At 46.5% G+C, this 144,179-nt stretch overlaps 1 protein-coding gene across 2 annotated transcripts; it reads right to left on the bottom strand.

Moving 5' to 3' along the window:
* Positions 1–64,192: 64,192 nt before the first annotated feature.
* Positions 64,193–143,687, bottom strand: cog6 (component of oligomeric golgi complex 6). Of its 2 annotated transcripts, XM_033022249.1 has the most exons (20): positions 143,649–143,667; positions 143,442–143,547; positions 130,686–130,829; positions 129,751–129,822; positions 127,457–127,515; positions 100,003–100,114; positions 99,407–99,489; positions 96,948–97,018; positions 94,481–94,574; positions 91,674–91,802; positions 90,584–90,675; positions 88,436–88,500; positions 82,193–82,284; positions 81,407–81,524; positions 79,375–79,506; positions 74,849–75,016; positions 71,662–71,769; positions 71,524–71,577; positions 66,435–66,514; positions 64,193–64,599 (listed from the first exon to the last, which is right to left on the bottom strand). In XM_033022249.1, exons 1-20 carry the CDS (start codon positions 143,654–143,656, stop codon positions 64,452–64,454), a joined length of 1,935 nt encoding a protein of 644 aa, XP_032878140.1. In that variant the 5' UTR covers positions 143,657–143,667; the 3' UTR covers positions 64,193–64,451. The 2 variants fall into 2 exon arrangements, with proteins under 2 accessions (XP_032878140.1, XP_032878139.1); XM_033022248.1 differs by having other exon boundaries at positions 143,442–143,687.
* Positions 143,688–144,179: the final 492 nt, after the last annotated feature.

Here is a 144,179-nt window from a genome sequence, read left to right as displayed (position 1 = left end):
AAATAGCCGAAAATGTCGCAAGCACGTTGTCAAGAGGCACTGCTTCAGATGGTCAGACTTTTGGACAACACCGCGAAGATCCCTCTGGCAACTTATAAAGTCATAGGTTCTAGGAGCAGAATTAGGCCATACGGCCCTTCAAGTCTACTCCGCCATTCAATCATGGCTGATCTAGCTCTCCCTCTTAACCCCATAACCCCTTCTCCCCATAATCCCTGACACCCGTACTAATTAAGAATCTATCAGTCTCTGCCTTAAAAATATCTACTGACTTGGCCTCCACAGCCGTCTGTGGTAATGAATTCCACGGATTCACCACCCTCTGACTACAGAAATTCCTTGTCGTGTCCGTCCTAAAGGAACGTCCTTTTATTCTGAGGCTGTGCCCTCTGGTCCTAGACTCTCCCAAGAGTCTAGGATCACTCTGGAATTCTCTGCCACAGAAGGTAGTTGAGGCCAGTTAATTGGCTATATTTAAGAGGGAGTTAGATGTGGCCCTTGTGGCTAAAGGGATCAGGGGGTATGGAGAGAAGGCAGGTACAGGATACTGAGTTGGATGATCAGCCATGATCATATTGAATGTGGGTGCAGGCTCGAAGGGCCGAATGGCCTACTCCTGCACCTATTTTCTATGTTTCTACGAGTGGAAACATCCTCTCCACATCCACTCTATCTAGGCCTTTAAACGCCTCCTTCCAAAATGCAGCCAGGTAACTCTGTTCAACTCTGGAGACAGGGTGGTACGTTGTCAGTTTTTGTTGTCACCCTTCCAAACATTAACAGTCGATGCATTTAGTAAATTCCAATCCGATTACATTCAGCACCTCTGCAGGCTTGGCCCAGAGCAGTAAGCAGAACTGGCGGGTTTCTAATAAGATTTTCAATGAAGCGGCAGTTTACTGTCAAATAACTTTAGAACTGGCTTCTGGCCTCTTCAACACAACATCAGCAAGTTCCTAGAATAGCTACTATATCAGAACTAACGCAATGAAACGGCCTGAGGAAAGGTCTCGACCCGAAACGTCACCCATTCCTTCTCTCCAGAGTAGCTGCCCGTCCCGCTGAGTTACTCCAGCATTTTGTGTCTACCTTCACTTTAAACCAGCAACTGTAGTTCCTTCCTAAACATTTAATTTAGACAGACATGCCCAGATATACAGTAATGTATGAGATCTATAGAACAGAACATCGAACAGTGCAGCACAAGAACAGGCCCTTCAGCCCATCAAGGCGAAGCACAGTGCTGGAGTCACTCAGCTGGTCAGGCAGCATCCCTGGAGAACATGGATAGGTGATGTTTCGGGTCGGGACCCCTCCTCAGAATTGCAGCCCTACGGCTCACAATGTATGTACCAGACATGATGTCAAGATAAACTCTTATCTGCCTGTACATTATCCACATGCCCTATTCCCTGCATATCCACGTGCCTATCCAAAAGCCTCTTAAACACCACTATCATACGTATCAATGTCCACCACCACCCCCGGCAGCACGTTCCAAGCACCCACCATCAACAAAAAGCTATATTCACGCTTCAAGCTGCAACCTTGAATTAACCCCCCCCCCCCCCCCCCCTCTCCTTCCCCCTCTCTCTTTCCTGTGCCTCTCCCACCCATTTCCCGCACTATCCCTCCGTCTTTCAATAGACAATAGACAATAGGAGCAGGAGTAGGCCATTTGGCCCTTCGAGCCAGCACCGCCATTCAACGTGATCATGGCTGATCATCCACAATCCTGCCTTCTCCCCATATCCCCCGACTCTGCTATCTTCAAGAGCCCTATCCAGCTCTCTCTTGAAAGCATCCAGAGAACTGGCCTCCACCGCCCTCTGAGGCAGAGAATTCCACAGACTCACCACTCTCTGAGAGAAAAAGTGTTTCCTCATCTCCATTCTAAATGGCTTCCTCCTTATTCTTAAACTGTGGCCCCTGGTTCTGGACTCCCCCAACATCGGGAACATGTTTCCTGCCTTCAGCGTGTCCAAACCCTTAACAATCTTATATGTTTCAATAAGATTCCCTCTCATCCTTCTAAACTCCAGAGTGTACAAGCCCAGCCGCTCCATTCTCTCAGCTACATTCCGTCTCCTTTCACCTACACCCCTCCCTCCAGCTTTACATTCCACTCCTCCTCTTCTCTCCTGATCTGACACCCTTTTGTCTCCTTTTCACCTTCAGCCTTTGTCACTTTCCCCACCCATCTGACAATCACCCCCCTCACCTATATCCACCTATCACTCAGCAGGCTTTGTCCCGCCCCCACCTCTCTTTCCCAGCTTTCTCCACACCCCCCCTCATTCCACCAGTCTGAAGAAGGGTCCCGACCCAAAACATCGTCTGCCCATTCCCTCCACAGATGCTGCCTGACCCGCTGAGTTCCTCCAGCACTTTGTGTATTGCCAGCATCTGCAGTTCCTTGGGTGGCCATGAGATCTGGGGAATTCCGGGGAGAAGAGTTTTGTGGGACACCAGATGCAATGTGGCTTCAGTATTTTATCTTTGCGTCAGCTGAAGCTACTGTGGAGGGAATGGCAAATCTCAGGCAGAGGAGCGAGCAATGAGACTGGTGCCAAGTGGAAGATGGCCAACAGTGAGCTGGCTGCATGCCAGATGGTAAATTACCCCAACAGAACACACAGGCAGAGTTGTACTTGTCAAAGTGAACCCAATGTGGATTGCTATTTGTAAATGCATTAAGAGATCCGCACAAGGCATTTAAACAACCATTTCAAGAGCAATTCAGGATGAGGGGGAGATCTCATTGAAACCCAGAGAATAATGAAAGGCTTGGATAGAGTGGATGTGGAGAGGATATTTCCACTAGTGGGAAAGTCTAGGACCCGAGGGCAGAGACCCAGGCTAAAATAACATACCTTTAGAAGGGAGATGAGGAGGAATTTCTTTAGCCAGAGGGTGGTGAATCTGTGCAATTCATTGCCACAGACGGCTGTGGAGGCCAAATCAATAGATATTTTTAAAGCGGAGATTGCCAGGTTCTTGATTGGTAAGGTGTCAAAGGTCACGGGGGGAAGGCAGGAGAATGGGGTTGAGAGGGAGAGATAGATCAGCCATGATTGAATGGCGGCGCAGCCTCGATGGGCTGAATGGCCTAATTCTGCCCCGATGTCTTATAATTTGGGTTGGTGAAGTACTGTATGGGCAGGATTACCCCCACACTGCAAGTTCTCCACTCTCCCCTGAACCAACATGGAACACAGAGTATAACATTATAGCACAGGAACATGCCCTTTGGCCCACAATGTCAGACTTGGATTGTTTTCTCTGGGAAGCCAGAGGTTGCGGGGAGACCTGATAGAAGTATATAAAATCACGAGGGGCATAGATAGGATAGACACTCAGAACCTTTATCCCAGGATGGAAATATCAAAGAGTAAAGGGCCTACTCTTAAGGTGAGAGAGGCAAAGTTTAATGAAGGGAAAGGGTGGTGGGTGCCTGGAACGCACTGCCAAAGGCGATGGTGGAGCAGATATGACAAAGGTGTTGAATAGGCTTTGCAATATGCAAAAAGGGACAAAGTGCTGGAGTAACTCAGCGAGTCAGGCAGCATCCCTGAAGAACATGGACAGGTGACGTTTTGGGTTGCCAACTTTCTCACTCCCAAATAAGGGACAAAAGGTCAAAATACGGGACAAATTCCCCACGACAATTCGTTGACCGACTCGGCCGTGGCTGGGTGAATGATGAGTTGGCCCGGGTGCTGGACTGCACACAAAGCCCAGCCGGCGGGCCAGCTGAGGAGTTTTGGCCCTGGCCCACACAACGTCACGCGCAAAGTCCGGCACCCCATCCAACTCATGAACCGATGATCGACCATGAGAAGGAGGGGTGGTGATGGTGTCGGCGGTCAGAGGAGGTCAGAAGGTCGGACAGCTGGACGGGCTGCCGACCGACGGGGCCACGTGCGAGGCGCTGCTGCTGCTGCACTCCATGGGCTGCACTACGTCGGGACAGGTGATGCGGGGCCGGACCCTTCTTCAGATGGCGGTCTGAGTTTTAGAACCATTTATCCCAGGAGGGAACACTTTTGGCAGACCAATATCCCTCCTGGGATCAATAAAGTCCTAGCGTATCGTATCGTTTCGTATCATAGATAGACATGGATATTCATGGAATGGAGGGTTATGGATTATGTGCAGGCAGATAAGAGTTGGTTTTAACATAATTTCTAGCATGGGCATTGTGGGCCGAAGGGCCTGTTTCTGCACTGTGCTGTTCTATGCCTAAGGCTGAATGAATGATATCAGAATTTGCATTTAATTTGCCTGCTCGCTTCTTGAGGGGAGGAGGAAGAAGGCCATGAAGGGGTCATGGGGGTCATGAGAAGGGGGTCCCGGGGAGTTCACAGGGAGAGAAGGGTGTGGGAATTGAGACTCGGTCCGATGGTTGTCGAGGCAAAGCAGCGTTCAAGGTGACAGCAGCGGGCGAGATTTGCGGTCATATCCAACTGTTAGATTGCAGCCTCGGTCCGTGTGAAGACACCCACACACATGGGAGTGCAGTGGGAGGATGATTTTGGAATGAGTCCGTGCTGGGCTGTGGGCAGGAATCTTCATCACCCATCATCTCCGTGGATCTGACCCCGCAAAGAAACTAGTCCAAAGCACCTCACACTCATAACAGCAACGTCTCAGTCTGAAGAAGGGTCTCGACCTGAAACGTCACCTATTCCTTCTCTCCAGAGATGCTGCCGGCCCCGCTGAGCTACTCCAGCGTTTTGTGTCAAGCCCACAGTAATGTGTCTGCCTCCTCACTCCCACATCCTGACTCATCTCACACTGGTGTGAGGCAGACCCGTCTGCACAACACAACTAGAAACCAGCCCATGCACCGTCACAGAGTCACACAGCACGGAAACAGGCCCTTCAGCCCAACTTGTCCATGCCAACCAACATGCCCCATCTACACCAGCCCCACGTTTGGCCCATATCCCTCTAAACCTTTTCTATCCATGTACCTGTCCAAGTGTTGTCATCATCCCTGTCTCAACTACCTCCTCTGACAGCCCGTTCCCTACACCCACTACCCTCTGTATGAAAAACTTATAAATCCTGTTATAGTACCTGCCTCAACTACCTCCTCTGGCAGCTCGTTCCCTACACCCACCACCCTCTGCGTGGAAAAGTTGGCCTTCAGGTTCCTATTAAATCTTTCCCCTCTCACCTCTGGGGCAACTGTTTCACCCAGAGGATGGACTGTCACTGGAGCTGTTTGTTAGTTGTGTTTAGTTTACTGTTGTCACGTGTACTGAGGTACAGTGAAAAGTTTATGTCTGCCTTCTGTCCAGTCAAAGAGAAGGCTACTCTTGATTACAATCAAGCCGTCTGCAGTGTACGGATAAAATGCCCTCTAGTTTTTACTTCCCCTGCTGTTGGATTTACTGAGTGTTCACTTTATTCGTGCCCCTCATGATCTTGTACACCATAATAAGGTCACCCCTCAGCCTCCTACGCTCCAAAGACAAAAGTCCCAGCCTATCCAAACCTCTCCCTGTAACTCAAGCCCTCTCACCTTACGCCCACGCCCTCTATTTTTAGTGTTGACATCCTCCTCCAAGATTGGTAAGTGAAGCAGTGTATGAAACGTGAAATAGAAACAAGGCATGGCAGGTGGTGGTTGACAGCAACGTTGAGAGGCTGGTGCCACATACAGGGGTAAGGTCCCTCCGGGGGGAACGTGTTTACAGGGCACACTGTTCCAGGAACTGTTCTCGCTTCTTGTCATTCCCTCGGGACGAGTCTCTCACTGGGGAACCGCTGAGGATCTTTAGCAAGAACCTGCACCCACCCTCCTCTTATCCTACTTGAGATTCTCACGCCAGAGAGTCACACAGCACGGAAACAGGCCCTTCGGCCCAACTCGCCCATGCCGACCAAGATGCCCCATCTACACTAGTCCCACCTGCCTGCATTTGGCCCATATCCCTCTAAACCAGGGGTGAGGAACCTTTTCATGTAGGAATGCCGCATTAAGTTAGCTATAATTTAATAAGGCCGCCTCCAAGAAACTTCAATTAGATATACTTCACGACATTTATCTTGAAAGTTGTTGAAGAAATCTATTCCTCGTGTTCTACCCGTAAGAGTGCCAAAAGCGAGTAACTCTTCGTGGCAATAAAATAGCCCTCATGACCTACTAATGTTATAATTGTGGCCGTCAGTCGGGGAGGATTATTTAGTTGAATCTTCTTTTACTCTTTGGTATTCTAAATACATTCATTTTTAAATTAAAATTAAAACAATAAAAGACAAACAAAAACATATTCATAAAAATAAAAGGATTTGTTCTACAAAATTTGGATTCACTCACAAGGCCGCACTTAATGGCCTAGAAGGCCGCAGGTTCCCCACCCCTGCACTAAACCTGTCCTATTCATGTACCTGCCCAAATGCCTCTGGCAGCTCGTTCCATTCACCCACCACCTTCTGTGTGAAAAAGTTGCCCCTTAGGTTCCTATTAAATCTTTCCCCTCACCTTAAACCTATGCCGTCTGATTCTTGAGGAAGGCTCCTGACCCGAAACACCAGCTATTCGTGTTCTCCAGAGATGCTGCTTGACCAGCTGAGTTACTCCAGCACTTTGTGTCTTCTTTTGTAAACCAGTATCTGCAGTTTTTTTGTGTCTGCATGAACCGTTTAATTATTCTGACAGTCGATGTTCAGTATAGACACTGTGGGCCGAAGGGCCTGTTCAATGTTCAAATATTGCGTACTAGTGTACTAAATGCATTTAACTGATACCCGTATTTATATGAAAGAATTCTTATAATGCCAACCTTAATGACATATAAGAAAAACATGGAAAAATTGGATTCATAATAAAAGGTGCTGGAGTAACTCAGCAGGTCAGGCAGCGTCTCTGGAGAACATGGATAGGTGATGTTTCGGGTCAGGATGTGTTGGTTCAGAGTGAAGAAGGGTCCTGACCCAAAACGTCACCTATCCATGTTCTCCAGAGATGCTGCTGGACCCGCTGAGTTTCTCCAGCACTCTGTATCTTAGTTTAATCATTCTGACAGCCAGTGACATCACATATTAGCGTTAAATACATTTAACAGGTACCCTAATTTAAGCAAAATAATTCTGACAGTGCCAAACTTAATGAGACTTTAGAATTGGCAATGTAGCTCGAAGCTAAGGGGGAATTAAATAGCACAATCAGTGCTGGTTACAATTGACTTGGATACACTGAACTGTGACACAGTGCTTGTACCAGCTGCTCCCATTAATTATATTACCTGGACATTTTAACTACCTGGCTAAATATAACCGTCAGTGCACGATACCCAGGGAGCTGATTTCACCCCGGCATGCCCAAACTGGTCGCTCCACCTCAGGGTGCCACGGGGCACGCAGCCCCACTCGTCCCCCGAGACAGCGCAGTCTAGCTGTTGTTCAGAGGCAGGCGTGCAGTGTGGATGCAGTACCAGGGTGGATGCAACACGCCGTGCAGGCCTCTGCTGCTGCCTCCACCTTCTCCGGCTGCCTGCAACTGGCCCCGCTGCGGCCTCCCGCACTCCGTGACGACCAGCTCGACCCTTCACTTAGGGAGGAGGAAAAGAAGGAAAAATAAAAGGCCTGCCACTGTGAGAGGGGAAGCACATAGTGCTGGCAGCCCAGTTTATTCAATAGATGCACTGCAGGCGACTTGATAGCTTCAGAGAGGTGCAGGGTTGATGGGTGGAAAAACAGGAGCGCAGGAGGATGAGGGGTGATCTTTTAGAGGTGCACAAAATTACGAGAGGATGAGATCAGGTTCATTCCTTTTCCAGGAGTAGGGTAATATAAAACAACCAGAGGACTTAGGTTTAAGTTGGGGGGGGGGGGGGGGGGGGGAGATTTAATAAGAACCTGAGGGGTGACTTTTTTACACTGGGTGTATGGAACAAGCTGTCGGAGGAGGTAGTTGAGGCAGGTACCATAACGACATTTTGGACAGGTACATGGATAGGCAAGTTTGCAGTGATATAGGCCAAGCATGGACAGGTGGGACTGTTGTAGATGGGGCATGTTGGTCGGTGTGGTCAAGTTGGGCCAAAGGGCCTGTTTCCACGCTGCATGAATCTGTGCCTCTATAAAAATCATGCTGTAGTACTTTTATAATGACTCCAACTGGTGTACAACCCAATGAATCCTGCATTTAGATCGCTGTTGCACAATTTATATTGTGAAGAGAATGTAAAGGTTACATGTCTATTAGATCACTCCTGGAACTGTTAGCACCTGCACCACCGTGACTACCACACAGAAGAATTGCAATCTCATATTTGGCACCTCGTCAGCTCTGGATGTCTCAATGACTAGAAAGTCTGAGAATTGAGTGGGAGTCCCACCACATCAATCTGAAGACGGGCCACGCTCTCATCTCGCTGCTACCATCGGGAAGAAGGTACAGGGGCCTGAAAACCGTGACCTCCAGCTTCAAGAACAGCTTCTTCCCAGCAACCATCAGGCTCTTGAACACTGCACAACACTAACCTCAGCAACTATGATCTTCTGTGGACTGCACTACAGACTTCGGTTTTACATTATTTATGGCTATCTGTTATTACAGATTATTAATTGATAGTATTATTGATTATTACATATTGATCTGCATGTTATTGCTTTTATGGTCCTGTTAAGCTGCAGTAAATAAGACAATTATTCTGTCGACACAAAGAACTGCAGATGTTGGATTCTTGCATAGAACACAAAGTGCTGGAGTATCTCAGCAGGAACCCGGAGATGTGTGTTCCCTGCAGCTCATCACGGTGAATCCAGTGATTCACTCTGGTCAGTTCCACCAGAATGGACCTGGAAAACCATCTACCAACTCCATTACGGGTCATATGTTCATCAGTGGGTATCGGGTCCCGTAGTAAACCCAACCACTCTTCCTTTGTGTCTGTTAACGTTATCTCCAGCTTGGTGATAATAAGTTCATCATTTCAAAATGTCATAAGTCATAGGAGCAGAATTAGGCCATTCGGCCCATCAAGTCTACTCCGCCATTCAATCATGGCTGATCTAACTCTCCGTCCCAACTCCATTCTCCTGCCTTCTCCCCGTAACCCCTGACACCCGTGCTAATCAAGAATCTATCTCTCTCTGCACTGACTTGGCCTCCACAGCCTTCTGTGGCAACCAAACAGTAAAGGGCCTGTCCCACTGTACAAGCTAATTCAAGAGTTCTCCCGAGTTTCCCCTGATTCGAACTCGAAGAATTACGGTAATAGCCGCTCGTAGGTACTCGGGGCTCTCGTGGACATTTTTCAACATGTTGAAAAATCTTCACGAGCTTACCGCTTTTCCCGAGTACCTGCCGTTAGCGTTACGAGCGCTAAGAGACATCCCGAGCTCCGAAGTATCCGCTACGTTCATTCTACGTGCTTACCACTAGTTTGATTTTTTCTTAAACTCGGGAGAAGCTCTTGAATTACCTCGTACAGTGGGACAGGCCCTTTAGAACCAAAAAGTGGAGGACAAATAATGGAAAGGGTAGGAATCAGGAAGTCACAAATGATGACAGAGACAAGGAGGGAGAGAAGAGATTGGAAAGGAATTAGAGCCTAGAACTTTGGTGTTGAATGCATGCCTGGCGGTGTACACTAGTGGTTGGCCTCAGGGTTCAGTGTTGGCCCCATTACTGTTTGACATTTACAACCATGATTTAGATGGGAATGATTAGCAAGTTTGCAGATGACACTAAAGTGGGTGGTATCACAGATAGCCAAGATGGTTATCATAAAATGTCAGCAGGATATCCTGATCAGGCGGGCAAAGTGGACTGAGGAATGGTTAATGGAGTTTAATGCTGATTGGTGTGAGGTGTTGCACATTGGGAGGTCAAACCAGGGCAGGACCTTCACAGTCATCATCATCGGTGGTCACTCTAAACGAGTATGACTGTTGGGATGACGCCTGTGAGTGACTTTGTTTAACGTGGGGAGACTGGTGCACAGACAGGCACCACATGGTCCTTGACAGATCTGGGTCAGGATCCAGTGGCATGGAGTCCATGACGACCGGAGACCTTTTTCTGCTGCAGCCTTCATCCGCCTTCCCAGCCGTTGTGACGCTCCACTAAGGTCAGCCATCGTCCTCCGCCTGTTCCACCGTTGAGGTCTTAGTTGGATTGCTCTTTGTCAGGGACCTCCCCCTCGACCTTACCAGCATGGGTGGCCCTACCAGGAGCATAGCTCCAGATGCATGGCGTCGCTCTCAGGATCTCAGGACCACACAAGCTTCTCCACCACGACAAGGTGACAATCCACGGAGAAGACAGGGCTCTGGGGAGTGTTGTACAGTAGAGGGATCTAGTTGATGGATATAGTTCCATGATGGTTGCATCACAGGTATATTCTGACAGTCGACCCTTGCTATGCCTCTCATTACTCTAATTACTTCAACCAGGTCTCCCCTCAATCTCCCACATTCCAAAGAAAGCATCCCAACTTGGTAAATCCATAGCAAAACGTAGTGGGAATATCTTGATTGAAAATGATGCCCGTGGAACCACACATGCATATGTGATTTATGGTTTGCTGTCGCTGTTAATATGTATGTATTATATATTTATTTCTGTTGTTATGATGGAGGTGGTGTGACACCTGATTACACTCTCTCCACAGATGTTCCTGCACCATCTGGCCATGAAGCATAAACAAGGCAACAAACAACACGCTGTACGACAGACCAACTACCAACGAGGCAGAACTAACACGGAGGTGGGGCCACCGTGCCAAACATTCCATGCATTGCCCCCAAATGAGAGTTGAGAATGGACACACCGGGTACTGGAGCAATGTTCAACAAATGCTTCCCTTGACGATTCAGGAGATTCGTCATGTCGACAACTACTCTATTGGACTTCTGCAGGTGTACGGTAGAGAGCACACTGACTGGTTGCATCACGGCCTGGTTCAGTAACTCAAACGCCCAGGAACGAAGGAGACTACAGAGAGTGGTGGACACTGCCCGGTCCATCGCAGGTACTGACCTCCCCACCATCGAAGGACCATCACAGGTACTGACCTCCCCACCATCGAAGGACCATCACAGGTACTGACCTCCCCACCATCGAAGGTCCATCACAGGTACTGACCTCCCCACCATCGAAGGACCATCACAGGTACTGACCTCCCCACCATCGAAGAGATCTACAGGATCAAAACAAAGCTGTTCACTGAATCTAAACAATTGAAAAGGAAAACCAAAGATAAAGAGGGGTCTCAACCCAAAACATCACCCATTCCTTCTCTCCAGAGATACTGTCTGTCCCGCTGAGTTACTTCAGCTTTTTGTGTCTATCTTCGGTTTAAACCAACATCTGCAGTTCCTACTTGCACAAAGATAAAGAACCACAGCTCATATTCAGTTTTAATTATCATCAAAGACTTTTTTTGCTATTTTGCAGCACTTCAAAGACAGTGTGAAAAGTTCGGCCCAACTTGCCCACATCGGCCAACATGTCCCAGCTACACTAGCCCCACCTGCTCACGTTTGGTCCATATCCCTCCAAACCTGTCCTATCCATGTGCCCGTCTAACAGTTTAGTTTGTTGTCGCGTGTCCCGAGGTACAGGGCAAAGCTTGTTGTTGCGTGCAGTCCAGTCACTGGAAAGACCAAACATGATTACAATCGAGCCATAAACATTCTTAAAATTTCTTAAACGTTGCGATCATCTCTGCCTAAACTACCTCCTCCGGCAGCTCGTGGCACACTTGTACGTTAAAAGTAAACGTGTTGTGGGTTCACTGAAGTCGGGTTCAGTTAGAGTGAGTAATTGGTGCACTGCGTTGCCTGGTTGTGCCTATTTACTTGGTGTGAGCTGCTCACCATCTGCAGGGCTGCACCTTGACTGAGAGGCTGCCGTGTGCAGTGTACTACTTACATTAATCACAGCCCAATGAATAATCCGGCTGGCTCGGTGAATATGCAAAGACCCGTGTGACAGATTGAGACCAAATTGTTCTCATTGTAAACACACCTAAATGTTTTCCTGGAAACACAAACTTCAGAGTATATTTGTTTCCACGACGGAATGCACACACTCTCTCACCCAGAATGATCAATATAGTGTTTAAGTCATGCAGTCATAACCACGCATGTTTAAAGAGATTTTGGCATATTTTTACCTGCTTTAGACTTCAGAGATACATTGCGGAAAGAGGCCCTTCGGCCCACAGAGTCCATGCCGACCAGCCATCCACACACACCAGCACGATCCTGATAAAATGTAAATAAAAGCAAGGATGTGATTTTATAAAAGCGGGAATCTCCGCCCGGCGCGGCTTGGGGACGTCGGGAGCCGCGGACTCCAGTGGGAAGCAGCCAATTCGGAGGTCCAAGCCGCTGAGGTTGGCCTCCCGTTCCGACGTCGGAGTTCCATCATCCCAGCGAGCGGGCCTGAGCGGCGGGTCGCCCGTAGCGGTGACTGCGCAGGATTCCGGAGGCCCCGTCCACGGGTGAACATCAGGAACATCAGAGGAAGATGACTGACTTTGGCGCCTTCCCTCATAGTGGGAAACTTTTTGATTCCGCTGTGTGGGGATGTTTTATGTTAGACTCTATCGTGTGTTGTGTTCGTTGTTTTATTGTTTGGCCGTATGCAAAAACAAATTTCAGACCTTGGTCCGACAATAAAGTGTCATCGTATCGTATCGTGAATATACTTCATGCTGTGACCTACGGACTATTAAATAAAGGATAGGAAAGGTTTAGAGGGATGTGGACCCACTATGGATAAATGGGACTAGTGTTGAAGGGGCATCTTGGTCGGCATGGATGTGTTGGGCCGAAGGGCCTGTTTCCCTACCGCAAGACACTATGGCTATGACTGAGTGCAAGAGGCACCAGTTTTAAATCAACAAGAGCCAAAGGCTGCAGATGCTGGACATGAAGTGATGGCATTAAGTGTTGGTAACATGGGTAGGAAGGAACTGCCAACGCTGCTTTACACCGAAGATAGACACAACATGCTGGAGTTGGTTACACTCGGCAGGCCAGGCAGCATCTGTGGAGAGAAACACAGTTAATGGAGTATATCAGAGACCCTGAAGAGAAAAACAGATTTGCTTGGGTCTGAAGAATGACCTTCTTTATAGCTAAGCACACCTCCAATAACCAGCATCAAGAACTACATAGTGTGTATCATCTTGTTGGTGAGACCACACTTGGAGCACTATGTGCAGTTGTGGTCGCCCAGCTACAGGAAGAGTGTCGTTAAGTTGGAAAGGGTGCAGAAGAGATTCATCAGGATGTTACCTGGACTTGCGGGCTTGAGTTACAGGGAGAGGTTGGATAGGCTGGGACTTTTTTCTTTGGAGCATAGAAGGTTGAGGGGTGACCTTATTGAGGTGTACAAGATCATGAGGGGCACGGATAAAGTGAACGCTCACTGTCTTTTTCCCAGATTAGAGAATTCTAAAACTAGAGGGCACAGGCTTAAGTTGAGAGGGGAGAGATTTAAGAGGGGCCTCAAGGGCAACATTTTCACTCAGAGGGTAGTCTGTATCTGGAACGAGCTGTCAGAGGAAGCTATAGAAGTGGATACAATTACAACTTGAAAAATATATTTGGATAGATATATGGATAGTAAGGGTTTAGAGGGATATGGGCCAAATGGGACTAGCCCAGTATACCAACTGGGTTGGAATGGACAAAGTGGACCGAAGAGTCTGTTTCCATGATGTACAGCTCTATGACTCTGTGGAGGAAGAAACACCTTTCATGTTTTAGGGCGAAGACCCTTTGTCATCTTCATCCATACGCGCGGTGACAGGCAAGACAAAATGAATAACCGTCGACAGTCCGACTGCAGAAATGGGCAGAGAAATGGCAGATGGAGTTTAGAGGTCAAATGTGAGGGGAAAATGCACAATTAATTGCTAAACCCTTCATTTGCAGAAGGATCTTGAGGTCCAAGTCCACCGGGTGGCGCCAGCCATGGCTGCCTCGCCAACAGTCTGTCTGTCCTTTCCTTCTTTGTGTTTTAATTGTATGTGTTAAATGTATATTTTTAGTGTTCTTTAGCTTGTTTTATGTGGGGAGGGGGGGGGGGCAGTTGGGGAAACTTTATCTAATCTTTTACCTCGACGGAGATGCGATTTTTTTCCATTTCGTATCTCCGTCCGCACTGCGGCCTAACATCGTGGAGTTGGCGGCCTTTGCTGGAGACCGATTTTGAGAGCTCCACCGCGGGTGCCTGCGCACTTACCATCACGGAGCTCGCGATCCCTTTGCCAGGGGTGGACCTCGGACCTCCAACCGTGGGTGTTTGCGGACTTAACATCGTGGAGCCCGCGGTCTCTGGTTAGGGAACTCCAAGTTGCGGGAGTTTCGATCGCCCCGACGTGGGAGTTTCGATTGCCCCGATGCAGGAGTTTCGATCGCCCCGACATAGGGGCTTCGACCGCTGGTTGGAGGAGCTTCGATCGCCCCGATGGGTGGTTCGACTGCCCCGACTGCGGGAGAATAAAGAGGAAGAAGATTCGACTTCCGTCACAGCGAGGAAAGTGGGGAATCCACTGTGGTGGATGTTTATGTTCACTTCTATGTTGTTGAGTGTCTTGTTGCATTTTTTTCGTATGGCTGTATGGTAATTCGCATATCACTGTACCTTAATTGGTACACGCAACAATAAAAGACCTTTGAAACCTTTGAAAATCCCTCGCTACCTGGCAACACAAATGGATAGAGTGGTAAAGAAGGCTTACAGTCTGCTTCATAGGTCAGGGCTTTGTATAAGATTCAGGATGCTATGATGCAGCTTTGGTTAAGCTGCATTTGGGGTATTGCGTACAATTCTGGTCGCCCCTTTACAGGAAGGATGTGGAGGCTTCTGAAGAAGGTGCAGAGGTGATTTACCAGAATGATGCCTGGGTTGGAGGTTATTAGCTACAGGCAGAGGTTGGACAGACTTGGATTGTTTTCTCCCAGAACGGCAGAGGTTTTGGGGAGATCTAATAGAAACATAAAATTATAAGAGGTAATTAAGGTGGACAGCCAGAACCTTTATCCCAGGATGGAAGCATCAAATACTAGAGGGCATAGTTTTGGTGAGAGGGGGAAAGTTTGAAGGAGACGTGCGCGGGGCAAGTGTTTTACACAGAGGCTGGTGGGTGCCTGGAACGTGGTTGAGGCAGATAGTCCCACTATCGTGGTGTTTAAGAGGCTTTTGGATAGGCGCATGGATATGCAGGGATTGAGAAGATAATGATGGTCTTGGCTCCATGTTCGGCACAGACATTGTGGGCCGAAGGGCCTGTTCCTATGCTGTAGTGTTCAGTGTTCTATGTAACATAAACATAGTGAACAGGATTGAAGATTATATTATTCAAGTGGAAATCCGATGAACTCAAGTTTCCAGCATGGAGCTTCACATTCCCAGATATCAGATGGAAAGAGAAGCATCGCAAGCAGGGGTTTCATAAGTTCTAGGAACAGAATAAGGCCATTCGGCCCATCAAGTCTATTCCGCCATTCAATCATGGCTGATCCATCTCAACCCCCTTCTTCCACTGTCTCCCCGTAATTTCTGACTAATCAAGAATCTGTCAATATGAAAATATCGATTGAAGGCCTCCACAGCCGTTTGTGGCATTGAATTCCACAAATTCGCCACCTTCTGACTAAAGAAATTCCTCCTCATCTCCTTTCTAAAAGTACATTCTGAGGCCGTGACCTCTGGTCCTAGACTCTCCCACTAGTGGAAACATTCTCTCCAGGTCCAGCCCTTTCACTATTTGGTAAGTTTCAATGAGGTCCCCCCTCATTCTTCTAAACTCCAGTGAGTGCAGGCCCAGTGCCGTCAAACGCTCATCATATGTTAATACAACCATTCCTGGGATCATTCTCGTAAACCTCCTCTGGACCCTCTCCAATGCCAGCACATCCCCCCTCATAAATGGGGCCCAAAACTGCTTAGAATATTCCACATGCCGTCTGACAAGGGCCTTATAAAGCCTTTACATCCCTGTTTTTGTATTGTAGCCCTCATGAAATGAATGCTAACATTACATTCGCCTTCCTTACTACTGATTCAACTTGCAAATTAACCTTTTGGGAATCCTGCACCAGCACTCCCAAGTACCTTTGTACCTCTGATCCTCTCCCCATTAGGAAAATCATCTATGCCTTTATTCCTACTACCAAAATGCATGACTCCACACTTTGCTACACTGTATTCTACCTGCCACTTCTCAGCCCACACTCCCAACCGGTCCAGGTCCTTCAGCAGAGTCCCTGCTTTCTCTACACTACCTGCCCCTCCACCTGTCTTGGTACCATTTGCAAACTTGGTCATAAAGCCTTCAATCCCCTCATAAAAAAACATTAATATACAACATGAAGAGTAGCCCTGCAGAACCCTGCTAGTCACTGGCAGACAACCAAAAAAAGGCCCCTTCCTGCCACTCTTTGGCTTCTGCCATCCAGCCAACCTGCTATTCATGCTAGCATCAGGCTGAAACATTTTCTTTAGTAGTCTCACGTGTGGCACCTTATCAAAGGGTTTGTTAAGTCCAATAAGCACTAAATTCTGCAGATTCCCTCTCCCACATGCAAGTCCTCAACGTGTACTCCAAGGCCCACTGATGGTACAATTCCACAAGAGCTTTGTTGGAGATAGTTGCACCCAATGTGCACACTAACAAGCAATAAAGTGGCTTTACCGCGAACCTGAACCTTGACTCATTTTGGCTCACATCCCCGAACGGCTCCCAGAATAACTCATATTAACAATAATTTGTTGAGTAACATTTAAAGGGTACCTCAACCTCAACTGGGAGAAATGCTGTCTGACCCGCTGAGTTCCTCCGGCACTTTGTGGTTTACTCAGCGTTTCACCACCTGCAGTCTCCAGCTTGTCTCTGCGCTGCTGTCAGTGGGACTGCCTTGCCCCCGTGCTCACCCATACCAAGGTGCTTCTCATCAAAGATCAAAGCCTGAACCCTCGATTCCATCACTATGGATGCTGCCTGGCCTGTGAGGTATGAGGTTTGAACCTAAAATCATCCCCTGCCTAGTAGAACCTAGAACAGTACAGCACAGGAACAGACCCTTCGGCCCACAATGTCTGTGCACAATATGATGCCAAGACCATCACATCTGCCTGCACGTGATCCATATCCCTCCATATCCATGTGTCTATCCAAAAGCCTCTTACACACCGCTATCATATCTGCCTCCACCACCAACACCACCCCTGGCAGTATGTTCCAGGCACTCACCACCCTCTCTGTAAAAGACTTGCCCCTTTAAATGTTGCCCCTCTCACCTCAAAGCTATGCCCTGCACTATTTAATGTTTCCACCCTGGGAAAAGGTTCTGACTGTCTTCCCTGTCTATGCTTCTCATAATTTTATATACTTCCATAAAGTCTCCGGCGATCCAGGGAAAATAATCCAAGTCTGTCCAACATCTCCCTGTAGCTAACACCCCCTAATCCAAGCATCATTCTGTCAAACCCTCCTCTGCACCCTCTCCAAAGCCTCCACACGCTTCCTGTAATGGGGCGACCAGAACTGCATACAATGTGCATGTCTTTTGCCCAAACCACAGATAAAAATACAGCTGAGATATGAGACTCATCATTAGATACGGGACGAGGTGCTGCAAGACTGGAGGGTGGCTCTCGTTAAGAAGGGTTGCAAATGAAAACCTGGGAACTATAGACCAGTGAGCCGAACATCTGTGGTTGGCAACTTATTGGAGAGGATTCAGGGGCAACATTTCCACTCAGAGGGTAGTCCGTATCTGGAACGAGCTGTAGAAGCGGATTCAATTGCGACGTTTGGACAGATATATGGATAGGAAGGGTTTAGAGGGATAAGGGCCAAATGTAGGCTATCTTGACTAGCCCAGTGCGTCAACATGGCCGGCAGGGACAGTTTGGGCCGAAGGGCCTGTTTCCATGCTATCTATTTAGGAATCTTCGGCTCTATCTGTGAAATTGCTTCACTGTTTGCACTAAACTATGAAGAATTCAAAACAAATCAACATGGAAGTGGGAGTCAATTAATACAGGTATGGAGTGAAGGTGTAAAGGGGCTGTCCCCCTGCGGGGACCTAATTGGCGAGTTTAGAAGAGTTTGCCCTCGACTCATACTCGCAGCATGGTCGACAGGAGGTCCTAGGAGGTCTTTGTAACTCTCCTTCATGCTCGAGAGTAGTCCCCCCGTACTCGAGGCCTCAGCTGGGTCGCGGCGTATTTTTCAACACGCTGAAAAATTCCCACGAGTAAAATAAGGTCGCCATGGAAAAAATCAATATTTTTTTTACTCGTAGGTTTAGTCGAGGTAGGTCGTAGTAGGTCGGCATGTTATTCGTAGGTAATCGAAGGTAGTCGAAGGTAATCGAAGGTAGTCGTAGATGGTCTTCAACACAATCGAAGGAGGTCTTAAACATAGTCGAAGGAGGTCTTCAACATGACACTTTTTCAAACTCTCCTAAACTCTTCTAAACTTGGCAATTAGGTCGCCGCAGTGGGACAGCCCCTTTACAGTGCATCAGAGTAGAACTCTGGACAATCTGGGCCAGGAGGGCCTGTTTCCATACTGTACAGCTCTGTGACTGTGCGAAAACCTGGCTACATTCTGACATGTGGGATCAGTATTTAATTTTAAAAGACTAAAGAATGCAAAACTTATCAAAGTTATTTGGACTCCGTTCAATAATTTGTCAAATTAGTGTTTTTTTTCACTTGACGGTTCAGAGTTTTGCCAGCTGTTGATCTCATGCCAAAGGCAGACACAAAATGCTGGAGTAACTCAGCGGGACAGGCAACATCTCTGAATAGAAGGAATCGGAGGCGTTTCGGGTGGAGACGCTTCTTCAGACGGTTGGTTTCGTTTTTATTTTAGGTTTAGAGATACAGCATGGAAACAGGCCTTTTGGGCCACCAAGTCTACACGGAGCAGCGATCCCTACACATTAATAGCCCTGTCCCACCGTACGAGTTCATTCCAAGAGCTCTCCCGAGTTTAAAAAAAATCAAACACATGGTAAGCATGGAGAATGATGTAGCGGGTACGTCGGAGCTCGGGGACGTCTCTTCGCGCTAACGGCAGGTACTCGAGAAGACTCGCTAACGGCAGGTAAGCACGGGAAGACTCGTGAAGATTTTTCAACATGTTGAAAAATATCCACGAGAGCCCCGAGTACCGACAAGTGGCCATTAACGTTAATCTCCGAGTTCGAATCAGGGCAAACTCGGGAGAGCTCTTGGAATGAACTCGTACCGTGGGGCAGGGTTTTTACACTATCCTACACACACTAGGGACAATTTACAATTTAACCGAAGCCGATTAACCTAATCGTCTTTAGCGTGTGGGAGGAAAGCGGAGCGCCCGGAGAAAACCCACGTAGTCACAGGGAGAAGGTACAAACTCCCGTACAGACAGCACCCATAGTCGGGATGAAACCCAGGTCACTGGCACTGTGAGGCAGCAACTCTGCCACTGGGCCACCCATCATTGTCATTCGAAATTTCCTTGACAAGCCAGCTGCTAACGGCCACGTTGATTTTTATTGCATTCCTTCTTGTGTTGTGCACAGAATCCGGCAGAACTGTGGGTGGAGGGTTCCAGGATTTAGGTCGAAGGATAAGGAAGGAAAGATTATGCATCCTGTATCTACTCACCCCAGTACAGGAAGGGTCTGGAGGCTCTGGAGAAGGTACAGAGGAGGTTAACCAGGATGCAAGGGAAAGACTCAATCTGCTGGAGTAACTCAGCGGGTCAGGCAACATCCCTGGAGAACATGGATCGGTGACGTTTCAGGTCGGGACCCTACTTCAGAATCAATGCTCCCTTTACCCGAATGCTCTCTGGATTCGAGGATATTAGCTACAGGGAGAGGTTGGACAGACTTGGATTGTTTCAAGTTCAAGTTCAAGTGAGTTTATTGTCAGGTGTCCCTGTATAGGACAATGAAATTCTTGCTTTGCTTAAGCACACAGACAATAGTAGGCATTTACTACAAAACAGATAAATGTGTCCATATACCATGATATAAATATATACACACATGAATAAATAAACTGGTAAAGTGCAAATAACAGAAAGTGGTTATTAATAATCAGAGTTTTGTCCGAGCCAGGTTGAATAGCCTGATGGCTGTGGGGAAGTAGCTATTCCTGAACCTGGTTGTTGCAGTCTTCAGGCTCCTGTACCTTCTACCTGAAGGTAGCAGGGAGATGAGTGCGTGGCCAGGATGGTGTGGGTCTTTGATGATACTGCCAGCCTTTTTGAGGCAGCGACTGCGATAAATCCCCTCGATGGAAGGAAGGTCAGAGCCGATGATGGACTGGGCAGTGTTTACTACTTTTTGTAGTCTTTTCCTCTCCAGGGTGCTCAAATTGCTGAACCAAGCCACGATGCAACCGGCCAGTATGCTCTCGACTGTGCACCTGTAGAAGTTAGAGAGAATCTTCCTTGACAATCCGACTCTCCGTAATCTTCTCAGGAAGTAGAGGCGCTGATGAGCTTTTTTGATAATTGATAATCAACCTCTCACTTCTGAGTTCTGAACCTGCTTTAAAAGGGCATCAATTATACCGGTGCCCAAGAAGAGTAAGAAGAGTAAGTTTTCTCTGGAACGTCAGAGATTATGGGGAGATATTATAGAAGTAGATCAAATTGGGGGAGGCATAGATAGGGGAGACAGTCTGAACTTTTTTCCAAGTATGGAAATGTCAAAGACTAGAGGGCATAGCTTCCTCAGATGGGAAAACTTTAAAGGAGATGTGTGGGGCAATTTCTATTTACACAGTGGGTGGTGGGTGCCAGGAATGCGCTTGTCAGGGGTGGTGGTGGAGGCAGTGGTGTTTAAGAGGCTTTTAGATAGGCACATGGGTATGCAGGAAATGGGATGATATGGATCACATACAGGCAGAGGACGTTAAGGGACTGTCCCACTTGGGCGACCTAATTGGCGAGTTTAGAAGAGTTCGAAAAAATGACATGTAGAAGACCTCCTTCGACCTCCTTCGACTATGTTGAAGTCCAGCTTCGACTAGCTACGACTAATTTCGGGAAATTTGGACACCGAATATTGGACACCGAGAGTGAAGACGACCTCCTTCGACCTCCCTTCAACTATGATGAAGACTATCTACGACTACCTTCGTTATCTTCGACTACCCTCGATTACCTACGACTAACATGCCGACCTACTACGACCTATTACGACTAAACCTACGAGTAAAAAAAGTATCGATTTTTTCCATGGCGACCTTTTTTTACGCGCGGGCATTTTTTAACATATTGAAAAAAACGCCGCGACCTAGCTCAGGCCTCGACTACGCGGAGACCACTCTCGAGCACGAAGGAGAGTTACGAAGACCTCCTACGACCTCGTGTCTGCGAGTATGAGCCGAGGGCAAACTCGCCAGAACTCACGGAATAGGTCGCCCATGTGGGACAGCCCCTTTAGTTTAACTTGGCATCATGTTGGGCAGATCCATTGTGGGCCGAAGGGCCTGTTCCTGTGCTATACTGTTCTATGTTCTATGAGATAGGAAGAGGATTGATGAAGTGATGGGAGTGGGAAATATCTGAGGGCTGGACAAAATCTATTCATGTAGGGCTAGCATGAAGTGTGATTGATTCATGTTTGAGAACCATTGGTTAAATTACATTTTCTGCACTAACTGTGAGAAACACAGTGCAAGATCCCACAGCGTCAAAGAAGTCACTGTGGTATTACAGAATTATCATTTGCACCACGCAAGGTGCCACAGATAGTGATGTAGCACAGAGAGGCCATTCCTGATGCTTAGATGGGCAGCACAGTGGCGCACGGTGGTGCAGCGGTAGAATTGTTGCCTCACAGCTCCAGAGACCCAGGTTCAATCCCGACTGCGGGTGCTGTCGGTAAGGGGTTTGTACGTTCTCCCGGTGACCACGTTGGTTTTCTCCAGGTGCTCCGGTTTCCTCCCACACTCCAAAGACATGAAGGTTTGTAGGTCAATTGGCTTCCTTCCGTAAATTGCAAATCGTCCCCAGTGTGTAGGATAGTGCTAGTGTACGGGGTGATGGCTGGTCGGCGTGGATTCGGTGGCCCGCTGTATCTCTGAAGTCTAAAGATGGGACATCTTGGTCGGAATGGATGAGTTGGGCTGAAGGGCCTGTTTCCGTGCTGTATAACTACACTATCTTCTCTCCCTCTTCCTTCCACGATGGGTTCTCTGCTGGCTGCTCCGGTCTCTAACGTCACCAGTGACTTGTCCCTGAGTTGAGGGTGAGTGGTAGAACCAGCGAGGCATTGGGGGGAGTTGATGGGGAAACAAAGGGCTAGTGTAAAAATGGGCAGCTGATCATCAGAGTGGTCTCAGTAGAACAAAGGGTCGGTTTCCATGCTGTATCCTTCCATGACACTGTGAACGTAACCCTTCCCATTTCCGCCAACTATCTGCCTGTTCCACCAGCTCTTAACTCTAGCTAATGTTCAGATCAAATATTGATTGGGAAACATAAATGAGCTGGATTGATGGAGTTCACTCCCCTTTACATCTTTAAAATAGTCAAATATCACATAGGATTATATTCACCATATTGTAATATTACATAGAAGACCGTAGTATTTCTAACAGTACAGTAACAGCATTGTACTGTAAAGGGCCTGTCCCACTTGGCCATCATTTACGCGACAGGCCAGTGGTGACTGACGTGTGACGGTCACGCGTCATCATGCGTCCGCACAGCCGTCTGGAGCGCGTGACGTCATTTGAAGATGGACACAAAATGCAGGAGTAACTCAGCGGGACCGGCAGCATCTCTGGACAGAAGGAATGGATGATGTTTCGGGTCGAGACTCTTGTTCAGTCTGAAACAAGGGTCTCAACCCGAAACGTCACCCATTGCTTCTCTCCAGAGATGCTGCCTGTCCCGCTGAGTTACTCCAGCATTTTGTGTCTATCTCCAATCGTCTTGGCCCCGCTCTGGGAGTAGGAGTGGGGGCAGATCCGGATCCGCAACGGCCGTGAGTCCCAGGCCGAGCTCGGCGATCGTGTACCTGCTTCTGCTGCTGTTGGAGATGAGACGTTGCGCCGCGCCAGGGTCTTGGGCCTGTCCCACTTTGGCCGTCAGTTACGCGACAGGCCGGTGACACGCAAAGATTTTGTGCAGGACGAAGTCCACACTCCTCCACGCCACTCCATGCGCCCGTCCCGCGCTACCCACGCACTACCCACATGCTACCCCGGTGCTACCCAGGTGCTACCCACACACTAGCAGGTCGCGTAAATGGCGCGCGAATGACCGTCAAGTGGGACCAGGCCCTTAACATTACAGCACAGGAACAGGCCCTTTGGTTCGATTGTAATCATGTATTGTCTTTCCAGTGACTGGATAGCACGCAACAAAAAGTTTTTCACTGTACCGCGGTACACGTGACAATAAACTAAACTAAACTAAACTAAACTGGATTAAAACTAAACTAAACAATGTTTATGTTGAACAAGAGCTAGGATAAACTACAGACCTTTACCAGACTGCTACCTTGGACAGACTTGGATTGTTTTCTCTGGAATTCCAGAGGTTGAGGGGAGACCTGATAGAGTTACATAAACCTATGTGAGGCATAGATGGGGTAGACAGTCAGGACCTTTTTTCCCAGGGTGGAGTTGTCAAATACTAGAGGGCATGGCTTTAAGGTGAGAGGGGCAAAGTTTAAAGGAGACGTGCGGGGCAAGTTATTTACACAGAGGGTGGTGGGTGCCTGGAACGTGCTGCCAGGGGTGGTGGTGGAGGCAGATACGATAGTAGCATTTAAGAGGTTTTTGGATAGGTATATGGAAGTACAGGGAATAGAGGGATATGGATCAGATGGGATCGGTTTGACTTGAAGACAATTACATAGATACATATCAAAAACTAAAGGGCATAGCTTTAATGTCAGCGGGTCAAGTTTAAAGGAGTTGTGCGTAGCAGGTTATTTACACAGAGGGTGGTGTGTGCCTGGAACGTGCTGCCAGGGGTGGTGGTGGAGGCAGATGGCAGAGAGTGTAGGCCGCAGGTCATGCAAGGAGTAGTGGTGGATGGAGTCTGGGACCTATGCTCCTGTTTGGGCCCGAACTGATTCAAATGAATGGGTTTTATTTGAATACAATCGCTCGCACTCCAAGACTCCCCAGAGAACCCGTGCCACAAGCAAACAACAAAATCAGGAAACGCGGACTCGTATTGTGAATTGTCTGATGAACGCTGGAAAATTCAGGGTCAGTTCCTGTCTGCCTTGCGAGTCATGTGAACACTGTGAATGCAGGGCTGCGGGCTCTGGAAGCAACACCTCACACCATAAACACACCTCGCCCGCGGACCACCATGGTCCGGGAATGAGCTTCGCTGAGGTAACCTGACCTGCTGCTACTGGAGGGGCCTTTGCATGCCTGAAGGCCTGGCTACAGGGCTATTATAGGAAAGACATTGGACTTACCTCATTTCTCGGCATGCGTCAGGATCACTTTCAGCACGGGTTCTTTTCCTAGAAAGCATGTGTTTAGAATATGTGTGTGACACTGTGTACTAAAGCCATGCAGACAGACACAACAATTATTAACAAGTTGGTGGGAACATTTTGTCTAGCGTTTCGCTCTGATGCACTGTAACACCGCAGATCTAAGCCTGTATTAATTGACTCCTAGTCTCATGATCATTTGTTTTGAATTCTTCGTAGTTTGGTGCAGGTGGTAAAGCTATTTCACAGATAGCGCCGTAGAGCCATTAAGCCGTACAGCACGGAAATAGGCCAGTCGGCCCACCTTGTCCATTCCGACCACGTTGGTATACTGGGCTAGTCCCATTTGCCTGTAATTGGCCCATATCCCTCTAAACCCTTCCTACATATCTATCTTTGAAAGTCATAATTGCATCCACTTGCAGCTTCCTCTGGCAGCTCGTTCCAGATGCGGACTACTCTCCGAGTGGAAAAGTTGCCTCTGAGGTCCCTCAAATTTCTCCCCTCTCACCTTATGCCTGCGCCCTCTAGTTTTAGGATCCTCTACCCTGGGGGAAAAGACTGTGAGTGTTCACTTTATCCGTGCCCCTCATGATCTTGTACACCCCTCAGCCTCCGACACTCTAAGGAAAAAAGTCCCAGCCTATCCAACCACCCCCTGTGACTCAAGCCCACAGGTCCAGGTAACAAATGGGTCTAGGCCAGAGTGGACAAGGTGGGCCGAAGGACCTGCCTTGATGCTGTACGTGACTCTATAACAAGCTTGTCGTTAGTTTTGGTACATAAATGGGTTTAATGTTCAAGTTGGCTATGGCCACTGTTCTATAATGGCCACTTTCACTGTCACCTGAAGTAGCTGCAATATCCTGTGTACCACATCACCAGAGAGCTTTACTTTTGTTTTCATTCTGGTGGCTCCCATGGGTCAGTGGGGACATGACCACATTAGCGATTTCAAACTACAGGCAGTTGCCACATCTCAACCAGCATCTCTGGAGAACATGGGTAGGTGACGTTTCAGGTCTGGACCCTTCTTCACACTGCAGCTTGCTTTTTGCTTGGTGCACCATTCAATAGAGTCAGGGCTCATTGCTTATCTTGGCAGGATTTTGCTGCACTCTTCCTAGATCCTAATGGGCCTGTCCTACTTGGCGATTTTTTGGGCAACTGCCGGCGACTGTCATAGTCGTAGCAGGTCACCGAAAAACCGGCGACAACCTACGTCACCCTGGCGACAACCTACGACAGCACCTTCGTCAGGAGAAGTCAAGCTACCCTCACTAGCATCAAACCCACAGTCGCCGAAAATTGTACATGTTGAAAATTTAGTGGCGGCCAGAAAGACGCTACTACATTTTGCGCGACTGAGGAGACTTTTCCTGGCGACCACCAGCGAACATGTGGCGACAAACTAGTCACCTGTAGTTGCCTAAAAAAGTGGGACAGGCCCATTGCACTCCCCAAAGAACTGAAAGTCTATTAGTTCCTTAAAAGTAATAGTGATCGTAAAATTCCACAAAATATCACTGCAGGGGTTTTGAAGAGGTCAGATGTTGGACTTTACCACATTATGTCTCAAATAGTAATTTACAGTGGTGATGCATTGTCTCATTCATCCAATGTGTATGTTCGCTATGTCAATGCATACTCTACCGAACTTCTCCAGGGGTAACGTAGAGAGCACACTGACTGGTTGCATCACGGCCTGGTTCAGTAACTCAAACGCCCAGGAACAAAGGAGACTACAGAGAGTGGTGGACACTGCCCGGTCCATCACAGGAACTGACCTCCCCACCATCGAAGGTCCATCACAGGTACTGACCTCCCCACCATCGAAGGTCCATCACATGTACTGACCTCCCCACCATCGAAGGGATCTACAGGAGTCGCTGCCTCAAAAGGCAGCCAGCATCATCAAAGACCCACACTACCCTGGCCAGGCTCTCATCTCGCTGCTACCAGCAGGAAGATGGTACAGGAGCCTGAAAACAGTGACCTCCAGGTTCAAGAACAGCTTCTTCCCAGCAAGCATCAGGCTCTTGAACACTGCACAACACTAACCTCAGCAACTATGATCTTCTATGGACTGTGTCTTTGGTTGCACTACGGACTTAATAATGTTTTAATAGTGTTTTTGACTGTGTATATGTGGGGGGTGGGGGGGGGGGAAGGGGGAAACTTTGTAAAAATCCCTTCCCTGTACGGGAGACCCGACCTTTTTCAGGTCGGGTCTCCGTTGTCGTTGGGACCTAGCACCGGGGAGCGGCCTCCAGCCTGAACGACCTGGAGGCTCCAGTCACGGAGCCTGCGGAGCTGCGGACTACTTACCATCGTGGGGCTGGCCGGCATCGGAGCGCGGGGAGCGGTGGTGACTCGCTGCTGCGGCCCGACCACGTAGCTCGGAGGCTCCAGCTGCAGCCGCAGGTCCGGTGGACTGGGACATCGGGAGCTCGCGGGTCCGGGTGGGAGACCGCTTTCCGGAGCTCCCGCAACGAAACTTCTCTAGCCCGTGTCGCGGGGTTGGAACGACCCGGAGCGGGGCCGTACATCGCCAGGCGCGGCTTCATGGCCGTGGGACATTCCAGCGCCTGCCGGGGGCTCCAACTTTGTGACATTTAGACTGGGAGCGGGGCCGTACATCGCCCCGCGCAGCCTAAAACTGGCCGTGGGACTTATCATCGCCTGCCTGGGGCTTCGACATCGGGAGAGAAATGAGAACAGGGGAGAGAAAAGACTTTGCCTTCCATCACAGTGGGTTCACTGTGATGGATGTTTTTGTAAATTGAATTGTGTGTATGTCTGTAGGAAATTGTCTTTGCTTGTATGGCTGTGGAAACGGAGTTTTGTTTGAGCCTCATTGAGGTTCAAATGACATGTAATAAATATTGATTGATTGATTGATATTGTCTTCAGTTTAAAACTATTATGGTTACCTAGTATTACTGATTATTAACCTATTGTATTATTGATTATGATATATTAATATTTGTTGTGTTTACGAGCTTGTAAAGTTGCAACAAGTAAGAATTCCATTGTTCCATTCTCGGTTCATATGACAATGAAACTCTCTTGACATTCATATTCCAGTGGTGTTTTATGATTTTTGTACTGTGATGGATCTCTGTGTTTTTTTGTTGCTTGTGACTTTTTTAAGTTAAAAAGACAAAAAAAATGTATACAGCTAATAAAAAAGGAACTGCAGATGCTGGTTTATACCAAAGCTGGATACAAAGTGCTGGAGTCGCTCAGCGGGCCAGGCTGCATCTGTGGAGAACGTGGAGCGAATAAAGAAGAGAGTTCTTCAGGGTTGCATATATACATGGATGGAAAGTCTCCAATCAGGAGACATCGCTCTGTGGACACCCAGGAGGGGTCAGGCTCAGTTCGGCACGACCCTGCTTTCAATTTGAACCGGGTGAGGATTCTGGCCCCACAGTGAGGCAACTCCTCCACAACTTGACCTGCGGGACCCCCTACTGACTGATGCTCACAGCAAGTCTATCCTCGATGTGCCAACCACATCACCCGCAGAACAGCTGAGGAGCGAGCACACTACACGGAAACAGGCCCTCTGGCCCAACACATACACGTCAACCAAGAGGCAATCGAAGCTTGTGTTTCGTCATGTCTCTCTAAACGTTACTATCCATGTACCTGGCCAAATCATCCTTAAATGTTGTTACAGAACATTCCTTAACTACCTCCTCTGACAGTTCGTGCCATACACCCACCACATCATGTATGAAAATGTTGCCCCTTGGGTTAATATTAAATCTTTCCCCTTTCACCTTAATCATGTGTCCTCTGGTTCTCGATTCCCCTACTCTGGGTAAAAGACTGTGCATTCACCCTATCTATTCATTGGCTATATTTAAGAGGGAGTTAGATGTGGCCCTTGTGGCTAAAGGGATCAGGGGGTATGGAGAGAAGGCAGGTACAGGATACTGAGTTGGATGATCAGCCATGATCATATTGAATGGTGGTGCAGGCTCGAAGGGCCGAATGGCCTACTCCTGCACCTATTTTCTATGTTTCTATGTTTCTATTCCTCTCATGATTTTATACACCTCTATAAAATCACCCCACAGCCTCCTGCGCTCCAGGGAATAAAGTCCCAGCCCTGCCCAACCTCTCCCTGTAGCTCGGGCCCTCGAGTCCTGGCGACATCTTCGTACATTTTCTCTGCACCCTCTCCAGCTTAATCACATCTTTCAGAACACAAATTTGAAATAGGCATCATTGTCAGTGTTAATCAGACTGACACATGGTTCATTTGATGAATAGAAAGTTGTTGAATTGTGGAGCAAAGATAGGTTTAGTTTCAAAACAGCATGGAAACAGGCCCTTCGGCCCACAGAGTCCAGGCCGACCATCGATCACCCGTCCACACTAGCTCTATGTTATCTCACTTTCTCATCCACTCCCTACGCACTAGGTGTTTATGAAGGAGCTGCAGATGCTGGAAAATCGAAGGTAGACAAAATTGCTGGAGAAACTCAAAGCTAGTTTCCCCTACACACTAGGAGCAAGTTACGGAGGGATAATAAACTGGCTGCCTGATCCGCTGAATTACTCCAGCACTTTGTTTTTTTTAAATTATCCCTGTTTGTTAACAGTCAGCATGGACAAGGTGGGCTGAAGGGGCTTTTTCCACACCATATGACACACAATATCTGTTATAGAGAGTCATAGTAGTCTACAGCATGGGGAATAGGCCCTTCGGCCCACCTTGTCCATGCTGCCACATTAAAAGATATCTTTGACAGAAATTAAGCAATTGCAATGATCCCATAATCTCTGGGTGTGGTTGAAGGAACACGTCAAGTTGATGAAGCACCAAACAAGGCAGTGGTTGGAGGTAGATGTGATCAACGTGACGGGGCTAGGGACAGCCCCATTCAGATCAACTCTCATGGTAAAAGTACGGTTTAGTCATAGCTGAAACGGTGCTGCCACCCAGGTTCTCAATGCTCTTCCTACACAAACCTCCTCAAATGACTCATGTCAGTTGCTTTTGTCTTTGATTATTAACTCTGAACGACGGAGAATGGAGAGTGTGGAGGAAGAGGGGGAGGATTATGCTGTGAGACTCTGAGCTGGGTATGGAGTTCAGAGCTGCTCTCTGTACCTGCTAGAGACAAGGAACTGCAGATGCTGCCTTACAAATAAAGACATACATACCTGCTGGAGTAACTCAGCGGGTCAGGCAGCATCTCTAGAGAACACGGATGGGTGACGTTTCAGGTCGGAACCCTTCTTCAGACTGATTGTAGCGTAGAAGTGTGCGTTGTGGTGGCGCAGCGGTAAAGCTGCTGCCGTCCAGCGCCAGAGACCCAGGTTCGATCCTCACCTTGGCTGCTGTCTGTGTGGAGTTTCTACGTTCTCCCTGAGACCGCATGGGTTTCCTCTGGGTGCTCCGGTTTCCTCCCACATTCCAAAGACGTGCAGGCTTGTAGGTGAATTGGCATCAGTAAGTTGTAAATTGTCCCTAGTGAGTAAGAAATTGCTAGTGTACGGGATGATCGCTGGTCGGCACGGACTCGGAGGGCCGAAGGGCCTGCTTCCATGCTGTATCTCTAAATTAAATGAATTACGGGCGTGAATGACGAATGTCAAAGGTCAAATATATCTCCACAATCTTTACTGAATGAAAAATGTAACACTCCCAAGTTGCAGAAATGTTATCTGTTGTTGTACATGAGGAGATCTTGCAGTTGATTGTTCTGCCTTTAGTCAAAACTCCCCTTAATGTCATTGATCACAATGATTAAATATTTTTTTGTCATGGTTACGGAAACTTGGTTCAAAGTGTGTGTTCACCAGCTTCAAAAACAGACCAAGGCCACCATCATACAGCTGAACAGTCGGAAACAGGCCATTCGGCCCACCTAGCCCATGCTGGTTTAGAATCCTCTACCCTGTGGGAGAAAGACTGTGAGCGTTCACTTTATACACTTTTTCCACCAGTGGGTGAGCCTAGGACGCGAGGTCATAGCCTCAGAATTAAAGGACTTTCCTTTAGAAAGGAGATAAGAAGGAATTTTTTCGTCAGATGGTGGGGAATCTGTGGAATTCACTGTCACAAAAGGCTGTTGAGGCCAAGTCAATGGATCTCTTTAAAGCAGAGATAGATAGATTCTTGATTAGTACGGGTGTCAGGGGCTATGGGGAGAAGGCAGGAGAATGGGGTTAGGAGGGAGAGATAGATCAGCCATGTTTGAATGACAGAGTAGACTTGATAGGCCGAATGACCTAATTCTGCTCCTATCACTTATGACCTATGCCCCTTATGTTCTTGTACACCTCATCCTCCTATGCTGCAAAGAAAATATTCCCAGCCAATCTAATCACTCCCTGTAACTCAAGCCCCCGCACCCACTAACATCCTGGTGACGGACACAAAATGTTGGAGAACTCAGCAGGACAGGCAGCATCCCTGGAGAAAAGGATGGGTGATGCTTGGGGTCCAGACCCTTCCTCAGACATCTCACATCCTCGTGAATCTCTTCTGCACCCTTTCCAACTTAATGTCATCCTTCCTGTAGCTGGGTGACTGGAACTGCACACAGTGCTCCAAGTGTGGTCTCAGTACCGTCTTGTACGGCTTGATGTCCTAACTTTCCTTAACTCTCAGTGGGGTTATTGGTTGTGGCCTTATTACTCATTCTCCCGTGCTTTCAAGTTAGACAGGAGAATAAGCGAGTTCGGTATTCCGACTGCGCATGCCCAGGTCATTGGTCACTCGCGTTACAAATTCTCGATGGCAGTGGTCAGGTACGGGCTAGGGTCTCCGGCGCTGCAGGCGCTGTTGAGTTGCTGCTGGGCCATCCCCGTCCCTGTCTCCTCCCGGGTGTCCCGTCCCTGTCCGGGAGCGGCTGGGGATGTCCGTATTGGGCCTGGACCGGCAGGGCGCCGGCACGTTGCGGTGGCGGCCCGGGCTTGCAGCCGGCGTGGAGAAGAAGCGCTAGCTCCACTGCTCCGGGCCGGTGTCCCGATAGTCCAGGGCTGTCGGTTAACCCGGCGGTGCAGGCAGAGTTGAGCTGGAGTTGGCACTTCTTCTCCGTGCTGGCTGTGGGCCTGGGCTGCCGCTGCGGCGGGCCGGTGTCCCGTTGGTCCGGGGTCGCCCCAGGCGTCTCCAGTCGCCCCCGGTTGGGGATGGGGAGCTCCGGGGGGGGGGGGACAGTCCAGTGGCGGTTCGGCGGCACCAGAGGCCCACGTCCGATCCTGGATGCGGATGGAGCGCAGGTCTGTGAGCATGCGGCAGCACGGTTGCCGGGGGTGTTTATCGCGAGTGACCTTTGAGAAATCCCATGATACCTTGTGTTTTTTAGAATACCGAACTCGCTTATTGCTCCTCACCGATGTAGGCCGTTCCTCTTCGATACAAACAGTAAACTCCAGCTGGCCAAGCCAGACCCACAACAACAGTCATAGACCATTAGTGAGGTTTGCGAGAGAAGTTTTAAATTCGTTTTGAAGATCAAGAAGGCCATCATTGGGGGAGAAGGCAGGAGAATGGGGTTGAGAGAGAGAGATAGATCAGCCATGATTGAATGGCGGAGTGGACTCGATGGGCTGAATGGCCTAATTCTGCTCCTATGACTTACGAACATTTGTTGCCTATCCCTAATTCCTCTTGAGAAGGCCGTGTTTGAGTTGTTAACTTGAACTACGTTAGACCTTAGACTTTAGCAGGGCAAGTTTTTTATTCCAGAGATGGTGGCGGGTGCCTGAAACTCGCTGCCAGGTGTGGTGGTGGAGGCAGATACGATAGTGGTGTTTAAGAGACTTGTGGATAGGCACATGGATATGCAGGGACACAGGCCACGTGCAGGCAGATGAGATCAGTTTAACTAGGCATCATATTCGGCACGCACATTGTGGGCTGATGGGTCTATTCCAATGCTGTACTGTTCCATGTTCTGTTATCGGCATTGGGGAATGTCCGGGCTTTCTCTGTGTATATTTATAACCACTCACAGCTTTGAGCTAACCCATGACATGAAATAGTTCCATTAGGCGCAGTGCTATTTCGCGTGATCTCTCAAGTAAGGGCAATGAAATTGATTTCTGTAAAATCCCTTCCAGTCTAACGTTGGGGAAGGAGGGAGATTGCAATGAGTCACCAAGAACCATGTTCTCTCTACCGGTGATTCTGTTTTGCTCCTGCTACTGGAAAACCTCAACCCCCCGTGTGTGTGGTTCAATGGTGCTTTATTGTCACATGTGCAAAGTGTAGTAGAGTATTACCATATCATTCTCAATTAGCAATTGTACACAGATAGTCTACGGAACCCACATGCAAGAGGCGTCATATTTTGCCACCATTTTCCAAGTCCACTCTCCAGTTCCTATGAGCTCCAGGCAAGTCCCAGGCTTCCCCACGGCCTCCAGCCATCTCCTTCCTTGGACACCACATTAACTCTGCCTTACGGCGCCAGAGACCCGGGTACAATCCTGACTACGGGCCCTGTCTGTACAGAGTTTGCACGTTCTCCTGGTGACCGCGTGGGTTTCATCCGGGTGCTCCGGTTTCCACCCACACTCCAAAGACGTACAGGTTTGGATTATGTGAGTTGTAAATTGTTCCCACTGTGTAGGAAGGATAGTGCGAGTGCACAGGGTGGACGCTGGTCGGCGCGGACTCTATGTGTCGAAGGGCTTGTTTCCATGCTGTATCTCTAAAGCCTAAAGATTCTAAAACTAGAGGGCACTGGCTTAAGGTGAGAGGGGCGAGATTTAAGGGCCTGTCCCACTGTATGAGGTAATTCAAGAGTTCTCCCGAGTTTTCCCCTGATTCGAACTCGGAGAATGTCCATAGCGGGTCCGTAGAAGTTTGTGGATGTCTCGGAGCGGCTCGTACGAGTAAAAACTAACAATTTTTTTCATCACGAATATTTTTTTACGCGTGGACATTTTTCAGTGTTGAAAAAACGTCACGAGTTTCCGGATTTCCTGAGTACCTGCCGTTACTTGTACGAGCCGCTACGAGTCATCCACGAACTCCTACGGACCCGCTACGGACATTCTCCGAGTTCGAATCAGGGGAAAACTCGGGAGAACTCTTGAATTACCTCGTACAGTGGGAGAGGCCCTTAAAGAGGGACCTCAGGAGCAACTTTTTCACTGAGGGTAGTACGTATTTAGAATGAGCTTCTATAATGACAACCTTCAAATGATATTTTGAGAGATTTTTTCCTAATTTGCAATGTTATCTTTAATGATACTACTTTTAACAAAGTCAAAGATTATCATTCCAAATTTTCTTTATATTCCAAGAGAATATAATGATACCTCTCAGCAATATGAGGCTGCCCCAAAGCATATTTCCATTCCAACTGTTATGGTGATGTAACTGGCAGCCAATGTCTATACAGTAGGCACCCACTGATGGATATATGCTCACATTCAAACCATCTCACTTGGCAACATTGGCCAGCAAATATTTTGGATCAGGATAATACGTAGAACTCCCCTAACTTTTGACATGTGCCCAGAACCTCAAGGCCTGGTTTGGTGATTCAAACGCATCACAGGTACTGACCTCTCCACCATCGAAGGTCCATCACAGGTACTGACCTCCCCACCATCGAAGGTCCATCACAGGTACTGACCTCCCCACCATCAAAGGTCCATCACAGGTACTGACCTCCCCACCATCGAACGGATCTACAGGAATCGCTGCCTCAAAGGCAGCCAGCATCATCAAAGGCCCACACCACCCTGGCCACGCTCTCATCTCTCTGCTACCATTGGGAAGAAGGTACAGGAGCTTGAAAACCGTGATCTCTAGGTTTAAGAACAGCTTCTTCCCAGCAACCATCAGGCTCTTGAACACAACACTAACCTCAGCAACTATGATCTTCCATGAACGGTGTCTGTGGTTGCAATATGGACCACGATTTCCGCACTAGACTTTAGACTTTAGAGATACAGAGTGGAAACAGGTCCTTCAGCCCACCGAGTCCGTGCCGACCAACAATCACCCCTTACACTAGCACCAACCTACACACTAGGGACAATTTACCATTTTTACAGAAGCCAATTAACCTACAAACCTGTCTTTGGAGTGCGGGAGGAAACCGGAGCACTCGGAGAAAACCCACTCAGGTCACGGGGAGAATGTACAAACTCCGTACAGACAGTAGTCATAGTCAGCAACAAATCCGGGTCTCTGGTGCTGTAAGGCAGCAACTCTACCACTGCACCATAGTGGCGCCCTTTTGTATTGGGGTTCTTACTTATTTATTTTTGTTGTTTATTATATATTTTCTATGAGTATTCCATTACAGGTTTGTTCTACTGCTGCAAATAAGACTGCTAGTGTTCCTTTGTCAGTACATCTGACAATTAAACATTCTTCACTCTCTGGTGAGTCTTGAGAACCTTTCAAATCCTGCCAAAGATCACGCACTCACAACACTAATGCTGTGGGGATTGAATGTAGGATGACTAGATAATATGACATTAGACATCATTACACGACTGGATATTATTGAAAGAGCAGACTCGATGGGCTGAATGTCCTAATTCTGCTCCTTAAGTCTTATGATCTTATTGTGACATCTTGGGTCAGGTCCCTTCTTCAGATGGTCTGAAGAAGGGCCACAATCCAAAACATCACCCGCCCATCCCTCCACTGATGCTGCCTGACCTGCTGAGTTCCTCCAGCACTTTGTGTTTTGCTCAAGATTCCAATAGCTGCAATTCCTGCTGTCTCTTTGTGTCGTTATCTTGAGCTTTTACTGCTATTACATTTACTTTACATCCAAACAATTACTAATATTGCAAATTTATAATCTACTTAATTACACTTATTTATTTTTAGATAACATTCAGTAAGGTGAGAAGCGGTCTCTTGTACTTGCTATTTGCTTTGCTGTCACCCAGCAGATGTTAAACCAACGGCTGAAAGAATGCAGTTTCATAAATAGATTGTAGACACAAAATGCTGGAGTAACTCAGCGGGACAGGCAGCGTCTCTGGAGAGAAGGAATGGGTGACGTTTCGGGTCGAGACCCTTTTTCAGACTGATGCCAGGGGTGGGGGCAGGACAAAGATAGAATGTAGTCGGAGACAGTAAGACTGGCGGGAGAACTGGGAAGGGGGAGACTATAGATTCTTCGGAAATAGATTGATCACTTGAAATTGTTACATGTTGAGTGGAACGGAGATATGGCAAAGTCAGAAGTCAAATATTTCATTGAAAAAGACAACTGGCCGATGTAAGTGTTGAGAGCGTTTAACTGTCGTATGAACTGATATCGCAAAATTATGATGTTCTTTATTTGCAACAGCGCAACAGGCCTATGGAATGTAATAATAAATATACAAATGCACAGAAAGGAGTCAAAAGCACTACATGCAGATGATCTATGTGTGAATGGTCATTTTAGGACTAGGTCTATAGGTCTAGCTCTATGGGTCCATGGGTCTATGGGTCTATGGGTCTAGGTATAGGACAACGGCCTATGGATGGGTCTAGGTCTATGGGCCTATAGGTCTGTGGGTCTATGTATATAGGTCTATGGGTCTATGGGTCTATGTATATAGGTCTATGGGTCTATGGGTCTATGTATATGGGTCTAGGTCTATGACTATGGGTTTAGGTCTATGGATCAAGGTCTATGGGTCTATGGCTATGGGTCTATGGGTCTATGGGTCTATGGTCTATGGGTCTATGGGTCTATGGTCTATGGGTCTATGGGTCTATGGGTCTATGTATACGGGTCTAGGTCTATGACTATGGGTTTAGGTCTATGGATCAAGGTCTATGGGTCTATGGCTATGGGTCTATGGTCTATGGGTCTATGGGTCTATGTATACGGGTCTAGGTCTATGACTATGGGTTTAGGTCTATGGATCAAGGTCTATGGGTCTATGGCTATGGGTCTATGGTCTATGGGTCTATGGGTCTATGGGTCTATGGTCTATGGGTCTATGGGTCTATGGTCTATGACTGTGGGTTTAGGTCTATGGAGCAAGTTCTATGGGTCTATGGGTCTATGGTCTATGGGTCTATGTATATGGGTCTAGGTCTATGACTATGGGTTTAGATCTATGGATCAAGGTCTATGGGTCTATGGGTCTATGGGTCTATGTGTCTATGGTCTATGGGTCTATGGGTCTATGTATATGGGTCTATGGGTCTATGGTCTATGGGTCTATGGGTCTATGGGTCTAGGTCTATGGGTCTATGGATCAAGGTCTATGGGTCTATGTGTCTATGGGTCTATGGGTCTATGTATATGGGTCTATGGGTCTATGGGTCTATGGTCTATGGGTCTATGGGTCTATGGGTCTAGGTCTATGGGTCTATGGGTCTATGGATCAAGGTCTATGGGTCTATGGGTCTAGGTCTATGGGTCTATGGGTCTATGGTCTATGGGTCTATGGGTCTATGGTCTATGGGTCTATGGGTCTATGGTCTATGGGTCTATGGGTCTATGGATCAAGGTCTATGGGTCTATGGGTCTAGGTCTATGGGTCTATGGGTCTATGGGTCTATGGGTCTAGGTCTATGGGTCTATGGCTATGGGTCTATGAGTCTAGGTCTATGGGTCTATGGGTCTAGTTCTATGGGTCTATGGGTCTATGGGTCTATGGTCTATGGGTTTATGGGTCTATGGCTATGGGTCTATGAGTCTAGGTCTATGGGTCTATGGGTCTATGGTCTATGGGTCTATGGTCTATGGGTCTATGGGTATATGGTCTATGGGTCTATGGGTCTATGGTCTATGGGTCTATGGGTCTATGGTCTATGGGTCTATGGGTCTATGGTCTATGGGTCTATGAGTAGGTCTATGGGTCTATGGGTCTATGGGTCTATGTGTCCAGATATATGGGTCCAGGGGTCCGTCTGTGGTCTATGGGTCTAGGTGTATTGGTCCGTAGGTCTATGTCTAAAGGTCTCACTATGTCTAGAGATCTGGGTCTAATCGATAGGTCTATGTCTATGGGTCTTTAGGTATATCATTCTGTCTATATGTCATCTGTAGGTCTAGGTCTATAGGTCTATAAGCATACCATACACCTCCTTTACCACTCTATCTGTTTTCCGAGAGCTATGGATTGGGACCCCAAGATCCCTCTGTACATCAATGTGTTAAGAATCCTGCCATTAATTGTATAATTTCCCCTTGCATTTGACATTTCAAAGTGCAACACCTCACACTGGCTCGGATTAAACTCCATTGAGCATTTCTCCGCCCGTTTCCGTAGCTGGATGGTGGAGTTGGGTGTGGAGGGAGATGTAGATGATTTTTCTGGGCAACACTGGGGTGTTACATGGTTCTACAACTCCTTGGGCATTAACAGTACTTCAGCCCTGTTAGTAGCAATTGTAGAAACAGCCACTGCTTTGGATGGGTGTTGATGTAAGTGTGTTCACTACCAATTAGAACGGGTGTCAGGGGTTATGGGGAGAAGGCAGGAAAATGGGGTTGAGAGGGAGAGATGGATCAGACATGATTGAATGGCGGAGCTGACTTGATGGGCCGAATGGCCTAATTCTGCTCCTATCACATTAACTTATGAGCTTAAAATTTTAGGAAAACCATGCGTGGGGCCAATCCCATTCAATCAATGAGCTCCCTCAGACTCGAGCGGAGGGGAACAGTGAGGGAAGATAAACTCTGGAGCGACATCTAATCTCAGGCTGATATTTAAGATCAGTGTTGAGGAGCGTTCGGTGTGGATTACAAGGTGTTCTCTCTCTCAAGTGGCTGACATTGGTCAGTATTACAGGGAGACTGTTCGGGCTCTTGTTTTTATAGATGACGTTCTGCCAAGCCGTGTTTTCAACAACAAAGCAGATGTGTACAAAAGGTCATGTACGCACTGTTTGTGACTGAGCCCAGCATCTGTGATTCACTGCAAATCAGACATCAATGAGCGGCAGAGGAAAAACAGTGCATTCAATCCATTTAGAATAAATGAGAGCACCTTCACACTAAATGTTTGGAGCTTTTATGCTGCAATTGGAATTACTGACGCAGCTTGGGACAATAACACTGAGCCTGTGCAGTAAAGAGGGACCCAGAGGAATGGGCAATGGAACCAAGCTCAGGGATTCTGGTGACTCTGGACTGAGCCATTTCCCCACTGATCTGACCCTGGGGCCGGAAGACCAGGAGGTGCTGGCAGTGTGCAGCAAAGAGGGAGGATTCACAGTGAATGGCAGGGCCCTGGGGAGTGTTGTAGAGCAGAGGGATTGAGGAGTGCGGGTATATAGTTCCCTGAAAGTGGCATCACAGGTAGATAGGGATTGTTGTTGAAGAGCTGGGGGATCTAGGATAGACACAAAATGGTGCAGTAACTCAGCGGGTCAGGCAGCATCTCTGGAGAGAAGGAATAGGTGACGTTTCTGGTTGATAGCCTTCTTTAGACTGAGAGTCAGGGGAAAGGGAAACTGGACATACGAAGAGTACAAAGAGAATGTAAGGTGTGAAAAGGACAGATCAAAGCAGACGATGCTCAACGAAATGTAGAATGGTTTATTGCTGGCTGGGGGGGAGGTGAGAACGAGGCATAAACGGTAAAATTAATCAGGTGGACTGTGAGACTAGTCGAAAAACTAGGGTGGGGAGGGACGGAGACAGAGGGAAAGCAAGGGTTACTTGAAGTCAGAGACGGAAACCGCTGTTAAAACATGGAGGGGACCGGGGGACACAATTTCTTGGCGGCCGCACGCGCATGCACACACTCACACACACACGCGAGGCATCGGAAGCTTCAGCCGTGTGCCCTGTGAATGGAAATTAGCTCGGGATTCTTCCAGTTTCCAGTCCCGTGACGTGGATGCCTCTACTACGGGGGGCCATTACCGTTAGAACGCGTCAATTACTGCAGATTTGTACCACAGATGTAAAAAACACTGGACATCATGCTAGACATCATGATATAGGACTGGACACTTTCAAGCAGCTTGTCCTGTCCTATATTATGTTGTCCACTGTCCAGCATGATGTCCAGTGTTTTTTTAAATCTGTGGTAGCTGTAGTATGGAAACTGCGCGGATTAGGTCGCTCAAGTGGGACAGGGGCTTTAGCAACACTAGTCGGGAGAACGGAAGTCTCCAAGGCAACGTTTGAGGAACAGTGTGTCACCTAAGATCAATATTAAACGGCTGAGAACCAACAAAGTGGTTAAATGCTGACCACTGGAAAAGGCAGCAACCAGCTTTTCACTGCTATTAATTCTCAAGTGCATTTGTCCCAACGCGAGCTAAGAAAACTGGGCCAAACTGCTTTCCTTAACCCGATCATTTCTGGTTCAGTTAGTTTTTGTCCAGTTTTGTTTAATTCTGTCACTTGTTGCGTGTTAACATCTCGATCCCCCACTTCGTTGCATCGATTTAACCCGGTTTTGCTCCAAACTTTATTACGCAGCCCACCAAAGACGACCACACATCATTGCCCGAGTAAAGGAGAGCGATCCAAAAATCAGCGACCCCTGCTCTACCATATGTTGCTGGCTCCACAATAATAGGGAGAGCCGATAGTTAACAAATCACCTCAGTACGATTTATATTTTAAGACGGGGAAGAGGAATTGTGGGAACCGATATCCGTGAGTTGTTTCAAAACGGGCTGCACAAATAAGCCTTATTATAAAGATATTTAGTAAAACCATACTTAGACTTTCCTTTGTGTCACTTTGTTCACCATTGGAACTTTCCGCCCACAAGTTCTGTCCTCGCTTTTACATCAATATTTACAAGTGTGAATTGTTAGTTTACGATTGTGTCTGTGTTTAAATTGTCATGTCAACTTTTTTATTTCCCCCAAATTATTACAGAGGCGAATAAAAATACATTGGAAAACCTGAACATAAAAGTTGCGCTTTCTTGCCAATTTTAAATTTAGTCAGCTATAGCTCGACTTCTTTAGAACATCGATATTTCAATTAGAAGTTAAAACTGGAAAGGTGGTTACATTACAAAGTTCAAATTGTGATCAGCACTTAAAACATACCTTTTGGAAAGTGGTACCCGCATGAAAAATGAATGTTTTTTGTCATTGAAAATTTGCCAGAAGTTAAATTTCAATTAGTAAATATGATTTCTGTTATTTTTATGACAAGTTTATCTAATGTACTTAAAACGCCAAAGGGAACTTTGACCCTAAAATGTACATTGGAATGAAGTTTGTTTCCTATCAGTAATTGCAAAACTGTAGAGCCGATGAACGTCGCAAGCCTCTGTAATGATATGTGCAAGTCCCGGGTAAAGTATATGATTAAGTAGCATTCTTTCATGGATGGTATCACTGAATAAGAAAGGGCTGCTCGCACATAATATGGTAGATTTTCTGCATTTTCTTCCACGCAATAATATTCATACAAAATATTAAAAAGTGAAATGAGAAAAGATAGGTAGTTGATCAGCACTTAAAATATACCTTTTGGAAAGTGGTACCCGCATGAAAAATGAATGTAGTGTTCTTATTTACACCTGACAATATACTAAACTGAACTCCTCTGAACCTCAGCATTACATCCCTGCTTTTATATTCTACTAGTCCTAAATCCATAAGACACAGGAGCAAAATTAGGTTGTTGGGCCTATCGAGTCCACTCTGCCATTCAATCTTATCGATCTTTCCCTCTCAACCCCATTCTCCTGCCTTATCCCCATAACCTTTGACACCCGTACTAATCAAGAATCCTCTCGAAATGAGTGCTGCACTTTTAACTATATCATTAAACTAAAATGTTTAAACTGATCTCTGAATTAGGAATATTATTCGCACAACCAACATCGATTGTTTTTCTTGAAAAGAGAGATGTTAATGCAGCCTTGATGAAGAGCTGCTGACATTTTGAACGGTGACATGCAATATGTTCACGCAGGGATGTGGAGCTGCAGGTTTGAAGGTTGACAACATCCCGACATTGTTCGTCAATTGAGCAATCTCCATCAATTGAATAACAAGGCTTTAAAACTAAAGCGAGCGCAGTGCTCAGTACAGCCACTCCATTAGCCATTAAACATGTCACATTAGCAAGATGTAGCTGTGACACAAAAAAAACAATTTACCATGAGAGTGCATGCTTGATTTGATACCATTTTGCAAAACCAAATGTACTACTCACATTCACAGTGGTGAGGAAGAGAAGGCTATTTGCCAAAAACAAGATGCAAAACTCATTTTACCTGCAGCTTTGTCTAAATGAATAGAAATTAGTGTTTTTATTGCTTCACTCAGAGGGTGGTGGGTCGATGGAATGAGCAGCCAGAGGACGTTATAAAGGTGGCTACAATTATAATGGTTACAAGTCATTTAGACTGCTAAATGTCTGTTCATCTCTAGCCTTTGTCCATCCATCTGCCTTTCAAAATCCCGTCGCCTTATCCACTTTGTTCTGCTCCTCCTCTCTTCCAGTTTCTTCACCCCCCTCCTCCCACGTCACAATCAGTCTGAAGAAGGGCCCCATCCCGGAACGTCACCTATCCATGTTCTCCAGGGGTGTTGCCTGACCTGCCGAGTTACTCCAGCACTTTGTGGGGTTTTTTTGTAACCCAGCAACTGCTGTCCCTTGTGTCTTCCTTTCAACAAAGCTTCTGCATTAGTTTCAGTTTAGTTTAGAGATACAGCATGGAAACAGACCCTTTGGCCCACCAAGTCCAAGCCGACCATCGATCACCCCGTTCACACTAGTTCTATGTTATCCCCCTTTCTGAAGAAAGGTCTCGACCCAAAACGTCGCCTATTTCCTTCACTCCATGGATGCTGCCTCACCCGTTGAGTTTCTCCAGCATTTTTGCCCCACTTTCTCATCCACTCTCTGCAGACTAGGAGGCAATTTACAGAAGCCAATTAACCTACAAACCCGCACGTCTTTGAGATATGGGAGGAAATCCTTTACTGGGCCAAGCTTAGGGAGCTATCTTAAATATCATGGACGTGTTGGGCAGAAGGGCCTGTTTCCATGCTGTACAACCTGATGATTTGATTAATATACGCAATTATATTCTTCATCTAAAAGAGAACAACCCATATAAAGATGGTTGATTTTAATATTATTTCAAAATTGCCATACCTTTTGCATTTTCCTGTTAATGAAAAATAAAATGAAAAATATTCAAAAAATATGATTATTGAAACCTCCCTCAGAAACTAAAGCTGAATTTTCATGGTTTCTATGGTTGCCCATAAAAATATTGCTAGTTCATTTAGTCTACTTTGTGTTAATGGTGGTCTTGCCATGACATTGTATGTAGAGTTACAGGGTATTGAATCACCACAGATAGAGACAAGGAACAGTAGAGCACAAAAAGAGGCCCTTTGGCCGAACTTGTCCATGCTGACCAAGTTGGTATACTGGGCTATTCCCAGTGTGCACCACCATCAGACTCAGGAACAGCTTCTTCCCCACTGTTATCAGGCTTCTGAACGGTCCTTCCATAAGCTAGAGTACTGTCCAATTCACCTCTACCCCATTGCGAACATTGGACTTTGTCTGTGGAACTGATGCGCTACAATGCTGAGAACTATATTCTGCACTCTGTATCTTCTCCTTTGCTCTACCTGTTGTACTGGAGTTTGACTTGATTGTATTTATGTGTAGTGTTGTCTGATCTAATTGGATAGCTGCAAAACAAAGCTTTTCACTCTACCTTGGTATACATGGCCAAAGATCCTATAGCAAGCAAGATAGTGCACTCCTGCTAAAACCCTGCTAATGGGCTGACGTGTAGTACACTACGGAGCGGAACGTCAGCCTTTTCGTCGGCCATTTTAGTAAACCCGACCCGACCCGACTTTGTATATCCCTCTCGCAGTGTAATCAGCTTTGTGGGGGAACAGTTTGTGTGTGTGATATCGTGTTAGACCCATTATTCATAATTCTGTTCATTCATAATTCTGCTATTTTTTGTTAATGATTAATATGTCAATAAATTATAATTCTGTTAATTTACTTTTTTTAAATGGCTCATGTGCTGTGTTTGAGTTGATGTTTTTATTAAACTTGCACTCTGTAATTCATTTGATGACACTGTGCACAACTGCGGTATTTTGTAAAATAATAGCAATATGGAGATTCCAGTTGCTATAGGATCTTTGGATACGCGTGCGGAGACGGAAGCCGGTTACGGATATGGGGCCGAAGATTACCCATGAATCTGCCCATGACCCTACTACATCTTTTTCGTCGAGTGGACTATCTTGCTTGCTATAGGATCTTTGCACGTGACAATAATAAACAGGGATATAAATAATAAACAGAGAAACTTTATTGAAGCATTTGAAAGAAAATGCATCCAAATCTGAAGAAGAGTCCAGACACGAAACGTCACCTATCCATGCTCTCCAGAGATGCTTCCTGACCCGCTGAGTTACTCCAGCACTTGGTGTATTACATTACATTACAAATATTACATTTGCTTCAACTCCTGCATCTCCATACCTCTCACACCAGCATTGAAACATTCTTTATATACACTTACGGACACAGTGTGCTGGAGTAACTCAGCGGGTCAGGCAGCCTCTATGGAGAACATGGATAGATGATGTTTCGGGTCGGGACCCTTCTTCAGAGTGATTGTCAGGGGGGAGAAAAAATCTGGAAAAGGGGAGCGGCAGGACAAAAGTGTGGCAGGCAATAGGTCGACATAGGTGAGGGGGGGGGTTTGATAGGCTGATGATTGGGGAAAAAAGGCCAGAGATCAGAGCAATAGGTGTGAGACAGGTTTGAGGAGTTGTGGATTATGAAACCAGAGGGAGAAAAGTAGTGATGGGGAGGGGGAGGGGGTTGGGGTGGGGGGGTGGAAGGGGGGAATTGCTGGGAGTTCAGGTGAGGGAAGGGGAAGGGGAAGAGAGAACAGGCAAGTTAGTAAAGGTTCCCTAAAATTAGAGAATTCAATGTTCACACCGTTGGATTGTAAGCTACCTAGACAGAATATGAGGTGCTGTTCCTCCAGCTTGCATGTGGCCTCACTCTGGCAATGGAGGAGGCCCAGGACAGAAAGGTCAGTGTGGGATTGGGAAGGGGAGTTAAAATGGTTAGCAACTGGGAGATCCTATTGAGCTCAGGCAGCATCTGTGGAGAACACGTATAGGTGATGTTTTGGACACTTGGAAAGGTACATACTGTAGATAGGAAAGGTTCAGAGGGAAATGGGCCAAACACAAGCATGTGGGACTAGCTTAGATGGGGCATCTTGGTCGGCATGGGAGAGTTGGGTTGAAAGGCCTGTTTCCATGCTCATTAGTTCATAAGTTCTACCATTCGGCCTGTCTAGTCTCATCTACCGTTCACTCAAGGCTGATCTATCTTTCCCTCTCAACCCCATCTCCTGCCTTCTCCCCATAAACCTTGGCACTCTTACTAAACTTGAATCTGTCAATCTCTGCCTAAAAAATACCCATTGACTTGGCCTCCACAGCCGTGTGTGATGGTGAATTCCACAGATTCAATCTTCCAAAGTGCGAGCGGGTTTCAGATTTCTACTTCTGACCACAGCCCTGGCCGTTCGCGCGGGGCATAGGTTTGCCGTTTTGTTAAAGGGCTCAGAGCATTTGCATTCACCTAACTACCTGGGCTGATGGAGCAGGAGCGTCACTCTTAGCCCGCTCAATTTTTCACTGAGGCATCCATGATGTCTTTACAAAGGGAGCTGATCAGCAAACTCCTTTAGCTGTGTGGCATGTGACTGTATCGCAGATGTTTGGCCAAACGGTCGCCGGGCTTGGTCTTGGCGACATACATTTAAAATCCACCTCAGATGGTGGATAGGGACAAGTTTGGAGGGATATGGACCAAGGAGGCAGGTGGGACTCACAAGGATCTCATTGTCCTATCTGGGACACATGACAATAAAACTCTCTTGGCTCCCCTTGTAGCTGTGACATGTTGGCCGGTGTGGGCAAGTTGGGTCGAAGGGCCTGTTTCCACACTGCATCACTCTATGACTCTATGTGGCCTGTCCAAACACATGCATGGTCACACCACTGGGAATCAGGCTGGAGTCTTTACTCCACTCACGGTTGTTACATAAGCACATGGTGTTATTTACTGATGATCCCTCTGCCCTGAGGGAACAACGTCACCACTGGCTGAATTCTCTCCCTGACACCTCTAGCTCCCTTTGTAAAGACATCATGGATGCCTCAGTGAACAATTGAGCGGGCTAAGAATGACACTCCTGCGTCATCACCCCAGGTAGTTAGGTGAATGCAAATGCTCTGAGCCCTTTAACAAAACGGCAAACCTTTGCCCTGTGGGAACGGACAGGGCTGTGGTCAGGAGTAGAAATCTGAAACACGCTCGCACTTTGGAAGATTGAATCACAACTCAGAGTGACAATGTCATACAGCACGGAAACAGGCCCTTCAGCCCAACTCGTCCATGCTGCCCAACATGCCCCACTGCGCTAGTCCCACCTGCCTGTGTTCGGCCCATATCCCTCTAAATCTTTCCTCACCCATTTTCCTGTCTAAATGTCTTTTAAATGTTGTTATAGTGCCTGCCTCAACTACCTTCTCAATGTCAATCATAAACCAAACCTTGGCTTGCCACTCCACCCCCAATAACTCTTCCCAACTTTCCTTCCCCGCTCCTGCGATCAGTCTGAAGAAGGGTCCCGACATCACCTATCCATGTTCTCTACAGATGCTGCCTGACCCGCTGAGTCACTCCAGCACTTTGTGTCTTTCCATGGTAAACCAGCATCTGCAGTTCGTTTCTACCTTTCCTTTCCATGCAGCTTAAGTACTGTTACAGTGTGTGTCAACTACGGCCACTGGCAGCTCGCTCCATGTACTTACACTCTCTGTGTGAAAAAGTTGCCCCTCAGATTCCTATTAAATCTTTCCCCTCTCACCTTGAACCTCTTACACCACAAGTCTTACACAACTGCATCTATTTATACAAAATATATTCCACAATAGCTGAGGAACCCGGTCTCTGGTGTAGATAGGTACTGGTGTTGCTTTGTTAATGGCGCGTGTACCGAGGTACAGTGAAAAGCTTTTGTTTTGTGTGCTATCCAGTCAAATCAGAATTAAGGGTCTCGGCCCGAAACAGCACCCATTCCTTCTCTCCAGAGATGCTGAGTTACTTCAGCTTTTATCTATCTATCTTCGTTCTATAAATAAATAAATACATACAAGCCAAACACAAGTATCAGGTAGTGCAAAGAGAAAAGTATCAACATTGTTTCTCAGCATTTGTAGCATTACAGTTCCAGAGCCCACTTCCGCCTGGCGCCTTGACTCGCGGATGGCCAGCTTGGCCAGTCCCAGGAGCAACCCCACCAGGACATATTGGGCCCTACCCTCTCCCCTACGCACAGGGTGTCCAATGATGAGGATGGTGGGTGTGAAGTTCAACCAGAAAGCAAGGAGCAGCCCCATTAGATATTGGAATAGGGGTTGCAACCTCACACACTCCATATACACGTGGAACACAGACTCTTCCAGCCACATGGATCCCTTCGATGGTGGGGAGGTCAGTACCTGTGATGGACCTTCGATGGTGGGGAGGTCAGTACCTGTGATGGACTTTGTATTCCCCTTCGTTGAGTATCTGCATGTTCAGCATGACATACATTATTGTTGTATGGAAGTTATGACCTAATTAAGGGTAGTCCGTAATGACGTGACTTCTGATTTGCCTTCCTCCCTGGATGAGTCATGTTGTGGCAGCTCCTCACCTCCTTCCCTCCAGCATTTACTGACCTCTAGACAAAATTCCATCGGAGTTGTTGGGAACACCCTGCTTCATGACCTCACTCCGGGAGTTGCCACTGCTAACATGTCACGCCTTAAAGAGAATGACTCTCAACAAGGCAAACTCTTGCAAAATGCATCACGCTGTTTGGACAGCTTCTTCCCAGCAACCATCAGGCTCTTGAACACTGCACAACACTAACCTCAGCAACTATGATCTTCTATGGACTGTGTATTTGGTTGCACTATGGACTTCAGTTTTGCACTTTTATGCTTACCTAGTATTACTGATTATTAATTTATTGTATTATTCATTATTATATAGTTATTTTGTGTTATTGCATTTATGGGCCTGTTAAGCTGCCTTGACTATCTTGACTGCTGGACTTAACTCTCTTATTTTTAGTGTGTTTTAAAATAAAAAGTTTGTGTTAACATTCTCTGTTTTGTTTTATGTGGGGGGTGGGGGAGGGGGTCGGGGGAAACTTTTTTTCAATCTCTTACCTTGCTGGAGATGCGATTGTTTTTCGGATCGTATCTCCGGTCGTTCTAAGGCCTAACATCATGGAGCTGGCGGCCTTCTTCGAGATTGACTTTGAGCCCCACCGCGGGGCCGTGGACTTACCATCGGAGCCTGCAATCCCTTGTCTGGGATCGACGCTCCAACCAAGGCCTGCGGATTTCACTATCGAGGAGCTCGCAGTCTTGGGTAGAGACTGATGTCGGGAAGCTCCAAAGTCGCAGAAGGTTTGACCAGCCTCAAACCGGGGTCTGATCGCCCGGCACGGGAGGGCTCAGATCCACCCTGATGCAGGAGCTTGATCCCCCCGACACAGAAGGCCCGACCACCGGCTACAGGAGCCAAGATCGGCCCGTTAACGGAAGGCTCGAGGTCCCCGACCGCGGGAGAACAAAGGAGGAAAGAGATTGAACTTTTTTTCCGACTTCCATCTCAGTGAGGAATGTGGAGGAGTCACTGTGGTGGATGTTCATGTTAAAATGTATTTTGTGTGTTCTGTTGCTTTTTATTGGTATGACTGTATGGCAAATCAAATTCCTCGTATGTTGCAAAACATACTTGGCTAATAAAGTATTATGATTATGATTGACTCCCATCTCTAGACTCCCATCTCTTGATTCTTGGCTCCTTGACTCTTGCCCCCATGGCCCCTCCACTCCCCTGCCTCCTGGCCTGTGAAGATCCAAGCGCACCTGCTCATATTGGAGCAAGTATGCTGTCTGCCTGGAATGACTTCCAATGGAAAATCCCACAAGTGGTGGAAATGAGCGGGGAGCAGGTGGAGTGGTAATGAATAAATTCCCCGCTCCTCTCCGCTCTGCTCCACTGGAGGTATGCCGTCAAGCCAAGCAGAAAACCCGGGCCTTAATTCATAACACAATAAACAGGCAAATAACGATTCTCAGGAGAATTGCTATACATAGTCAGTATTGAATTCCCTGCCACTCTCTCTGCATTGACCAGCCTACTCCATGGTCTCTGGTGCTGCCAATCCCTTTTTATTTCATACTTTCTGGGTAACTGGTCAGTTTAACAGGCTCCACCTGTTTCTGCCGTTGAAGGCAAGTTAGCAGACTGCCATTTATTACCCCATGGCAATATTTTTTTTACCTTAGCCGAGCAAACCACAGTTTTTGCATCGAGCCAAGATCAGGATTAGAGGTTGAGTTTATGTAAATCAGCATTCCGCATCGAGCTGTTTTAATAAATAAAGTACCAAGTGCATTAGCTGTTGGTGTTTAATCGACCAAGGTTGTTTAACTTAACCAACCCAGACCCTAGCAAGGAAGCCTTATATTAGAATTGGTCGGCATGGGCAAGTTGGGCCGAAGGGCCTGTTTCCGTGCTGTGTCTAATTCCAAGGAGTACATTAAAATGAAGATCATTTACTATTGGGTCTATCTATGACTATGCACTCGTTTTCAAGAAAGTGCAGGATGATTTGAGATAAATTACTCACAACTTATACAAATGCGAGTATAAGATCATGAGGGGTATAGATAGGGTGAATTCACAGTCTTTTACCCTGAGTAGGCGGATCAAGAACCAGAGAACATGGGTTTAAGGGGAGAGGGGAAAGATTTAATAGCAACCTGGGGGGCAACTTTTCCACAGAGGACCGTGGGTGTATGGAACGAGTTGCTGGACGAGGTAGTTGAAACATGTACTATAACAACATTTATAAAACATTTGGACAGGTACATGGATAGGCCACGTTGAGAGGGATATGGGCAAATGGGACTCATATAGAGGGGCATCTCAGTCAGCATTGACTAGTTGTGCCGAAGGGCCTGTTGTATCTCTATGAATTAATTAAATGAAGATTATTTCTAACTGTGACTATGCAGTGCTACCAGTCTTATTGTCTCCAACTCCATTTTATCTCCGTTCCGCCCACTCCAGTGACATCAGGGTCTTGACCCGAAACGTCACCCATTCCTTCTCTCCAGAGATGCTGTCTGTCCCGCTGAGTTACTCAAGCATATTGTCTCTATCTTCTGACTGTCTACCCCATCTATGACCCTCATAATTGTATATGGTCTCCCCACAACCTCTGACGTTCCAGAGAAAACAATCCAAGTCTGTCCAACCTCTCCCTGTAGCTAATATCCTTGAATCCAGAGAGCATTCGGGTAAAGGGAGCATTGATTCTGAAGTAGGGTCCCGACCTGAAACGTCACCGATCCATGTTCTGCAGGGATGTTGCCTGACCCGCTGAGTTACTCCAGCAGATTGCGTCTTTCACTTGCATCCTGGTTAACCTCCTCTGTACCTTCTCCAAAGCCTCCAGACCCATCCTGTACTGGGGTGACTAGATACAAGATGCATCATCTTTCCTTCCTTATCCTTCGACCTAAATCCTGGAACCCTCCACCCACAGCTCTGCTGGATTATTTTCCTAAACCTCCCTGGTCAAATCCCTCCCTACCTATGTCCAAGACATCTCACACTTCGTCTCCTCCAAGATGTCCGTTTTCCAGACCCCATTCTGTCATCTTCACCATGGATGACCAGTCACTCGACACCTCCATCCCCCACCAGGAGGGTCTTAAAGCCCTCTGTTTCTTCCTCGACCGCAGAACCAGCCAATCCCCATTTACTGAAACTCTCCTCCGCCTAGTGGAGCTGGTCCTTACCATCAACAACTTTTCGTTTGACTCCTCCCATTTCCTCCAAAGCCAAGGCGTAGCTATGGGCACACGCATGGGCCCCAGCTACGCCTGCCTCTTTGTAGGGTACGTCGAAGAATCCTTGTTCGAGGCATACGGTGACTCTATCCCCGAACTCTACCTCCGCTACATCAACGACTGCATTGGTGCTACCTCCTGCACCCATGCAGAACACACTGACTTCATCCATTTCACCACTAACTTCCATCCGGCACTCAAATACACCTGGACTATTTCCGACATCTCCCTACCATTTCTAGACCTCACTATCTCCATCGCAGGTGATAGACTACTGACCAACATCTATTACAAACCCACTGACTCCCAAGGCTATCTGAACTACACTTCTTCCCATCCTGCTTCCTGTAAGGACTCTATCCCCTACTCCCAATTCCTCCGTCTATGCCGCATCTGCACCCAGGATGAGGTGTTCCAAACCAGGGCATCAGAGATGTCCTCATTATTTAGGGAATATCGGTTCCCCTCTTCGACTGTAGATGAGGCTCTCACCAGGGTCCCTTCTATACCCCGTAGCTCTGCTCTCACTCCCCATCCCCCCACTCGTAACAAGGACAGAGTCCCCCTTGTCCTCACCTTCCACCCTACCAGCCTTCACGTTCAACAAATAATCCTCCGACATTTTCGCCACCTCCACTGGATCCCACCACTGGCCACATCTTCCCATCTCCTCCCCTTTTGGCTTTCTGCAGAGACCACTCCCTCCATAACTCCCTGGTCAATTCGTCCCTTCCCACTCAAACCACCTCCTCCTGGTACTTTCCCTTGCAACCGCAGGAAATGCTACACTTGTCGCTTCACCTCCCCCCTTGACTCCATCCAAGGACCTAAGCAGTCTTTCCAGGTGCGGCAGAGGTTCACCTGCACCTCCTTCTATTAGTTCACCTGCACCTCCTTCTATTAGCATCTGCACATGAGTACAATCATGCCATGCACAAGTACAACAGGTAGTGCAAAGAGGAAATAGGCCAGAGTGCAGAAGATAGTGTTACAGCATTGTATGGTTACAGTTACGCCGAAAAACTGCAACGAGGAAGTTTGGAAGATCGGGACTACACCCGGCCTTATGGAAGGACCATTCAGTATTTTCAGTGACCGTAGGTTCACGAGATTGATCCCTGTGATGGTGGGACTGTCATATGAAGAAAGATTGAAAATACTAGGCTTGCATTCACTGGAGTTTAGAAGGATGAGGGGGGATCTTAGAGAAACATATAACATTATAAAAGGACTGGACAAGCTAGATGCAGGAAAAATGTTCCCAATGTTGGGCGAGTCCAGAACCAGGGGCCACAGTCTTAGAATAAAGGGGAGGCCATTTAAGACTGAGGTGAGAAAAAACTTTTTCACCCAGAGAGTTGTGAATTTGTGGAATTCCCTGCCACAGAGGGCAGTGGAGGCCAAATCACTGGATGGATTTAAGAGAGAGTTAGATAGAGCTCTAGGGGCTAGTGGAATCAAGGGATATGGGGAGAAGGCAGGCACGGGTTATTGATTGGGGACGATCAGCCATGATCACAATGAATGGCGGTGCTGGCTCGAAGGGCCGAATGGCCTCCTCCTGCACCTATTTTCTATGTTTCTATATTCTGATTAAGAAGGGGAAGGAGCTGTTCCTGAACCTGGTGGTAGGTGGCTTCAAACCTTTATATCTTCTGACTGACAGGAAAGGGAAGAAGAAGGAATGACTGGGAATGACTTGTGTAGGCTGCTTCTCTGCGGCAGTGTGAAGTGTAGTCGATGGAGTCGATGGTGGGGAGTCTGCTCTGTGTGATGGACTGGGCTACACCTACAACTCTCTGCAATTTTTGGGGGTCTTGGCAGAGCTGTTGCCTAACCAAATATTTAGACAATTCTCCAGAACTTGATACGTTACACCCAAGAAAGTTAAAATAAATAGATGCACTACTCATCATCATCCCAAACTTTTTCTATTCTTTAATCAAGCTTTATGGTTGGCCTATGTCAAATTTTGCCTATTAATTAAGGAGACATAGTCATACAGCACGGAAACAGGCCCTTCGGCCCAACTCCTCCATGCCGACCAACATTCTCCATCTAAGCTAATCCCACTCGCCCACATTTTCCCCATATTCCTTTAAACCGATCTTATCCATGTACCTGTCCAAATGTGTTTTAAATATACAGTAGTTGTGACAGTACCTGCCTCAAGTACCTCCTCTGGCAGCTCGTTCCATATACCCACTCTCACTGTAAACTTATGCCCTCTAGTTCTTGAATCCCCTACTCTGCGTAAAGAATTCTGTGCATTCACCCTATCCAATCCCCTCATGATTTAATACACCTCCATAAAACCACCCCTGATCCTCCTGCACTCCCAGGAATAAAGTCCTAACCTGCTCAACCTCTACCTGTTGCTCAGGCCCTTAAGTCCTTGTGAATCTTCTTTGTACACTTTCGAGCTTAGTTGCCTCACCAACGTCTTGTACAACTGTGCGTATTATCCCAACTTCTCTACTCAATACCCTGACATATAAAGGCCAATGTACCGAAGGCCTACTTGACCACCCTATCTACCTGCGACGCCACTTTCAAGGAACAACGTACCTGCACTCCTAGATCCCTCTGCTCTACAACACTCGTCAGGACACTACCATTCACTATGGAGGTCCTGCCCATGATAAGACTTCCCAAAATGCAAGACGTTGTACATATCTGCATTAAACTCAGGCAACATCCTCGCAAATCTTCTCCGCGGTCTTTCCAGTTAAGTGACGTCTTTCAAAATTTGAGCGCGGTTGGATTTTTAGAGTAAAGGGATGTTGTTAGATCAGGAGACAGTCTTTTAACACAGTGAATAACGAGAATATTTGAGTATGTTCTCTGGCTGCAGTGAATATCTCTCAGTATTGTTCAGGGTGCAACCCAGGAATGAATGAGTGAGATGATTTGTGTTGGTCCCAGGACAATGCTGCTCATTCGAGAACAGCAACAGGGATTGTGCTGAGTGTGCAGAACTATTACCGGTGGTTCAACTGCAGAGAGGGTGTATTCAGAATGATTCTGAAATAGCATTTGTTGTGGTGGTGACATCTATTTTGTTAAATGCAGAGAGCTGAGAGACAAGATGTAGAAACGAGGAACTGCAGATGCTGGTTTACAAAAAAAAAGACACAAAGTGCTGGAGTAAGTCAGCGAGTCTGGCAGCATCTCTGGAGAACATGGATAGGTGACGTTTCAGGTCGGGACCCTTCCAAGTAAACTTATTTAAGGTTGCTTTCATGTCTTTCCAGTAATGCTACAATGCAGAGAACTATATTCTGCACGCTGTGCCTTCCCCTTTGCTCTACCTATTGTACTTGACTTCAACTTGATTGATATTTCTCCGTGGATTGTCACCTTGTTGTGGTGGAGAAGCTTGTGTGGACCTGAGATACTGACACCGATGCCATCCGGAGCTATGCTCCTGGTAGAGCCACCCATGGCGGTAAGGTCGAGGGGGAGGTCTCTGACAAAGAGCAATCCAACCAAGACCTCAACAGTGGAACAGGCGGAGGACGATGGCTGACCTTAGTGGAGCGTCACAACGGCTGGGAATGCGGATGAAGGCTGCAGCAGAAAAGGGTCTCTGGTCGTCTTGGACTCCATGCCACTGGATCCTGACCCAGATCTGTCAAGGACCGTGGGGTGGCTGCCTGTGCACCAGTCTCCCCACGGACAAAGTCACGCACAGGCATCCTCCATATAGGGAATTGCACCCTGGAGACCCATGGTCAGCCATGACCAAAGGAGGCCTAGGATTTATGTATAGTATTATCTGTACCTCTGTACACGTGACAATTATAAACCTAATCTTTAATCCAATTCTATGTTTAAATGTTGAACGATTATGATTATTTAACTGAGAGTAAAGGCGGTAGTTAATTTTAACAATTCTGAATTGAAATAGCTGGTAGAGCTGCTGCCTCACAGCGCCAGAGACCCGGGTTCGATTCTAATCGCGGGCGCTGTCTGTGTGGAGTTTGCACGTTCTCCCTGTGACCACGTGGGTTTTCTCCGGGTGCTCCGGTTTTCTACTACACTCAAAGACGTGCAGGTTGTTCGAGAGTTAACGGACTGTAAGTTGCCGCCTAGTGTGAACGGGTGATCGCTGGTCGGCGTTGACTTGGTCATATTCCATGCTGCATCTTTCAATCAATCAATCAATCAATCAATCAATCAATCAATCAATCAATCAATCAATCAATCAATCAATTCAATCAATTCAATGCCACGATCATTTCACACTCAGAGACTGAAATGGTTTACAAAATCAGCTGCAGCGCAGGATAACGAAAGCCTGGATTGAATCACCATCCTGGCCACACTCTCATCTCGCTGCTACCATCGGGAAGGTGGTACAGGAGCCTGAAAACTGTGTCCCCCTAGTTCAAGAACAGCTTCTTCCCAGCAACCATCAGGCTCTTGAACACTGCACAACACTAACCTCAGCAACTATGGTCTTCTGTGGACTGTGTCTTTGGTTGCACTACGGACTTCAGTTTTGCACTATTATGGTTACCTAGTATTAGGGTTATTAAGATTGCTCTATGATTAATATATCTTTATTGGTGTGTATTTTATTTGTGGGCCTGTAAAGCCCAGCTGTTCTTCCCACCTGTTATCAAGCAACTGAACCATCCTATCACCAAGTATAGAGCGGTCCTGAGCTACTATCTACCTCATTGGAGACCATCTGCCTATCTTTAATCAGACTTTACTGGACTTTATTTTGCAGTAAACGTTTGTCTCTTTCTCCTGTATCTGTACACTGTGGACTGCTTGATTGTAATTATGTATAGTCTTTCCGCTGACTGGATAGCACGCAACAAAAAAAAACTTTTTGCTGTACCTCGGTACACGTGACAATAAACTAAACTTCCAACTTCATATATTCGGCAAATTATGCTTTCATCTCCTTAATGAAAATAAGGTTCCATATAAATTTAAATCTGCCACAGACATTTTCTTCCAAATGTCTCAATAAAGTATCTCTGTGACAGGGTAGACACAAAATGCTGGAGTAACTCAGCGGGTCAGGCTGCGTCTCTGGAGAGAAGGAATGGGTGACGTTTCGGGTCGAGACCCTTCTTCAGACTGATGTCAGGGGAGGGGGCGGGACAAAGATAGAATGTAGTCGGAGACAGTAAGACTGGTGGGACAACTGGGAAGGGGGAGGGGATGGAGAGAGAAAGCAAGGGCTATCTGAAGTTAGAGAAGTCAATGGGGTGCAATGCGAATATGAGGTGCTGTACCTCCAATGTGTGCTGGGCCTCACTCTGAATTTGGAGGAGGCCCGGGACAGAAAGGTCAGATTGGGAATGGGAGGGGGAGTTGAAGTGCTGAGCCACTGGGAGATCAGGTTGGTTAAGACAGACTGAGAGGAGGTGTTCAGTGAAACGATCTCCGAGTCTGCGTTTGGTTTGACAGTTTGACACCTGGTATGAAGTTGGCACATGGATACATTAGATGAGGTTGGAGGAGGTGCAAGTGATCCTCTGCCTCACCTGGAAAGGCTGTTGGGGTCCTTGGATGGAGTCGAGGGGGGAGGTAAAGGGACAGGTGTTGCATCTCCTGCGGTTGCTGGGGAAAGTACCTGGGGAGGGGGTGGTTTGGGTGGGAAGGGACGAGTTGACCAGGGAGTTTTGGAGGGAACGGGCTCTGCAGAAAGCAGAAAGGGGTGGAGATGGGAAGATGTGGCCAGTAGTGGGATCCCGTTGGAGGTGGCGAAAATGTTGGAGGATTATATGCTGTATGTGACGGCTACTGGGATGGAAGGTGAGGACCAGGGGGACTCTGTCCTTGTTACGAATGGGGGGAGGGGGAGCAAGAGTGGAGCTGTGGGATATCGAGGAGACCCTAGTGAGAGCCTCATCTATAATAGAGCCTAATCTATAAGAGGGGAACCTCTGTTTCCTAAAGAATGAGGACATCTCCGATGCCCTGGCATGGAATCTCCCCTCTTCCATTATAGATGAGGCTCTCACTAGGGTCTCCCTGATATCCCGCAGCTCCGCTCTTGCTCCCCCTCCCCCCATTCATAACAAGGACAGTCCCCCTTGTCCTCACCTTCCACCCCATCAGCCTTTCTCTCTCCATCCCCTCCCCCTTCCCAGTTCTCCCACCAGTCTTACTGTCTCCGACTACATTCTATCTTTGTCCTGCCCCTCCCCTGGCATCAGTCTGAAGAAGGGTCTCGACCCGAAACGTCACCCGTTCCTTCTTTCCAAAAGGATAGTGAGAGAAAGGAAAGAATAGTTGCTGAAAGTTTCTGTAACTGGAAACAGTCAACAATAATCTCGCCCACACAGACACAAATCAGTATCATGTCTATTGCTTGTAATATATTTCAATGGTTAGAATTAAGCACACAAAATAAAAATGTTTCCAGACGATACATGACTAGTACACAAATTAAAGACAAAATTCAATTCAAAACACAATATGAGGCAATTCATGCACAGATGAAAAGGGAGGGGGACGTGGGGCTAAGGATAGGCAGAGGTGAAGAGATGGGTCTTGAGGCGGGACTGGAAGATGGTGAGGGACACGGAATTGCGGATCAGTTGGGGGAGGGAGTTCCAGAGCCTGGGAGCTGCCCTGGAGAAGGCTCTGTCCCCAAAACTGCGGAGGTTGGACTTGTGGATGGAGAGGAGACCGGCTGATGTGGATCTGAGGGACCGTGAGGGTTGGTAGGGGGAGAGGAGGTCAGTGAGATATGGGGGGGCCAGATGGTGGAGTGCTTTGTAGGTGAGGACCAGGATTTTGTAGGTGATCCGGTGGGAGATGGGAAGCCAGTGAAGTTGTTTGAGGACTGGAGTGATGTGATGCCAGGATTTGGCTGTGTTTTGACAGCGATGAGAACATCTCTGGACTAAAGGAGGATATTTAGTGTAGTTTAGTTTAAAGCCCTGTCCCACTGTACGAGGTAATTCAAGAGCTTTCCCGAGTTTAAAAAAAATCAAACTCGTGGTAAGCACGTAGAATGTACGTAGCGGGTACGACGGAGCTCAGGACGTCTCTTAGCGGCTCGTAATGCTAACGGCAGGTACTCGGGAAATGCGGTAAGCCCGTGAAGACTCGTGAAGATTTTTCAACATGTTGAAAAATGTCCCCGAGAGCCCCGAGTAACCTACGAGCGGCCATTGCGGTAATTCTCTGAGTTCGAATCAGGGGAAACTTGGGAGAACTCTTGAATTAGCTCGTAGTGGGACAGCCACTTAAAGATACAGCTCGAAAACAGGCTATTCGACCCACCAAGTGATCACCCCGTACACTAGCACTATCCTACACACTTGGGACAATTTACAATTCTTACCGTAGCCAATAACCTACAAACCTTTCATATGTGGGAGAAAGCCAGAGCACCCCCAGAGAAAACCCTCAAGGTCACAGTGGGAGTGTACAAACTCTCACACAGACAGTCCCCGCAGTCAAGATCGAACCCGGGTCTCTGGCACTGCAAGGCAGAAACCATACCGTTGTGCCACGGTGATGCCCTAAAGTAATAAAAAATCAGAAATGGGCTGGTCTGTGGGCAGATGACTGACAGGAGGAATATAGCCCAGAGAGGTGTGAGGTATCTGCAGAGAGGCAACATCAAGAAAGTGGACAATAAATGGGGATACAGAGCTGTGGGTGGACTGAGGGACCTTGCAGCGTGTGACCACAAACATTGAAGAAAGGACAGTCAACAAGGAGTTAAACAAACCTTCAGGATGTTTTCCTGAGGCTGCAATGTTGTGGAATTTAACAAGGAGATTATGCTAGAAGTGTATCTATCCAACCGCCACCCTCCCCCTCATCTGTATTTACTCAATACTCACCTGTACCCACCTCTCTGTTCCAGCTTTCTCCCCCCTACTATCAGTCTGAAGAAAGGCCTCGACTCAAAACATGTCTCAGTACACGTGACATTAATAAACCAAAACCAATACTGATTTCTTGCATCAGACCAGTTCCAGTGACAAGGGGAAGCTGAGGGAGATTTAATTGAGTTGTGTGAAATCACGAGGTGCCCATATCAATAAGAAAAACTAATTCCCCTTAGCAAAGGACTGAAGAACCATGGGGCAGAGGTTTAAAGTCAATGGTAGAAGGATTGGAGGATATGTCACTGTTGAAGAAGGGACCTGACCCAAAGTATCGCCTATCCATATTTTCCAGAGAAGCTACCCGACTCTCTTGAGTTACTCCAGCACTTTGTGTCTTTTTTTACATCAGAAAGGATGGCACATTTAAAGCTATACATAGAACGAACACCACGTTCTGAATTATGTTGTACAAAACAACTTGTGTAAGAGTCAGAATGCATCTACCCAGTGCCCTCTAGTGACATACAGCCAGAAAAAGTGGTTGCAAAAGTCACCGGCATCTATTTCATATAATGTACCGATAGTCGTACGGTATATTAAACAGTACTTCAAGCACAGCTTATTAATATATGATCAATGATTATTAAGTCAGATGAATCTTTAGATTGTGCAGTACAATTAATGTATATTTATATACCTATATTCAGATAATTATTTGTGTTTGTGTTTTTAAGTGCTGCAGCTACCCATGAATCGAGTGTTTAATTGTCATATGTGCCAGTGATGGATCCTTCCTGAGGTAGCGTCTCCTATAGATCCCATCAATGGTGGGGAGATCCACCTGTGTTAGACCGGGCAGTGTCCACCACTTCCCATAATTTCAGAAGATCCTTGGCAGAGGTTCATCAACGATGAAACTCACCACCGCCTTCAAGGTGCCAGCACAGCCCCTGGGCACTGGTGGGGAAGGATGTTGGTAGATCAAAGCCTCAGAGCTGGGCTGATGGGCAACCAGTGACTCCTCTCTCCTATCGGCTCCGGAGACCAAAAACATCGCAGGCAATGGAAAGCTATCACCAACTCTGCCTTCCCTCAAATCGAATGAAGCAACAAGCAAAGTTATGCCAAAACTCCCTCCCTCCCTCGTTACTGAGGCTGTTGTACTGACCATCCCCGACACTCACCTCCCAATCAAGACATCCACTTTGATCTCCGCTGTGGGAAGGGGTTACACGATGGACGGAGGAAAGGATTCATGGCGGCCACGGTGGCGCAGCGGTAGAGCTGCTGCCTCACAGCACCAGAGACCCGGGTTCCATCCTGACTACAGGTGCTGCCTGTACGGAGTTTGTACATTCTCCCCATGACCGCGCGGTTTTTCAGCGGGATCTCCGGTAGCCTCCCACACGCCAAAGACGTACAGCTTTGCAGGTTAAGTGGCTTTGTTTACAATTGTAAATTGTCGCTCGTGTGCAGCATAGTGCTAGGTGGGGGATGATCGCTGGTCGGTGCACTCAGTGGGCCTGTCTCCATGCTGTATCATCTCCAAAATCTAAAGACTACAGGCATGTACTCAAGGTATCTGTGAAGAAATGTCAACAACCCCATTGACATCCCCACCTAGTGGGCTTGAGTTATAGGGAGAGGTTGGATAGGCTGGGACTTTTTTCGTTAGTCAACAATACTTTAGTGTCACCTAGAAATGCAGTGAGATGCTTTTTTTTTGCCTACAATCCCGTAAAATCACACGGTACATAAACACAATCATACATAACAAGAGTGCAACAACTGTAGGTAAAAAGAGTACACCTCACCGAGGCTGTACGCAAGAGAACATTTACAGAAGCCAATTAACCTACAAACCGCCCCGTCTTTAGAATGTGGGAGGAAACCGGTGCGCCTGAAGAAAACCCACGTGGTCACAGGGAGAATGTACTAACTCCGTACAGACAGCACCCGTAGTCAGGATCGAACCCGGTTCTCTGGCGCTGTAAGGCAGCAACTCTACCGCTGCATCACTGTGCCGCGCACTTGTATCCTTAATTTGAAATTCTTAAAAGAATATAATTTCCCCATTTCATTGTTGTTGATCCCACTTTCAGCAGGCAGTGTTTATTGGGACACCTTCCTCTTTGCATCTTTCTTACCTTAATATAGGCAGCTTTGTGAGACATGTTGGAAGCTGAGGGTGAACAAGAGTCTGGAAGCAAATGCTGACATCAATTACTTCCTATCCACCTCGCACCTTTGATATCTAGGTTTGCATGAAATAATTAAATCAACACCAACTTTACAAAACGATTGCAGACATTAGTTGAATGAGATTGTTTTGGACGTGTTGAAAGGTTACCACACTTACCAGCACAGACCTGAATGCCTCAGTACCTGCTTAGGGTTGGATTCAGATTAAACAAGTTCTATTCCTCCAATCTGGCTTTCGCCCCCTCCATAGCACAGAAACTGCTCTCCTCAAAGTCCTCAACGACCTCCTCACCTCTGCTGACACTGGTTCCCTCAACATCCTCATCCTCCTCGACCTGAGCGCAGCCTTCGATACAGTGAACCATAACATCCTGCTCACCAGACTCAAAGACCTCGGCATTGAAGGCTCTGCACTCAGCTGGCTCCGTTCCTACCTTTCCAACAGATCCCACTTCATCTCTCTCCACAACCACACCTCTGCTACAGCCGCAGTCACTCAAGGCGTTCCCCAAGGCTCCGTACTCGGCCCCCTCCTCTTCATCATCTACATCCTCCCCCTTGGTCAGATACTCTGCCACTTCAATCTGGACTTCCACTGTTACGCTGATGACACCCAGATTTACCTTGGCACCAAATCCCCCCACAACCTCCCCCTCTCCCATATCAACTCCTGTTTGTCAGCTATAAAAACCTGGATGCAACATAATTTCCTCAAACTCAACAGCGATAAGACAGAATTCCTCCTCATAGGCTCCAAAGCCACACTCAGCAAAATCAATAACCCCACTCTCACCATCGACGGCACCACTGTCTCCCCATCTCTACAGGCCCGCAACCTTGGCGTGATCTTTGATTCCACCCTCTCCCTTGAGCCTCACATCCGCCATGTCATTAAAACCTCCTTCTTTCATCTCCGCAACATCGCCAAACTCAGACCCTCTCTCACACCGCCCGCTGCTGAAAGACTCATCCATGCCTTCATCTCCTCCCGACTGGACTATTGCAACTCACTTCTCCTTGGCATCAGCTCCACCTACATCAACCGACTACAACTGGTCCAGAACGCAGCCGCCCGACTCATCACCCATACCAAATCCTGGCATCACATCACTCCAGTCCTCAAACAACTTCACTGGCTTCCCATCTCCCACCGGATCACCTACAAAATCCTGATCCTCACCTACAAAGCCCTCCACCATCTGGCCCCCCCATATCTCATTGACCTCCTCTCCCTCTACCAACCCTCACGGTCCCTCAGATCCACATCAGCCGGTCTCCTCTCCATCCACAAGTCCAACCTCCGCAGTTTTGGGGACAGAGCCTTCTCCAGGGCAGCTCCCAGGCTCTGGAACTCCCTCCCCCAACTGATCCGCAATTCCGTGTCCCTCACCTTCTTCCAGTCCCGCCTCAAGACCCATCTCTTCACCTCTGCCTATCCTTAGCCCCACGTCCCCGTCCCTTTTCATCTGTGCATTAATTGCCTCATACTGTGTTTTGTATTGAATTCTGTCTTTACTTTGTGTACTAGTCATGTCTCTACTATTTATTTCATTCCCCTTACATGTTTTTCCTCTACATGCTCAATTTTTGTAAGGTGTCCTTGAGACCCTTGAAAGGCGCCCATAAATAAAATGTATTATTATTATTATTATTGGGCAAACACCAAGTGCTGGAGGAACTCAGCGGGTCAGGCAGCATTTGTGGAGAGAATGGACAGATGATATTTCGGGTCGGGTCAGGATCCTTGTTCAGACTGTGGAGGGAATGAACAGAGGATAGACTGCCTGACCCGGTGAGTTCCTCCAGCACGTTGTGTCTTGCGCCTGCAGTTTCTTCTGCCTCTGCTGCCATTAGGTGAGTTTCTCCTGAATTAAAATTCCATCTTTAAATGATGATTATCACCTGATTCAAAAGTTGCCTCAAGGCATTCGACCTGGCTGGTGAGACGTGAAGCTCAAATTGAAGATACTGGTTGAAGAATATCAGAGCCGCTGCTTCACAGATCCAGAGCCCAGGTTCGACATTGACCTTGGCCACTGTGTGTGTGGGGTTTGCATGTTCTCCATGTGACCACGTGGGTTTCTTCCGGGTGCTCTGGTTCTGACCCACATCCCGAAGACGTGTGGGTTTGTTGGTTAATCGGCCCTCTGTAAATTGCCCTCGTGTGTCGGGAGTGGATGAGAAAGTGGGATAACATAGAACTAGTGTGAATGGGTGATTGATGGTTGGTGTGGACTTGGTGGGCCGAAGGGCTCGTTTCCACGCCGAGTCGCTAAACTAACTTCCGCCAACCAAACTGTTGAATCCTACCGGTACTCGAGGATCCTAATGACAGTCCAGATTGATCTGTCCAGTTCTCTGCTCTTGTGCTGTGAAGCAGGGAAGTTGTACGTTGGATGTTTGCGGGAGGAGGGAGAGTGGAGAAGAGGTTCCGTTTCAGTTCCGTTTCGTTTATTGTCACGTGTACCGAGGTACAGTGAAAAGCTTTTGTTGCGTGCTGACCAGTCAGCAGAAAGACAACACATGATTACAATTGTGGCATTCGCAGCGTATAGTTACAAGATAAGGAAATAACGTTTAGTGTAAAATAAAGCCAGTAAAGTCCGATTAAAGATAGTCCGAGGGTCAACCATGAGGTAGATAGTAGTTCTGGACTGGTCTCTAGTTATGGTAGGATGCTTTAGTTGCCTGATAACAGCTGGGAAGAAACTTTCCTTGAATCTGGAGATGTGCGTTTTCACACTTCTATACCTTTTGCCGATGGGAGAGGAGAGATGAGGGAGTGGTCACGATGCGACTCGTCCTTGATTATGCTGCTAGCCTTGCCGAGGCAGTGCGAGGTATAAATGGAGTCAATGGAAGGGAGGTTGGTTTGTGTGATGGTCTGGGCTGCGTCCACAATTCACTGCAATTTCTTGCGGCCTTGGATGGAGCTGTTCCCAAACCAAGCTGTGACGCATCCTGATAAAAGGCTTTCTATGGCGCATCAGTAGAAGTTGGTGAGAGTTGTGGGTGACATGTCGAATCATCAAGGAAGATTCATCAGTCCAGTGATACACAGTGCTACATGTTTTGCAAGCTCGGTAACCAATGAAAAGAAATGTCTACGACAAGACTATTATGGATCGCATTGGATATTATTTGCAATTTATTTTTTACAAACAGATTCTCTTACAATTTTCGACAGCAGAATTGGCGTAAGTGACAGAGGGGAAGCAAAGGGCCCACTTCCTCCACCAGCATTACCAGGGCTGGCACTGCTTTTGGAAGGGTGGTTGCCCTGAACATTGGCTTTTGTTACCAACTCGACAGCCGCAAACCTTCATGCCTTCGACAGCAATATACAACGTTTACTGGACAGATAAATAACTGCTAACTGCTAGCCTAGAGCTGATTTAACCCTCACCTGGTAGAACAATTATAGAAAATCAGCAGCAACATCACAAACCTTGTCTTTCAGATAATTATATCCATCTCCCTCTGAAGAGATGCAATATGATAATCACATCATGAAATGTTAAATCCTTTCCGCTGGCAGAGATACGGGCAAGGTGACAAGAGAGTGCTGGAGGTACTCAGCGGGTCAGGCAGCATTTGTGGAGGGAACGGACAGACGAAGTTTCGTGTCTGGATCCTTCTTCAGACATGGAGTAGGGGGGTAGAAAGCTGGAAAAGAGAGGTTGGGGCGGGACAGAGTGATAGGTGGATGCAGATGAGGAGGGGACACAAGATTCTGCAGATGCTTGAATGCTGAGGAAAACACATAGTGCTGGAGGAACTCGGCAGGTCAGGCAGCAAGTGTAGAGGAAATGGACAGATGATGTTTTGGGTCGAGATCCTTGTTTCTGAAAAATATTTCATTCATTAATTATCTTTCCCTTTATTCTGTAAATAAATAGCATACAAAATAACTACCTGATTGAAAATTGTGGAGTTAGTTTTTGATCAGAGCTAACATAGTTTAAGGCACAGATCGAATGAAAACAAAAATTCATAATCAAAGCAATAAACCAAAACCAAATGCAATGTTAATTTGAAAGGGAGAATTAAATAGCAAATGTATAGTGACAAGGATAGGCAGGAGCAGCCTGGATTTGTTAGGACAGAAGTGTCTGCACTTGTTGTGGGGATCGTTGCAAAATTGCTGTTGGTTCTTTGTAATCGTTGGTCGGATTCAGAACTGCGGTGTGGATGTCATTGTAGGCTCCACAGACCAGCTCCGTGGACCGCTTGAATATCTTCTCCCTGGAGGACAAGAAAACTGGAATAAGAGGAGAAGTCCCACAGCCGAACACTGTATCACTCTCTGCACCGTCACAACAACAGCTCTCTGACATTTAACACCTTTGCTCTGCGAAGGCTGATTTTACTAATCCAGGATGTTACCTGGGCTTGCGGGCTTGAGCTATGAGGAGAGGTCGCCCGAGTGCTTAGGCAGTGTACAACCCAGTGGTGTGAATATTAATTTCTTTAACTTCAAGTGACCCTTGCATCCCCTCGCTCTCCGTCCCTTCCCCACCCAAGTCGTACCAGCTTCAAAGTCGTCTTGTTAAGTCTCATTGTTTGTAACACGTTTTCACCAAGGCCACAGCTACCAGCATTTGTTCTATATCTCTCTTCAACCATCTATATCTCTCGTTTCCCTTTCCCGACTCTCAGGCTGAAGAAGGGTCTCGACCCGAAACGTCACCTATTCCTTTTCTCCAGAGATGCTGTCTGATCCGCGGAGTTACTCCAGCTTTTTGTGTCCATTTACCATTTTCACCTCAGTCATCTCCCCTCTCCCCCTGGGCTGCAGGTACAAAATCTTGACAGCACATTCCACCAGATTCAGGAACAGCATCTCCCTGCTGATATCAGATCCTTCACATGCTAAAAAAGACACAAAGTGCTGGAGTAACTCAGCAGGTCAAGCAGCATCTCTGGAGAACATTGATATGCTTGACCCAAAACGTCACCTATCCATGTTCTCCAGAGATGCTGCCTGACCCGCTGAGTTTCTCCAGCACAGTAAACCAGCATCACCAGTTCACATTAGTTCTATGTTATCCCGCTTTCTCATATACTCTATACATACTAGGGGTGAATTACAGAGGCCAATTAGCCTACAAACCTGCATGCCTTTGGGATGTGGGTATAGATGTTGGGAGGTCATGTTGCAGTTGTATAAGACGTTGGTGAGGCCGCATTTAGTGTATTGTGTTCAGTTCTGGGCACCATGTTATAGGAAAGATATTGTCAAGCTTGAAAGATGTCAGAGAAAGTTTACGAGGATGTTGCCAGGACTAGGTCTGAGCTATAGGGAGAGGTTGAGTAGCCTGGGTTTCTTTTCCTTGCAGCGCAAGAGGGTGACGGGGTGATCTTCTAGAGGTGTATTAAATCATGGGAAGAATAGGTCGATCAGGTAGATGCACAGAATCTCTTGCGCTGAGTAGGGGAATCGGGGACCAGAGGACATACGCTCAAGGTGAAGGGGAAAAGATTTAATAGGAATCTGAGGGGTAACTTTTTCACACAAAGGGTGGTGGGTGTATGGAACAAGCTGCCAGAGGAGGTAGTTGAGGCTGGGACTATCCCAACGTTTAAGAAACAGTTAGACAGGTACATTGATATGACAAGTTTGGAGGGATATGGACCAAGCGCAGGCAGGTGGGACTAGTGTAGCTGGGACATGGTGGCCGGTATGGGCAAGTTGGGCCGAAGGGCCTGTTTCACACTGTATCACTCTATGACTCTGTAAAACTGGAGCATCAGGAGAAAACTCACTTTGTCACAGGGAGAGCTTGTAAACTCCACACAGACAGCACCCAAGGTCAGGATTGAACCCGGAGCAGTGAGGCAGTGGCTCTACCCGCTGTGCCACTGTGGTGCCTCAAACACATGCTGTACTAATGTATGGTGTGACCTGCATACAAGTTGAAGTTTCCTCCGCATCTCGGTACACGTGGCAATAACGAACCAATACTATCTACTTAAATCTGTCTCCACTTGGCCAATGCGTTTGCCAACAGCACTAAAAGTTTTCGGGTCATGAGCAGAATCATATTACAATTTTACTGCATCTTTCCACGTACACTTACTTTAGTGTTCCACTCAAAATGAAATTCAGTTGCGGCATTAATAGACTATCTGGTGAAGACAGGTACCTATCAAACTGCGCCTACAAAACACAAGCGTGCAATTGTTAGTCATCACTCACACACGATTACTTTCACAGGACAAGGCTCCACAAGTGTATAATCATTGCGACGAGGCACTAACATTTCTTCATTTAAGAGTAAGAGAGTGAACGAGGGATCTCACCTTCCGCGACCTCAAGGTCGGCTGCGGGAGGTGCCCCCGGGGCATTAAGACTGAAGGTGGTCGTGCGAGGGGAGGGATGATGGCCCACTGGACGATCTGGATGGAGGTGACGGCTGGAGGCCCCGCAGCAGCCTGGGGCTCGCCTAGATCGGGCGACCGCTCCAGGAGACCAAGCGCATGGACCAGACTAGACTTTGGAAATGGCGCCAAACTCTTGCATGCGGTCTCAGGGCAATATTTGTATACACTTTGTACTAATCGGAGATTGTGCTTAGATGTGGCAATACTTTACTGATTTGTATGCCGAAAAAATAATTTCACTGTACGGCCTGCACATGTGATTAATAAAGAACCATTGACCATTAGAGTGCTGGCAATTACATTTTTATATCAGCACCAATATCAATACATTAGAAGCAAGATCCATATTCAGTGAGTGCTGCTGCCTTGTAGCTCCAGGTACCTCAGTTCAAACCTGACCTTGGGTGCCATCATTGGAAAGGGGGCAGAGATTTACAAGGATGTTGCCAGGACTCGAGGGCCTGAGCTCGAGGGAGTGGTTGCATAGGCTAAGGTTTTATTTCGTGGAGCGCAGGAGGATGAGGGGTAATCTTATGGAGACGTATAAAATCATGAGGGGAATACATTGCATTTATTTTGTTTTTAGCTCGCATTTCTTGACCCTTGCGTAGAAACAGAGAAACATAGAAAATAGGTGCAGGAGGAGGCCATTCGGCCCTTCGAGCCAGCACCACCATTCATTGTGATCATGGCTGATCATCCCCTATCAATAACCCGTGCCTGCCTTCACCCCATATCCCTTGACTCCACTAGCCCCTAGAGCTCTATCTAACTCTCTCTTAAATCCATCCAGTGACTTGGCCTCCACTGCCCTCTGTGGCAGGGACTTCCATAAATTCACAACTCTCTGGGTGAAAATTTTTTTCTCACCTCAGTATTAAATGACCTCGCCTTTATTCTAAGACTGTGGCCCCTGGTTCTGGACTCGCCCAACATTGGGAACAATTTTCCTGCATCTAGCTTGTCCAGTCCTTTTATAATTTTATATGTTTCTATAAGATGCCCCCTCATCCTTCTAAACTCCAGTGAACACAAGCCTAGACTTTTCAATCTCTCCTCATATGACAGTCCCGCCATCCCAGGGATCAATCTCGTAGGGGTGAATGCAGAGCCTTTTACCCAGAGTAGAAGAATCAAGAACTAGAGGACATGGGTTTAAGGTGAGTCATGCACCATTGAACCCTCCGTCCCAACTCGTCAATGCTGACCAAGATGCCCCATCAACACGTCACATTTGTCCCCATTTGGTCTATATCCCTCTGTCTAAACCTTTCCTAACCATGTACTGTACCTGTCCACGGACCTGGACAATGGGCAAGTTGGGCTGATGGGCCTGTTTGCATGCCGTGTGACTCTATTTGTGGTAAGGTTTTATACATTTCATTCCAGTACTAATAAGCTAAGAATATGGGGTAGGCCATTTAGAACGGAGATGAGGAAAAGCTTTTTCACACAGAGAGTTGTGAGTCTTTGGAATTCTCTGCCTCAGACAGCGGTGGAGGTTCTCTGGATGCTTTCAAGAGAGAGCTGGACAGAGCTCTTAAAGATAGCGGAGTGAAGGGATATGGGGAGAAGGCAGGAACGGGGTACTGATTGGTGATGATCAGCCATGATCGAGGGGCTGAATGGCCTACTCCTGCACCTATTGTCTATTGACCCAAAACTTCCCATTCCCATGCTGACTCTCCTGGTCTGGGCCTCCTCCAATGCCAGACTGAGGTCCCGTGCAAGTTGGAAGAACAGCACCTCATATTCCACCTGGCTAGCTGATAACCCAAGGTGTGAACATTGAATTCTCCAACTAGGTAACTTATCTACAAAAAAGCACCCCCTTCCCCTTTTCTCCCCCCTTCTTCCCCGTGTCCCATTTCCCTATGCCCTTAGGATCCACCCATTTCTCTGGGTGCCCTTTCACCGATATTCTTCCTCGGGCTTCACGTTTCACGCTTCTTCTATCCTTACCTCACACTTATTGTCTTTTCATCTCTGGACTTTGTCCAGACATCTGACAATCAACCCCCCCCCCCCCACATCTGTATCCACCTATCACTTGCCAAGCTTTGTCCCACCTCCTCTGCCTCTTTCCCAGCTTTCTCCCCCCTACATCAGTGTGAAGAAGGGTCCTGACCCGAAACGTCATCTGTCCATTCTTTCCACATATGCTAACTGACCCGAAACTGAGTTACTCCAGCACATTGTGTTCTACGCAAGATCCCAGCACCTGCAGTTCCCTGTGACAACATCTTATGTTGCCCTTGACGGCATCCTTTGGCGGGCCCGCCAAATACTAGATTTAGTCTGATCTCAAAGTCAGGCTCTTGCAAGATATCAGAGTTTCTGACTCTTGTTTCACTTTAGCTCAAGAAGCCAGCTGACTGATGGGGAAAAATCTGAACCCTGCAAGAAAATGCCTGTGTGTTTCCAAACTTAGAGAAAGATGAAAGAGACAATGTAGTCTATTTCGGGGCTCAGGGTTCACAAGTGTCACACCATACATTAGTACAGCATGTGTTTGAGGCAACACAGCAGAAACATGACCTGAGTTAACTCAGATTTCCCCTCAATGTTTTCATGTCGACGCTCTCAAATGGCAGGGCGTCAGGAAGGAAGTGGCCTCACATGGCATAACACAGTTGTTGAGGCCATTTCCTCCCCACAATGACTGGACAAGCGCTTTCTGTACATGCAGTGAGGCCAGGCTAGATTTATGATAGAAGTGAGAAGAGAAACATACTTTACACGCATCGTGCCAACATTCCCCTTTTAAACGTCAGTCGTGATTGCCAAAGAAAATGATTCATTGATTCTGTTTTCCCCGTGTTGCTCAAGAGTGGAAGAGATGGAAGATTGTCGCAACACAAAGGAAGCACATTCTCGTCACCTCACTGATACACGGACCCGGCTCACACAGGAAGGAATGTGCTTTGCTTCTTGTTTTTGGTCAGATTTCCTGCCGGGTTTTGTTTTCCAGGTGGAAATCGCTTTGTGTCTGAACTCCTTTCAGGAAATGGCAGAGAGTGGAAAAGATTGGAAGTCAAATCCACTGCAGTTGATGCACGATGAAGTGGCTCATCGAGAGAATTGGAAGCCGGCCATTTTGTGAACAGACTTGGAGTTGTGTTTTTAAATAGTAGTCACACAAGACTTCCAGTACTGACTGGAAACGTGCAAATAAAGTGGCTGACACATAATGATGTCAGATATGTTTCACAAGATATATCATGTTGGAGTATTAGAGATGGCAAGTGCGTTTTTGTGCAGAAAAGGTGCGTGTACACATATCGATCTTTGCTATCCTTGTCTAGGGCGGATTGTCGTCCTATAAGCTGTTTCAGGGCTGGACCATCTAATATACTCAGTACTATATTTTAACTTTAGGGATCTTTTTGTTGTATTAAAAATTCTAAAGATTTGAAAATCTAGTTTTTACATTTTCAGAGGTGCTGGTACACAGTACCCAACACGGACCCTTGCAAACAAGTGCTGGCAATGGGTAATAAATACAAACTATTTTCATATCACGCAATCCCAGCAGTTCTCGGGCAACCGAACTGTCTTCTCACCAGCTGGCTCACTTCATCCCTCCATCCCTCCCTCTCTCTATCCCTCCCTCCCTCCCTCCCTCCATCCCTCCATCTACCCCTTCCTCCATCCCTCCCAACCGCCATCCCTCCCTCCCTCCATCCTTCCCTCCATCTATCCCTCCCTCCATCCCTCCCTCCATCCCTCCCTCCCTCCATCCATCGCCACCACCATCTCACACTTCAGATTGAAACAGTTTACAAGAATCAACCAAGCTTGACTTAAATCAGTCCCATGACTCTCAACTCGTAACTACCATCGGTAAGAAGGTACACGAGCCTGAAAACCATGTTGTATCTTTCAATGAAAAATCCTCAGCTGCTGGAAATACAAAATCAAAGTTCTGGCCCCCACACGTCCCTCAATCAAGTGCACCAAACGATGGCAGGAGGATCTTAGCAGATAGAGCAGTCTTTGTGCGGGGAAAGGAATTGCCCCGTAGATGCTGCTCAGCACACTGAGTTCCTCCGCAGCCGCCCTCAATCACCTCATCAGTTTTGAGGAGACGCAGGAAACTGCAGATGCTGGAACCTAAAGCAAAGGGAGGAACTCATAGAGGGATGTGGCATCTGAGGGGGGAATGGACAGGCAATGCTCCATGCAGCATCACCATGCAGCCGATTTACAGCACAACACAAAAAATGCACTTCATTCAATGGAGAATCAGGTAACTAAACCATCCTATCACAACTAGGACTATCTTTAATCGGACTGCACTGCATTTTATCGTGCACTAAACGTTATTCCCCTTTATCCTGTATCTGTACACTGTGGGTGGCTTGATTGTAATCATGTATAGCCTTTTCACTGACTGGATAGCATGCAACAAAAAGCTTTTCACTGTACCTCGATACACGTGACAATAAACTAAACTAAAAGAATTAAATGAACTATAACACGAAGTCCCTACTTTGGAGACAAAAATCCCTAACTAAACTAAACTAAACTAAATCAAAATAGGTTGAGTATCAGAGTTGGTTACAATTATAGATGCAAAGGAGACAACAGATTCTGGAATCTGGAGCGAACAAACAAAGTGCTGGAAGAACTCAACGGGTCAGGTAGCATCTGTGGAGGGAATGGACAGATGATGTATGAACCACGGAGTTCTTAAGCAGTTTCATTTTTTTGGTTGACACTATTATTTTGCAAAATGCAACATCATACTATTCATGAATGTTTAGAAGAGGTTTAGATACTTACCATGGCAGCTTTCAAGGATCCACCATCCATGTTGGCAAGGATGGACAACGGGCCCTACACATTGAACAAAAGAGGGGTGAGAGATATGACATACTTGGACCCCCTGCCTAATACTCAACCCTGCGGGTAAATGTTTACCTGCTCGGGCTTGTGTTGCTGGACGCTGTTGTAAATATAACTTAGCCCTGCCCTGGTTAGTACAAAGGAGGCCTGTTCATTTATTAGTGTATCTAGGTGGGCTTCAATCTGCAGAAGGAAACATAGAACACAGTAAAAATTTGTTTTATAGCATCCATATCTCCTTCACAACACTGTGTAGAGTTTATTTCAGTTTAGTTAGTATAGTTGATCATTATTATTGGCGACATGTACAGAGGTACAGTGAAAAGCTATTTTGTTGTGAGGTATCCAGTCAGCGTTAAGACTGTACATGATTACAATCGAGTCGTCCGCAGTGTACAATACAGGATAAAGGAAATAATGTAAAGTGCAAGATAAAGTCCAGTAAAGTCCGATTAAAAGAGCCCGAGGGTCTCCAATGAGGTCGATGGGAGGTCAGGGCCGCTCTCTAGTTGGTGAGAGGATGGTTCGGTTGCCTGATAACAGCTGGGAAGAAACTGTCCCTGAATCTGGAGGTGTGCGTTTTCACACTTCTGTACCACTTGCCTGATGGGAGAGGTTGCTGACATTGGAATAGTCACCTTTTCTAACCGATCATGTAAAGAGCAGTGTAAAATTATCCCAAATAACACTTTGCAGCACAGTGATGTGGAACTAGGCCATTTGGTAGACACAAGGAACTGCAGATGGTGGCGTAGCAAGGAAAGGCACACAGTGCTGGATTAACTCTGCGTGTCAGGCAGCATCTCTGCAGAACATGGATAGGTGATGTTTCGGGTTGGGATCCTTCTTCAGACTGAACCATTCAGCTTTTGCACACAGGCATCCCTGGTGATGCACCACGTAGAGTTGCAACAGACTCTGTTTGTAATGTTGCTGATTGCACCGACAGCATCTCATGGTTTAGTACAGGAAGCCCAGCCAGCGGAGCACGTGCCAGATTCCCACAACCTGCACACCAGAGTCCACTGACTCCCTCGTTTTTATCCCAGCCATGGCTTGGTCCCTTTCACTTCAATGAAGTGGTTGACTTTCACTAGAGATTGGTGAAGTAACAGCGAAGGAGTCAGTGGACTCTGGTGTGCAGGTTGTGGGAATCTGGGAATAGCTGCTACGTTCTCCGCTGGATGGGCTTTCTTTACCAAACCACGAGATGCTGCCAGTGTAATAACACTGACATTACAAACGGAGCCCGTTGTAACCCTACGCGGCGCATCGGCACAGAGGCCTGCTTGCAAAAACGGAATGGTTTTATCTGAAGAAGGGTCCCGACCTAAAATGTTAACTATCCATGTTCTCCAGCGATGCTGCCTGATCCGCTGAGTTACTACAGCACTTTGTGTCTTTCCTTGATATGCCAGAAAAACAAAGCTTTTCACAGGCAACAATAATAAACCTAAACCTAATCTTTTGTAAAATAGATATATTGTGAAGTAGACAGCAGGAAATGCTAATGGGGATAGGGGAACATTCCCTACACTTTTCAAAGTCGTCAGGCGTTAAGTTTAGAAAACGAATGGCAGAATAACATCAAAACAGCAATCGCTTGAGACATAAACCATGTCAATCAATATTCACCAAAGAAAAAGGAAAAGCTGATGTTCAAAGCTTTGGATGTGTCCTTCTACAGGGCTGGTTCATTATATTACATTTAATAAAATAATATTATAAAAATATAATATAAATATCACATGCAATTAAATGTAATATTATGTAAATATAATATAATCAATATAATGTAATATATCTAAATGTAACCTAAATATCATATCCATATAATATAAGTAGAATATGAATGAATGAATGAATGAATGAATGAATGAATGAATGAATGAATGGTTTATTTCGGTCATACATTAAAAAGAATAAACCTTTACAATTTGTGTGAATATGAACCAACACTGTATCCATTTCACACAACGTTCACATAATCAATGACCAAAAAAGGAAGAGGCTGAAGCCACGAAGATTATTTTTGCCTATCCTATACAATCCATAAAATAACCCAGAATATCTGCATTGCAAAGATACAATCTAAGAGAACATAATACAACAATATAATAAAATATAACATAATGCAATTAATATAATATAATATAATTTAATATAATATCTATATCTATCTATACATAACTAAAACTCTGATCTTGTGCTCTTCTGGTTTGCGCAGTTTTTCTATTTGCGCAAAAATGGTACGCGATAGTGTTACGATTTTTCATCAGCTCATTCACCGTTCTCCTGTGCTGCGAGTCCAACAGTTTTGTTCCGATCAGTAGTATATTGTAAAAGTTAGCGAGGTTTAAAAATCGTAAAAAACGCGAGTGCGCAGATCGATCTACTCTCCTGCCAGTCAGCGCCATGTGGATTGGTCTTTTCTCCGGTCCGCCCCTTCCTGCGCCATCGCGTCTTTACTGGAGCTGAGGGACGCTGCGGGTGGCCGGTGGAGTTCTCCAACCGAAACAATTTTCGGAGGGAGCGGAAGGGGCCCGGAGTCGGAGATGTCGGAACGTCTGATCCCGGCAAAACGTCCAGCGCCCACTGAGAGTCCCAAACGCACCGCCATGGCAACGCCGCACAGATCCAGCCCCTTCCCCTCTGGTTCCCCTCACTCGCTCCTGCCCCCTCCCCCGTGATACCCCTCTCTCCCCCATGGCTCTTCCCCCGTCTTTTCTCCAAGCTCTCCCCCCACCCCCACACACCCTCCGCCGGCACGGCCGTAGCGGCTGGTGCTTCCGAGCCGAGGATCCGAGGCCTGGCTCTAAGGGCGCCGACGGCTGATGGGCACGCAAGAAGTTAGAGGAGCGGCAACCTCGAGATCCTGGGGAGGTGAGGAGGGAATGTGGGGGAGGAGGGGGGATAGAAGGAGAGGAGGGGAGTAGGGAAGAGAGAGGAGTTATGGAGGGAGGGAGGGAGTGACTGAGGGTAGGGGAAAGGAGACGGAGAGAGAGGTGAGGGAGGGATGAGGGGAGGCGGAGAGGGGAAAGAAGAGGGAGGGTGAAGAGGAGGGATGAGGGGAAAAGAGCTGCGCCTGTGCAGTTGGGGGCTATGGGTGAGTGGTGGAATATTGCGTTGGGGGACCAAGCACCCAATGGGTCCCACTTAGTCTACTACATAATGAAAATAATATAAATATAATATAAACATAATATAATACCATATATTTTGCAGCTACTATAGAGCAACCATAGTTGTGAGCACTGAGTACCTGAAACTGCAGCATCTCCAGACGTTTATCAGTAAACTCAAAGAGAGCTAAAGTTGTCTTCATCAAGTGCAGCGAGTTCACCATGTAGGTCGCCATGTCTGCTGTGTCAAGGTTGCTGGCAGAGACAGTGCACAACTGCAACAGTGGGTCCATTATGCACGACAGCACCTGGTAGTGGAGAGTAAAGTATTTCACTATGGATTGAATCAACAGCCACGGTCTTTGTTTCACAGTTTGAGCAATACTTACAGCATCCCCAGCCTTCAATGTGTTCAAAGTCCTTTGGACATTGTCACCAACCCAGCCCCCATGCATTGTAACATTCGCCTAAGCTTAGACACACAGCATGGAAACAGGCCCTTCGGCCCACCGAGTCACGCTGACCATCGATAGCCCGTTCACACTAGTTCTATGTTATCCTACTTTCACATCAGCTCCCCACACACTAAGGGCAATTTACAAAAGTCAATTAAACTACAAACCCGCATGTCTTTGGGGTGTGGGCGGAAACCCGAGGACCTGGTGAAAACCCACGCGGTCACAGGGTCACATGCAATCTCCACACAGACAGCACCCGAGGTCAAGATCTCCATTTCTCGCATTGTGCGGCAGCAGCTCAGGTAGCTCTGACACTGTACCATCCAGCTTTAGAAACATTGTGAATAGTTTGTTTTATAAATTCATCCACTGCAGATAACAGACATTCCACTTGGAATCCCCGAACTCCGACGTACCCGCTACATTTATTCTCCGTGAGTTGTTCCAAGAGGAAGGATTTGAGGAAGGACATCCTTGTGATTGAGGCAGCACAGCGTAGGTTCACGAGATTGATCCCTGGGATGGCGGGACTGTCATATGAGGAAAGATTGAAAAGACTAGGCTTGTATTCACTGGAGTTTAGAAGGATGAGGGGGAATCTTAGAGAAACATATAACATTATAAAAGGACTGGACAAGCTAGATGCAGGAAAAATGTTCCCAATGTTGGGCGAGTCCAGAACCAGGGGCCACAGTCTTAGAATAAAGGGGAAGCCATTTAAGACTGAGGTGAGAAAAAACTTTTTCACCCAGAGAGTTGTGAATTTATGAAATTCCCTGCCACAGAGGGCAGTGGAGGCCAAGTCACTGGATGGATTTAAGAGAGAGTTAGATAGAGCTCTAGGGGCTAGTGGAATCAAGGGATATGGGGAGAAGGCAGGCACGGGTTATTGATTGGGGACGATCAGCCATGATCACAATGAATGGCGGTGCTGGCTTGAAGGGCCGAATGGCCTCCTCCTGCGCCTATTTTCTATGTTTCTATGGATCTAGGAATGTCCTTGCCTTCCGTGGAAGGAAGCAAGTGAGGAAAGCACAATCATTACCATTCAGTTTGGTACCTTCGAACTAAGTCAAGCCAGCAAGCAGATTGCACATGAAATCACCCTATGAAATGGTTGGTGTCCGCAATATAATCTGCATATTTGGGAATGATTACAGTCAGTGTCCTTGTGATGGTTTACCAGAATGATCCCAGGTATGATTGGGTTAACACATGATGAGCGTTTGTCGGCACTGGGTCTGTACTCGCTGAAGTTTAGCAAGATGAGGAGGAACCTTAATGTAACTTACCGAATCGTGAAAGGCCCGGATAAGGTGAATATGGAGAGGATGTTTCCACTTGTGGGAGAGTCTAGGGCCAGACACCATAGCCACAGGAATTTCTTTAGTCTGAGGGTGGTGAATCTGTGGAATTCATTGCCACAGACAGCTGTGGAGGCCAAGTCAATGGATATTTTTAAGGCAGAGATTGACAGATTCTTGATTAGTTAAAGCCCTGTCCCACTGTACGAGTTCATTCAAAGAGTTCTCCCAAGTTTGCTCTGATTCGAACTCGGAGATTTACGGTAATGGTCGCTCGTCGGTCCTCGGGGCTCTCGTGGACATTTTTCAACGTTGAAAAATCTTCACAAGTCTTCCCGAGCTTACCTGCCGTTAGCGAGTCTTCCCGATTATCTGCCGTTAGCGTTACGAGCCGCTAAGAGACATCCCCGAACTCCGACGTACCCGCTACATTTATTCTCCGTGCTTACCACGAGTTTGATTTTTTTTTAAACTCGGGAGTGCTCTTGAATTAGCTCGTACAGTGGGACAGGGTCATATGGGTGTCAGGAGTTATGAGGTGAAGGCAGGAGAATGGGGTTGAGCGGGAAAGATGGATCAGCCACATTGAATGCCGGAATAGACTTGATGGGCTGAATGGCCTAATTCTACTCCTACAACTTATGAACATGATGGTGACCATTCTCAGTTTTGTTCGGGTGCTACCGTACCATCGTAAATATTCAGGATAGACTACAGATACTGATAATTTGTTGAAAGTTAAAAAAGTTAAAAGTTAAAATCTATATTTCACATTCTTTCAATTATTTTAGTGAATAATTGTATATTATTTTAATAACTTTTCAATTTTTGATGTTAGTTTTAAACCTTTATACAGGGGGCACAATGATGGAAAAAGATTGTAGATAAATGTATTTTAATTTATATGCATGCCGGCAGTTTTATGTCTATAAAATAAATACGGATGGAAAAGATCAAGTAGAATTGTAAATTGTCTGTGCGTTGAATTGAATTTAAATGACTTTAATACTTCCTTTTGCAATTTTGATTTAAATTCTCCTGAGCAAAGTTAATTGTATGCTAACTTGAAATATAAGATTTTATATTTAAAGTCTTGAAGTTTCAAACAGTTTGGAACTGACAAACAGAAGCAGTGAATCAGAACAAAAAATTAATACTAACTTGTTTCTCTAGGTTTACAGATTTAAATGAAATACCGAGATGTAATGTCAACTACACCATCAATCATGTAGTGGACCAAAGGTTTAAAGCATGAGAATGGTTTAACGAAGATAGGTCTCGACCCGAAACGTCGCCAATTCCTTCTCTCCATTGATGTTGCCTTACCCGCTGAGTTTCTCCAGCATTTTATGTCTACCTTCAATTTTACCAGCATCTGCAGTTCTTTCTTAAACAGAGTAAAGGGCCTGTCCTACTTTCACGACCTAATTCACGACTTTTTTTACTCGTGGACATTTTTCATCATGCTAGAAAAACGCCCCGACCTACTTGATGCCACAAGTACCTACGACTAGCATCATGGCCTGCTACGCCCTACCTATGACTTCCTACGACCTCGTGACGACCATGCTGCGAGTATGTCCAGGGCAAACTTGGCGAATTAGATCGTGAAAGTGGGACTGGCCCTTAAAGCTTTTGATCTAATACAGCATAGAAACAGGCCCTTTGGCCCATCTTGTCCAAGTTGGCATATGGGGCTAGCCCAGGGTTTAGCAGACACAGATCCCTCTGAACCCTTCCTATCCATATACCTGTCCTAATCTATATAACTAAAAATCTCATCTTGACCACTTCCTGTCTGCGCTGTATATTGATTTTAGAAAAAATACTACCATATATCGCTATGATTTTGCCCATCTTACCCACGGTCCTCCTCCGCTGAGGCAGCCCCGAGGATTTTTCCGATCGATGAACAATAAAAAAGTTATGAGTGATTAAAAAATCGTGAGATCCGCTGATTGGTCCTCTCGCCTCTGTCAATCACCACGATGAAGGTGACGCCCCTTCCGGCGGGGGGGGGGGGAGGGGGGGCAGGACTATAAAACCCCGGATGCCAGGACGTGAGTCAGTCACTCAGAAAGATTGTGCGGGAGAGTCCACAACTGTGATTCTAAGTTGTGAATCAACTGAACTGTGAGTCTGTAATGTACTTGCAAAAAATGATTTGTTAGCCCTTAATAACAATGTAATGAGTTATTTGGCAATTTGGTGGCCTTCACTCTGCTTGAAGTGCTATGAAATTGAATTTGGTGGCCTGCACTCTGCCTGAAATGTTATGAAACTGAATTTGATGGCCTGCACTCTGCCTGAAATGCTATGGAACTGAATTTGATGGCCTGCACTCTGCCTGAAATGTGATGAAACTGAATTTGATGGCCTGCACTCTGCCTGAAATGCTATGAAACTGAATTTGATGGCCTGCACGCTGCCTGAAATGCTATGAAACTGAATTTGATGGCCTGCACTCTGCCTGAAATGCTATGAAACTTAAGTTGGTGGCCTGCACTCTGACTGAAATGGAATTTCAAGGAATCACCGTGAGTGAATCTGCCAGTCCACCACACCTGAGTGACTGAGCTGCCAGCACAATAATCCATTCGGCCCACAATGTCCATACTAGCCATCTGGAAACCAGTCCCTTTGGCCCACAACACCCATACTGGCGCTCCAAAAAGCCCCCCCCCCCCCCCCACTGGCCACCAATATTGGAATTGGTGGAGAGGTGGAATATTGCGTTGGGGGACCAGCCCTCCCGGTTGTTCAAACTAATGAAAGAGCTTTGATATTTTTCAAACCAAGGACTTGGCATTCAGCCAAGCAGGAAAACAGACCACAAATATGACTGGCATATGACCAAGAGCCAACGGCCAAAGGAATTAAACTTCAGAGTAAGTTTCAGATTACCTGGACAAAATCTGCTTGCCTTGCATCCATGGGCACGACAGATGAGTCGTGAGAGGAAAGCACTTCACGCAAGAGGGACAGTGTGTGGGTCAGGGCCGAGGTAGGTCCCAGGTCCGGAGGAGGCAGTTCAACCTAAGGGATCAAAACCCAACCATTAGTTCCTACCTTCACCATCATCAATGACCCTCACCTTTCTTCCCCCTGAATGGCCTCCACTTCTACTCTGACTGGATCTGAATCTAGGATGTTCCAACATAGACATTTTGGACTGTGGGCCAGGGGGGAATACCCAGAAGTAAATAACAAATGGAACTGATAAAGCACCACGAACCCTGCTATGCCACCTAGTGTCGGTGTCTGGGACCGTGTAGACTTATGAGCGTTCATTAAAATATTTGCATTAGCACAACCCGCCGACAATAAATTGTGTTATGTATTGAACATATTATAATATAGAACAAGGTCCATCACATTGTACTGACCTCCCCACCATCGAAGGTCCATCACAGGTACTGACCTCCCCACCATCGAAGATCCATCACAGGTACTGACCTCCCCACCATCGAAGGGATCTACAGGAGGCGCTGCCTCAAAAAGGCAGCCAGCATCATCAAAGACCCACACCACCCTGGCCACGCTCTCATCTCGCTGCTACCATCGGGAAGAAGGTACAGGAGCCTGAAAACCGTGACCTCCGGGCTCAAGAACAGCTTCTTCCCAGCAACCAGCAGGCTCTTGAACACTGCACAACACTAAACACAACCCTCACCCCAGCCGCTGTAATTTAGTATGGACGGTTTTAGTTGCACTACGGACTTCGGTTTTAGACTATTACGGTCTGGTTACCTAGTATTACTGATTATTAATTTATTGTAACTCTAACATCAACTACAATCATCCATGGATCATGTCTTTATGATTATTAATAAATTGTATTACTAATGATTATTTATTTAGCAGTATGTTATTGTGCTAATGGACCTTTTAAGCGGCAGCGCGTAATAATTTAATTGTTCTGTAGCCGGTATGTATGACAATTAAACACTCTTGACGTGCTGTAACTGATTAATATTCTATCTGTTTGAGTTCACAAAAAAAAGTGGCTCATCCAGATTTATCTTTACATTCATAGAACAATTAAATAAAAACATTTAGCTTTTCAGAATCACATCTTTAACAATACAGAAGTGTGAAAATGCACACCTCCAGATTCAGGGACAGTTTCTTCCCAGCTGTTATCAGGCAACTGAACCGTCCTGCTAAGGTTCTGAGCTACTATCTACGTCATTGAAGACCCTCGGACTATCTTCACTGGACTTTATCTTGCACTAAATGTTATTCCCTTTATCCTGTATCTGTACACTGTGGATGGCTTGATTGTAATCCTGTGTGGCCTGATTGGATAGCACTCAGCAAGAAACTTTTCACTGTACCTTGGTACACGTGACAATAAACTAAACTGAACTTTTGTACAATTCAGCTCATTAGTTGGAGCCAATGACTTGGATTCCAAACAGCGGTTCAGAATGTCAGCGTGTGTTGGCTCAAACGTGTGTGGCCCATTACTATTGGTGCGGTGTGTTCAAGAATATGGCATGAATACATTGGAGTCATTTCAAAATGAAAAAAATAGAAATGAAAACTAGTCATTGTCCAAAACACACTTCAGACCTCTCGGTGAATCATTATTATGTCTACTGTACGTGCAGCTGAGATTGCTGCAGGTTGTTTTTAAAGCACCGCTTGCAGATTCTTCTCTTTGACTGGATAGCAAGCAAACAAATGCTTTTCACTGTACCGCGGTACAAGTGACAATAATAAACTAAACTCAACTAAACCAGTCTTCCAGCAGCTCCATTTACAAAAAATGTGTGTTTTGGCAACAGGAGTAAAAAGAATGGTTTAAAAAAAAAAGCAGAAAATATTCCAAGGTGCAATACAGTTAGTTATTTTCGTTCACCGTCAGTTAATTTATACTGGACGAAGATCTACAAAGGTAGCAGCAAAGATTGATGTTAGGTCAACAAATCACCTTATCCATTAATTTACTGGCGTGAAGCCCCAGGCTGTTGAAGAACATTTTCTTGCTTAGAACATGCATTTCTTCGATCGTGGTCAGCAGAGTGGCGACACAGTTTCCTACTATTCCACTGTGGGAAGAGGAAAGGAAAAGATTACCAGCATGGCAAGTGTAACCTGCCTCACTGTGGACTTTGGACATATTCTCTGTGACTGTAACGCCACAACACTGTAACACTATACTCTGCACTCTGGGATGTTCTCTTTGTTCTTCCTGCTGTACTCGCATCTGGCTTGATTGTACCCATGTGTCGTATGATCCGAATTAATAGGATAGCACGCAAGCAAAAGGCTTTTCACTGTTAGAAGACATTTGGGCAGGTACATGGATACGGACGGTTTCGAGGGACATGAGCTAAACTCAGGCAAACGGTACTGGCAGAGACACAAGAAGTTCCAGTAACTCAGCGGGTCAGGCAGCACCTCTGGAGAAAAGGAACAGGTAAGGTTTTGGATCGAGATCCTTCTTCAGACTGAGAGTCAGGGGAATGGGAAATTAGAGATATATAAACGGTGATTATAGAGAGATATAGAACTGTTTCCATGCTCAAATGTTCGAGGAGTAGAAGTAGGCCATTCGGCCCAACAAGTCTACTCCTCCATTCCATCATGGATGATCCATCTATCCCTCTCAACCTGGCTTCGCCCCATAACCCGACAGCCTAACTAATAAAGCGTCTGACTCTTGAGATATCAATAAAACGATGGTGTATTAATAACTGAATAACTTTTGCCTTACCAGATGGTGTGGTGATAAAACTTGAGAAGATTGGAGAGCTTGTATAACAACACGGCACCCGGCTCTGCCACTATCACCTGTTCAATGCGGACCTGAAACAACACCGACGCTCAACACAGTCACTTCCCAGCACATCAGCTTTCTGTAACTTCAACCATTCAGTCATACTTTATTGTCACATGTACCTAGGTACAGTGAAAAATCTTTGTTTTTACATATAATGCACAAGTACGTAAAGAATCGCCACGTATCTGGCGCAGACAAAGTTACAAAGTACTCATTAAAGACTCGATGGTCCACCTTTGTCCTTCGTGACCCCCCCCGTTCCGCTAGATCCATCCCTGTTATCCGTCCCCCTCCTGCTGGGTCCATCCCTGTTATCCGTCCCCCTCCTGCTGGGTCCATCCCTGTCATCCGTCCCCATCCTGCTGGGTGCATCCCTATCATCCAACCCCCTCCTGCTGGGACCATCCCTGTCATCCGTCCCCATCCTGCTGGGTGCATCCCTGTCATCCAACCCCTCCTGCTGGGTCCATCCCTGTTATCCGTCCCCCTCCTGCTGGGTCCGTCCCTGTCATCCAACCCCCTCCTGCTGGGTCCATCCCTGTCATCCAACCCCCTCCTGCTGGGTCCGTCCCTGTCATCCAACCCCCTCCTGCTGGGTCCATCCCTGTCATCCAACCCCCTCCTGCTGGGTCCGTCCCTGTCATCCAACCCCCTCCTGCTGGGTCCATCCCTGTCATCCAACCCCCTCCTGCTGGGTCCATCCCTGTTCTCCGTCCCCCTCCTGCTGGGTCCATCCCTGTCATCCAACCCCCTCCTGCTGGGTCCATCCCTGTTCTCCGTCCCCATCCTGCTGGGTCCATCCCTGTTCTCCGTCCCCCCCGCTCCCCTCTTTGCAGCAACACTAAGCAACTCTAATCAGTTCAGTTCAGTTTATCGTCACGTGCTCCAAGGTACAGTGTAAAGGTGTACCTACCGATGGTTATGAACTCATTTCCAAACATGGCACATTATTTATCTTTGATTTAGTAGACAAATATTGATTCAATGTACTACCACAAAATGTAAGTAAAATTATAAAAATCAAGTAGCCCTTGCTCTCCCTCTCTCTCAATTCCCTCCCCCTTCCTAGTTCTCCGACCAGACTTACTATCTCCGACTACATTTTATCTCTGTTTTGTTGTTACCTTCCACCAACTGACAACGATCTATTCTACATTTTCATTGATCTCCATTCCCTTTGTCCTGTTTTCACACCTTACACTTCCTTCTCTATACACTTCCTTATCTATGTACCGCCCACTCCCCTGACATCAGCCTGTATAAGGGTCTCGACCCGAAAAGTCATCCATTCCTTCTCTCCAGAGATGCTGCCTGTCCCGCTGAGTTACTCCAGCATTTTGTGTCTAACCACGGAATGTAAGACGCCCAAACCACACTCCACAAGATTTTGCAGATGGGGTAATTCAGATGGGATTAGATCCTAGTCAGCATTGACAAGTTGGGTTGATTGGCCTGTTCCCATGCTTTATGACTCTATGAGGTCTTTGTAAGTACGTAAAATGCACGGGCAAACAGTGGCACAGCTGGTAGAGCCGCTGCCTCACAGCACCAGAGACCAGGGTTTGATCCTGACCTCGGGTGCTGTCGGTGTGGAGTTGCACGAAACGTTATTCCATTTATCCTGTATCTGGGCACTGTGGACGGCTCAATTGTAATCATACAATTAGGAGCAATTAGGAGGGAATTAGGAGCAACAGAGGGAATTAGGAGCAACACTAGCAAGTTTGCAGATGACACAAAGTTGGGTGGCAGTATGAGCAGTGAAGAGGATGTTAGGAGGTTGCAGGGTGGCCTGGACAGGTTGAGTGAGTGGGCAGATGCGTGGCAGATGCAGTATAATATAGATAAATGTGAGGTTATCTACTTTGGTGGCAAATACAAGGGGGCAGACTATTATCTCAGTGGGGTTAGGTTAGGTAAGGGGGAAGTGCAGCGAGACCTGGGCGTTCTTGTACACCGGTCACTGAAAGTTGGCTTACAGGTACAGCAGGCTGTGAAGAAAGCTCATGGAATGTTGGCCTTCATAACAAGATGATTTCAGTATAGGAGTAAAGAGGTTCTTCTGCAGTTGTATAGGGCTCTGGTGAGACCATATCTGGAGTATTGTGTACAGTTTTGGTCTCCTAATTTGAGGAAGGACATCCTTGTGATTGAAGCAGTGCAGCGTAGGTTCACGAGATTGATCCCTGGGATGGCGGGACTGTCATATGAGGAAAGATTGAAAAGACTAGGCTTGTATTCACTGGAGTTTAGAGGGTTGAGGGGGGATCTTATAGAAACATATAAAATTATAAAAGAACTGGACAAGCTAGATGCAGGAAAAATGTTCCCAATGTTGGGCGAGTCCAGAACCAGGGGCCACAGTCTTAGAATAAAGGGGAGGTCATTTAAAACTGAGGTGAGAAAAAACTTTTTCATCCAGAGAGTTGTGAATTTATGGAATTCCCTACCACAGAGGGCAGTGGAGGCCAAGTCACTGGATGGATTTAAGAGAGAGTTAGATAGAGCTCTAGGGGCTAGTGGAGTCAAGGGATATGAGGACGATCAGCCATGATCACAATGAATGGCGGTGCTGGCTCGAAGGGCCGAATGGCCTCCTCCTGCACCTTTTTTCTATGTTTCTATGTTTCATACATTGTCTTTCCGCTGACTGGTTAGCAAGCAACAAAAGTTTTTCACTGCACCTCGGTACACGTGACAATAAACTAAACTAAACTAAGACATTCTCTGTGTGACTTCCATGGCTTTCCTCCTGTTTTTATAATATTTAAAAAATCTAAAAATGTGAAAATATAGTCTCCCTCTCCCTGACACACAGTCTGAAGAAGGGTCTCAACCCGAAACATCACTGATTCCTTCTCTCCAGAGATGCTGCCTGTCTCGCTGAGTTACTCCAGCATTGTGTGTCTATCTTTGGTTTAAACCCGCATCGGCAGTTCCTTCCTTCCACAAATATTCTAATCATAAAGAAAACTAAACTAACCAGCTGGGCAGTCAGCAAGAGCAAAACAAAACTATTAAACAATCACATTCAAAATGTGGAACCAAATTGAATGCAACTATTTTTAGCTCTGCCAACCACTGACAATTCACAAAAGGATTCCAGTGGGAACAGCAAGTAGTTAGGAAGGCTGTATTTTTGTTGGTCTTGATTACAACTGAGTCAAAGTAATTCAATTTTTGCTGCAATTCAATAGAAGTTTCCCCTCTCACCTTAAACCTATGCCCTCTGGTTCTTGATTCACTTACCCTGGGTAAATGACCTATCTTTACCCCATGATTATATATGCCTCGATAAGATCACCCCTCATCTGCGTGCGCACCAAAGAATAAAGTCCTAGCCTGCCAAACCTCCCCTTGTAGCTCAGGTCCTCGAGTCCTGGCAACATCCTCATAAATCCCTGCACTCGTGTCCACTGAAGCATAACTCTGGGCCAGGGAATTCTGCAGATTTCCCACACTTTGACTCTAGCTGACCCACACATAGACAATATCTCCTCAGCTCATCCCCAGCTAGCTGACAAATTAGCCTGAAATTATGCTCAGGTTCCTAGCTAGAGTCAAAGTCATACGTTATGGAAATGGGTCCTTTGGCCCAACTCATCCATACCGACCAAGATGCTCCATCTACACTAGTCTTATTTGCCTGCCCATCTATATTACTAAAACTCTTCTCTTGTTTGTGTGTGTGTATGTGTGTGTGTGTGTGTGTGTGTGTGTGTGTGTGTGTGTGTGTGTGTGTGAGTTGTGTGTCATCTGGGCACAATCTGGTTAATTTCTATTTTCTTCCAAACGCTAGGCCAAAGCCTTCCCATTTTCACACATTCGACTCACATTTTTCCTGTCAAGGCAATAAACATCATCCCGTCGCATTCCCACCTATATTTCTGAACTTTTTAATCGTTTAAAGTTTTAAAAACAGCCCAAAAACTCACCCATTTCGGGAAAACCACCCAAGTGACGTCACAATGGACTTGCAAGGCAGGATGGGACACTCCGGGAGGGTGGGGCACTACAGCGCTCGCTCGCAGTGGCGGCCACTGCCGATGCCCGACGGGGAGGGTGGTGCTGGAGCTGGAGTGAGGGCCGGGCCCGGGGCTTGGGATGGGCCGTGACCAGGGCCAAAAAAGCCGCTGCCGCTGGAACCAAGGACGAGCCTGAGACTGTGGTCAGGGACGAGCCCAGAGATGAAGTCGGGGCCTGCACTATAGCCCAGGCGGCGGCCGAGCTGACGGCTGGAGTCGACAGCCAGGGCCTGGCCGGGCCGAGTACAAGAACCAGGCCGAGTTCCAGGCGCTGGTGCTGCTCCATGACCTGGGTAGGTCCTGGGTCAGGGAATGGGAGTGAGGAGAGGAGGAGGAGTAGGGAAAAGAGATGGGATGGGGAGTGGGCTGGTAGAGGGAGATGGGGGCGGGGGGGGGGGGGGGGTGGAGGAGATGGGGAGGGGTGGAGGAGGGAGATGTCCCCTCCCTTTCTACCCTCACCCTCTCTATCCCCCTCCCTCTCTACCCCCTCCCTCTCTACCCCCTCCCTCTCTACCCCCTCCCTTGCCCTCTCCCTCTACCCTCTCTGTCTATCCCCTCTTTCCTCTCTCTCTCTACCCCCTCCCTCTCTACCCCATCCCCCTTCCTCTCCACCCCTCCCTCCCTCCCTGTCCCCCCTCCCTCTCGATCCCCCCACCCTCTCTAACCCCCTCCCTCTCTACCCCCCCCCTCCCTTCCTAGGGATTGAAGAGGGAGGGTGAAGAGGAGGGGGAGGGAGTGCTGGGGGATGAGGAGAAATGAGCCGGGCCTACGCAGTTGGGGGCTATGCATGAGTGGTGCAATATTGCATTGGGGGAACGGCTTGCGTTGGGGGAACTGGCGAGTGGTGGAATCTTACGTTGGGTGAGATCCATGTGCCTGTCCAAGTATCTTTTAAATGTTGTTATAGTACCTGCCTCAACTACCTCCTCTGCCAGCTAGTTGCATTTACACAACACCCTCTGAGTGAAAGGGTTGCCCCTCAGGTTCCTATTAAATCTCTTTTTTTTTAGTTTACTTCAGAGATACTGCGGGAAAACAGGCCCGTCGGCTCACCGAGTCCGCGCCGACCAGCGATCCCCGCACGTCAATACTATCTTTCACACACTAGGGACAATTTATATATATACCAAGACAATTAGCCTACAAATCTGTATGTCTTTAGAGTGTGGGAGTAAACCAGAGCTCCCGGAGAAAACCCACACAGGTCACGGGGACAACGTACAAACTCTGTACAGACAGCAGCCATAGTCAGGATCGAACTCGGGTCTCTAGCGCTGTAAGGCAACAACTCTACCGCTATGTCACCGTGCTGCCCTTCTCACCTTAAACATATGTCCTCTTCTGTTCATTCCTCTGCCTTCTGTAAAAGCCTATCTATTCCATTCATGATTTTATACACCTCTGTAAGATCACCCCTCAGCTCCTGCGCTCCAAGGAATAAGGTCCCAGCCTGCTCAACCTCCCCCTTTAGCTCAAGCCCTGGAGTCCTGGTAACATCCTCGTAAATCTCCTTTATTGAAGCATAACTTTGTCTACACGGACAGAGTAACAAATTGGAAAATAAGTGAAATCTTTCCTATCCAATTGTTACGGTCGGCGTGCATGTGCGCACACTGGATGGACACTGGTTGCTGGACGTTTGGCCTCAGTCCCATTGTCCCAAACACCATCATGATACCAACACGTGTGGAGACACCGTGATCATATCAACATATGTGGAGACATTGTGACCATACCAACACATGTGGAGACAGCATGACCATATCAACATGTGAGTGTGGAATTCTCTGCCTCAGAGGGCGATGGAGGCCGGTTCTCTGGATGCTTTCAAGAGAGAGCTAGATAGGGCTCTTAAAAAATAGCGGAGTCAGGGGATATGGGGAGAAGGCAGGAACGGGGTACTGATTGGGGATGATCAGCCATGATCACATTGAATGGCGGTGCTGGCTCGAAGGGCCGAATGGCCTACTCCTGCACCTATTGTCTATTGAGACACCGTGAAGGTACCAACATGTGTTTCAACCATAAACGTAGCAGGATCTGTGTGGATAAACTGAAAGTCGTCACAAAGCCAATAGCCTCACTAAATGTTATGTCCGCGGGCGTAGTTCTACTTAATGTCAGATCAAACTCTTCTACCTCTGGCCGTTACCTTTAAAGGTCTGCACACTCCTTCAGTGACGTGTCCCACTATTTGCTGGATATTCTCTTCCACACCTGTAATCATAACATTGTGCTTTACATAAAAGTACAGCTTAACAAAGCTGTTGCAATACTTTCACAACAATGCACTTTTTAGTTTAGTTTAGAGACACAGCATGGAAACGGGGCCTTTGGCCCGCCAAGTCCATGTCGACCATCGATCACCCGTTCACACTGTTATCCCACTTTCTCATCCACTCCCGACAATTTACAGAGGGCCAATTTATGATTTTTTCATAATGTCTTTGGGAAGTGCAGTTAACATTGTAATTGGAAAGAGTACTGGACCGAGAGTATGTTGATGTGAATGGTTGAATTTAGTTCATTTAGTTGCAGCTTCATTTAGTTGAAGCTCTGGTTAAAACTAACAGTATTACTTAAAATTAACACAAGAGTTAGTGATATCACAGAGTGTCTTGCAGGGAGATTAACCATTTCATAAATGTTATAAAAATACATTTCTGAGCCAAACATTTTTAGATAGCTGCAGCAGAATTATATAAAAAGCTGTAAGAAGAAACTGTTCCAGTCTGATGAAGGGCCCGGCATGAAACGTCACCTATTCCTTTTCTCCTGAGATGCTGCCTGACCCTCTGAGTTACTCCAGCACTGTGTGTCTATATTATATTAAAAGCTGTTCTGAGCTTTTATCACTTTTAAAAGTGGATTTGCTAATGCTTCCGTACTTAAGAAAAGTACATACATGTACTACTGAGGGTCTTAACATGCTTAATGAATGAATGAATGAAAACTTTATTGTCATTCAGATATACACCTAGACACAGTGCACCTTGAACGAAATTTCGTTGCATTTGACTCTCCAATCAGGTAAATAGTAAAAGTAAAAGTGCTAGGTGCGTCCAAAAAAATGCCTCATGTGCATGGTTCTGTAAAATAAATATATATAAAACATTTTTTTTTTAAAGTGTCGATATTTAAAAAGTTCTAGCCTCGGTTTTGTTGATTGTTCAGTAATCTTATGGCCTGGGGGATGAAGCTGTTGCAGAACCTGGTTGTCCCGCTCTTCATGCTGCGGTACCTCCTCCCAGAGTTAAATCCAGTTACCATTGGTGTAATTCTCGCGTTCCAGACAGATTTTTACATTCTCTCATCAATTAATGGAACAGCTTGCCAGAGATCTGCCCTTATCAAGGTTTATCTTCCATACGCAAGTGGCCCAGAGTACAGTAAACCATCGCGATAACGGACCTATATAACAGATTTTGGTTCTAGCGGACCCAGGCTTCCGATGTACAATCCCCCCACTTCCGCCAGGTTACCTCTTGGTGGGAGCTTCCGGTCACAGGAGCGGAGAGAGCGAGCAGCATGAAGGTGTCATGAGTACCCGGCACGTCCCTGTAGCATCGCGTGTGAGTGCGGGGGCTCGGCAGCTTCCCGGCTTGTGAATGCCCGCTTGTTTAACCCCCACCCCCCTCCGATGCCACGTTTCTTCCGGCCGGCCTTGGGCTAAAATTTACCCGTCCTTACTCGGTTATAGCGGACAATCGGCAATAACGGACACCACCCCCATCCCCCCCACCATGACGCACCGCCCCCCCCCCCCCCCCCCACCATGGTCTATTACAGCAAGGGTTGATTCAGAGATAATGCCTGAATATAGAGCAGTGACTTGGACTTCACGGCCAGGCTTGTTATAATGGACATTTCTATTCACATCCGGAGAGACTATGTATAGACTGCCACCTGGTGTACTGAGTTTGACTTTTCCATCATCAAAAGGGAGCAGGATGAACCAGATTCAGAGGAGGAATTGGAGCATGTAATTATAATTCTGCGTAATTATAGCCTTACGAAATAATGTTCTGAAGCCAATTAACCTACAAAACCCACAAGTCCTTGGAGTGTGGGAGGAGACCAGATCACCCGGGGAAAACCCACGCAGTCTCAGGGAGAACATACAAACTCCATCCAGACAGAACACGAGGGCAGGATCGAGCCCGGGCCTCTGGAGCTGTAAAGGGAGCAGCACAAGCGCCACTGCGCCGCCACAAACTGTAAGATTGTAGAGACTCCAATCGTATGACGTTGCTGCCAAACCCCAAGAGGGGGCCGTCCACTGCAATGTGTGAACAATTACCTTGCAAAGTTACGAGCTTCAGCAGAGCCTCAAGATGTTCTTTCTCGGAAGCAGCTGCCTGGTGCAACCACGCCAACATGTCTCCAACATATCTGTTAGCACAAGGTTTAGCAGAGTTAGGATTAACAAACACAATGAAATATGTTCAATACAATTGACAATACAAGTGGCATACAAATTTCATAAGTTATAGGAGCAGAATTAGATCATTCGGCCCATCAAGTCTACTCAGCCATTCAATCATGGCTGATCTATCTCTCCCTCTAATAAGGAGTAAGTCATTTAGAACGGAGATGAGGAAATACATTTCCACACAGATGGTTGTGAGTCTGTGGAATTCTCTGCCTCAGAGGGCGGTGGAGGCTGGTTCTCTGGATGCTTTCAAGAGAGAGTTAGATAGGGCTCTTAAAGATAGCGGACTCAAGGGATATGGGGAAAAGGCAGGAACGGGGTACTGATTGGGGATGATCAGCCATGATCACATTGAATGGCGGTGCTGGCTCGAATGGATTACTCCTGCACCTATTGTCTATTGTCCTAACGCCATTCACCTTCTCCCCATAACCCCTGACCCCCGTACTAACCACGAATCTGTCAATCTCCGCTTTAAAAATGTCCATTGACGGCCTCCACAGCCGGCTGTGACAATGAATTCCACAGATTCACCACCCTCAGACTAAAGAAATTCCTCCGTACAATTTGAATTGTTTTCTCTGGAATGTTGGAAAATGAGCGGGAAGACAGGAGCGAAGTATATAAAAATGATGAGGGATCCAGGTCTCCCGGTTGGAAATGTCAAAGACTAGAGTGCATAACGTTAAGGTGAAAGAGGCAAAGTTTAAAGGAAATGTACGGAGCAAGGTTTTTTTTTTACACACAGAATGGTGGGCGCCTGGAACAGGCTGCCAGGGGTGGTGGAGAAGGCAAATACGATAAGAAACTTTTAGATAGGCATATGGATATGCAGGGGAGCGGTGAGATATGGATCACGTGCATGTGAATGAGATTAGTTTCACTGGGCTTCACATTGGGCTTGGACATTGTGGGCCGAAGGGCCTGCTCCTGTGCTGTACTGCGCTGAGTTCCGTACCGTAGAGGGTCGTGGGAGTGCATTTCAATGGGCCGAGGGGTCCCGCCAGGCCCACCTCTGGTGAGAGCGTCTATGAAACCCCGCACCACTGCGCTTCTCCTCGCCGTTCCAAACTCATCCAGTGTGTAGCTAGAGCAGGAAACACACACAAAATGACAAGCAGCAATGGGAAAATGGAAAAGGCAGAAATGAATTTGCATTAACGTTAAATGAGTAGTTATTTCACAACAGATTAGCTTCCTGAATTATCCCATTTACAGAGTTACTTTGTGGTATCATATATTTTTCAAAATGTTAACGTCTGGAATAATTGTTTTCACTTTAAACACAAAGTTTATCTGTGAGACCCTCTCTCACGGCTCCCCATTGGTCATTGCTCGTGCTCTTCTGTTCTCCCACCATGTTCTGACCCAGACACTACCACGGGCACGTGTGTTTATATATGTTCTGCACAGAGGATGCCTAACCCGCTGAGTTACTCCAGCAGTTTGTGCCTTTTTCTGTAAGCCGGCATCTGCAGTTCCTTGTGTCTCTATTTTACTGCTTCACTGCTAAATCTCCCTGAGGTAAGCCTACTTTGAAAAGTTCTCCTCCTCTCTCTGACGGGAGTTCTTAGTTTAGAGACGCAGCACGGAAACAGGCCACCGAGTCTGTGGTGACCGGCGATACCGGAGCACCCGGAGAAAACCCGTGCGAGTACAAACTCCGTACAGACAGCAGGATCGAACCAAGGTCTCTGGTGCTGTAAGGCAGCAGCTCCTCCGTTGTGCCACCGTGCTGCCCCTCTGTGAGACCCTCGCTCACAGCTCCCCCTCTTGAGATTCCTGCTGCTGTCCTGCTCTATGACCATGTTCTGACCCTGACTCGCTACCACAGCCATGTGTGTTTCCTCAACACTTGCCTGCGCCTCCTTCAAGCCCCGTGTGGCTTCCATCCCCAGTCCCAGGCCTCCCAGTTCAGCCCCAACCACCACCTACGGTACTTCCTCTCTATCCAACACAAAAATACTCTGCAGAAGGGTAGTCCCCTCCATTCCATTCCCTCCACAGATACTGCCTGACCTGCTGAGTCTTTTTCCCAATTGCTACTCTTCACATCTTTTATTCCACAAGTACTGTTATAAACTTAGTCACTCATGGTCAGCTGAAGTCAAAGGTGAAACGTCACCCATTCCTTGTCTCCAGAGATGCTGCCTGGCCCGCTAAGTTACCCTAGCATTTTGTGTGGAGCTTGCTCGCTGGTCAGTGCGTAAACACTGGGACCGGCCGTGAGGTAATGATGCTCGCTAACAATTTGAAGAAAGCTGCACTCAAACTTCAGTAAATCCCATAGCATGGACGTCCTCTTCCCACTGTAACTCCCCACTAGTTAGTAAGATCCCTGGTGTCAGGCAAACTAGATCAGCACTTAATCACCTTGACGGATTCTGACAGAGAGCAAATTTAAGAAAAAACATTACTGATATTTAAAATATCTTATGATTATACACATCATATTCTAACAACAGTTTAAACATTCATGAATCATTTTGAAATCCACAGTACTTTGAAATATATTTGAATTATGTCACATTCATAAAGTATAGGAAAGATGCCATTGAGTTGCAAAGAGCGCAGAGAAGATTTACAAGGATGTTGCCAGGACTGAGCTCCTGAACTACAAGGAGAGGTTGGTCAGGTTAGGACTTTAATCCTTGGAGTGCAGGAAGTTGAGGGTCGAGCTTATAGCGGTGTATAATATCTCGATGGGAAAAGATAGGGTGAATGCCCAGAGCCTTTTACCCAGGGGAGGGGAGTCAAGAACCATCTAGGTCAGCATAGATGAGTTGGGCCAAAGAGCCTATTACAATGCTGTATTGCTCAATCATTCTAGACTCACCAAGAAGCTAACATAATATTATATTGTCAAAATGTTACCACTCATTGCATTGAACAGGTGGCACAGCAGCAGAGTTGCTGCCTTACAACACCAGAGACCCAGATTTGATCCTGACCTCGGGTGCTATCTGTACAGAGTTTGTATGTTCGCCCCGTGGCCTGAGTGGGTTTTCCCCGGGTGCTCTGGTTTCCTCCCACACTCCAAAGACGTGCATGTTTGTAGGTTAATTGGCTTCGGTAAAAAAAAATGTTTAATTGTCCCTAGTGTGTGTGTAGGATGGTGTTAGCATACGGGAATCGCTGGTCAGCGCGGACTCGGAGGGCCAAAGGGCCTGTGTCCGCACTGTATCTCTGTAACTAAACTAAACAATAAATGCTATTCTTATCTCAGAAGGACCCAAGAATCTGATTTGAATTAGATTCAGAAGTCATTACGCTACTGGTGTGGTATAATTAGTGGTTAAGATTTAGACTCCCCAATATGCCAACTTGGTCAGCATGGAGAAGGTGGGCCGAAGGGCCTGTTTCCATGCTGTACAGCTCTGTGACTTTATCCAGAATGAAATAGTGAATTGGAGAGTGAAATTGAGAGATTGATAAAGATAAAAGAAGAGACAATATAATTCTAGGTTCATGCCTAGACCAATGGATGAAAACCTAAAATGTTATTAAACACGGTGCAATTATATAATGAGCGTTCTTGTTTAGAAAGCCTCGATGCAGAGTCATGTGGTGAAGACAACATTGACGTAGATAGACACAAAATTCTGGAGTAACTTAGCGTGACAGGCAGCGTCTCTGGAGAAAAGACATGGGTGACGTTTCGGGTCGAGACCCTTCTTCTGACTGCCTGTCCTGCTGAGTTACTCAAGCAATTTGCGTCTATCTTCGGTGTAAGCCAGCATCTGGGGTTCCTTCCTGCACACTGACTTGTAGAGTATAGGTCTGTCCTGGAGAGCCTCCATTGCTCGTGTTTGTGCTGGAGAAATATCACAGGTCTCCTGTGTCAGAGTTCTGCAATCAGCTGGAACAAAAAACAAAAGGAATATTCCCAGTGTTATTACCCATGCTTATGTTTTCAGCATTTATGGATACATTTTGAATGCACAGAGATTTTCTCTCTCGGGATAAGAGAATCAAGAATTAGAGAGCAGTGATTTAGTGATTTATAGGGAGAGGTTGGGCAGGGTACGACTTTACTCTTGGAATGCAGGAGGCTGAAGGGTGATCTTAGGGAGGTGCATAATACCACAAGGGGAATAGATAGGGTGAATGCACCTAGAGTAGGGGAATCAGAACCAGAGAACAAAGGTTTAAGGTGAGAGGAACCTGAGGAGCAGTTTTCACACAGAGGGTGCGGGGTTTTTGGAACGATTTGCCAAAGGCGGTCGTTGAGGCATGTACATACATAACAACATTTAAAATACATTTAGACAGACGCACTAAAGATAGACACAAAGTGCAGGAGTACGGGTCAGGTAGCATATCTGGAGAAAAAGGATGGGTGAAGTTTCGGGTCAGGAGTCAGAAGAAGGATCCCGACCCAAAGCGTCATTATCCTTTTTCTTTAGAGATGCTATCTGGCCTGCTGAGGTAGGCAGCACTTTGTGTCAATCTTTGGTATAAACCCAGCATCTGCAGTTCATTGTTTCTACATTTTGAACAGGTATTGGGGGTAGGGTGTTGACATGGATAGAAAATTGGTTGGCAGACCGGAAGCAAAGAGTAGAAGAATGGCAGGCAGTGGCGAGTGGAGTGCCGCAAGGCTCGGTGTTGGAGACGCAACTATTTACCATATATATTAATGATTTGGAAGAGGGAATTAAGAGCAACACTAGCAAGTTTGCGGATGACACAAAGCTGGGTGGCAGTGTGAACTGTGAAGAGGATGTTAGGAGGTTGCAGGGTGACCTGGACAGGTTGAGTGAGTGGGCAGATGTGTGGCAGATGCAGTATAATATAGATAAATGTGAGGTTATCCACTTTGGCGGCAAAAACAAGGGGGCAGATTATTATCTCAATGGGGTTAGGTTAGGTAAGGGTGAGGTACAGCGAGACCTGGGTGTCCTTGTACACCGGTCACTGAAAGTTGGCATGCAGGTACAGCAGGCAGTGAAGAAAGCTAATGGAATGTTGGCCTTCATCACAAGAGGCTTTCAGTATAGGAGTAAAGAGGTTCTTTTGCAGTTGTATAGGGCTCTGGTGAGACCACATCTGGAGTATTGTGTTCCGTTTTGGTCTCCTAATTTGAGGAAGGACATCCTTGTGATTGAGGCAGTGCAGCGTAGGTTCACGAGATTGATCCCTGGGATGGCGGGACTGTCATATGAGGAAAGATTGAAAAGACTAGGCTTGTGTTCACTGGAGTTTAGAAGGATAAGCGGGATTCTTATAGAAACATATAAAATTATAAAAGGACTGGACAAGCTAGATGCAGGAAAAATGTTCCCAATGTTGGGCGAGTCCAGAACCAGGGGCCACAGTCTTAGAATAAAGGGGAGGTCATTTAAGACTGAGGTGAGAAAAAACGTTTTCACCCAGAGAGTTGTGAATTTGTGGAATTCCCTGCCACTGAGGGCAGTGGAGGCCAAATCACTGGATGGATTTAAGAGAGAGTTAGATAGAGCTCTAGGGGCTAGTGGAGTCAAAGGATATGGGGAGAAGGCAGGCACGGGTTATTGATAGGGGACGATCAGCCATGATCACAATGAATGGCGGTGCTGGCTTGAAGGGCTGAATGGCCTCCTCCTGCACCTATTTTCTATGTTTCTATGTGTATTGATAGGAAAGGTTTAGAGGGATAGGGTCAAAGTGTCTAGCCTAGATGGGGTACCTTGGTCAGCATGGACGGATTGGGCTAAAAGTCTCGTTTCCATGCTGTCTTGCTCTATATCTGTATGCTTTCCAAGGGCCTCTCCCACTTACGCGACTTTTTTGGCGACTGCCGGCACCCGTCATAGGTCACCGAAAATGTTCAACATGTTGAAAATTCTGCGGCGACCACAAAGACACTACGTCTCTTTGGGTGACTAGGAGACTTCTCACGACCATAGAGGCGACTCCTTGGCGACATGTCGTGGGTTTCGCGGGGTAACACCCGCGACATGTCGCCAGTGGGTCGCCTGTATGGCTGATGAGTGTCACATAAACAATTATCCCAAACTTAATCCAAAAAAAGGCCAGCTGGAATAAAACAATTTAATTTAAGCAGTACCAGAAATGGAAAAAAAGCCTTTAATACAAAAATATTTTTTATATGTTCAAGTTAATATTTATGTCAAAGCATTAAATAGCAATCACTTTACAAATCTCTGACAACAATGTTCTTGATGAATTGTGTTTACTTCAATCAAAAGCCATCCTTCACTTCAGAAATACCTTCTAACAGCAGACATACCTTGTGCCCATCTGTAGAGTTTTTCATATGATGTCTCTTGGAGAAGGGCCATCTGTTCCATAATTTCCAAACTTTAAAACACAGAAAGGAATTAACAATCATTGGTATTGTGTTTTTAACTTTGTCTATTCTGCGGACACAGTACTGCCGGAGAAGCACGACATTTTCATGCAAAAACATTCACTGCATGATAACTCAAACGCCCAGGGACAAAGGAGACTACAGAGAGTGGTGGACACTGGGGATGGTACTGACCTCCCCACCATCGAAGGTCCATCACAGGTACTGACCTCCCCACCATCGAAGGTCCATCACAGGTACTGACCTCCCCACCATTGAAGGGTCATCACAGGTACTGACCTCCCCACCATCGAAGGGTCATCACAGGTACTGACCTCCCCACCATCGAAGGTCCATCACAGGTACTGACCTCCCCACCATCGAAGGGATCCACATGGCTGGAAGTGTCTGTGTTCCACATGTATATGGAGTGTGTGAGGTTGCAGCCCCTATTCCAATATCTAATGGGGCTGCTCCTGGTTGAACTTCACAGCCCCCATCCTCATCTTTGGACACCCTGTGTGTAGGAGAGAGGGTAGGGCCGAACATGTCCTGGTTGGGTTGCTCCTGGGCCTGGCCAGTCTGGACATCCGCGGGTCACGGCGCCAGGCAGAAGAGGGCTTTATCCAAACCGACTGCCTGCCCCTTTTCCAGGGTTACGTCCGCGCCCGGGTGGTACTTGAGAGGGACAACGCGCTATCCACGGGCGCCCTGGGGATTTCAGGGACCACTGGGCACCGTGTGGGGTGGAAGTCACCCTCAATAAGGATTGTAATATAGTTGTATAGTAGTTTATTTAATATATTTGTTTGTATTATATTATGGTGGTGTTGATTTTGTTTTGAGTTATTTTGTACTAAATATTATTGTTAATAATTGATTAAATTATATTTGAGCCAGCACCGCCATTCAATATGATCATGGCTGGTCATCCAAAATCACTACCCCATTCCTGCTTTTTCCCATATCCCTTGATTCCGTTAGCCCTAAGAGCTATATCTAACAGCTATATTACAATCCTAAGAGCTATATCTAACTCTTTCTTGAAAACATCCAATGAATTGACCTTCACTGCCTTCTGAGGCAAAGAATTCCACAGATTCACAACTCTCTGTGTGATAACGTTTTTCCTCATCTCAGTCCTAAATGGCCTACCCCTAAACTGTGACTCCCAACATCCGGAACATTTTTCCTGCATCTAGCCTGTCCAATCACTTAAGAATTTTATATGAATGATGGGCACTCTGTATCTCCCTCTAGGCACTACCTATCGTACTTGAATTTGGTTCATATATGATAATATCTGTTCTGATTGGATAGCATGCTAAACAAAACTTTTCACTACCTTGGTACACGTAAAGCACTCGACAATTTTCACGATGACTAAAATGGACAAATTGTGAAATTCAAAGAATAAAACTTCAATATTGTCAGAAATTTCTCATATTGCATTATTCAGAGGTGAAAGACCTTGAATATCCTTATTGAAAATTCATCTGTGGTGTTTGATTGTTTAGTGGGAAAGTGGTTAATGTTATTAAAACTTTCTGTTCATGAACCAGAGAATGTATTCTGCCCACCGTCATCTCCCCTCCGTCATCTTCCACCCACATCCCGCCCTCCAGCTTTACATTCCACTCCTCCTCTTCTCGCCTTATCTGACACCCCTTTGTCACTTCAAGGGCTGTCCCACTGCGGCGACCTAATTGGCGAGTTTAGAAGAGTTTAGGAGAGTTTGAAAAAGTGTCATGTTGAAGACCTCCTTCGACTATGTAGAAGACCTCCTTCGACCTCCTTTGACTACGATGAAGACTAGCTTCGACTAGCTTCGGTAAAATTGGACACCGAATAGTGGAGAGCGAAGACGACCTCCTTCGATCTCCTTCGATCTCCTTCGACCTCCCTTCGACTATGTTGAAGACTATCTACGATTACCTTTGATTACCTTCAACTACCCTCGATTACCTACGAATAACATGCCGACCTACTTCGACTAAACCTACGAGTAAAAAAACTATCGATTTTTTCCATGCCGACCTTTTTTTACTCGCGGGCATTTTTCATTGAAAAATACGCCGCGACCTAGCTGAGGCCTCGAGTACGCGGGGACTACTCTCGAGCATGAAGGAGAGTTACAAAGACCTCCTAGGACCTCGTGTCGACCATGTTGCGAGTATGGGTCGAGGGCAAATCTTCTAAACTCGCCAATTAGGTCGCCGCAGTGGGACAGCCCCTTCACTTCACCCTTCTGCTAATCATGCCTTCACCTGTATCCACCAATCACTTGCCAGATTTACATCTCTCAAAGGTTCCCAGTTCAGATGCAATGTCGTGCAACTGCACCAAGTCATTTGGCAATTCAAGATTCCCGTGGAGGAACGGTGAAGAATACCCCTTACCCTGCAGTTTGTTGGTTTGTTCGTAACAGAACCTTCACATCGTTGTGTATTAGCTTCACTTTTCCCAGTGCTTTGAAGAAGTTCTAAAATATAAAAATAAACGTAGCACAATTTTGTACGTGTCGTCATTCATTCATTCACTCATCATCGTTGAAAACATTAGCGACGCAGCGGTGCTGGTTTCCGACTGGAACGGTGACGGACGCACCACACATCTCTGCCCTCCAGTTCCTGCAGACTTCCGCCGTTGGAGGTACAGGGTTTTGGTGTGTGTGCTTTATCATCGTTCCTTACAATGCTATGTACGACAGTGATCGCAACTACTACTGAAGTGTGAATGGCCGTTGGCTCGCTAGAAGCTTGTCCGCCCTTTGGCAGGTCTTGTTTTTGGTCCTGCTGGGGGTCCACAGCCCCTTCCTCGTCTGGCAAACCAGGTGGGGGAGACGGTTTAGTCACCGACTATCCGACCATGGAGCAGGTAGCACGGGATTACATGGTACCCGTGGCAGTGGGAACTCCCCCTGACCTGTAGGTGTTGTGTAGTGTACATGTAGTGCTTCTGCTAAATATCAGGATGCTTATGGCATCTAGGTTACCTCTGTAATGGGACCCTCTCTTGGGCCTCGAAGAATGTTCAGCTCATCTGCATTTAGTTGAAACTTGGACAAGAAAGCATCCACCACCTCAGACCGGATCTCCAAACGCTGACTGCAAATTAAAATTAAAAGCCCAATCAGACGACACGATCTCTGATTTCCTAGAGATTAGGCATACTGTGTGGGGGCGACACGGTGGCGCAGCGGTAGAGCCTCTGCTTCACAGAGCCAGAAACCCGGGTTCGATCCTGACTATGGGTGCCGCATGTAGAGTTTGCTCATTCTCCCTGCGACGGAGTGGTTTTCTCCAGGGTGTTCTGGTTTCCTCCCCCACTCCAAATGCGTGGAGGTTTGTAGGTTATTTGGTTTCTGAAAATTATCTCAAATGTGTGCCTGTGATTGTTGGTCGGTGCAGACTCGGTGGGCCAAAGGGCCTGTTTCCACACTGTATCTCTAAACAAAGCTGAACTAAACTTTAGATAGAGCTCTTGGGACTAGCGGAATCAAGGAGTATGGGGAGAAGGCAGGCACGGTTTACTGATTGTGGATGATCAGCCATGATCACAATGAATGGCGGTGCTGGCCCGAAGGGCCGAATGGCCTGCATCTATTTTCTGTTTCTGTTTCTATATAATATCAAGCCTTCAGCACAATTGCCACACAAATAAACAACAGTTTACCTAGACTCGAGGGCCTGAGCAACAGGGAGAGGTTGAGCAGGCTTGCACTTTATTCCTTGGAGCGCAGTTCTCTGAGGAGAGATCTTATAGAGGTGTATAAAATCTTGAAGGGAATAGAAAGGGTAAATGCAGAGTTCTTAACCCAGGGTTGTGGAATCAACAACTATAGGGCATAGGTATAAGGTGAGAGGAGAAAGACATATGGCTCTTGTGAGAAGATCTAAATATATTTTGAAGGATTAATTAAAACAAAGAACAATAACGTGGAAATTATGGCAGCAAACGGTAAATACGATGGATAGTTTATCTATTTTCAATATTGACAGAATATGAATACTGAAGGCAGCCATTACCGAGTCATAGAGTGATACAGTGTGGAAACAGGCCCTTCGGCCCAACTCGCCCACACCGGCCAACAATGTCCCAGCTACACTAGTCCCACCTGCATGCGCTTGGTCCATATCCCTCCAAACCTGTCCTATCCATGTACCTGTCCAACTGTTTCTTAAACGATGGGATAGTCCCAACCTCAACTACCTCCTCTGGCAGTTTGTTCCATACCTGTGTGAAAAAGTTACCCCTCGGATTCCAATTAAATCTTTTCCCCTTCACCTTGAACCTATGTCCTCTGGTCCTCGATTCCCCTACTATGGGTAAAAGAGTGCATCTACCCGATCGATTCCTCTCATGATTTTGTATACCTCTACAAGAACTCCCCTCATCCTCCTGCGCTCCATGGAATAGAGACCCAGCCTACTCAATCTCTCCCTATAGCTCACACCCTCTAGTCCTCGTAAATCGTTTCTGAACCTTTTCAAGCTTGACAATATATTTCCTATAACATAGTGCCCAGAACTGAACACAATATTCTAATTGCGGTCTCACCAACGTCCTATACTGTCTGACTGAGTGAGTGTCTGACTGTAAACGACTGTAGAGCACTGGGAATAGCCAGCATTGTGTACAGCAGAATATCAGTCTGCTTTGGCTTGAGTGTTGATTTATAACATGTATGGGCATAAAGATTCCAAAAGGTGGCAGCAACAATCAGCGCATCACCATTAATTCTCCTATACAAAACATCGATTGAGCAGATTCGGCATGTCGACAAATACTCGATTGAACTTCTCCAAGTGTACGGTAGAGAGCACACTGACTGGTTGCATCACGGCCTGGTTCAGTAACTCAAACGCCCAGGAACAAAGGAGGCTACAGAGAGTGGTGGACACTGCCCGGTCCATCACAGGTACTGACCTCCCCACCATCGAAGGTCCATCACAGGTACTGACCTCCCCACCATCGAAGGGATCTACAGGAGGCGCTGCCTCAAAAAGGCAGCCAGCATCATCAAAGACCCACACCACCCTGGCTATGCTCTCATTTCGCTGCCACCATCAGGAAGAAGCGAATCTTCCATCAGGAGCCTGAAAACCGTGACCTCCAGGTTCAAGAACAGCTTCTTCCCAACAACCTTCAGGTTCTTGAACACTGCACAACACTCAGCAACTATGATCTTCTGTGGACTGTGTCTTTGGTTGCACTACGGACTTCAGTTTGCACTATTATGTTTACCTAGTATATCATGATTATTTATTTATTCTGCTATTGTTACTTATATATTTATCTGTATGTTATTTTGTTGATGGGCCTGTTTGGCTACAGCAAGTAGGAATTTAATTGTTTTAGTGTCAGTACATACTAAACACTCTTAATAATTTGTCCAAAATATCACGTACAAAATTGAATTTTCACTGAGAGAAGCCTTCAATTCTTAAATCTCTATTTTCTTCATATCCTCCTCTCTTCTTCTAATGGCAATTGTGTAGATGTATATCAAACACTAGAGGGCAGAGCTTTAAGATGAAAGGGACAAAGTTTAAAGGAGATGAGTGGGGCAAGTTTTTTTGTTACAGAGAGGGTCGTGTGTACCTGGAACCTGATGCAGGGGATTGATGTGGATACTTCAGTGGCATTTAAGAAACATTTGGACAAGCACATGGATATACAGGGAACGGAGGGATATGGATTATCTGCAGGTAGATAAGAGTCGGTCTTGGCATCATGATCGGTGCAGACATTGTGGGCCTGAAAGGCCTGTACCTGTGCTGTACTGTTCTATAGACACAAAATGCTAGAGTAATTCAGCATAAAGTCTGAAGAAGGGTCTCGACCCGAAACGTCGCCTATGTCTTCGCTCCATAGATGCTGCCTAACCCGCCGAGTTACTCCAGCATTTTTATCTACCTTTTCCAGCATCTGCAGTTCCTTCCTAAACAGAGTAATTCAGCAGGTCAGGCCGCATCTTTGGAGAAAATAGGTGATATAGGTGAAAACACATAACCTCAGGACGGGTGGAGCCCACAATGGTCCATTGTTGGTTGGGAAAGATGTGATAACGACAGCGATACAAGGATGCAAACAGTGGAACTAGGGCTGATCTTTTGAGGTATATCACATCTGAGTGGGATAGATGTGTGAATGCACAGAGTATTTTACCCAGGGTCGGAGAATCATGAACCAGAGGACATAGGTTTGAGGTGAGAGCGGAAAGATTTAAGGGGCAACCAGAGGATGATGGGATATGGGCCATACGTGGGACTGGTGTAGACGGGGCATCTTGGTCAGCATGGGCAAGTGGGACCGGACGGCCTGTGTCCGTGCTGTATTATTCTATGACTCTGTAGTAAGGACAGATTAGTCGGGCCACTACACCTTTCTGAACGTTACACATGATGTTCTTACACAATTGCTTGCACCTTTAAGCATGGGTACCATGTCATCCCGTGCTACCTGCTCCATGGTCGGATAGTCGGCGACTAAACCGTCTCCTCCACCTGGTTTGCCAGGTGAGGAGGGGGCTGTGGACCAAAAACAAGACCTGTCAAAGGGAGGATGAGCTCCTCACACTTCAGTAGAAGTCGCAATCACTGTCGTACAAATCATTGTAAGGAGTGAAGAAAAACATGAAATGTAATTCTCACTCTCCTTGCTTCTCAAAAGAGAAGTTACTTCTTTAAGCAGGATTAACACATTGAATATGCTGGTAATTTTAAAAAAAGATCACCAAAATATTCCCACAATTCTCCATCGCTCTCATTCAATAAATTCAAAGCTGAGACAGAAGTTTTCAGTGAGAGAATATTAGTGGCAATGGGGAATGGACAGGGAGGAGTAGTTGAGGCCGACGATCAGATTTAGTATTATCTCAACTAGGTTTAGGTTTATTATTGTCAAGTGTACCAAGGTACAGTGAAAAGCTTTGTGTTGCATGCTGCCAATATAGAACAGTACAGCAAAGGAACAGGCCCTCCAGCCCACTATGACTGCAAGTTATGTGTTGGCTGAACGAGATGTCAAGTTAAATTAATCTCCACTATGTTCTGACGTATGTTTAGGTTTACTATTGTCACGTGTACTGAGGTACAGTGAAAATCATTGTTTTGCATGCTATCCAAACAGATCAGATACTATACATAAATACATTGAAGTCAACCTCAAGTACAATAGGTAGAGCAAAGGGGAAGATACAGAGTGCAGAATATAGTTCTCAGCATTGTAGCGCATCAGTTCCAGAGACAACGTCCAATGTCCGCAATGGGGTAGAGGTGAATCAGACAGGTTTGAAGTGCTGTGTCGGAAGGAACTGCAGATGTTGGTTTACACTAAAGATAGATACAAAATGCTGGAGTAACTTGGTGGGTCAGGCACCATCTCTGGATAGAGATGTCCCCATTCCTTCGTCACCCATTCCTTCTCTCCAGAGATGCTGCCTGTCCTGCTGAGTATCTCCAGGTTTGAAGAGCCTTTTGTCCCTATTTATTATGTTACAGTATGTTCTTCCAACTGAATTAAATTAAACATCAGTTCTCAGAAATATGACATTCTCATACTCATTTTGTGCTCATAAATGTGTGAGGACCTTTGATTTATACACAGATGATGCAACAGACAAGTACATACTTCTTGAGAGTTGTCTGTGATTTCATCAGCTGGGATTGAACTCTTAACCCAAAGCTACGGGGGAATGGACTGAAGTATAGTGACCTATTAAACCATCATCTCCTCGCTTCTGCTTGTTTGTAACCGGATGATATAGTGATAATGTCAAATCTAATGGGTTGGATTCCAATATTGCGTGGCTTCCAATCATAAACACACTGATTGGATTTCATGAACATGACTGCCCTTGCATATATTGTGTCACTAACTCACATTCCCGTCTTTTGTGATGCACTCAGATCAGCAGGAGACAAAAGCCTGACGGACTGCTCTTTAATTCACACCGTGCTGTTTGCACAGAGCATTGGCACTGGCAATCCCTCACAGCTGTCAGTGATAATGAAGGGCTATTAAACCAACACTTGTTATCTGACAGGACTATGCTACACCCTGACAACTACGCACACTGCAATTAACTTGGCCTCAAACAGCTTTCTGCACTTTTGCTAATACAGTACTCAACAACTCTCACTAATGCACTATCAGAAGGTATCGAAGATATGCCATGGAAATGTAAACCTTTTCATTTAGATTTTAGTTGTAAATTCTATTTCTTCCGCCAAATACCAATTGCATCATTACATTGCTGAATTTATTTACAGTGTTAGGATTCGTGACACGTCTCTATCGGTCAAGAGAACTATGCATTCAATGCACAGAAGGTTGTTGACCGGGCTTGAGTTACAGGGAGAGATTGGATAGGCTGGGACATTTTGGGGGGGGGGGGGGGGGGGGGGAATCCAGGGGGCTGAGGTGACCTTATTGAGGTGTACAAGATCACGAGGGGAATGGGTAAAGTGAACACTCAGTATTTTTCCAAGGGTGGAATATTCTAAAACTAGAGGGCACAGGCTAGAGGTGAGAGGGGATAGATTGATTTAAGAGGGACCTCAGGGGCAACCTTTTCACTCCGAGGGTAGTCCGTATCTGGAGTGAGCTGCGAGGAAGCTATAGAAACGGATACAATACTGACTTACCAAAGATCTATGGATAGGCAGGCATACGAACTTTAATACAAATGATTCCTCCCATAATTATCTCTTCCTGAATCTTATTCAACGTCACCCATATAGGTTTTAGCAAGACCTTGCAGTGGGTAGATATTCCTAGTGTTTTGCCATAAATGCCATGTGCCTTTTTTGATGATTTCACCAGGATAATGCCTTTTTCACGATCGAGTGCCTAAATCTAGGTATGTTACAAAGCCTACCTGAAGCGTCTTTGAAAATCTGCCGCTGAGGGTGTGCGCGATTTTGGCGCCGTTTAGAGGGGGCGGGTTTAAAACGCGATTTTCTCTAGGCTGTTCAAATCGAAGATGTTCAGCCTAGTTAATTATTAACGAAAAATCGCTGGAAGACCCCGTCGCAAAAGCTATTATTAGGTTTAAAGGCCTTGAATAATAGTTATAGTAGTTTAAAAATCAATCTCTAAACCCGCGATCGCCAGCAACCGCAGGGTCTCATAAAGCAGATAGCAGAAGGTGGGCTGTATATTTTTACATTAAAAAGGGCTTCTAAAGATCCCGTTATACAAAATTTAATATTGCGAGTAGCTCAATTTGGGCAAATTATATCGCGCAGTATTTTTCTGGGCATTTGGGGCACAAATCTACCGCAATGTGAACGTTCTAAACCAGCGCGTTCCACAGGGACCCACTGGAAAGCTGATTTAAATGGGCATTTATTTACAGTAATTGAACACTGAATTCCTTCCATTTGGCCTATAAATTAATGTAAATGAGATTTAAAAATCATGTTTTATTGTGAATTATTTGTGAATATTATTTGGACATTTAGGCTATTTAAAAATGTTAATCATTTATTAAGAAATGGATAGATGTTTAGATCTAGTAATTGAAGTCTGAAATTAGCTACAATTAGGTAACTAACTAATTATATGCTTTAATTTCAGGTCATCCAAGTAAGATTATTTTATATTTGTTTCAGAATGCTTCAATCTATGATAACTGAAAATTTCATTCAGTTCTCTTAATTTTTAAGAAAGTTATGGGCTTTTGACTGTTCACGATCACAACTTTTTTGTTATGTCCATAGAAAATCAATAGGGAACAAGATGCTCATTTCCCAGTATGAAAATGGCCATAACTTTTTAAATACTTGAGATATGAAAGTGAATTAGGTGTCAAATTAAACTTATTTTTATGCTTTATCTGATGGGATAAATTACAGACTTGATTTTTAAAATCTCAAAATTTTGTAACATTGCTACTAAATCAGCCTCTTTTTGCCATTTTGTTAAAATGTTGTGCTATTTTCTCTAGTTGTACCGTGATTACAATGACATTTTCAATGTTAACACGTTAATATTAATGTTATTATTAACGTGTTAACATAGTACAACTTACAAGAAAACTTCAATCACCGGGGCAAAACCGGGGGTGCCACCGTCGATCGTTCATTCGTTCGTGCCGCTGCCCGTTGGTTCAGCTTTCTCCAAGATCTATTTAAGAAAGAACTGCAGATGCTCGAAAAATCGAAGGTCGACCAAAAATGCTGGAGTAACTCAGCGGGTGAGGCAGCATCTACAGAGGGAAGGAATAGGCGACGTTTCGGGTCGAGACCCTTCTTCAGACTGATATGGAGGGGCGGGAAAAATAATGGAAGAGGCGGAAACAGTAGGTCTAGAAGGAGAGCTGGGGAGGGAATGGGGAGGAGGGAGAAGACAAGGGCTACCTAAAATTAGAGAAGTCAATGTTGATTCCGCTGGGGTGTAGACTACCTAAGCGAAAAACCCAAGCTTGTCTCATCACTACATTTACTGCTGGATCCAGTCGCAAATCTGAGTTTTCGAGTGATCTGTGCAAGGCATTCATAGATGCTGGAATTCCACTGTGGAAATTGGAAAACAAATCTCTCAGAGGTCTTTTAGAGAAATACACAGAGGAACATATACCAAGCGAGTCATCATTGTGGAAAAATCATGTTGACAGCAACTTCAACGTTGTTGTGCAGAAAATTAGAGATGAAGTTGCATGCAACAAAATATGAATCTCAATAGACGAGACAACCAATGCTGTGGGGAGATATGCTGCCAATGTGGTCGTCAGTACACTGGAGCAGGTCAACCATCAAAGGAGTATTTGTTGACATCGGAAGTATTGGCGAAGTCAAACAGTTCAACTATTGCTCAGTTGTTTACATCTTCACTTACTGTACTTTGGCCTGAAGGTATAAAACAGGAGAATGTTCTACTGTTTGTGACAAAGTTTTATTCCCCAAAATGTTGCATTTGACATGCTTAGCTCAAGGATTTCATAGAATTGCCAAGCATATACGTAGCACGTTTCCAAATGTCGATCACCTAGTTTCCAATGTCAAGAAAATCTTTCTCAAAGCACTATCACGTTGTGCAGTTGTTGAAGGAAATGGCACCCGAGATTCCGCTACCTCCTCAGCCCATTTTGACTAGGTGAGGTACACAGCTCTCTGCTGTACTCTACTATGCTGCAAATTTTGAAACGATAAATGAAATCGTCAACTGTTTTGAAGAAGAATCTGCTGCAGTCAGGATCGTCAGTGAAGTCATGCAAAAAAAGTCCCTCCACCGTGATCTTGTGTTTATTACTTCCAATTTTGCAAACTTCCCACGAGCTATCACTTCCCTTGAGAAACGTGGCGAAACATTAGTGAATAACTTGCAGGTTTTCAACAAAGTAACTGACGATATTCGTAAAGTTCCTGGTGAAGTCAGTAAAGACATACAAGGAAAATGTGAGAGTGATTTTAGCTAACAAAGATCTTGAAGAAATACAAAACATAGCTAAAGTTCTCAAAGGTAGTTGTAATGCACAAGATATTGACATGAATATAGAGTCTGTAGCTTGTTTCGGGTATGCACCAGTGACCTCAGCTGAGGTAGAAAGAAGTTTTTCACAACTGAAGCATATTCTGTCTGACAGACGGCATAGTTTAAAACCAGATAATTTGAAAAAAATGCTGGTAATTATGTGCAACCATGCAACTTTGGTCATTTAATGTCGTATACCCGTATATTATCATTTTTACCCATATTTTGGTGGTGGAAATACATGCTTTTATGCCTTTTTTGGTCAATAAATGCCATTTCCGTGCCTTTTTTGTAATTTTATTACGCCTTTCTTGTGTTCGAAGAAAAATTCTTCAAGAACTCTCTGCAACTTCTTGCGTTCTTGGGCAGAGCTGTTCCCAAACCAAGGTGTGATGCAACCCAACAGTATGCTTTCTGTGGTGCATCCATAGACGTTTGTAAGCGGCATTGGAGACATGCTGAATTTCCTCAGTCCCGAAGGAATTAGAGGTGGTCTGCCTTCTTGGCTAATGTTTCTATATAGTTGGTCTACGACAGATCATTGGTAATATTAATGTCAAGGAACTTGACATTAATGTCAAGTTCCCAGCTATTTCCACTTCTGCACCATTGATGCTGACTTGCGCATGTACTCCACCACGCTTCATGAAGTCAATAACTGGCTCCTTCATTATGCTGACATAGTGAGAGAGGTTGTTGTCCTCTCCCTTCCTCAACATTGATAACATTGCCACAAACGTTGATTGTGGGATGGTTTCAGCAATGGTACTGCAACTGACTAACTTGACATTAGGTCTCCTGCGTTGAAGTTGACCATAGTCCAACGCTGGGGTAGCAGGGATGTCACTACCTTATAACCACAAGCTCTGACATTAGATAGCTGTGGCGGCTGTAAGTGCTGCGTTAAATGAGATGCATTGAATGTCATACAACACTGATGATGAGATTGCCAAACAAACTCATGGTGAACTCATGGTGGAGGAAGTCTGAAGAACCCCTGTGGTGAAGTCTGCAGCTACAGTGTTTAGTTTAGTTTATAGATACAGCGCGGAAACAGGCCCTTCAGCCCACCGAGTCCGCACCAACCAGCGATCCCCACACACTAACACTATCCTACACACACTAGGGAAAAAGTATAATTTTACCAAGCCAATTGACCTACAAATCTGTACGTCTTTGGAGTGTGGGTGGAAACCGGAGCTCCCGGAGAAAACCCACACAGGTCACGGGGAGAACATACAAACTCCGTACAGACAGCACCCGAGGTCAGGATCGAGCCCTGGTCTCTGGCATTGTAAGGCGGCAACACTACAGCTGCGCTACCATGCTGCCCAAGTTCTGCAGAGAAATTATAAAAATTGCAAAAATATTCTGCCCTGGGATCCAGTCACAGCAAACTGCAGACGTAGGGAAACATTCAGGTGGGTGGATTAGTAATCAGTGTATCCAAGGGTATACTGGAAAAGGTTGTAGGAATGAACTGGAGACACTGGTTTATACCGAAGATCGACACAAAATGCTGGTGTAACTCAGCTGGTCCAGCAGCATCTCTGGAGAAAAGGTATAGGTGATGTTTCAGGTCGGGACCCTTCTTCAGACGGCTATATTGGAAAAGATTAGATTTAATCTGAAGATGGGTCCTGACCAGAAACAGCACCTATTCCTTTTCTCCAGAGATGCTGCCTGACCGGCGAGTTACTTCAGCACTTTGTGTCTTTTTGTGTAAACCAGCAACTGCAGTTCCTGTATCTCCATCATCAATGGTTCAATGGTGCTTTTTATTGTCACATGTGCAAAGTGCATATGTACAATGAAATTATTTTCTTACAAACAGTCCAGTGCAGGGGTGGGGAACCTGAGGCCTTAAGGCCACATGCGGCCTTCTAAGTCATTAAGTGCAGCCTTTTGAATGAATCCAAATTTTGTAGAACAAATCATACATGTTTTTGTTCGACTTATTATTTTAATTTTAATCTTAAAATGAACGTACTTAAAATACCAAAGAGTAAAAGAAGATTCAACTAAATAATCCTCCCCGACTGACGGCCACAATTAAAACATTAGTAAGTCATAAGGGCTATTTTAACAAAATAATGTACATTTTGAAGTATATCTAATTGAAGTTTCTTGGATGCGGCCTTATTAGATTACAGCTAACGTGATGCGGCATTCCTACATGAAAAGGTTCCCCACCCCTGGTCCAGTATATTGTCATACCCAAGCACATCCCCGATTAGCAAAGTATACAGAAATAATCTACCGATCCTGCATGCACGATGCGCCATGTTTTGGCACCATTTTCAAAGTCCAGTCCGTGCTCTAGGTATTATGAGCAGTTAATAATTTCACTGCTTGTTTCCAATGGTATAAATAGCAGACTATCTATCACACTTCGACGGTCACAGGCAAATTTCACATCGTCTAACAAGGGTGCCACATTGCAGTTCTTGCAGATATCCGGGAGTCAAGGGATCACCGGAGGCAGGGGATATGGGGAGAAGGCAGGAACGGGATACTGATTGTAGATGATCAGCCATGATCACAGTGAATGGCTCGAAGGGCCTAATGCTGCACCTATTGTCTATTGTCTATTTTACAACTCTCAAGAAAATGGGACAGGCAAACCGCAACAAATATGGCTTTGTGAAGTTCGATCATGTCACGGTGAGTTCAAGTAGCAGGTTGAAGTATTGTACCTTACTGATTGCAAATTTACATGACAAAATCCAGCCTGAGGAAATGATTGGAAAGTCCCTGATAACCTCCAAAGGAGGGGAATTATTATAGGAATTCAGACAATGAAGGAAAGGAAATTTGTTTTACATTCTGATGATAATTTGAGCTAGAATAAAATATCTGTCTGGATCTGATAACATTGTGACAAAGGTATATCATATGTTGAATGCTCATGGTTCCGAATATCACCTGGACCACCACAAAAACTGAATATGACGTGTTATTTCTAAGCCGTGCCTTTTTGTGGGCAGAAAGGTTCTAGTGTGCGCGTTGATCTTGTGTTGATGTCTATGGCAGATTGATGTCCTATAAGCTGTTTAGGTTTAGGCTTATAATTGTCACGTGTACCGAGATACAGTGAAAAGATTTGCTTTGCATGCTTCCAATCAGATCAGATAATACTGATTACAATCAAGTCAAACTCAAGTACAATAGGTAGAGCAAAGGGGAAGATACAGAGTGCAGAATATAGTTCTCAGCATTGTAGCGCATCAGTTCCACAGACAAAGTCCAATGGGGTAGAGGTGAATCGGACAGTACCCCAGCTTATGGAGGGACCGTTCAGAAGCCTGATAACAGAGGGGAGGTCTTATAAGCTGTTTAAGCAGTGCAAGGTTCAGTGGTGCTTGATTATCGCATGCACCACAGTGCAGTGAAATTCTTTTTTTGCATACAGATCGGTAAGAGCATTTCCATACATAAGCACATTCCCAGATTAAGAGCATAATTTGTGGGAACCGCCCACTGAGTCCGTATGCAAGTTACCAAGTTTTGGTGACATTTCCACAGCCATGTAGTCGGCCATACCTGCGTCTGGATCGTCCTGAGAACCATCGTTCCTCTCCTCGCCCAACCACCTTCAGCCTATGTCCCCCAGGCGGCTCCTCCCTCAGCTAACCTTGGGTCGCGGGAGGTAAGACCCCTGGTTCCTTCTAACCGGCCCCTTGTCATGTATCTGGCCGCTATAGTTGACTCCCTCCACCCTCCTCTCTGCATCTCCGGTCCTCGGGGAAAAGCAGGAGACGAGCCTCAGACAAGGATCCCACTCCAGGCCAGTCCCCAGTCCTGCAGCCGCCCGACTGGAAATGTCACCTGTCTGTTCCCTCCACATACGCTGCCTGATCTCCCGTGTCCCTTTCACACTTTTGAATTATCTGCAACTCTCCAGCCTGCCTCATTAATACACACAGGATTGGTGTTGGACCACTCAACTTTCAGCTATTCAACCAAGAAGGCAAATGAGCTTTCCAATGCTTGGTGATTCAAGACCACTCTTCCAATTAGTTACTGACTGCAAGATTCTTTGAAGCCAAGTGGAAAAATATATCAAATAAATTCCTTTAAATCCACACGCTAACTGAGCAATCAGTGATGCAAGCCTGCTGGCAAACCTGCCAGAATCTTATGTAATCTTATGAAAACTGACTCCCCTCCCCCCCTTCTCCCCCCCCTCCCCCCAATATTCTCACATCCCCAATCCTTTCCACTCGTCACTTTAATGTAATATTTCATGTATTTTGTGTTTTATCATTGTTGGCAGATCAATTTCCCTCCTGGGATAAATAAAGTTCTATCGTATCGTAAAAGGTTTTGTAGGATGTGAGCCAAATATGGGCAAATGGGACTAGCTTTAGATGGGGCATTTTGGTCATCATGGATGGGTTAGGCTGAAGGGGCCTGTTTCCCACACATTCCTGCATGTTAAACATTGTCAGTTAAGCAAAGTATCAGAGAGTATCATCCCAGGAACATGGCACACGAGGAAGCAACTTAAAGTCGGAATAAATTTTCCAAAATTACAGATATTCATCCTGTGTACAGAAAAAGACAGCAAGTTTGTATGTTCTCTGCGTCATCTCTAGTGTGAGATATCACGCCAACCAGTCCTTGCAATATGAACAAGCGGTTTGTTCTATTTTATTGGCAGAACAGGAAGGAAATGGTTTTAGGAAAACTGTTAATTAATTATAACCATACTCAGCTAAAATACTTGAAACTAGCCTCCACGTTATGAGAAATACGCCCTGATTCTTAGAATATAGAACAGTCTACAGCTCAGGAACAGGCCCTTCAGCCGACAATGTCTGTGCTGAATATGATGCCAAGACCATCTCTTATCTACATGCGAGTGATCCGTATCCTACCATTCCCTGTGCCTATCCCAAACACTCTTCAATGCCTCCACAACCACCTCTGGCAGAGTATCCCAGGCACCCACCACCTACTATATAAACACATACTCACTCAAGCTCCTTTCAACGTTACCCCTCTCGCATTAAAGCAACACCCTCTGGACTTTAACATTACCAAGCTGCCAAAAATCCTTCTGACTGTTTATCTTCTAACTTTCTGAATGCCTCTCATAATTTTACATACGTCTATCAGGTCTCCCACTACCTCTGACGTTCTAGAGAAAAAAATCCACGTCTGTCCAACCTCTCCCTGTGGCTAATACACCCTAATCCAGGCATCATTCTGTTAAACTTCCTATGCACCCTCTCCAAAGCCTCCACAGTAATGGGTTGACCAGAACTGCACGCAATACTGCAAATGCAGCCTGGCCAAAGTCCTATAAAGTTGCATCATGACCTCCTGACTTTTATACTCAATGCCCCGACTAATGAAGGCAAGCATACCATCTTGTGTGTTGCCACTTTCAGGAAGTTGTGGACTTGGACCCCAAGATCCCTCTTTATATCAATGCTGTTGAGAGACTTGCCATTAATTGTATATTTTCCCCTTCCATTCGACCTTCCAAAGTGCAACACCTCACGGTTGCTTGGATTAAACTCCATCTGCCATTTCTCCACCCATTTCGCCAGCTGATCTCTCTCCCTGCGTATGATCTGACAGCCTTCCTCAGTCTGTGGCCCCAATAATCTTGGTGCCATCTGCACACCTATTCACCAGCCCATCGATGTTTATATAAAAGTGATTTCTACATATCACAACCAGCAGAGGTCCCTGCTGGTCACCTCCAGCCTGACTATCGTTCTTCCAGCACAACCCACATAGGCCAGTTATGAATCCACACAACCAAGTCACTGTTAATCCTGTGCATCTTAATCTTCTGGATCAGCCTACCATGGGAGACTTACCAAACGCCTTTCTAAAATCCATGTAGATTCCAAAATGAAAAGTAATAAGGTCATAAGGAACAGGAGCAGAATTAGGCCATTCGGCCCATCAAGTCTACTCCGCCATTCAATCATGGCAAATCTATCTCCCTCTCCTAACCGCATTCTCCTGCCTTCTCCCCATAACGTCTAACACCGGTACTAATCACGAATCTATGTATCTCTGCCTTAAATATATCCACCGACTTTCCCTCCACAGCCTTCTGTGGCAAAGAATTCCACAGATTCACCACCCTCTGATTAAATAAATTTCTCTTCATCTCCTGCCTAAAAGAACGTCCTTTAATTCTGAGGCTATGATCTCTAGTTCTAGACTCTCCCAGTAATGAAAAGTCACTAATGGATGCAATAAAAATTAGTGTGAAGCAGGAAGGCATTGGGTTTTGTCAGCCAGAATGCAAATTAAAGCACATAACTGTGAAACTACTTACGACATTTTTCTAGGCAATCAGAAAAAAAAATTAGTTCTGTTGAGTTTCATTGTGTCATAATTTGAGATCATAATACTTTTAATTTTACTTCGGAGTCACGTGAGTGACTACGTGAAGAACCCGCTCAGTGCGCAGGCGCGGCATTAAGCCAGCAGTGCAACAGCGGCTGCAACGGGAGTTAGGCGCTCCTGCTACAGAATGAAACGGACCGTCAGGTGAGTACCCTGAGGTCGGGTTTCTTTTACAGGGGAGCCTTTTTTCTGCTTGTGTTTTACAGGCAGAGAAAAAGGCTCTGGAACAAAACTGTCACCCGTTCGTAGAGGAACGTTTTCCGTCGGGGAGGGGGGCAGCAACAGGCGGTAGGAGCGTTTACCCGGTGTTCCGCTATTCCCCGACACCGTGCCGAGCCCAGCCCGCTAGTACCTGAGCAGCGGGCTGGATGCATAGCCACCCGAAGAGGCATCCGGCAGGTGTTTCCCGATTTCGGACGGGACGTCTCTCCACCCGCACGGGGGGAGAGAGAGCTGCCTGAGCCACTGGAGCGGCTCTCGGAGCAGGTGCCTGCGAGATGCGCTGCTTGAGGGGCGCTCTCGCTTCTACAAGGCACAAAAGCTCTAGAAGAAGGCGGTAGGAACAATTACCGGGCGCTCCGCTATCCCCATCACCGCGCCGAGCCCAGTCCCGCTAGTGCCTGAACTGCGGGCTGGATGTCTAGCCATCCGAACAGGCATCCGGCCGGTGGCGTCCGATTCGTTGGACGGGGACATGTCTCCACCTAAATGGAGGAGAGACAGCCGCCTGAGCTGCATCCAACAGCTATTGGAGCAGCTCCAGCGAGATGCGCAGAAAGAGCGCTCTCGCGGAGGGAGGTCAGGCACCCCCTCCACAGTGTTTCATGCACTGCCCTCTGCTCCCTCATTACTGGAGGCTAGCATTGGTGACCAGGGCTGGGCTGGTCTGGAATGGGGGCAGGCGGACGAATTCGGGAGTATGCCAGGGGTGCAGGAACAGGAAGAGCTGTTGGGTGTGGTGGACCGCTTTGTAGCTGGAGCACCGCTGGAACCAAGAATGGCGGCCAGCATCAACCATCTATCCAATAAACCATTACTGGAAAAGGTGCTCGCTGAGGTGCTGAAACAACACACAGCACCAGAAAACTGTGAGGCCCTCAAAGTAAAAAGTGTCAACAGCCAAATCTGGGGGCATGTGGGGTCACACATCCGGACCCAAGAACTCAAGCTACAGCGGATCCTAAGGCTCCTGACGTCGGCCATCACAACCTTTGCTCGTTCCGTGGAGACCACGGAGATGGATACCTGCCAGCAGGATGTGCTGGCATTAATGTGTACCACACAATTTGAGATCAACAATCTCCGGAGGGAAACATAAGACCTGCCCTCAATCCCAAATTTGCTGGCTTGTGTAAAGCCCCAGCTGCGGAGACGGACGCGCTGCTATTTGGGAAAGATCTCAATAAAAAACTGAAGGAGATGGAGGAAGCATCAAAAACCTTCGGCCTAATGAGGGCAGGCCCCGGGACGAGCAAACCAAGACCTCCGATACCCAAGCGGCAGCACCCCACGGCATCCACCAGTCGACGTCCGCAATATGGGACTGGTGAACGCTTGGGGTCCGCACATTATCCCCAAAGATCTTTTTTAGATCAGGGCCCGCAGCGGACCCGCTGGAAAATGCGCCTCCCCCCAACATCGCCAGCACGTCAGAACAGAACCTTCAGGAAAATGAAGAAACAGAATCGCCAATAACCATGGAGGTAGGTGGTTCTGGTTCCTACCAGCATATAGAGAATAAGGGTGCTTTATTAACAGGGGGGAGATTACACTTGTTTAAAGAAGCATGGGGTATGGTCACGAGTGACAAGTATATACTCAACAGCATTAGTGGATATAAAATACAATTCATGTCAGAAAAAACGCCGCCAGTTCAACATTGGCCCCAAAGGGTATTTCTCCCTCCGTCAAAGAGAAACGTGAGGGACAAGCTGAACTGGTGAGACTTATCACAAAGGGGGTCATCGAAAAGACCAAACATGAACCTTTGGGATTTGTATCGAATATATTCACTAAAACCAAAAAAGATGGTGGCTGTCGCATCATCATTGACTTAACATCACTAAACAAATTTGTTAAGTATATACATTTCAAAATGGAGACATTTGTTACTGCCAAACAACTGAATTCCAAAGGACACTTCATGGCAAGCATTGATCTTAAAGATGCTTACTATCTAGTACCCATATACAAGGATCATCGCAGATACCTAAAATTTATCTGGATGGTACAAAGCATTGCCCTATGGGCTAACTTCAGCCCCAAGATTATTCACCAAAATATTGAACCCAGCCATGGCAATACTAAGAAAACAAAAACATATTGTCATGGCATATCTGGATGATATTCTGATAGTAGGGAAAACGATGGAATTGGCTGTGGCAGCAGTATCAGCTAAAAAACAGCTCCTCGAAACTCTGGGGTTCGTCCTACATCCAGATAAATCTAAGTTGAAGCCATCCACTATCATGGACTACCTGGGCTTCACAATTAACTCAGTCCATATGACTGTTACCTTGCCAAAGGCAAAAATGGTTGAATTAGCACAATCATGCAACAATTTAATGGTCAACGAGCGACCAACTATTCGACAAGTAGCAAGAGTAATTGGGGAAATGGTAGCAGCATTTCCGGCTACACAATTCGGACCTTTGCACTATCAAAAATTTCACAGAGAGCAAAGGTACAGGCAATAAAACGACATACAGGTCACTATGATCGTGTCATGAAATTACCCACTGAAGCAATATCAGAGCTACAGTGGTGGGCAGAAAACGTTTGGCATAGTTTCAGCCCTATCTTTATCACTAACCCTACTTTAGTTATTCAAACAGATGCCAGTGCTCAAGGCTGGGGAGCGACTAACTCCATATCCAGCACAGGTGGTAGATGGACTAACCTAGAGTCATCATTACTACTTACACTGGGCATTAACTATCTAGAGATGTTGGGCGCCTTTTATGGTTACAAAGCATATGTATCTAATATGCAGCACTTGCATGTTCGGTTACAAATTGATAAATACTACGGTGATGGCTTATATTAACCATATGGGTGGCATAAAATCATTATCATGCGACAAATTGGTCAACATGATTTGGCAATGGTGTGTCAAAAGACATATTTGGCTATCAGCTACTTACCTACCAGGTAAGCTAAACACCCATGCCATGAGAAAATTAAACGCCAGGGTTGCAAGTTTGAACAGACCTTACCTGGAACTGGGATTGTCCAAACAAACCATCACCACCATGTCGGCATCCCTTCGAACATCCACCAAGAGGCAGTACTTAACCAGCATCAAAAAAGGGAGAAGTACTGCCAGGAAACAGGGACAACATACGCAACAGCCACAGCCACCAACATACTGGAGTTCCTGGCCTATCTACACCACGATGTAGGGATCAGCTACAGTGCCATCAACACAGCGCAGAGTGCTCTTTCTGCTTATCTCAAACCAGCGCCAGGACAGCAGGCGATGGGATCCCATCCACTGGTGGTAAAACTGATGAAGGGCATTTACAATATCAAGCCCTAAGCCCAGGTATACCCATATTTGGGATATCAGTGTGGTCCTGACATATCTCAGGGAATGGCCACCAGCCAGATCCCTCGGCCTCGAGCAAGCTACACTAAAGACGCTCATGTTGATGGCACTTGTATCCGCTCAGAGGGTCCAGTCACTACACCTATTGCGACTGGACAACATGATCACAGCTCCAGACCAGATCTGTCGTTATCCAGCGACTGATCAAACAGAGCAGACCAGGAACACCTAATCCAGTCGTGGCTTACCCACCAGAACCACGGTTATGTGCCATGACCCACCTACTATCCTACATAGACACAACCAAAATATTTGAGGGAGATGAAAAGCCTTGTGGGTCAGTCACAAAAACCTTATGGTCGGGTGACGAGCCAAACCATTGCGAGATGGCTCAAGCAGGTGCTAGAAACTGCTGGGATAAACACTAACATGTACAAATTTTATTCCACCAGGGCAGCATCCATGTCGACGGCTAAAGAATGGACATGCCTATAGACCACATCCTGGTTACAGCAGGATGGTGGGGGGGGGGAAAGACCGTTCAGAAATTTTATAATAAGCCGTTGGCAAAACCTGGTTTATTTGCAGTAAAGATTTACGAACTGCAAATATTTAATTTAAGCCCAGGGGAGCAATTTAATTATTTGTTGTTATTGTTTTAAAAATACCATTGTGTTTTTCTACAAATAGACTCATTGGTTGATTACGATAACACTTCCTCCCTCAAGAACTTCGGCAGTGAGTGAAATGAAACTGTTACACGGTTTGAAATCACAGAGCTTTGAAATCTTCACGTAGTCACTCACGTGACTCCGAAGTAAAATAGTAAGATTAAACGAGAACTTACCAGTTTGAAGTTTGATCTGTATTTTATGAGGAGTTACGATGAGGGATTACGTGCCCTCCGCTCCCACCCTCATTAAATGGATCAAACTAATAAATTGATGTCTCCTTATCTTTACTATGTTTACTTCAAATAACTGTGCCTATCTGTGATTCCACACCGCTGCTTGGAAGTATGCCGCGCCTGCGCAATGAGCGGGTTCTTCACGTAATCCCTCATCGTAACTCCTCATAAAATACAGATCAAACTTCAAACTGGTAAGTTCTCGTTTAATCTTACTATTTTACTCCATATTTAGACTTTGGAGATACAGTGTGGAAACAGGCCCTTTGGCCCACCAGGTCTATGCCGACCATCGATCCCCCCCCATACACTAGCACCATCCTACACACAAAGGACAATTTACAGAAGCCAATTAAACTAGAAACCTTAATGATTAAATGATACTTCACTGTCACATGTACCTAGGTGCAATGAAATGCTTTGTTTTGCATCCAACTCAGTAAAATCATGTAGCAGACCTCACCTACATGTTTTGGTACTGACAAAGTTACAAAAGTCAGCCGAACATTCCTATCTCCTGCCTGTCACCACACGCAGGCAGGAAAATCCGCACCCTCGTTGGAGTGTGGGAGGAAACTGGAGCACCCGGAGAAAACCCACGCAGTCACAGGGAGAACGTACAAACCCCACACAGACAGCACCCGAAGTCAGGATTGAACCCGGGTCTCTGGCAGTGTAAGGTAGCAATTCTACCGCTGCGCCACTATGCTGCAATCTACAGTGCTGACAATTTGTTTTCACATTTTTCAAATGGAAATAATACCATGTCTCCTTCATCTGCCAGCTGCTGTCTAAATACAACTGGTGGAGGACTTTTTTGTTCTTCAGAATCCAATCACAGCCCAAGCCATCCACTTTGTTCTCCTGTGTTTAAATGCAGTTTGCCCATTAATCTGCTGATTGCAGGCACCACGCTACTTAAACCCCTTGGATCCTAACATTCACTTAACCAAAGCCAGCACACCAAAAGCTAACGCACCCTTAAGGAAAAATAAAGCATAATCACAATATATTTCAAAGCGTGGGTAGGCTGATTGTTTACACCCAATCTATTGGTTTTAGTGATTTGATCTTATGTGCCTTTATGCAGAGATATGACTGCGTTCTCAGTCCCCTGCTATATTCTCTTTCCACTCACGACTGTGCATCTAGACGTTTTTAGATGACGTGGGCCAGATCATGACCAATGACGAGGCGGAGTACATTAAGGAAATAGAGAACTTAGTGACAGAACGACAACTTCTCCCCAAGGTCAACAAGATGAAGGAGCTTGTTGTCGACTTATTTTGTGGTCAGTTCCGGGCACCATGTTATAGGAAAGATGTTGTCAAGCTGGGAAGGGTACAGAGAAGATTTATGAGGATGTTGCCAGGACTAGAGGGTGTGAGCTATAGGAAGAGGTTGAGCAGGCTGGGACTCTATTCCTTGGAGCGCAGGAGGATGAGGGGCGATCTTATAGATGTGGACAAAATCATGAGAGGAATAGATCGGGTAGATGCAGAATCTCTTGCCCAGAGTAGGGGCATCAAGAACCAGAGGACATGGGTTGAAGGTGAAGGGGAAAAGATTTAATAGGAATCCGAGGGGTAACTTTTTCACACAAAGGGTGGTGGGCGTATGGAACAAGCTGCCAGAGGAGGTAGTTGAGGCTGGGACTATCCCAACGTTTAAGAAACAGTTTGACAGGTACATGGATAGGACAGGTTTGGGGATATGGACTAAATGCAGGCAGGTGAGACTAGTGTAGCTGGGACATGTTGGCCGATGTGGGCAAGTTGGGCCGAAGGGCCTGTTTCCACACTGTATCACTCTATGACTTCAGACAGCGTTGTGGAGTACATGTCTCAATCAGCATCTATGGTGCGGAAGTGGAGATGGACGAGTTTCAAGTTCCTTGCCGCTAATATTACCAGCAATCTGCTGTGGACCAACCAACATTGATACCACAGCCAAGACTCACCAACGCCTCTACTTCCTCAGGAGACTGAGGATATTCCGCATGTCTCCAGTAACTCTTATGTGCCTGTCCCACTTAGGCACTTTTTCAGGCGACTGCCAAGTTGCTGGCAGTCCTTCACCAGCCCGTTATGTAGGCGGGGGACAGGGCAAGTTGGGGAGCGCTGTCTGAGTGCAAAGCCAAGGTGATACAGACACACACCGCGGTGAACAGGAAGGTTGGTGCTGTAATTAAGACGGCTAAAGCACAGTGCAAGTCCTTTAAAAGGGGAGGGGGGGGGGGGGGGGCGGGAGAAGGAGTAGAGACAACTTTTAAGAAGCCAGAGATACACGAACTTTCGACCTCCTGGCAACACACTGGGATCTCCTAGCGACCCACCTACGGCACGAGAATTCTCGCTACTCTCCATGGAGGCTTCATTCTAATCGCCACTAATTTTTCAACATGTTGAACAATTCGCTGCGGCCATAATGAGGCCGCGACTAGTTCCCAGAACGCAGGAACTCCTCACGATCATGGAGGCAACTCCCCGGCAACCACCCGCGAACATGTGGCGAACATGTGGCGACTGCATAGTCTCTTGGAGAAAATGGAGAATTCAGTGATCATACCGTGGGTTGTACACAAGGTGGAATATGAAATGCTGTTCCTCCAGTTTGCGTTTGGCCTCACTCTGGCAGTAGAGACAGGACAGGACAGTGCGGGAATGGGAAGGGGATGTAAATGGTTAGCAACCAGGATATCCAGCAGGCCTTGGCAGATCGAGTCTTTGGAGGAACCAAATTACATAGTTGGGCGGTCACGGTGGTGTAGTGGTAGAGTTGCTGCCTTACAGCGAACGCAGCGCCGGAAATCCGGGTTTGATCCCGACTACGGGTGCTGTCTGTACGGAGTTTGTACGTTCTCCCCGTGACCTGCGTGGGTTTTCTCCGAGATCTTCGGTTTCCTCCCACACTCCAAAGACGTACAGGTTTCGTAGGTTAATTGGCTTGGTAAATGTAAAAACTGTCCCTAGTGGGTGTAGGATAGTGTTAATGTGCGGGGATTGCTGGTTGGCGCGGTCCCGGCGGGCCGAAGGGCCTGTTTCCGTGCTGTATCTCTAAACTAAACTAAACGTTAATGAACATGGTGACCTCTGGGATTCAGCTGACGGAACTTTCATAATCAATTTAAAATATCGTTTTTTAAATTTTGAACTTATTGTGTGCAATACAAATTCCAAAAGAACTACCATACTGATTAGCAATTTAAATGTCAATTATTCAGATACGGTTGGTAAAATAGTGCTAATCATAGTCATGTAGCACAGAAACAAACTCTTCAGCCCACAATGTCCATGCCATAGATAATGCCAAGTTAAACTAATCTCTGCCTGCACGTGATCCATATCCCTCCATTCCGTGCATATCCATGTGCCTGTCCAAAAGCCTCTTCAAACAACTATTGTATCTGCCTCCACCAACACCCCCGGCAGCAGGTTCAAGGCACCATCAGTCCCAGTGTGAAAACCTTGCCCCGCTCATCGCCGTTAAACTTTGCACCCCCCACCCTAAAGCTATGCCTTCTCGTCTTTGACATTTCCATCTGGGGGGAAAAGGTTCTGACTGTCTACCCGATCTATGCCTCTCAAAATTTTATATACTTTTAACAGGCCTCCCCTCAACCTCCGACGTTCCAGAAAAAACGCAATCCAAGTCTGTCCAACCTCTCCTTATAGCTAATAGCCTCTAATCTAGGCAGTATTCTGGTAAACCATTAATATTGTACAATAGTGAAAGAAAGGAATAGTACCGACCATTTGCCTTTCTCAATAAACCCTACATTCAGTTGCTACAGCAGGCGATACCAGCTGCTCTTCACACATGTCCCACGCTTGCATTGCAGGACCTGCTGAGTTTGACATTGACACTAGCAAATCAGCTGAAGCAGAACCTTTCCTTAAATACAAATAATCTCAGCACACTGCGGTCAGCTTCACCAACTATGTTTGCTGAGAGGAAAAATGAAGGATCTTTATTTAACCCAGAAATGTCACAGGGCGAACTATTTCTGGAGAGGAAGATTGCGGAGAATCTACGCATTTCAATAAGGCAATTCTAAAATTGGAACTTTACTTAATCCAAAACAGTAAACAAATTATTTAGTTATCCGCTGGTAGAAGTGATTTAAAAAAAACCACAAATAATCGGGGTCAACTATTATTAGGATATACATGGAACTACAGATGTTGGTTTACAAAAGAAGAGCCGAAACGTCACCTATTCCTTCGCTCCATAGATGCTGCCTCACCCACCGAGTTTTTCCAGCATTTTTGTCTACCTTCGATTTTTCCAGCATCTGCAGTTCTTTCTCAAACACTGGAGTGTGGAGTGCTGGAGTAACTCAGCGAGTCAGGCAGCATCTCTGGAGAACATGGATATGTGATGTTCCGGGCCAGGACTCTTTTTAGCTTCGTTTAGTTTAGAGATACAGCGCGGAAACAGGCCCTTCGGCCCACCGGGTCCGCGCCGGCCAGCGATCCCCACACATTAACACTATCCTACACCCACTAGGTACAATTTTTACATTTACCAAGCCAAATAACCTACAAACCTGTACGTCTTTGGAGTGTGGGAGGAAACCGAAGATCTCGGAGAAAACCCACGCAGGTCACGGGGAGAACGTACAAACTCCGTACAGACAGCACCCGTAGTCGGGATCGAATCCGGATCTCCAGCGCTGCATTCGCTATAAGGCAGCAACTCTACCGCTGCACCACCATGACTCTTCTTCAGACTGACTGGGGGGGGGGGGGGGGGGGAGGAATGAGCAAGGCAAAGCATGGTTTGTAAAACGAGGATGCAGGTGAGAGTGGGTAGGCAGATTGTTGGACAAAGGCCAGAGATAAAAGGCTGAAGGTTTGAGATAAAAAGATTGAAGAGTTGCGAAGCTGTGACATTATGTTACGGTTGCACAGTTGTCATTGGTGAGGCCACACTTTGGAGTATTGTGTTCAGTTTTTGGACGCCCTGCTAAAGGAAGGATGTCATGAGTGCTGGAGTAACTCAGCGGGTCAGGCAGAGTATCTGTGGACGACATGGATAGGCGACATATCGGGTTGGGACCCTTCTACAGACTGATAACTAACATTAGGTTTTCACTCTGCATCGCACCCAATACATTTCAGGGGTGGAGATGTGAAATTCACCATGGCCAGCCGATAGATACACTTGTGAGAGAGATTGCTGAGGAGCAACGTTTGTTGGATAAGCATAGGAAGTCGAAGCTACCTAATCAGCACTCAAATCAATCTAGTCTGTCAACAGCAAGTTCAAGTTCAAGAGACTTCATTGTCATGTGTCCCTGATTGGACAATGAAATTCTTACTTTGCTTTAGCACACCAGAACATAGTAGGCATGAATACAGAACAGATCAGTGTGTCTATATACCATTGTATAAATATATACACACATGAATAAATAAACTGATAAAGTGCAAATAAACAGATTATGGGCTATTAATGTTCAGAGTTTTGTCCGAGCCGAGTTTAATAGCCTGATGGCTGTGGGGAAGTAGCTATTCCTGAACCTGGTCATTGCAGTCTTCAGGCTCCTGTACCTTCTACCTGAAGGTAGTGGGGAGATGTATGGCCCAGATGGTGTGGGTCCTTGATGATGCTGCCAGCCTTTTTGAGGCAGCGACTGTGATAGATCCCCTCGATGGACGGGAGGTTAGAAAAGCGATCCAAAGTCACACTAGGACCATTTCGTCTTCACAATTACACATAACCCACTCAGTGATGCTGAGTTAAGGTTCTGCAGGCCACTCTCTTCCTGGTCTCACGCCAAATTTGATCAAACTGTTGGCTAATGAGTTGAGTTCCAGAGGTCAAGTGGCAGTAGAAGGCCAAAACAATGCTCAGAAAATGGCTACGATAGACATAAAGTGCTGCAGTAACTCAGCGGGTTAGGCAGCATCCCTGGAGAAAATCTCTGGAGACAGGTGATATTTCAGGTTGGGACCCTTCTTCAGATTAGAAGAAATCTTGTCCAGAGTAAAGAAGGGTCCAAACCCAAAATGTCACCTGTCCATTTTCTCCAGAGATGCTGCCTGACCCATTAAGTTACTCCAGCATTTTGTGTCTATCTTTGGGTTACTCCATCATTTTGTGTCTATCTTTGGTATAAACTAGCACCTGCAGTTCCTTTTTATTATATCTCAGATACTGGCCGATAAGTAGTAGTAAAATTTGTTCCCTTTGAGTGAAAAAGTTGCCTCTGAGGTCCCTCTTAAATCTCTCCCACCTTAAGCCTGTGCCCTCTAGTTTTAGAATCCCCTACCCTGGGAAAAAGACTGCGAGCGTTCACTTTATCTGTGCCCCTCATGGTCTTGTACACCTCAATAAGGTCACCCCTCAGCCTCCTACGCTCCAAAGAAAAAAAGTCCGTAGTCCTCCATTCCCTGCATGTTACCAAAGTATTAATCATAATCTTACTTTAATAGCCAAGTATATTTTGCAACATACGAGGAATTTTATTTGCCATACAGTCATACCAGTAAAAAGCAACAGAACACACAAAATACATTTTAACATGAACATCCAACACAGTGACTCCTCCACATTCCACACCGTGATGGAAGGCAAAAAAATAGTTCAATCTCTCCCTTCTTTGTCCTCCAGCAGTCGGGGGCCTCTAACCTTCCGTTGAGGGGACAATCTTACTCCTGTAGCCAGCGGCGGGCTTCCTCGTCGGAGTGATCAAGCTCCTGCATCGGGAGGGAACCTCAGCTCCCCGCGCCGGGTGATCTACCCCGGTTCAGGGCTAGTTGAACGTGGTGCAGCTTTTGGAACTTCCTGACGTCGGTCTCAACCCAAGACCGTGAGCTCCTTGATGTTAAAGTGTGCAGCCGCAGTCCGTTGGTGCGTTGATCCCAAGAAAGGAATCGGCTCCGATGGTAGGTCCACGCCCCGCGATGGGGCTCAACGTCAGTCCAAGCAAGGCCTCCGGCTCCACGATGTTAGGCCGCAGAGCGACAGGAGATACGATCCGGAAAACAATCGCATCTCTGGCAAAGTAAGAGATGTAACATTCTATTTTCCGTCTCATTGTACAACTGTTTCAGATACAAACTCAAAGAATATGGACCAAAGGCATATACCAACGGTGGGACTAGTGTAGCTGGGACATGTTGGCCATGTGGGCAAGTTGGGCCAAAGGGCCTGTTTCCACACTTTATCACTCTATGACTATGAGAAGTGAAGATGCTCGTTCACAGAAAGACACAAAATGCTGGAGTAACTCAGCCGGTCAGACAGGATCTCTGGAGGACATGGATAGGTGACGTTTCGGGTTGGGACCTTTCTTTAGACTGAAGAGTCTGAAGACAAGGCTTTGTATCAAGTTTCCGATACAAGTTTTACTGTTTATCTGGGTCATTCATATTTCATGAACTAAAGAGCAGAGCCAGGAACACAATTGCAGCAGATGGTAGTTCATGGTGATACTGCTGTGCTACTGCTCATACTTCCAGAGACATGAATCATTTCTAACCAAAGTTAGGACAATTGCCAGCATGACATTTAATCTGCAGAACTACCGCCCGTCAAGACTGCCATGTCCAATAGCACTGATGTGACCACAATTAATGATCACTAACATGTTTATTGCTGAAGGTGACCAACATCCAAGATTCAGAGATTAAAAGAAATTAAGATGGACTTAGGTATTTACTGGATGCTCAGAGCAATCCAGTCAGGCAATGCAGACCATATAAAATTATGAGAGGCATAACAGTCATGGGGCAGTCAGTCAGAACCTTTTTCCCGGGGTGTTTAAAGATACAACATAGAAACAGGCCCTTCAGCACACCGACCATCCATTATCCGTTCACCTAGATCGGTTATCCCACTTTCTCATCCACTCCAGACACACTATTGAAAAAGGGCCAATTAATATACAAAAACGCACATGTTTGGGATGTGGGAAGAAACCAGAGTACCCGGAGGAAACCCACGTGGTCACAGAGAACGTGCAAATTCGACACACGGACAACACCCGAGGCCAGGATCGAACCCAGATCGAACACACATTGTGTGTTTAAGATTTTGTTCCTATGGCACTATTTTACATCTTTAAAGTGGCTAAACTAAGTACAAGAGGTTCAATAGCCTGCATGACATGAACGAAGGCACAACACTTACTTTTCAGATTGAAGTTTAGTAGTTTTGGTAATCAGGTCCTGTGTCTGATCCTTTGCGAGCTGGAAAGAGAGGAAGATCAAAACGATCACGCTGTGGAATTTACAGGTGCCCCATTCATCACCCACAGCTTTAAATCCCATCTCCCTCTGAGTCCATCCCTGGAATCATTCTCCCCAGAGTCACTTGCAATAAACTCCACATTACCCATCGCTTTCCTTTAGACTGCAAAAGGACACAAAATGCTGGGGAAACTCAGCGAGTCAGGCAGCATCTCTGGAGAACATGGATAGATGACGTCTCGGGTCGGGACTATTCTTCAGACCAATCAGGTTGAAGAATGGTCCGAGCCTGAAACATCACCTATCCATGTTCTTCGATTTAAACCTTTGATTTAAACCAGCATCTGCAGCTCTTTCTCACACATCACATATCCATGTGTAGGAAAGAACTGCAGATGCTGGTTTAAATCGAAGATAGACACAAAATGCTGGAGTCACTCAGCGGGACAGGCAGCATCTCTGGAGAGAATGGATGGGCCGAGACCCTTCCTCAGACTATCAGACATCACCTATCCATGTTCTCGAGAGATGCTGCCTGACCTGCTGAGTTACTTCAGCACTCTGTGTCATTTGTGTATTAACAAACATTTGCAGTGCTTCTACCCTCCATTTCTGATATGTTTATCGCAAGCTCATCTCAATCTTCGGTATTTCGGTCTTGATAAATATTACCCTTCTTTCATACTCTTTATTCCTCTGGTATATCCCTCAGCCCTTCTCCTGTAAGTCCAAGACGGTCTTGAATATCAAATAGCTTAGCCATTTACTGCCCACTCAGTATGAGTAACAGTCAGGTCAAGGCATTAACAGGTCTTGCTCTCTTCAACAAGGCAACTTTGCTCCTATTTCTACCTGAAAGCACAGTCTTTTACCCAGAGTAGAGGAAGCAAGAATCAGAGGGTGTCGGATTAAGGTAAGGGAGGAAAGGGATAGGAACCACAGAGGGTGGTGGGTATAATGAACAGGCTGCCAGAGGAGATAGTTGAGGCAGAATCAAAATCAGAATCAGAATCACACTTTATTCGCCAAGTATGTTTTGAAAATACAAGGAATACGAGCATGTACAATAACAAGATTTCAAAGATACTTGAGCAGAATTAGGCCATTCGGCCTATCAAGTCTTCTCCGCCACGGCTGATCAATCTTTCCCTCTCAACCCCATTCCCCTGCCTTCACCCCATAACCCTTGACACCTGTACTAATAAACAATCAAGGATAGGAAAGGTTTAGAGGGATATGGGCCAGACGTGGGCAAATGGGACAAGACAAGTTGGGCCGAAGGGCCTGTTTCCGTGCTGAATTTTTCCATGAGATTTTATGTATCTCAGTTCCTTCATCCTGTACTGACAATTCTGCCTTTGGTCATTAAAGGCACCAAGCTCTGGAATATTCTCTCCAAATGTTTCTTCCCATCACTTCCTTTATGATGCGAATTTAAAGTTTTCTTCTTCAAATTGACATTTACCAACACTTCTACTAAGAAACCGAACACTTTAAAAGCGCTGTTTAAAATCAAGTGGGAATGAATCTTAAATCAATGTGAACTCACTAAGCCCAATAATGCTCTGAATCTGTTTGCTTCTGAAGTTGAGATTAGTTTTCAGATGTAAAAAGCTGCAGAGAGGGTCTTTATTATTCTTTAGGTTTTATTATTAATTCATCTGTCATGTTCATGGGATAAGGTCTAGCATCTTCCAGTCCCAATTGGCTGCATTTGGCCCATAACCCACTAAACCCTTCTTATCCACATATCTGCCGAATATCTTTTGAAAGTTGTAAATGTATCCACTTGTAGCTTCCTCTGGCAGCTCATTCCAGATACGGACGATCCTCTGAGTGGAAAAAAATGCCGCTGAAGCCGTTCAAATCTGCCCCCTCTGACCTTAAGCCCGTGCCCTCTAATTTAAGAATCCTCTACCCTGGGCAAAAAAGACTGTGAGCGTTCACTTCATCCATTCCCCTCATGATCTTGTACACCTCAATATGGTCACCTCAGCCTCCTACGCTCCAAAGAAAAAAAGTCCCAGCCTATCCATCCTCTCACTATAACACAAGCCCACACGACCAGGTAACATTCTTCTGCACCCTTTCCAACTTAATAACATATTTCCTGTAGCTGGGCGACCAGAACTGGCCACGGTGCTCGTGTGGCTGAACAACATGACAGCACAGTCAAACATCTCCACATCTATCCACTCTAATCTTCCGTGGAAGGTACAGTTTCTTGCTCTTTACCTTTAAACGGCTGGTCATATCCTGACAGCACGCACTCATTGCTTGGACATCTTCATGAACACTCTCCAGATCCTGCGAGAGAGAAAAATCAACGCGCCATTTTATATCCTTGTTGCAAAGCAAAATACAATGTGCAACTTTACAATTAGTTGTTGCATTACGAAAAGGACAAACCCAGGTTTTTCAACATAAGATTTACAGCACAGAAGGAGGCCATTCTGCCCAACCAGCTCATGCTGTCGTTAATGCCCCACTCAAGTCTCCTCCAATCCTGCCTCCAGGCACAAGGAATTGCAGATGCTGGAATCTTGAGCAAAACACAAAGTGCTGGAGGAACTCAAGCGGGGCAGGCAGTATCTGTGGAGGAAATGGACAGACAACGTTTCAGATTGGGACCCTTTTTCACACTGATTTACACCCCTGCAGATCTACAGACTGAATCAGTCTGAAGAAGGGTCCCGACCCGAAATGGCACCTATCCATGTTCTCCGGAAGTGCTGCCTGACCCACTGAGTTACTCCAGCACTCTGGGCCTTTTTTTTGTAAGTTCTTCATTATAATCATCAGGCTGAAAACTGAAAGATCAGACCTGGTCAACTCCCTCCATCAATTGATCAATCGATCAATCAATCAGTTTTTATTCATCACATACACAATAAAGTGCAGTGAAATGAACTTTTATAGGTGAACTCCAACACCAGCACAGGCTCCGTTAGTCAGCCTTGCTAAAAATGAGTACAATTTCCTAACATTGGTAAGTCCAATTTCTGCTGATAAAATGTAACCTTGTATTCACTATCAGCTTGTTGTATTTTTGTTGCTTAACAAGATCTTAATTCACAATTACCCAACAATCTAACAACATCCACATTTCAGATCATAGCTTAGTTCTAACGATATTAAAACAACAGACGATATAATGATAGGGTACGTACCTCTTTGACTTCTTTGAACACACGTACAAATTCCTCATTAATGAACAGGCTACGTCTCTCTATATCACCTCGCAAGTTTCTTCTGGTACGAAGGCTATTTTCGGTGAAGAACACGGACAAGGCTTTAAGAGCCTCCAGCATGTCCTGTTGGTGATAGAGGCATGTTTTGAATCTTCAGGTTTAATAGCAAATTGATTGTTTTATTTTGATTGCACACTCATAGAACATGCAACAGTACAACAGCACAGGAACAGACCCTTCGGCCCACAATTTCTATGCCAAACATGATGCTAAGTTCAACTGATCTCCTCTGCCTGCTCGTGACCTACATCCCTTCATTCCATGTATATCCTTGTGTCTTTCCAAATTGCACTCAAATGCCACTACTGTATCTGCCTCCACCACTCTCAGTGTCAAAAAACATGCCCCGCCACATCTACTTTCAACTTTGTCCCTCTCAACTTAAAAGCACGCCCTTTAGTCTTGGATATCTCCACTGGGAAAAGAAGTTCTGATTGTCTACCCTATTTATGTCCCCCGTAACTTCTAGAAATGTTAAATAATAAGCTGATGAGCTAAATGTCTTGATTAATGTTTGATGAGCCTAAGGACTAGTTTCCATACTGTATAGTTGACTGTGTAATAAAGACAAGAAATTGTTAAGAAACTACCGCAAATCAATGAGGTAATGCAATCTGATGTTCCAAATTTGCACTGAAAAGCAAGGAACATAATAAATCATAAATATATTGCAGAGCGGCATCCCATTCATATTTGATCGGTCTGAAATTCCTAAAGACCCAATACTGTAAATGTTTAAGAAGGAACTGCAGATGCTGGAAAATCAAAGGTAGGCAAAAATTCTGGAGAAACTCAGTGGGTGAGGCAGCATCTATGGAGCAAAGATTTTTGGTTTGGTTAGATATTAAGGTTCAATAAGTGAGGCGTTAAATGAAGAACTTGAATCTTCAGTCTCCAAGATTTGAGCAAGGGAGTGGAGCACACCTTTATGTGAATCAAGAGCAATATGATTTAGTTCAGAGATACAGCATGGAATCTGGCCCTTTGGCCCACCAAGCTCGCGCACACCAATGATCACCCATTTTCTCACCCACTCCCGACGCGCTAGGGACAATTTACGAGGCCAATTAACCTACAAACCTGCAGCTTTGGGATGGAGGAGAAAAGCAGAACACCCGGAACAAATCTCCGCAGTCACAGGGAGAACGTGCAAACTCCACACTGACAGCACCCGAGGTCAGGTTCGAACCCGGGTCTCTGGCGCTGTGAGGCGGTGGATCTACCCACTGCGCCCATTCCTGAGACTCTACAACAGCTTAGTCTCAATCAACTGCGCCACATCACTAAGAAACCGATGTGAATAGCTATGGATACAAGCCGTTTGGGAAAAGAGAGTGGGAAAATCTGATCAGAAAATCCATCAAGGATTATGACAATGTGTTATTTCTTGGGAAATGCCGACCAGAAATGGAATTGCTGTGAATCAATCTAATAAACGAAAGCGTGACAGATTCCACTTATTTAGTTGGAAACAAGCAATAGGGATTCCACCGGCTGCACTTCAGGGTTTATTTTTTTCTAGATAACTTTATATCTGAATTTAATAACTGGAGCATCCTCGTGGTTGAATCAAGAACTTAACTCCACAGTGTAAGGCGGCTTTGAAGCAGGCCTCTGGACTGGTTTGAGTTAACAGACGCTGAAGATGAGCGATATACGCCAAAAGATGAACTTCTAAGCAAAACATGAGCTGGGGGAAGGTACTAGTCATAGAAATCATCTTCTGCAAAAAAATGTTCATCCACTGATGAGCTACAACTATTCATTCAAGTTAGAGCAACATTTCTTGGAAGAATTTCCCCAAAAATAATAATAACTAGTGACTGTCATCAACTATGCAGTGTGTCTGTGGCTTAGTTTTGGACTCTACTGGTCACTAATTCATTGTATTATCGGCTATTCCAGGGATGGGGAACCAGCGGCCTTAAGGCCACATGCAGCCTTCTAGGCCATTAAGTGCGGCCTTTTGAATGAATCCAAATTTTGTAGAACAAATCCTTTTATCTTTATTAGTATGTTTTCGTTTGTCTTTTATTATTTTTCTTTTAATCTTAAAATGAACATATTTAAAATACTAAAGAGTAAACGAAGATTCAAGAAAATAATCCTCCCCGACTGACAGCCACAATTAAAACATTAGTAAGTCATGAGGGCTATTTTAACAAAATAATGTACATTTTGAAGTATATCTAATTGAAGTTTCTTGGATGCAGCCTTATTAGATTACAGCTAACTTAATGCGGCATTCCAACATGAAAAGGTTCCCCACCCCTGGGCTATTCTATACTTATCTGTGTGGATTGAGTTTACAGACCTGTTAAACTGCAGCAAGGAATTCCATTGTTCCCTTGCCAGTACATGTGACAATTAAACACCCTTGACTTTTGAAATTTAGTTTAGTTTATTGTCCTAGTTTATTCTCTTTGCTAACTTGCAGAATTGTACACTTATGTAATGAATCAAAAGTGAACCTTTACAGAATTTTACAGAAGCCACCATCATTAAAACAATACAAGAGACACAAAGTGCTGGAGTAACTCAGCGGGACAGGCAGCATCTCTGGAGAGAAGGAATGGGTGACGTTTCAGGTCGAGACCCTTCTTCAGACCCGAAACGTCATCCATTCCTTCTCTCCAGAGATGCTGCCTGTCCCGTTGAGTTACTCCAACTTTTTGTGTCTATCTTCCATTTAAACCAGCATCTGCAGTTCCTTCCTACACATAAGGAAATGTAGAATGGTTCATTGTTAGCTGAGGGGAACGTGACAAGGAGGCATACAATCAGTAAATTTTTATCAGAAGGACAATAGACAATAGGTGTGGGAGTAGGCCACTTGGCCCTTCGAGCCAGCACCGCCATTCTTTTGTGATCGTGGCTGATCATCCCCAATCAGTACCCCATTCCTGCCTTCTCCCCATATTCCCTGACTCCGCTATCTTTAAGAGCCCTATCTAGCTCTCTCTTGAAAGTATCCAGGGAGCCGGCCACCACCGTCCTCTGAAGCAGAGAATTCCAGACTCACAACTCTCTATGGGACGACATATGGCACAATGGGCTAAGTGTTCGGCTGGCGACCGGAAGGTGGCCGGTTCGAATCCCGCTTGGAGTGCATACTGTCGTTGTGTCCTTGGGCAAGACACTTCACCCACCTTTGCCTGTGTGTGAATGTGTGTGAGTGATTGGTGGTGGTCGGAGGGGCCGTAGGCGCAGAATGGCAGCCACGCTTCCGTCAGTCTGCCCCAGGGCAGCTGTGGCTACAGAAGTAGCTTACCACCACCGAGTGTGACTGAGGAGTGAATAAATAATTAGATTAGATTAGATATAATTTATTGCCACACAGCCAGGCTGGTGGAAATTTGGGTTGTCTGCAGCGATACAATAATAAAGAACACACAACCACAATAAAACTGTAACACAAACATCCACCACAGCATTCATCACTGTGGTGGAAGGCACAACATTTGGCCAGTCCTCCTCCACATTCCTCCGTCACCCCAGATCCTCTGGCCACTAGTACATCAGGAAGATTGCTTGTATCCTCCTTAGTGAAGATGGTGAAACTAGTCAGAGAATTAGGAAGGGGGAGGACGGAGAGAGAGGGAAAGCAAGGGTCACTTGAAGTAAGATAAAACAATGTTTTTGGCCGAAGGGCCGAATGGCCTCCTCCTGCACCTATTTTCTATGTTTAATATTCATACCACTGGGTTGTAAGCTGCCCAAGCAAAATATGAGGTGGTGTTCCTCCAATTTGTATTAGGTCTTACTCTGACAGTGGAGGAGGCCCAGGACAGAAAGGTCAATATGAGAATGGGAGGGGGAGTTAAAGTGATTAGCAAATGGGAAATTAGGTAGGCCTCGGCGGACTGAGCAGAGGTGTTCAGCAAAACGATCGCTGAGCCTGCTGATTGCTGATATATAGGATGTTTGATTTTGTTTGAATAATGTTTTGATTGAATTAAAACTGCCGAGAATGTGAAAAAAATTGCCAATCTGGCCTAGAGGTGCACAAATATTTTTGAAGACGACAAACAGCTTTAGAACCGTACAAATTGAATTTGATTGACTGATTTGGAACTACCAATGCACAACCAATTAACACAGAATGTTCTCTGGGTTGTAGCGTGTCTCACACCCTCCTCTCAGTGCCCCCTTCCATTGGTGTGTGTCACACTCTCCTCTCAGTGTATCCTTCCACTAGCGTGTCACACTCTCCTCTCAGTGTATCCTTCCACTAGCGTGTCACACTCTCCTCTCAGTGTATCCTTCCACTAGCGTGTCACACTCTCCTCTCAGTGCCCCCTCCACTAGCGTTCACACACTCTGCTCTCAGCGCCACCTTCCATCTGTCGTGTCTCTCCATGAGCTGTCACGTCCCATATCTCCGCTCCACCCATCACATCCTTCCATCTGGTCTTTTATCCGCACACCACGCAGCTCCTCACTTTAAGCACGGCTGTTCTCAATGTCATCCAAGTTTCACGTCAAGTGTCTACTTATTTGGCAATAGCAACATTTCATAGGCATTTGGACAGGTGCATGGATGGGAAAGGTTTAAAGGGATATTGGCCAAATGCAGGCAGGTGGGACTAGTGTAGATGGGGCATCTTGATCGGCATGGGCAAGTTGGGCTGAAGGGCCTGTTTCCACGCTGTATGACTCCAAGTTTAGGTTTATTAATGTCACGTGCAAAATGAAAAACTTTTGTTTTGGATTCTATCCAATTAAATATTATACATAAATATAAATATAATCTAGCCAAACCCAAGTACAATAGGCAGAGCAAAGGGAAATATACAGAGTGCAGAACATAGTTCTCTGCACAGTAGTGCACTAGTTCCAAACTCCAATATCTGCAATGGGGTCGTTGACCAACGTGAAAGTGTCTTGCATTCCCGCTGAAACCAACATATTTTCAATTTTTTGTAAAACATCAAACATCTGTTATCCAACTATTTGGCAATCCTAACAATCTAATTATCCAGTTCACTCGGTGATGTTTCATAAGTGATAGGAGTAGAATTAGGCCATACGGCCCATCAAGGCTACTCCGCCATTAAATCATGGCTGATCTATCCCTCCATCCTAACCCCATTCTCCTGCCTTCTCCCCATAATCCCTGCATCCGTACTAATCAACATTACATCACTTTCCATGCTCTTTTTAATAATAATAATAATAATACATTTTATTTATGGGCGCCTTTCAAGAGTCTCAAGGACACCTTACAAAAATTGAGCATGTAGAGGAAAAACATGTAAGGGGAATGAAATAAATAGTAGAGACATGACTAGTACACAAAGTAAAGACAGAATTCAATACAAAACACAGTATGAGGCAATTAATGCACAGATGAAAAGGGACGGGGACGTGGGGCTAAGGATAGGCAGAGGTGAAGAGATGGGTCTTGAGGCGGGACTGGAAGATGGTGAGGGACACGGAATTGCGGATCAGTTGGGGGAGGGAGTTCCAGAGCCTGGGAGCTGCCCTGGAGAAGGCTCTGTCCCCAAAACTGCGGAGGTTGGACTTGTGGATGGAGAGGAGACCGGCTGATGTAGATCTGAGGGACCGTGAGGGTTGGTAGGGGGAGAGGAGGTCAGTGAGATATGGGGGGGCCAGATGGTGGAGGGCTTTGTAGGTGAGGACCAGGATTTTGTAGGTGATCCGGTGGGAGATGGGAAGCCAGTGAAGTTTTTTGAGGACTGGAGTGATGTGATGCCAGGATTTGGTGTGGGTGATGAGTCGGGCGGCTGCGTTCTGGACCAGTTGGAGTCGGTTGATGTAGGTGGAGCTGATGCCAAGGAGAAGTGAGTTGCAATAGTCCAGTCGGGAGGAGATGAAGGCATGGATGAGTCTTTCAGCAGCAGGCGGTGTGAGAGAGGGTCTGAGTTTGGCGATGTTGCGGAGATGAAAGAAGGAGGTTTTAATGACATGGCGGATGTGAGGCTCAAGGGAGAGGGTGGAATCAAAGATCACGCCAAGGTTGCGGGCCTGGGGAGATGGGGAGACAGTGGTGCCGTCGATGGTGAGGGTGGGGTTATTGATTTTGCTGAGTGTGGCTTTGGAGCCTATGAGGAGGAATTCTGTCTTATCGCTGTTGAGTTTGAGGAAATTATGTTGCATCCAGGTTTTTATAGCTGACAAACAGGAGTTGATATGGGAGAGGGGGGGGTTGTGGGGGGATTTGGTGCCAAGGTAAATCTGGGTGTCATCAGCGTAACAGTGGAAGTCCAGATTGAAGTGGCGGAGTATCTGACCAAGGGGGAGGATGTAGATGATAATCACCAGGAACCAACTGGGACCCCATTTCATGCACACCGAAAAATCACCAGGGTCCCATTTCCCTGCATGTCTTTACATTCCGTGTGTACTGGTAAATTTATTATACTACGTAAACGTGAGAATAAGTGAAATAAATGTATTTTCAGCTATTAATCAGAATAGTATTCAACATTCCAGAATATCAGACAGTCCAGCATGACCACATCGCAAGCATTAACAAAAACACACCTAAAAAAAAACAAACGGTCTGTACTGGGCATTGAACCCAATGGTTATAGAAAGACTTCTTAATCACCCTGTTCCTGCTGCCAATTTTGGATATAGTTTACCATTTAATCTTCAACTTTATGTATCCTTGCTGTTTTGACCGGCTTGTAATGCAGAAACTTCCGTCTTGCAAAAATCCAAGTCAAGTCAAGTCAAGAGAGTTTATTGTCATGTGTCCCAGATAGGACAATTAAATTCTTACTTGCTGCAGCACAACAGAATATTGTAAACAAAAATACAGAACAGTTCAGTTCATATACAAATAAATAAGCAGATAAAGTGCAATAGGCTGTTACAGTTCAGTCTGTTTGTTGACGAGTTTAATAGCCTGATGGCTGTGGGGAAGAAGCTGTTCATGAACCTGGATGTAACAGATTTCAGGCTCCTGTACCTTCTGCCCGATGGTAGCGGAGAGATGAGTGTGTGGCCAGGATGGTGTAGGTCCTTGATGATGTTGGCTACCTTTTTGAGGCAGCGACTGTGATAGATCCCTTGGATGGTGGGGAGGTCAGAGCCGATGATGGACTGGGCAGTGTTTACAACTTTCTGCATCCTTTCCCGCTCCTGGACGCTCAGGTTGCCGAACCAAGCCACGGTACAACCAGTCAGCATGCTCTCTACTGTGCACCTGTAGAAGTTCGAGAGAGTCCTCTTTGACATACCGACTCTCCGTAGTCTTCTCAGGAAGTAGAGGCGCTGATGTGCTTTCTTTATAATTGCATCAGTATGCTGGGACCAGGAATTATCTTCAGAATTGTGCACGCCCAGGAATTTGAAGTTATTGACCCTTTCCACCATCGTCCCATTGATGTAAACGGGATCCATGTAGACTATGTCATCATTTAAAGGTGAGAGTAACTGCAATGGTCACCACAACTTTCAAACATGCACTCAATGGCCTTGTTTTAAACCTCTGCAAAAAAAACAAACAGCTAACCAAAGTTGTTACCTATATAGTGCTGGAGTAACTCAGCGGATCAGTCAGCCTGACCCGACCTGAGGAGTGGGGGATGGGAATACCAAAGGAGGACCCGGCGTGGAGGAGCCGCTGGGGGGGGAGCGGGGGGAGAGAACAAAAGGGGACCTGGTGTGAGATAGTTTGTAACTTTGTCAGCACCCTTTATGTGGTGAGTTGTGAGTGTGTGGAATCCTCTGCCTCACAGGGCGCTGGAGGCCGGTTCTCTGGATGCTTTCAAGAGAGAGCTAGATAGGGCTCTTAAAGATAGCGGAGTCAGGGGATATGGGGAGAAGGCAGGAACGGGGGGGGTACTAATTGGGGATGATCAGCCATGATCACATCGAATGGCGGTGCTGGCTCGAAGCGCTGAATGGCCTACTCCTGCACCTATTGTCTATCGACTATTTTCATACTTTGGGTATGCAAAATAAAGAACTTTACACATGACAATAAAGTATCACTCATGAGTTACTTCAGCATCTTTGGTATAAACCAGCATTTACCATTCCTTTCTACATAATCAGTTGCCCATACTGTCTCGGAGGCCTGTACTACAGAGAGGGGTAGGGCAAGCTTAAAGTATCCTCCTGCGCTCCAAGGAATAACATCCTTGCCTGCCCAGCCCTCGAATCTTGGCAACATCCTCATAAATCCTCTCTGCACTTTTCCAGCTTAATGCCTTCTCTCCTATAGCAGGGTAACCAAAACTGAACACAATACTCCAAAAGCGGCCTCATCCTTGCCTTAACGTCCAACTTCTCTGGAGACACTAGGGACTGCAAGTGCTGGAATCTTCAGTAAAACACAAAGTGCTGGAAGAACTCAATGTGTCAGGCAGCATGTGAGGACTAAAACTTCTGAAGAAGGTTCTTGACCCAAAAAGTTCCCCGACCGATTAAAGCCAGTGAGCCAAAAGCCTTTGTTACCATCTTGAAAAAACCTTGGCTCAGTGAGTTATTGCGGTTTGTCCGCGATAACCGAGTAAGGAATTATCGTTGTATAAGTAAGTTTTCAACACTCTAACTCAGTGTGTCAGACAGTATCTCTGGTACACATGGATAGGTGACGTTTTTGGTCGAGACTGTCGGTTCAGAACTGGGCCTAGAATGCAGGTGAGCTGGCGGCCCTGGTCTGCTGGGGTTGAGGCGAGGATCGGCGGAGTCGATGGTCACAGGTGGCCAGAATGCAGGTAAGGGTTAGCGGTGTGAGCAGCAGGCACAGCCTGGATGCGGCCAGGGAGGCGGTGCCGGCCTGGGGTAACGTCGGCTGCCTGGCCTGGCGGTTAAGGGCAAGGCTGCTTTATGAAAGGGAGCAGATGGAATGCTCTGTGTTCTGTTTCACAGAGACATGGCTCACCCCCAGCTCCCCAGACTCAGCGGTCCTGCCTGAAGAGTTCTCCATCCATCGTATGAACCGTACACTGGCATCTGGGAAAGCGAGAGGAGGGGGCGTCTGCCTCATGGTCAACTCTGTGTGGTGCTCAGACGTGGCAGTCCTGTCCAACTCCTGCTCTCCACACCTCGAACATCTGGCGGTGAAGTGCCGTCCCTTCTACCTCCCAAGGGCATCCTGACCGCGGTCTACATCCCAACCCAGGCAGACGTCCGTCTGGCACTGGAGGAGCTGCACGCCATGGTCAACAAACACCAGACGTCTCACTCCGAGGCATTTACCACCATTGCTAGGGACTTCAATAAGGCAAACCTAAAGAAATCACTCCCTAACTTCCCCCAAAATGTCTCCTGCTGCACCAGAGGACCAAACACCCTCGACCACTGCTACACCACCATCAAGAATGCCTATCGCTCTATCCCTTGCCCTCATTTCGATAAATCCGACCATACCGCGGTGCTGCTTCTTCCTGCCTAGAGGCAATTGAAGAGCGCACCCCCAGAGGTGAGGACTGTACAGAGCTGGTCGGGGGGGGGGGGGGGGGGGGGGGGGGGGGGGGGGGGGGGAGGCAGAGGAACAACTACAGGACTGTTTGGAGTCTGTAGACTGGGCAATGTTCAAGGACTCGGCAACGGACTTGAACGAATATGCCACAGTTGTTACAGACTCCATTAAGAAATGTGTGGAGGACTGCATCCCTACAAAACCTTCCGAGTGTTTCCCAATCAGAAACCTTGGATGAACTTTGAGATCCGCACTCTACTGAAGACCAGACACCGGGCATTCATGTCTGATGATACAGTGGTCTACAAGAAGTCCAGATACGACCTTGGTATGGCCATCAAAAAGGCCAAAAGGGACCTGCTCCAAACTGGAGGATGAGACAGATGTTCGGCAGCTGTGGCGGGGCCTGAATGCAATCACCTACAAGGCAAAACCAGGAGGCAGCTCGAATGTCAGCGAAACATCACTCCCTGATGAGCTCAATGCGTTTTACGCACGCTTTGATAGGGAGAACTTCCCGAGCCCCCATTCGCTGTGATGGTATTTCAGTCTCAGTCACAGAGGCCGCCGTCAGGAAATCCTTCAGAGGGGTGAACCCTTGAAAAGCACCTGGACCTGATGGTATACCTGGTCGTGTTCTAAAAACCTGTGTGGACCAAATGGCTGGAGTTTCTACGGACATTTTCAACCTCTCACTTCTGAGGTCTGCTTCAAAAGGGCATCAATTATACCAGTGCCCAAGAAGAGTAAGGTGACGTGCCTCAATGACTATCGACCAGTGGCACTAATGCCTGTGGTGATGAAGTGCTTTGAGAGGTTGATCATGGGCAAATCAACTCCTACCTCGACAAAAACCTGGACCCACTGCAGTTTGCTTACCGCCACAACAGATCAACGGTGGATGCGATCTCGCTGGCTGTCCACTCTGCTCTGGACCATTTGGACAACAAAAACTCATATGTCTGGCTGTTATTCATTGATTACAGCTCGGCATTTAATGCAATCATCCCCTCCAAGCTGGTTTAACTTGCTTGGAAAACTTGCAGAACTGGGTCTCTGCGCATCCCTCTGCAATTGGATCCTCGACTTCCACAGTCTGTTCGTATTGGTGGAAATGTGTCAGACTCGATAACAATCAGCACGGGAGCACCTCAAGGCTGCATGCTCAGCCCCTTGCTGTACTCACTCTATACTCATGAATGCGTAGCCGGTCATAGTGCGAACTCCATCAAGTTCGCTGACGACACCACTGTTGTGGGATGTAACACTGATGGGGATGAGTCAGATTATAGAAGATCAAGCGACTGTCCATATGGTGCCAGCACAATAACCTGGCCCTCAACACCAGCAAAACCAAGGAACTGATTGTGGGCTTTGGAAGGAGTAGGATGGGGATCCACAGTCCCGTTTATATCAATGGTTGAAAGGGTCAAGTGCTTCAAATTCCTGGGCGTGCACATCTCTGAAGATCTTTCCTGGTCCGAGAACACTGATGCAATTATCAAGAAAGCACATCAGCGCCTCTACTTCCTGAGGACTCTCTCTAACTTCTACAGGTGCACAGTAAACAGCATGCTGACCGGTTGCATCGTGGCTTGGTTCGGCAACTTGAGCGCCCTGGAGAGGAAAAGACTACAAAAAGTAGTAAACACTGCCCAGTCCATCATCGGCTCTGACCTCCCTTCCATCGAGGGGATCTATCGCAGTCGCTGCCTCAAAGAGGCTGGCAATATCATCAAGGACCCACACCATCCTGGCCACACATTCATCTCCTTGCTACCTTCAGGTAGAAGGTACAGGGGCCTGAAGACTGCAACGACCAGGTTCAGGAATAGCTACTTCCCCACAGCCATCAGGCTATTAAACCTGGCTCGGACAAAACTCTGAACATTAATAGCCCATTATCTGTTATTTGCACTTAATCAGTTTATTTATTAATGTGTGTATTTACGTATATAATGGTATATGGACACACTTATCTGTTTTGTAGTCAATGCCTACTATGTTCTGTTGTGCTGAAGCAAAGCAAGAATTTCATTGTCCTATACAGGGACACATGACAATAAACTCACTTGACTTGACTAGGTCTGTCCGCTATAACCAAAATCCATTATAAAGAGGTCCATAATAACAAGGGTTTACTCGACTTTGTCAGTTTTCCTTAACCTCCGACGTTACAGGGAAAATGTCAACTTAAATAAGGAAATATTAATGCTAATTAATGCCTTGAAAGAGGTGATGAAAGGAGACATCTGTGGAGGGGGAGAGATGAGGAAGGGAGTGTGGAGGGGAGGGAGGCGGGGCAGAGATGGGACTGGGCCAGTATGGGGGGGACGGGCCGAACGGAGGGGATGGGCTGGTGTGGAGAGGACGAGTCGAATGGATGGGACAGGTCAGTATGGGGGGATGGGCCGAATGGGGGGTGGGCCAGTATGGGGGGTGGGCCGAATGGGGTGGACGGGCCGAATGGGGCATGGGCCAGTATGGGGGGTATGGGCCGAATGGATGGGACAGGTCAGTATGGGGGGGGGGGGGGGATGGGCCGAATGGATGGGACACGTCAGTATGGGGTGGGATGGGCCGAATGGATGGGACAGGTCAGTATGGGGGGGATGGGCCGAATGTATGGGACAGGTCAGTATGGGGGGGGTGGGCCGAATGTATGGGACAGGTCAGTATGGGGGGGGATGGGCCGAATGGATGGGACAGGTCAGTATGGGGGGGGATGGGCCGAATGGATGGGACAGGTCAGTATGGGGGGGGATGGGCCGAATGGATGGGACAGGTCAGTATGGGGGGGATGGGCCGAATGGATGGGACAGGTCAGTATGGGGGGGGATGGGCCGAATGGATGGGACAGGGTCAGTATGGGGGGGGGGATGGGCCGAATGGATGGGACAGGTCAGTATGGGGGGGGATGGGCCGAATGGATGGGACAGGTCAGTATGGGGGGGATGGGCCGAATGGGGCATGGGTCAGTATGGGGGGGGATGGGCCGAATGGATGGGACAGGTCAGTATGGGGGGGGATGGGCCGAATGGATGGGACAGGTCAGTATGGGGGGGATGGGCCGAATGGATGGGACAGGTCAGTATGGGGGGGATGGGCCGAATGGATGGGACAGGTCAGTATGGGGGGATGGGCCGAATGGGGCATGGGTCAGTATGGGGGGGGATGGGCCGAATGGATGGGACAGGTCAGTATGGGGGGGGGATGGGCCGAATGGATGGGACAGGCCAGTATGGGGGGGATGGGCCGAATGTCCGGGCTCGCACCTTGTCGCTGTCCAGCCGCGTCTCCAGGATCTTGTGCAGTTTCCTGGCCAGTGGGTTGTGGGTGTGGGGACCGCCTCCCCCCGTCTCCGCGCCGCCCGCCGCCGCCACCGCCGCCGCCGCCATCGCCCAAGATACTAGATGAGCTCTGTTCGATAATCTTCGGCCCAAAGATCTTAGAGCTCCAAGATCTTTGCTTCGGCCGTCAACGCCGCCATCGGCCGGAACCCGCGCCGCGCACTAACCCGTCCGCCCCGCACAACACGTCACAACACAACACAACACGTCCGGGAGCAGAGCGGACACACACACACAGACACACCGCCTCCCCCACACAGTCACACACACACAGACACACCGCCTCCCCCACACAGAGTCACACAGACACACACACACACGCCCCTCCCACACACAGAGTCACACAGACACACACCCCCCCTCCCCCACACAGAGACACACAGACACAGACACACACCCCCCCTCCCCCACACAGAGACACACAGACACAGACACACACCCCCCCTCCCCCACACAGAGACACACAGACACAGACACACACCCCCCCTCCCCCACACAGAGACACACAGACACAAACCCCCCCCCCCCCCCCCCCCCACACAGAGACACACAGACACAGACACACACCCCCCCTCCCCCACACAGAGGACACAGACAGACACACAACCCCCCCCTCCTCACCACACAGAGACACACATACAGACCACCACCCCCCCTCCCCCA

This window comes from Amblyraja radiata, chromosome 6, assembly GCF_010909765.2.
Source record: "Amblyraja radiata isolate CabotCenter1 chromosome 6, sAmbRad1.1.pri, whole genome shotgun sequence".
In the NCBI taxonomy this organism is placed as follows: domain Eukaryota; kingdom Metazoa; phylum Chordata; class Chondrichthyes; order Rajiformes; family Rajidae; genus Amblyraja; species Amblyraja radiata.
The sequence above is the reverse complement of the archived record's forward strand: the minus strand, read 5'-3'. Positions and strand labels throughout refer to the sequence as shown.

Coding starts and splice junctions, on each gene's coding strand:
- cog6 (XM_033022248.1), bottom strand. CDS start 143,564: ATGGCGGCGGCGGCGGTGGCGGCGGCGGGCGGCGCGGAGACGGGGGGA. Junction 91,803..94,480: donor GACAGACCTATACTCTACAA/GTCAGTGTGCAG, acceptor TTCCTGCTCTAG/CTACACACTGGATGAGTTTG. Junction 81,525..82,192: donor TTTTATCACCACACCATCTG/GTAAGGCAAAAG, acceptor CTCTTCCCACAG/TGGAATAGTAGGAAACTGTG.